This window comes from Stegodyphus dumicola, chromosome 5 (genome assembly GCF_044657685.1).
Source record: "Stegodyphus dumicola isolate Sdum_Otavi_A_Nest chromosome 5, ASM4465768v1".
Lineage (NCBI taxonomy): Eukaryota > Metazoa > Arthropoda > Arachnida > Araneae > Eresidae > Stegodyphus > Stegodyphus dumicola.
In genome coordinates this window covers 172,070,927-172,192,822 of record NC_140772.1, presented here as the reverse complement: position 1 = coordinate 172,192,822, position 121,896 = coordinate 172,070,927, and the positions used below count along the sequence as shown (strand labels likewise).

The 121,896-nt window shown below is 32.4% G+C and overlaps 1 protein-coding gene across 1 annotated transcript; it reads left to right on the top strand.

Annotated features, from left to right (window-relative positions):
• The first annotated feature begins 5,683 nt into the window (after positions 1-5,683).
• LOC118204824 (WASH complex subunit 1-like) lies at positions 5,684-108,020 on the top strand. The gene is made up of 6 exons (XM_085817379.1): positions 5,684-6,057; positions 53,527-53,813; positions 67,897-68,114; positions 83,907-84,388; positions 96,998-97,079; positions 107,774-108,020. The coding sequence occupies exons 1-6, from the start codon at positions 5,824-5,826 to the stop codon at positions 107,932-107,934; spliced, it is 1,464 nt and encodes a 487-aa protein (XP_085673505.1). The 5' UTR covers positions 5,684-5,823; the 3' UTR covers positions 107,935-108,020.
• The last annotated feature ends 13,876 nt before the right edge of the window (positions 108,021-121,896 follow it).

Genomic DNA, 121,896 nt, shown 5'->3' with positions numbered 1-121,896 from the left:
ATTATTGTAATCGAGAAAACTTTGGGTATCATATTTTAACGGAAATATCCGTTTTTGACGATTACAGAATCCATGTGAATTATTTTTTGGGGTGACGTATGTACGTACGAACACAATGAAGGACTCTCTCTTTTTTTTTTTTTCAAAAAAAAGAGAGAGTCCTTTTTTTTCAAAAAAAAAAAAACTTATTGTTAAATGTAATCCCATTTACTCTAAGCTGATACTTATGACTAATGATTATGACTCTAAGTTGATACTTGAAAGGGATTTTTTTCGTGATGTGCAAGTACGTATGTATGCATTTTGCATAACTCAAAAACGATTAGTTATAGAACGTTGAAATTTTGTATATGGGTCCGTTATAACATCTAGATGTGCACCTCCCTTTTTATTGCAATTGGTAATGCTACCAAACGTAAATATGTATATATATATCAAATAAATTATAATTAAATGTAAAGCACATATATATATATGTCCTTATAATTAAATTTAAAGTACACACACACACACAAACATATATATATATATATATATATATAATAAAAGCTTTGGCTTTTATTTTATTTAATTATCACTAAATAAGTTACTTGACTTTTATTTTCGCAATCATTGGTTGTAGTCAGGACTTAATTTTTAAAATTAGAAGTGCTGGAGCTCTATGGAAGGCCATCAGGAAAGATGAATAAATAAATAAATAAATAAAATAACTATTACAATAATAAAATAATTAGCAACTAGAATATTAAATGATTATTATTATAATTCAATAAAAATTTAAAGACAAATGAAAATTTAGTTAATTCTTAAATTAATGATGAATAACTAAATAATGAAATAAAATACCAGACATCGTCTTGTTTGGGGGCTTTGGCTAAAATTGCAATATAAGAACTAAGCCGAGCATTAGCTAAATTTAGGCTTTTGATGAGAAAATAATGTACTGTTTACCAGAGTATAGATAGAAATTTGGTTATGTAGCCCATTCTTCTAAAACGACGTTTCGTCGCTGCCTTCCACCACAAATTCTCTTTTTTTTTTTTTCCGGTTTCGGTTTATTCGGTTACAGCAAAGCACACTAGGGCTATTGCCCCTACGGGGAGGGAGGCCTTCGTGGAGTATTTTTAAAGGAAACTGACTCATATGCAAGTTACACACGGGGAAAACCACGAAAACGCCCGTGCAGCTAGCCGTTAGCCGGGAATTGAACCCCGGACCGAACTATTAGTGCTCAGCGACTTTACCGCTCGAGCTCTGGTGGACTCTTTTTTTCTTTTCATTCGCTGTTTGAAAAACGGGTGTTCACTTTACGATAAAGTAAGCACCTGTTTACTTCAATTAAAATGTGTGAGACGATATGACTCTTCCTACTTTAATTTCACTTAGCTTTTGATTTCTAATATTGATTCAATGTTTTCTGTAGACAAAGTATTCTGATTAGAATAATGGATATCAAACATGTTCAAAAGGTGTTTATCTGAATATAATTAGGTTTTTATAACATAGGGCCCATTTTATTAGTTTCACATAGTTCTAAAGCAATTGACCGCAGTATCGCTGTTTTGAAAGAAAGTAAAAATGTGAGAAATGTATAATGAACATTAATATACAAGCTTTATTAAAAGTAGTCAGCCTTTTAAAACGTGACCGTCTATGCTTTTAGATGATTTTTGGAGCTCTGTGCATTTGCTCTGGCATTTTAAAAAAGTGATGTTCAATATCAACGTATGTTTATGTTCTCAAAAATACAGGTTTCTTTCAGAAAGCGACCTCTTAGAAGTCGTCAATAAATGATTCAGTATAGTTATTTTCTAATAGACCATAGAATAAATTTATTTTAACGTCAATTTTAAAATGGCTGCTTGTACTAAGAGTTAAGAGCAATAAGACTCTAATTTTTCTTTCGCAATTAGCTGTCATGCCAGCTGAATTGTTTTCTGCAGAATCTTATTGTGTATAATTGAAATATTTAGCTATGCATTCAACAAATATACAACAAATGGAAGACAAATCATTAAAAAAATTAAAATTTGGAACATTAATAATAATTTTTTTGTTATACATAAAATATTATTAATGAATGATGAATTTATATCATATTATATATAAATCAAAATTTAACTCCTATACCTTTATAATAAATTGGAGAAAAGCTATAAAGTGAATTAATTTTTAAAAACAAAACGAAAATTAAAAAAGAAATTTTTTTGTCATATACCTAGAATCTAAAATTGACGAATACTGAATTTTACGCCTCATGTGTGTATGTGTGTGTTTAATTATGGCAAAGCACACTATGGCTATCTGACTAAGGGATGGATGCTTTCGTGGAGGACTTTCTAAGGGAAACTGGCTTGTATACACGTTATACATGGGGAAAACCACGAAAACACCCATGTAGCCGGATCGTTCGCGGGATTTGAACCTCGGACCGAACTACCAGTGTTCAGCGACTTTACCGCTCGGCCGCTGGTGGGCCGTTTTACGACTCATATAATAATAAATGCATATTCATATTGTAACAGAAATTTTGTTAGAAGTCTAGCATATGTATAATTATTTGTGATCTTTTAAAAATGTCGTAACGTGATGCATATTTATCATTATTGTGAACCAAAACAGTATGCTTTACATCTTTACAAATATACGTGATAGATTTTAATATTTATTTCTGCATATACTTACGTTTCCCAAAGACACGAAAGCAAGTCAAGCAGATTAAGCAGACTTAAGTTCTCTGTTAGCTAGTGTAACATAATTTCGGATTCTATGAGCCTTCCAGAATTATTAGCAAAATAGTGGAAATGTCTTTACAAAGTGTTTTTATAAGCAAACAGCAGATGTACACTGAGCAGTGATCAACTGATATATTTCTTAAATGATTTGGTTTAGTTGATTATGACAAAACACACTGGGGCTATGTGCCTAAGAGGAAAAATGTCTTCGTAGAGCACTTTCTTAGGAAAGCTGGCTCGTATGGTACGTGGTATGCTGGCTCGTATGGTACGTGGTATGCTGGCTCGTATGGTACGTGGTAAGCTGGCTCGTATGGTACGTGGTAAGCTGGCTTGTAAGCTGGTACGGGAAAAAAACCACAAAACGCTTATGAAGCCAGCCCGTTTGCCTGAGATCGAACTCAGGTCGGAACTACCAGTGTTCAGCGATTTTACCGCTCGACCGCTGATGAGCCATTTCTTAAATGAATAAAGGTATACTCATTGCATTATGAAATAACATTGATTGAAATATTTAGTGCTTCACTATTATCTCTAATAAAGTAACATAAAAATGTCCTTACCTTTTATAGATTTCTAAATTTCTTTTAAGCTCTTTCTTAATTCGTACTTAACCTATGCATGTGCGAATGTTTTTATCGATTATATTGTTAAGTGTAAAAAGCAAGTTGACATTTATAACATAGCATTCCTTGTCTCAACAAATAACAGTCTCAACTAGGAGTTTTTGGAAAGGGGATGAATCGGGGAAATTTCACCCTTTCGTCATTAGCGGTTCTGATGAAGGGAATGGGGGAAGCAGCAAACGAAATAACGAATAACGGACAAATAACGAAAGCTAATCTTTAATGCGGTCTCCCAGTTTCTGTATTTTTATTTGGGAAAGTTTTATGGTCATTATGAAAAAGTGAAAATTTGATATGGATTCCTTCTACGACTATTTAAATTATGCTTATTTTTGCTGCACTTCATTTAAACTTATTTCCTCGAATTATTCTAACTCAATTAAGCGATACCCGAAGGCAAGTTACAAATGGCACCAAACATTGCAAATTTTGAAACTAAATTTCCCGGTCAATCTTTGTCCTACGGGACTCAAACTTCTTGCATTTTTATTTTTTCATAACAAGTATAAAACTTTGCCAGATATAAATATAGAAACCAGAAGACGACATTAAAAGTTAGATTTCATAATTTGTCCAAAATTAATTCTTTTTTAAATTTGATATTGACAAAATATGAATATTTTCGTCATTTAAAATACTTCTGTATTTTTGTTGCACCGTATTTAAACTTGCTTCCTCAAGTTATTGACATTAAATTACATTAATTCCATTATCTATTGGAAAATAATTATAGCAAATCATCTATTTACAACATCTCTAAAAGGTCACCTTTTAAGAGATCTCTATTTTGGGAAACATAAACAAACATTGGTAGTGAACATCATCTTTTTAAGACCACCACATGTAAAATCCTCTAAAAGCATGAATGGTTGCATTTAATGAAGACCTATTACTTTTAATAAGGAATGTAACATTAATCTTAATTATACATGTTTTTGATGTGTGTGCCAAAATAGTGATACCGTACTTCCGTTGCTTTAGAAATGTGTGAAATTAAAAAAATGGATATTATACAACAAAAATGTTATTATATTCAGATACACACCTTTTGAACACGTCTGAAATTCATTATTCTGCTCAACATAATTTGTCTGCATAAAATATTAAATATTATTAAAAAATCAAAAGCTAAGTCGAAGTAGAAACAGTCATCTCCAAGGATAAATAAGTCCTGAAGTCTTCCAAGTCCTGAGTCATCTCTTCTAAACCATTTTAATTGAAGTAAACAGACGTTCGCCTTATCGTAAAGTAAACACTTATTTTTCAAACAGCGGATGAAACGGGAAAGAGGGAATTGGTGGGGAAAGGCAGCGAACGAAATAACACTTTTTCGAGCTGGGGATGAAATGAGAAAGGACGAAACGATACTAAGCCAATAAGACAAGATCTGGTATTTTACTTTATTATTTAATTAATCATCATAAACTTAAAAATTATTTTAATTTTTATTTGTTTTTACATTTTTATTAAATTTTACTTATAAGTATTTTATACTTCAGTTGCTAATTATTATGTTACTTTAATTATTCATTATTTTAATCACTATTTTTTATTATTTTAATTATTAAGTTTTTTAATAAGTAATTTTTTGTTATTTTAATTATTAATTAATGTTATTATTGTAATATTTATTTCCTTTCTTTCTTTATTTTTTCCTATTTTCCTGACGGCCTTCCGTAGGCGCTTCTGACTTTAGAAACTAAGCCCTGACAGCAATAGAAAATTTAATAATGAATCATATCCAGTGCACAAAAAAATAATAGCCAAAATAAAGTGAATTATTTCTACTCAAAAATGCGACTCAAAACTCCCTATCGCAGCACTACCCAGTTCCCGCGGGGTAGAAAAGCTCACGTGATTCAATGCGATGCGACGTTTCAAGGCCCTTTTTAGGGCCGTAGACCGATAAAATAGGCTCAGGATACGGATACCGATGGATTTTACCGAAAGTAACGAGTAACGATACGATAGTAACGAGTACTGGTTCACCGAGTAACGAATACATACGGGTACATAATTTCTCGTTACTTCTACAGCACTAACTAACACGCAATGAGTTGCAAAGTTCCTAAACAGAACGGCTCAAAAGCTTCCAATATATTAGAATGCGTGTTCTTCATGTATATTAAAAAATTATTCAAGACGGCTAAACTAACATATATATGTTTTATGACACAATACAATCAATCATGGAAAAGGAAATTATCGGTAAATTATATTTCACATACTTATAGATTTTTTTTTTTTTTTTTTAATTTTATTTTAAATTTGCTTTGAGGGATCTTTCAGATATCGTTTGCACTTTTATCGATAGGGGCGTTGCGGTCTAAACATTGTTTGTAGTCAGAGACCTGAAGGGAAAAGATATGGGGTAGCGCGCTATTTACTAACTTAAGTATCTTATGAAAATATCTTATGAATGAAATTAAGTTAATTATGAATGTCCTGATACGAAGTTCGTTATGAAGATGCAGTCTTACGAACTTCGTCTTATACCGCCAGATTTACGCCGGGAAGAGGCTATGCTTCAGATAGCGGATTCTTTGGATTACTTGAAGAAAATTTCTGATAGTATATTCAAAAAGATTCAGGATCGTGTGGGAGAGTATAACAAGCGTTTAAAGCTTGTTTGTGATCGAGCGGATGTAGCCCAAAAAAAGATAAATAAAATCAGAGGAAGCAGTAAAGCTACAAAGGTGATTTTTGACATTTTATTCTTTTATAATATACATATATGCCCTACATTTGAGACTTAAATATATGAAATCACATAGCCTAGCTAACGCATCTGCTGATTAGTACACTTTTAGTAGGCTTATAATTCTGCTAAACGTAAAATGCCCTGAGAATGATATGTGCATTATATAAAATCCCTAGGATACCACTTCCTGAGAAGGTGAAAACCAGATAATTCATCACTTATTCATATGAAAATCTTGACAGTGTAATTATCCAGAGGATATGGTAAATGATCTTGTAAGATATACTCTTTTAGAAATTATTTGGAATTAAAAGCTCATAATTACAGTTGAAATGGTTCATAAAATTCATATATTGACTTATATACATATACTTATGTATAGATTTATGTACAGACAGGATGTGATATTGACTTATGTACAAACTTATATACATATACTTATGTACAGAGTTATGTACAGACAGGATGTTGTAGAGTTCATTATATTAGCCTTTCATTCATTATTTAATATTTCTATAACAAAGTATCACCCACCACCAATCGAGCAGGAAAGTCGCTGAACAGTGGTAGTTCAGTCCGGAGTTTGAATCCCGGCAAACAGGCTGGCTGCATGGCAGTTTTCGTGGTTTTCTCCATGTGTAATGTATAAACCAGTTCCATTAAAAAGTCCTCCACGAAGGCATCTCTTAGGCAGATGGCCCTCGAGTACTTTGCCATAATCAAACAAAACAAACTCGAATGGTTATTGTCATGTGTATTCTCGAAAATATTCTAAAAACTTAGTTCTGCGGAGTGTCGAGATATCTGCTACAGATAATCAGAAAGTACCAGTTATCATTATACTTAAATTTCATTTATTTTGAAGTGACAAACCAAACCTTTACAAAGTATCAACAGATGTCGAAAAAGGGTAAAGTGCAGAATCGCCCACTTATTTGTTTGGCGCTTTGGTAAAATCCTAGTATAGGGTACAGCCTTGGCACGATTTTGAAAATTATCGCCAACACCAAAGAACGTCTATATGTATATATACTGATAGTATAGGGTTTTCATCCGCAGAGAACCCGTTGGCGCCGTTGCATTTTTACTCGCCAAGCTCGTGGTTCATCGGCGATGAGCTGAGCCGCAAACGTCATATTTTGTAAACGTGATTTTTAGTGCATGTAAATTCAAGTTAGCAGACAAAACAATATATTAAGCATATGGTAGTAAAAATTCACAGATAATAAGCATGTAGATGTAAAACTAACTTGTTAAGCGAAAATTGTATTAAATTCAAGTTAGCACAGAAAAGAATATATTAAGTATAAGATAATATATAAGCATTTATAACGGAAATAAAAATTCATTTGAAAAATATAAATTAGTATTAATGTACTGAAATTAACCTGTTAAATGTGATAAACAAAAAAAAATTTGTCTTAAATTCCAGTTAAAGAAAACAATATATTCCTTACACCAGCAGTGGTTTGCTAATTTTGATGACCATGGTGATGCATCAAACTATTCTGTCATCTTAGATAATCAATAATCTTTTTTATTTCAACTTAATCATCTATTTATGTCACACTTGCCATCCTTTGAAAGGTTACTGTTAAAATTTTACGCCAGAAAATTGATTTATTCTCATAAATTTTAGATGACAATAACCAATAATAAAAATAAAAGCATTACTTAGTTATTTAAATTGCTGGTTTTTAGAGCTGTTAATAATTAAGAACACAACGTGAACAGCCGTGTTACAAATTAGCATTCACCCCTCCCGCCGTATTTTCTTCCTTTCATCCCGAACCGGCTTCTATCTACGAAAATATTTCTATCTATTCGTTGTTAAAAAATTCAGAGAAAATAATAATAAATAAGAGAACAATAATATAAATCTGCAAATGCGAACAACGACAGTGATAATTCAACAAAGTGAACCCAAGAGGAATGGTTGCAAACTTCGAACAAGCGAATAGGATAAATGCGCTGGGTTACCAGGTTTGAACTTTTATCGCCAAAGTTGGCGATGTTTATATTTACCGGGTTCTCTGTGGAAGTGCTTCCATAGTATACTATACACTATATACTATCACTATATACATAGTATCTACTATGTATAACTATAATACATTCTTTGAATACCCGTTTACTACTCGGCGTATATGTCCCGTTTTTACTGTTCATCATAAAAGTCGCCAAAAGTAGCCAAATCCCGTGTTCACCGGATACTAGGATTAACCTGGCGCTTTTTACAAGAGAAAGGAGAATCGGATTTTTGTCAATTTTCTTTGACTTCTTAAGTGAAAACTGGTCGATGTGTGCATAGATAAAGTCAAGGGAGTGTGCAATGCCATTTTTGTGCAATTCTGGGATATTTTTTTAAGTGAAAATAGGTCGATGTGTACATGGATACCGAGTATGTGTAATTCTTAAAAACGTGCCAAGCAGTATGCGATTCTGCACTTTCCCCGTCGAAAAATATGCTGTTTATAATTCGTAATTAAAAATAAATATTAATTGCAAAATTTATTATATAAAATAGCTTAAAATAATGCTAATTTAAAAATTAACAAATATATAATTTTTTTGGTACTATTCGGTTTTGAGGGCCGTAAAAAAAATCTCCAAACTATTGTTGATGCCAGTGCTGCCAAAAATAATTGCGGCAACCCTAATGCAAGAAAGGAAGTATAATAGTAAATAACTTGATTGATGTTTTAATTTAGATGAAAAGTTAATTTCATATAATACATTTTTATTATTATTATTCATATAAAAAAGGCTAAACATAACTAAATGGAACCATTAGAGTAAATAACTATTTCAAATCATAATTATAATTTATATAAAAAAAGGCTAAACATAACTGAAGGGATTCCTGCATCACTATTTTGTTACCGAGTTATCGCTAAAGCATAATTTCATCTCATTGGTTGTTCAAACATAATTTTCTATAATAAATGATGCCTTTTCTTTGAAAAAAATTTTTTGCAGACTTTTCGTCATGGGCAATTCCCACATTGTTTTATCCATAGGATATCAAAAAAAGGATTTGAAAATTAAACTAGTATTTCAATAGTGTCTTAAAAAATATAGAACTATCTAAACTTACGCAGTTTGAAACAGGGTTCGTATGGTCCTTAAGAGTCCTTACATTTTTTTAAATCAATTTTTGGTCTCTAAAAGTCCTTAATTTTGGACAAAATCAGTAGAAGGTCCTTAATTTTAATCATCTAAAATTTCTCTCTGTTTTTACAACTGCTATTTTGAGTGTGAATTAGCATTTTGGAGGAATATTTTTGGCAATTCACTGATGTATATGGTTATAATTTGTTTCTATTTCTAATATAAATGATGGGATACTCGAGTTTCTAAGCAAGAAGCGAAACATAATCATTTCGAAATTCATTTTTTCTAATAAAAAGCTCTTAAACAACTTTTCGCTTTTGGGGTTGTGAATTCTTTTATTAAATGGTTCTAAATTTGACAACTTGTCAACATTTTGGCGATTTTAAGATCAGTTTCTATAGAAAATTTTTAATTCCGAGATCTGAGAATTTTTCGGCGATTTTTTTAAAATATCATAACATTGATAAATTTCATTAAAATAATGGTAATATATTAGAATTATATTTAAAAAATAACATTCAAATAAAACATTTTTATTTTTCGTTGTCATATTATAAAGTTTCATTTTGGCAACTTATTATACAATATTTTAAATCTGAAAAATAAACAAGGTATATAGCTATAAAGTATAATTTACGAAACTGTTCTTAGTAAAAGCAAAATTAGCTATGTAATTAATTAAAATGTCTTTTTTAAAATTTTTTCATAGAGTTTTGGCTAAAGTGCAGAATTGCCCACTTATTTGTTTGGTGCCTTTTACAATATTAAGAAGAATTGTATTTTTGTCAATTTTCTTTGACTTAAGTGAAAATAGGTCGATGTGTATATGGATTAAATCAAGGAAGTGCGCAATGCCATTTTTGTGCAATTCTGGGATATTTTTTTAAGTGAAAATAGGTCGATGTGTACATGGATACAGAGTATGTGCAATTCTTAAAAACGTGCCAAGCAGTGGGTGATTCTGCACTTTCCCCATGTAATTGTCTCAGATTATTCAAAATTCTCAGAATATGCATCAGTTTTCTCTATAAAATTAATTTTACACTTTTTCCTTCCTTTTTTTTTTTTTTTTTTTTTTTTTTTCAAAATATTTCTGGCTTTTTGCTGTTACAGAACTGGTTGGGATAATTTTTCTTTAGTATTTTTGACATTGTAGCATGGAAAGTTTAGAAGGATTTGAAGGCAAAATTTATAGGCCCACGATTCTAGAAGATTCGAGAAATATGTGACAAATTAAAAATGTCTCCATGGTGTCAACATATCAACACGTAATGGATGCATTTTACAGAAAGTTTGCGATGAATTTCTTACTTTTTGGAGAACGTCTGGAAGAACAATGGAAACATAATATTTGAATGTTTTATATCTGATATTAGAATATTTTTTCTTAACATTTATATCTTCCCTTTATTTTCTCTACTTTTTACTAGACAAAAGCATGGAAAATATCAAAAATGCTTCTAATCTTATCACTTGGAAGGCATTATATAAAGAGATATTTTTATTAATAAAGAAATTGAAAACTTACAATTTAAAAGATTCATCAAATGTGTCTAAATGCATCGTACACAGAGCTGGTGCTATGCATTTTCCCACCTGATGCAATCTCTGTGTATCCTAATTCTGCTGCCTAGTGCCTATCTAAATTCTGCTTTCCGATGCCTGCTCTAAATTCTAAAAGTTTTGCCATTTCTAGATTTTGTTGTTCTGTGTGTCACTAAATTCTCAAAATTCTGCCACACCTGCTCTGTAACCGGCCTTTACCATATATATTTCATATTTCTTCTGACTGTTCATATTACTAAAGAAATAAAATTAGCCGCCTTTTTCTGTACATTCTAAATGCATTTAGTGTTTTTTAGAATAACAGAAATCCCTAATTAAATTCTAAAATTCTAAAATTAAAAGGAAACACGTTGAAGAAAGAAACCGAATACATAAAGAAAATTATTCTTCAAAGATATGTGCAGTTATTATTATGTAAATTACCCAATCGTTTATCATTTCAGACTTTACTATAACTTCCCATTTCTGTTTCCTCATATGATAGCGTTACTGAGCCAGAATAAAATAAAATTAAATTGTATTATCTTTGACCACTAGTCCACATTTTTAGTTTGAATTTGACTATTCTTGTTTAATTACGTCACCGTGAGTTGACTTTGTTAGCATCAGAACATGCCTTTATGTTCTAAGTTCTTTGTCTGACATTGTAGTTACTTTCAGATACAGTGATAATTTGCTTCACGTCTATCGGGGGGGGGGAGGGACTATTTAGCTTTTAGAAGATCAAGTAAACCATCATAGGTACACTGCTCAAAAAAAAAAAAAAAAAAATGGGACAGTGCTATATCTCCCATTCTACTGGGCCGATTGACAAAATTCAAACTGCTTTTTTCATGTCTCGAAAGCGCGACTTAGTATATATATTAGATTTATATATAGCACTATTCTAACATAGGTATTTTGACACAAAATCGGACTTTTTCTGAAATAACATACCAATTTTTTTACATATTTCGATTCTATGACTCAAATTATGCCAGAATACCAAGTTTTGTAAAAATCGTACAAATAGTTTTTAAAATATTAGCTCTCAAAATTTTAGCTCCTCAATGTTAGTTGAATTTGGCAAATATTTATTAATATCTCTTTTTTTATTAAACGTTTTTGATTTTTTCTCTCACGTTTCGAAATTTTGGTTCATTCCAAATAAAATTTACCCATTTTTTGCGTTTTATTTTTTAAATTTCTATTTTTAAATAATTTCTATAAATTTTTCGAAAAAAATTTTGAATTACAGTAAGACCCCGCTTAACGCGGGGGATACGTTCCATCAAAGTAGAGCGTAATGCGAAACAGCGCTAAACGAGGCTATCTTTACATGTAAATATTGGGGTTAGGGGAAGATGGCTAGGAAATTGGTTAGGTATTAAATTTAAAAAGTATGTTTTTTTAAGAAAAATAAAACCAAACATTTATTTCTTAAAGCCCAAATTAATACCACATTATTATTTCTTGCAAAAATAAAAACAAAATATAAATAACAAAACGAATATTCTTAAAAAAAACAAATAAAATTCTAAGTCAGTCATATTTAGTTACCCTTCCGCGTTTTCAGTGTTCTGCCTTTTTGTGACAAAAGCATCTAATGTTGTTTGCCTTTTTCTTTTGCGTTCTCTTAAAAGTTCTTCATAAACGGATAGAGCATCTCTAACACCACGCCTTACTTTTGAGCTCCTGTCAAAATTCGGATCATTTTCAATGAATTGATCCATTATTTCAGTTATGGTAGACAAAGTCCTTTTTACAAACGCCATCGAAAGTTCTTTTTGCTCTTCTTCTGAATCACTGCTGTCAACATTTTTGTTTTCTTCTTGTTCAGTTAATTCCTTGAGCTCATCATTAGAAAGACTAGCCGCTGCTTCTTGAATTATTTCTTCGACATCTTCCACATTTACGCCTTCAAAATATGTCTGTACAATACCGCACCAAACAAGAAATACAAGTACACTCTTTCGGATATGTATTTGAAATCTATCGCTGCATAATATTTCGGGGAATCCCCGTATGCTGCGAGCGATTTCGTGGAATCCCCGGGTTGAAATAAAAGAGCGCTAAACCGAAACAGCGTTAAGCGGGGTCTTACTGTATAACCTATAAAATTTTTACCATCATCTTAAAGTAGGTGTATGTTTAAGCATATCTACAAAAAATTAGACTTTTTTATTCAAAATTTTCTAAGATATACACAAATTTACATAATTTCGCATTTTGAAATTTGGCACCTTTTTTTTTGAGCGATAATAACGCCAAATGTGGTCTATGGATTTTTGTTACACTGAATTGCCACAGCTATTTTTAACCTTAAACTTCAAGTAAAATTTTACGAAGAATTAATTATATGACATTTTTTCCCTCAATGATGCATAATAAATATTTATTAATACTATATGAAAGGCTATTTTTTAAATTATAGATGATATTATTCAAATTTTTAACTATTTTTTTTTAATTTCTCTCGTATCTTTTCTTTTTTAAAAAACATTTAAGAGTAAGTTTTTGTAAGAGTAAATTTTTACCTTCGGCGTTTTATCGTCTGCTACTTTACTTCGTTTAAATCGAATTGTCTAAAACTGAGAATTTTCGTTTGATATTTATTTGAATTTTATGACATTAACTGCATAATTTATTTCTAAACAAACTGTTGCTTTTGAAGTGGCTGAAAGAGCGGCTGATATTATCATCCATATTTTTAAAGCACAATATATTTTTATAGAAACATAATATTTAGAATAATCATTTTTTATATTTTTTAATTTTAATAAGTCAAATTATGATATAAACATACAACCCTCTGAATTAATGAAAGTTCAGTGGTTATGTAGAAATGATCTGCAGCTACTTAATGGCTGGATAAGTCAGCAGATTCTGTGGACAAGTAAGAATAATTATAAAAACGACACCAACATTCTGGATTCAATAAACAACGAGGATACGATGTTTACTAAATGAATTGAAGAAGTTTTAAAACAAAAAAATCAACTCATTTTTTTTCCTAAAATGTATTTTTGTGCATAGCATATTTTCATTATATCCTTAAAATTCTAATTTAGAATGTAATTGTCAAGAACTGAATCCTAATCATCAGTAATATAATAAGTAATTATTACGGTTATTAATAAATCCTTCTTATAAAGTAATTGCAAATATTTCAAAAAACTTTCTGTCTGAATGCAAACATTTTTCTATGCAAATATTTTTAATTTTATATTAATCAAGATTGCACACCATATTACTTATTTCCACTTCAATTCTTACCATCAGTTCTAGTAGAACTTACAAATCAATTATATTTAATTAAGGATTGGATTGGATTATTTAATTGCGGCAAAGCACACGAGGGCTATCTGCCTAAAGGGAGGGATGCCTTCGTGGAGGACTTTCTAAGGGAAACTGGCTCGTATACACGTTACACATGGGGAAAACCACGAAACCACCCATGCGGCCAGCCCGTTCGAGGGATTCAAACCTCGGACTGAACTACCAGGGTTCAGTGTCTTTACCGCTCGGCCGTTGGTGGGCTATTTAATTAAGGAATGACCATCTAAGTTAAGAAACAGCGTACTGTAAAAACATTTCAATTATTGGCGCCGTATCTTTCATGTTACTCCCGATTGGCTAGCTACATGATTTTTAATGAGTATTCGGATTTTGCTAGTAACTTCACTTGGAAATCGCGCTTAAACTAGGTTAGTTGGTTATTTGAACATAGAGAGAACATGGGAACTATTTGATTAAGATGCTTTCATAGAGAACCTTTGTAAAGAGAACCTAGAAAACTACGAAAACCAACCATGCAGCCTGGGTTAGACTTCGCAACAAACAATTAGTATTTAACAATCTTCAAATGCTAGGCAACTGGTGAGGCTCCAATTAAATCTCCAATTTAATATTTTATTTGTAAATATTTAAAATATTGTTGTATTCTTAGACGCAAAAAGCAGAATTTAAGTTTTGTTAACTTGTTAGTAAACTACCAAGCCGTAGTGCAAATGAATATTCAATTTCTTTGGCAATAATTGTATTCACTGAATATTCTTGGAATATGAGCTAAAGAAGGAACGTTCTCGGAAGATTAAAAAAGTGTTTAAATCCAGTGATATTACGTTTGTCTTACAAGCTTAGGATCAAAACGATTCTGCAATTGCCCGAGTAGTTGGCTTGTAAATGGCTGTGAATTAAGCAGATGCCTTTTAATCTTACGTTTTCAGTCAGAAAACGTATTCCAAATGTTTTGTATTGCATGACAATGCATCTTTTCATTATTCAATAACCAATCGGAGAACCGCTTGTGCTCCGAAAATAAGTATGTGTACTCAATTGTCCTGCATGTTCTTCAAATTTGTCTTCTTATGATTTTTTCCTCCCCAAAACTAAAGGCCTCTCAAAGGAAAGTTTTTTGACATTGAAGAGACAAAATTAATATGTCATCTACTTTAAGAGGCATGTCAAAAACAGATCTCTACAAACCTTCTCTTCCATTACATGTTGTGCAGTCAGACAAAAAAATACATCAGCGTAAATTCTATAATCTATTTTTATTACACTCTGATTACTTTATTAACATACAGTGAATATATACTAAATCTTTTACTTTAGCTTAAGTAATTCGGAATTTTTGACGGAATTGTTGTCGGAACTAGGACTTAGAAGATAAGTCAAATTAAATATTTCGATAACCCAATAAATTCAAGTTCGAAATTTCAATATTTTATTTTCGGAGGGAGGGGAAATGTTTTCAGTTTTGGTCCATTATACTAAGTATATTTGCTTCGATTTTTTATTTCTCCATAAAAGCGAAAATTTTACGCATGGTATACATATAACGCATAGCTTCAAATTAAAATTTAATAATATACAGAGTGGTTATAATTAAAGTTCCACATTGAAACGGTCATGAAAGGAAAACTACTGGATCAAATGTTATCAAACTTGGAAATCGTGTAAAGGAGGTCATGGGAATTTATTTTCCGCGAAAATGGAAGTTCGAAACCTCACCACCAGAGGGGAAATGGCGTTGTATGCAATATTGTTAAACGAAATATGGGTCGGAATCTAACTTAACCTTTTGTTAAACGGGTTTAATATGTTGTATACCCTCAAGAAACTTTGAAGTAGGCAAATTACCATTTAAAGACGTTAAATTCGATAAATGTCGAGTGCGCCATCCCTGTAAGTGAGAATTTCGTCCGTGAAAACCTATGAAATATAGAAAATGTGAGATCGCAAATCACTCCCACAAGTGCGTACAATCTGGAAATCGTTTTCTTACAGATCGCTAATTTGTAATTTTTTAAGCCTGAATTCGGCACTAAAACATGAAGATACTGATTCAAAGCGGTTTTAATCGATTTGGGCCAAAGAAATCTCTCATGTTATATATCTAGTTCCATTGCATTCTCCTACTGCATTCGATTGCATAACAGTCATTTCACATTGTTTACTGTTGAATGGCAGCTAGTTTTATAACAGAACCATTTTTTTCTGAAGAGCAGTCGACAGCTGGACCACTGCGATTGCAGCTCACTTAGAGTCAATATTAAAATGTTTCATGATACATGAACTGCAGTAACGTGGCATTTTAGATACTACGATTTTTATGCAGGGCTGGGCACCACCTCAAGAGTGTCGCATATTTACTTAGGCAACATTTCACGAATGAACGTCTTATAGGCCAACACTTCCCTTCTTCCCACCAGACCTCAACCTCTGTGACTTTTGTCTATGAGGTTATCTCAAAAGCACTGTTTATGGTGATAATCTAAACAATTTGGCAGAAATGAAAAATGTGATACACTGATAACATTCCTCCTGATATGCTATGTGTAACGTGTATACGAGCCAGTTTCCCTTAAAAAGTCCTCCACGAAGGCATCCCTCCCTTAAGGCAGATAGCCCTCGAGTGCTTTGCCGTAATCTAATAAACCAAACCAAAAACAAACCTGATATGCTAAGAGCTGCTGTTGAGAATGCAGTAACATGATTTAACTTGCTTTCGGAAAATGCTGGACGCTACATTGAACATGCTTTGTAACACGTTTCGGAAAATATTAAACACATTTTAAACAGATGTTTTCGTGTCTTATTTCATTTAACAATATTGTATACAGCGCCATTTTTCCCCTAATGGTGAGTTTTTGAACTCTTTTTTTTTTTTTTTCCGCCGAAAATAAATTCCCATAACCTCCTTTTCGCGATTCCCAAGTTTGATAACATTTGGTCCGGTAGTTTTCCTTTTATGACCATTTCAAATTGAAACTTTAATTATAACCACCATGTAAATTAAACTTTAAAAGTTTGACAGTTTGGTTCAAGTCCCAGCTTTAAAAATATATATATAAATATAATCTTTTATATTAATCCTCTTAGAAAGAATGTTTTAAGAAGCTAATTTTTCTCTCGTGTTATAGACTGTATAAAAAAACATGATCTTTAGTATGATTTAGATTGTTTCAGCCGATATAAGAATCGGGTTACTCGGTGGTGAAGAATAAACCCTGCTGGACTGTTTTATTTCTTTGTCATTTAGCAAAAATCTTTTAATTAAAATATTTATCCTTTGGACTTCGCTTTAAACTTTATTTATAGCTAAAATGACTAGAAAATGAAAAGCTGTCTTTAGCTGAAACACAATTCATATAATTGATATTTTAAAAAATTGACATGATTGCAAAATGTATGGAAGTCTAGCAGTCGAAAAATCTTAATTTTCTTGTGTGAGCACTGAAAATAACTGTAGAAGGAAAGAAGAAAATTAGGGAGAAAAGTAAGCAAAATTTTGCAGGGAAATTTGGCTGTCAGACATACCAAGATATTCAAAAAGTTGGATGCTTTCGAATATACTTTCAGGATACTTCAAAGAATTTAGGTGTTCAAAGAGAAAACACTTGGACGTGTACACCAGCAAATACCATCAATTGAGCTTGTGTTAACAAAAAAGACAAAACGATATCATTGCAGATTAAAGTGAAGAGCGACTGGTTTTAAACTATATGGTTGTGTAAATTACGTTATAGAACATCATATCGTATCATAAATGGTGAATCCCATGATTTTTTCAGTCGAATTATTTGAAGATTTAGGAGTTTATCCATTGATGTATGTGGATGTCACCTAAAGATGTTTTTTTTCCCTTCCTGATGAAACAGCGGCCGAGCGGTAAAGTCGCTGAACACTGGTAGTTCGGTCCGAGGTTCGAATCCCGCGAACGGGCTGGCTGCAACGGCGTTTTCGTGGTTTTCCCCATGTGTAACATGTATGCGAGCCAGTTTCCCTTAGAAAGTCCTCCAGGAAGTCATCCCTCCCCTTAGGCAGATAGCCGTAGTGTGCTTTGTCGTAATAAAATAAACCAAAACCTTTTGATGAAACCAGTCTTTCCTTTCATCTCATACCTTCAAAATGTTTAGCCTCTAAAGACTGATAAAGGCTCTGACGAAATACTTCGTGAAGAACTTTCTAAGGGAAACCAGCTGTCATACGCGGTACACATGAGAAAATCCACGAAAACGCCCATGCAACCAGCCTGTTTACCGGGGTTCGAACCCCGGAGTGAACTACCAGTGTTCAGCAACTTTACCCCTCGGCCGTTTGTGGGCCTTTATGAAATGGAATGCGATAACTTTATTTAAAATGATTGTCAGAAATACCAAAATAAAGTTTCGAAAAGTTGGATACTTTTCAATATACTTTCAGAATGCTTAAAGAAAAAGAGAAGAAAAATAAATTTTTTCGTAAAATTTAGTATTCGTATTTTTTTTAATTTAAAACTTTTCAATCTTATGATATTTGATTCTTGCGATTTCAAAAATAAAATATTTGACTAAAATATTAATAACATTTTAAGAAACCAAATGTAGGATAAATTTGTGTAAAGCAATGGGCACAGTGATAAAACTGTTTAAAGCAGTGTATGCAAGTCATCCTAAGTTAAAATATCGGTTTACATCTCTCTTATTTATATATATTTTTTCTGAATGGAACATTGAAAGGCATGTAAAACTGTGCTTTACTGTATTTTCTCTTTTAATATAGTATGCAGTTTTCAAACGCATCGTAGTCTGGGTTACAAAGAAACTCAGTTCAAATAAATAAAATCAAATTCTGGAAATTGATATTAATAAATATATTTAAAATGCTCAGTTTGAAGGAATAAATAGAAAATTTTAAAACAATTATCTGAAGAGACAATGCAACACAAACAATTGAAATAAAAGTATAAAAATTTAAAAATGACCTAAAATAATAACTATGACGAAAAATATATATAAAGAAAACTATTTGAAAAAAAAAAAAAAAAATAAACGCTGCACCTTTATTTACGCAGTTCGAATAGGTAACTAGAAATTTTTAAAACAGTTATTCGGAAAAAAAAAAAAAAAAAAAAAGCGTGCAACTTAAACAATTAAAATGAAATTCGAAAAAGAAAAAATTACTTAAAATAATAAGTTATAATTAAAAATATAATATAAAGAATATTATTTGGAAAAAAGGAACGATGGTGACTTTTTTCCCTCTCACGGGAAAGGAAACTAGGTTGCCATATATTAAGAAGTTCGCCAAGTAAAGTATTCTTGGCGCAAACTGACAAAAAAGTGCCAACATAAATTTGTGAATTTCTCCATAAATTTCGCTCCAAATTTTACAAAATTTCATATTTAGGCGTAATTTGAGTCGTAGAATCGAAATATGTAAAAAAATTGGTATGTTATTTCAGAAAAAGTCCGATTTTGTGTCAAAATACCTATGTTAGAATAGTGCTATATATAAATCTAATATATATCCTAAGTCGCGCTTTCGAGACATGAAAAACGCAATTTGAATTTTGTCAATCGGCCCAGTAGAACGGGAGATATAGCACTGTCCCATTTTTTTTTTTTTTTTTTTTTTTTTTTTTTTTCTTTTTGATCAGTGTACATTGTGAAAAGGTTGACAAGTTAGGAGATAAAGCACACAGAAACTAGCGAGAACATTGTTTGCATATTGAGACAAATTTCTAATTATTGTCAGAAAAGGTCGATAATTAAAGAGAAGAAAATTGATATAAACTAGCCAAAATGTTTGGGAAGGCTTGTAGAGAGAGACATTAGGTATTTTTGAAAGCAGGAAAGATAAAAAATTAACAACGCCTTCACCAGGAATTGAACCGCGGACCTCTGGAATACCGCTACCAGTGTGCAAACCACTACACCACGAAAGGTCACCAAGAAGGTGGAAGAAATACCTTTTATACTCCCCCTTTTAAAGGGCGATTGGGTAATTTAGGGAATCCAATCGCCAAATCCTTTGTATGGAGAACCATCATTCAACACCCATCAAGTAACCATCAACACCATCAAGTAAAACTTATTCTTTGCATCTACTGAGACTTATATATAAAACAACGTATCACCTCTGGCGCTTTAATGGCTTATTGGAACCTTAAAATATATTAACTGGGTTACAACCCCTGAAACTCTACACAAAGCTATGACATTAACTGCTTTAAGCAAAACTTGACTAACTTTCAACACTTGCCAACCGTGTCTACATCAGGCCTTTCAGGTTTGTTCCAATCAGCAGGTCTCTCTATAGGCAAGCAGCAGAGGGACAACATTCAGTCTTTTCTTATAAATCATGCTGATTATGATCTCACTTCTCATTTTAACCTTTGCCGTTTGACATAAAATCTCCCTACTATTTGCTAACTTCTAGACTGACCAAGTATGTGACAAAATGAGATATTTAAAAAAAAAACAGCATAATGCTAACTATTAGTAAAACGTAAATGTCACTTATCTTCTTTTAAATATGTCCAACTATTATAAGTGTAAAATATTTTATGCTGCTTGATAAACTGCATGAAGTTTATTTTATTCTCAAACTTATTAATAATTATGTTAATTCATGTTTAGTAATGATGCATACTACTTAGGTATCTATTTTATTTTAGGATGGTATTACAAAAGTGAAATTCAGGTATAGAATAATATTTTTAATTGAATTTATTCAGTTCCCATTTGCTCATAGGTCCTTAATTTTTTTCATTAATGGTCCTTAAAAGTACTTAATTTCCGTGTGCAGAAATGTGTACGAACCCTGTTGAAACCAGCGCGTACGCTAGATTTGGCGGGCTGTTAAATGCGCGCATTTGCTAAATTTGGCGCTTTTGCGCATGCATTTTCGCTACAATTTTTTACGGTTCTCAAAATGGAATAGTACTTTTTTTTTTTTTTTCAGATGTCTAGGAATTGTTGATTTCTATGAGAAATGTTTGGTTTTTTTATTTGTGAATGCAATTTTAATCTGAATTATTACATGAACAATGAGTTATATAATTAATATTGAAATCTATTAGGCTCAAGAAGCATTAGATATTTTGTAATATATACACGAAGCATCTATTTCACAGTGCTCTTGACATATGTTTTGTACACTTTACACATATAGTTTTTAATTTTCTGTCTATTTCTCTTGGGCACATATAACATCTGTATTTTTTTTTTTTTTTTTTTTTTTTTTTTGTGTGTGTGTGTGTGTGTGTGTGGTTTATCAAATCATTTTCTGTAAGAAATTGGCCAGTTCATAACTGGTATACCAATTGTCTGTGGTAAAGTTTCTTCCAGATTTGTATAATGGATCTAGGATGCACTTCATTATTTCACTAGAACTACTGAATTTCTTGTACGGCCCATCTGGCAGCTGACATACGTAAATTTCCATGTTGGAAGCATAGAAGGTTCTAGCTTCAATGATAGCAAATATCTTTATACCATATCTTGCAGGTTTCTTAGGTATATTCTGCAGAAAGGAGCATCGTCCTTGAAAAGTTTCTCGCTTTTCGTCCTTGAAAAGGTTCTAGCTTTTCGTTCAAAGTCATGTATTCCCCTTCTGTCAATTCTTGAAAAAATTTGAAATAAATCATTTATTGGAGCTAATTTTTATCCTTTCCTATAAAATAGTCAGTTTGATCACAAGGAATATCTTCTGAAGAATCATACTCTTCTTCTGATTGACGATCACTAAATATATCTATACTATTATTTAAACGACAATTAATGCTCAGAATTTGCCATTTCCTCTTGATACATATAGAACATGACCTTGAAGGCAGCTACTGATGGACCTAAGCATTTCAAATTAAAGGGAGAATTTGGCAGCGAATTTTTTTTAGCGTGGGGTGCCGAAATATTTTGATCATGCATCTTCCCGGGTTGAGTACTGTTTCTGTTTATAAAGTTTCATATTAATCTCGTTATGTAACAAATGTAAAAAATTGGAGTATTTATTATTGTTGTTAGAAGTTCATGGACATGTCTAGTATCATCTCTTGTACAGTTTTGTAGACAACCTCAGTAATAGGATTGAAAATTAACATGTTTAAAGGCCTACTCTAAATGAACTCTTTGTATATCTACATGCAAAATACCAAGTCAATCTGTAAACTGTTGTTAAGTTTAAAACTGACTAAGAAACATTCAGATAAATTTCCATTTTGGTAAAAATATATTTATGGGGCCCTTGGTGATTTTTGGCAGTACATGTACACATTGACCTATTTTGCACTTAAAAAAATATCAGAGAATTGCACAAACTTGACATTGTGCACTGACTTGCCTTTGTCTATGTACAAATCGATCTATTTTAACTTAAAAATTGAAGAAGCCTTCAATTCTTCACTAGAGCAAAAAAATATATACAGTACAAAGTCCATAATTCGGACTCGTTGGGACTTCGGCGATTCCGGATTATAGATCATCAATTTAAATCTGGTAAGATGGCATGCAGAAATTATAAAATTAAAAATATGAAACCGCAATTTATGAAATAAAGAGCAATTATGATCTAAAGGGTATCAAAATTTACAAAAAAAAAAAAAAAAAAAAAAAAAAAAAAAGAATGCTTAATATATTCAGTTACAAAGTTACATTGTTCAAGTCCTGTAATTGCTGTGTCGAGAATACCGATTAACTTGTCAATCGAAATTTTTTCGTTTTCTATAATCTCTCTGTCACTTTCTTCACTATTGGAAGCGTGCATGGGTGCGTAAGCAATTACATCATAATAGGTTTTCCATAACATTCAACTACTCAGGTTACCATAAATGAAACAACTTAACAATAATCCAAGGCTTATTGTGAAGTTGTACGTAACAATCTTTACGTGCATGCGTAGTGGACACGTGCGTTAAAAGCGCATTTTATGTGCATGCGTAAGTTTGTAGCATTGAGGTCTGGATTATAGATCATTCTGGATAATGGACTTCTGGATTACGGACTTTTTACTGTATATTTATAATTTAGAGTAGATTTAAGGGTGCCCCTTGGATGATTGTTAAGTTGTTTCATTTGTGGTAACCTGAGTAGTTGAATGTTATGGAATCCCTATTATGACGTAATTGCTTGCGTGATTGCGGTGAATTTGAATAATGGGAAAAATATTTTTACGGGCTTGTATATGTGTGTTAGTACTTTGGTTATTTTGTTTCTTACATGGTAAAATAGCTGAATGTGGTAAGTTTAATTTGAATTTCTGTATGATTTGGAATGAAAGGGAAAAAAGCATTCATTGACTGGTGTGTAAATGAAAGGCTTACTTAGTAGCCATTATAAGTGTCCTGTTTGTAGGAAGGAAATGCGTATGGTCTAGCGTCGAAAGATACAGGCACTACGGGGGATATTTTTTTACTCTTAGTTTTGTGAATTTATGTGGTGACGCCAATATACAGATTCTAGTTCAGATAATTTTAGGAAGTTTTTGGATGCTGTTAAGGAATTTCGTTTTACTGAAGACACAAAAATTTGTAAATAATGTAACTGGATATTTCTTTTGTGTAGTGCTAACATGAATTTCCTTTTTTATGTTATTTCTTTTTTATGTTATTTCATTGTTTGATTTAAAACGTAGTTTATTGAGATTATATATTTTTTGTTGGTTGCTGCTTTGACTTTCTAAGTGAATGTAGATCGATGTGTACATGGACAAAGTCGAGGGAGTGTGCATTGCTTAGTTTGTGCAATTCTCTGATGTTTTTGTGAGTGAAAATAGGTTGATGTGTACGTGGATACCGAGTTTGTGCAATTCTTTGACTTGTTATTTTGGCTTTGTTTAGTAGCAGTTGTTGCATCAAAATTTGCCACTACACAAAGCCAAAATAACAATTCAAAGAATTGTACAAACTCGGTGACCTTGTACCGCCAATTATTGCCAAGGGGCACTGGTGAGTATATTTTTACCAAAATATATAATCTCAATAAACTGCATTTTAAGTCAAACAGTGATATAACATAAAAAATATGCACTATGCACTACACAAAGGAAATATCCGCTTACCTTATTTAGAAATTTTTATGTATTCAGTGTGTGATACACAAAATTCCTTAACAGCAAAAACTCTCCTCAAACCATGTTCTCTTTCTGATGGAACACTTTATATGGTGACCATATGAACCTTTCTTGTTACAAAGCCATTTGAATGAACTTTACATTCGACCATAAGCAATTCCTTCATACAAACAGGATACTTATAATTCCGTTCAATTATATCCAGCAAAGTTTCTTTTCTTCTGTCCTCAACCACTTCAAACAAAAAGAAAGAATGCCTTCTGCTCTCTCGTTCTATACCACCAAACACCCACTTTATCACCGGCAGCTATTTTATGATGCAAAGCACACCATACGCGACGTACTTCCTAACTGACATCCAACAAATATTTTCCGATCAGACAAATTCATTACAATCACACAACCAGTTACATCATAATAGGGTTTGCATAATATTCACTCAGGTTACTATAAATAAAACAACAACTTGGCAATAACCCAAGGGTCATCCTTAAATATAGGCTAACCTTCATTTTTATACTTTGCTCAGACCAACGACAGAAAATATTGCCATTTTGTCTACAAGTCATGTTTTTAATTTCATGGGATAGTTATTCAAATATAATCTCTTTTTTTGTACAGCATGCCTCTTTGTTGAAAGAATAGAATAGCCTTTTGCTCATCTCGTGGCAAATTCCAAATCATAAAAATAAATTTCAGCTAAAAATACAAACTATGATTAGATGGAAAATCTGTTTATGTCAGAAAAAAAGGCCAACTGGTGGCACCTTCTGTTGAGGAAATACACCATGCAAAACAAATGCCAAGTTCCTTTAACAAAAAGAACCACAAAATTTTCTGATTAATTGAATATGTAAAAAAAATGGCAAAGGAAGATGAAATAGCTGAAGTCTTCATTATGATGGCAATGCCCCAATCATCAATGAGTTAATGGATGGGAAAACTTTTAATATGGTTTTAAATTCAGAAAAATATTGCTACCAACTGTGAAGGAAGGGATAAAACGGCTCTTAAAAGTAAAAGATAAGATCATAAATGTTCCATTATTTCTTAAATGCCTTTCCCTATTTCTAATTTTATAATTTCTATATCGTGCATGATTTAAATTAGCAATCTAAAATCCACAATCGCATAAGTTCTGATTATTCCAGATCTCAAATTTTGTATACTGTATATATTTTTCAAATTGATAGTGCCGTTTAAATGCATTTATAGTACTCAGATTATATTACGCATATTTTATTAGCCTCATTCTCTAATTAATGTTTGCATAAATTTTTAAAACCTACGGACACGCAGATTTAATTGTTAAATCATTGTACAGTCAAAAGTCGTTAAACCGGACTCGTCGGGACTTCGGCGATTCCGGATTATCGATTTTTCCGGATTATAGATCATCACTTTAAATCTCGTAAGATGGCATGCAGAAATTCTAAAATTAAAAATATGAAACCGTAATTTATGAAATAAAGAACAATTATGATCTAAAGGGTATCAAAATTTACAAAAAAAAAAAAAAAAAAAAAAAAAAAAAAAAAAAAAAAAAAGAAAAAGCTTAATGCTTCGTTTTATGTGATAATACTTTCTCTTTAATTCTATAAACAGACATAATTTCTTGTTCAGTTACAAAGTTCCGCTGTTCAAGTCCCGTAATTGCTGTGCCGAGAATACTGACTAACTTGTCAATCGAAATTTTTTCGTTTTCACTAACCTCTCTGTCACCTTCTTCATGTCTTTATCCATTTTTTGCAGCAATTCCACTTTTTGTTTGACGGACATCGAAATATACTTTCGTTTTGTAGATCCTTTGGGATCTCCAGCATCGGAAATTCTATTTGACATAATCGAAAGTTCAAATTTGCTTTTATAAAATTGCTCTTACAGTCTGCAAAAAAATAATAAGCCGCATCCAATTCGAAGATTAAAGAACAACGCAATCATCAACATTAACTGAAATAGATAATTAGATAGTTTTAGCTTATACCGTTCGTTATACATTAAACGCTCACGCGTAAATGTATTCTGCGCTTGCGCACACGCATATGGTCTTACGCGCACGCGCAAACGCCTATGCGCATGTGTTAACGCGGCGCATGTGCAGAAAGTTTTTAGCTTTGAGGTCCGGATTATAGATCATTCCGGATTATGGGTGTCCGAATTAACGACTTTTGACTGTACTACATATTTCTTATAGCATTGCTTTCAGATTTCTTTGGACATTCTTTTATAATAGAATTGAAATTTAGCATACTTGATTACCTGTGTATTACTAGATGCAACCATTACTTACTTAGTGCAATATTTTATGTGAGGTTCTTTAACTGTTATCAGCATAATTGAATAACAAACATCTAGACAAACTTTTATTATTAGTTATTGCCATCAAGTACTTGATACTAAGTCGTATCACTTTTCTTTCTTTTTTGTTTAAATTGTGAGGGAGAAATATGAGATTCTTTCTCATTTCTGTGTAAAAAACACAATGTGTTTGAAGTTATTTCTAGAGAACAAATAAAAAAGGTTAAGCTATCTTCAGTCTGACAGTACTGTAGAATGTAGAATATATTAAACTTAGTCAAATTCAATACCATACAGCTAGCTAGATCAATCCACTGAGATTACTTTGATAGAAAAATTTGCATTTATATTGTTACCAAATATATGAAAATGCTTTATTTATTTGACTAGCCTTAAAAAAATAGTTTGCTGATTATTAGGTACATCTTTTGTGTCTGTTAGAACAGTTTGTATACGTAAAGAATGAAATTGCATTGATAATGAAATTTATATTTGATTGACTAGGAAACATTATTAACACTCCGTCGGGCGTGTCTCGAAACTTGCGGCATCAGGCGCGCTGTATCTGTCAGATACATCTCTATTTTATGTGTTTTCTGGTGCTTTGTATTACTTTAAATCTTCTTTTACACCCAGACTTTTCTTTCTTTTTTTTTATTTATTTTTTATTTTTATTTATTATTTACAATTATTATTACACAGGTTAAAATGCCGTTTAAAAACACTCATGCTAATGAAACATGCTAATGTAGTTGAAAAAAATTTAAAATATGGCAGTTGTTCACAAATAATTAATATCACATAAAAATACATAATATAAAATGACAAAATAGATCAGTTATACTTTAATTCAATTCTAAATTTGTTTGGTTTTCATTTGAACATTTCTGACACATCATTACTGCATGTTCCAAACAAAAATATTCAGCACATTTTATGCAGGAATATTGGATCAATCTATTTTTCTTATTTATTTGACATGTAGAGCACCTTTTGCATTTATTTTGGTTATTGGGAACCTGTGCTTTTTTTTTTCTTCTTCAGCAGTTGGTCTGTAGGTTTGAAGTTTCATTTGCAAATCCTTCGATAAATTGGGTTTAGTCATGCGCCTAACAACTTCTTCATTGACTAATTCCTTCACCAGTTTTTTCAAATACTCTCTCCTGTTCTGAACAGTATTCTGATTTCCCCAAAATACAACTAGTCCGTTTATAGCTGAAATATTTAGCATCGAATAAAATACTATCATCGGCCATCTTCTTGTATTGCGAGTGCAGTTATAAATACTACACATCTTATCCAGAGCATCAACACCGCATTTGGTATCATTATAAAATGTGATTATATCTGGCTTTTTTTTCATCTCCGGTGTCTGCATCTATCATCATCAAAGTGGATATTTGATACAGTCAAAAGTCGTTAATCCGGACTCGTCCGGACTTCGGCTATTCCGGATTATAGATCATCAGTTTAAATCTCATAAGATGGCATGCAGAAATTCTAATAACGACTTTTGACTGTATAAAGCGTTTTAGCATCAACTGCTGCAAAAATTTTAATGCCATATTTATTTGCTTTTGATGGCATCTTCCTCTAAAACGTTCTAATTTCTCATCTATCATAACATTTTGTCCCATGAAATAATTACGTTTACATTTTCCCACAAATTTCTCAAAAATTTCTCTAATAGGTGCTAATTTATCTGTTTTCCTTCTCTCGTTCGTCTCTTTATCATCAAATCTACAGCACCCTAGAAGAAATTTAAATCGCTTCAAACTCATTACCATTCTAAACATCTCAATACCCATTCCATCAATAGACCACAGTTCTTCCAAAATTTGTTGATTTCTGCGGAAAACACCAGCTAATAAAAGTAAACCTATAAATGCTTTTATTTCGATGATATCTGTTAGTCTTGCATCTCTACTAAATAGATCAGAAATTCTAGAAATGTATTTGTTAGTATATTTCACAATTATTTCCATTATTTCATCAGGGGGAAAAAAAAAAGTTCCAAGAGTCATATACAGTTTTTATACTTTTCACATTTCCAATTACTGCAGGTAATATTCTGCGATCTAACTTTGACATTTTTTCTTCCGTGCTATTTTGCCCATTTAGTGCTTTTGTCTTTTCCTATATAAAAATCACCATTGTTAGCATAATCATCAAGTTCTGAGTCATTGTAATCACTTTCAATATTTTCGGAATCCACTTCAAATGTTTCTAAAATATCCACTTCATCATCACTTTCATCAAATTCTTCAGCATTTAATTCCTCATTTCCATCACTAAACAAAATATTATGGACTAGTTCAAGGTCTTTTTGATTATTCAAATCTAAAAAGCGTTTAGCACTCACCTTAGGAAAAATAAATAAAAAATCTATAAGAAATCTCGATACTTCCATAAAGCTTCAGGAGACAAACATTATCGGGCGCTAGTATCTGACAGATACAAATTTTCAAATAAGCTTAAAAACAGGAATTGCTCCTACACTGAACTGGTCGATACTGTATTCCAAAGGAGGGGGAGGCCAGATGGACAGATGCTGATAAGGCAAGGTCGTGAGAAGAAGTTTAAGGGGACAAAAACGGAGATTTTGACACGCCTGTATCTGTCAGATCAATGCGCCCGATGGAGTGTTAAGAAATAATCTAAATTTAAATAAATGTGTATGTAGATATATATATATATATATGTAAAATATTTTAAAAATATTATGTCTTTGCTCTTCGCGAACATGCAACCTTTAATTAACTTTCTGCAATTCAGGATCTTCCCCCTAGACCAGTACCTTCTAGAATTTGCTAGTCTATTACGTAACGGCTACTATAAATAACGAATGCGTGCCATTTTGCATCAGAAGCTTTCCTAACTCTGTATGTTTAGAGTCTACGCTACTGCGCTTGCTCTCTTTGTTAGAATAAGCTATGACGCATTAAAGTTTAAATACCCTTGTTTAGTAATGAATAAATGATCTACAGTGATAATTGAATTAAAGATATGGAATAAAAATGCACAGTTAAAAGCTAATATATGGCAGTTTAAAATATGGCAGTTGTTCACAAATAATTAATATCACATAAAAATACATAATATAAAATGACAAAATAGATCAGTTATACTTTAATTCAATTCTAAATTTGTTTGGTTTTCATTTGAACATTTCTGACACATCATTACTGCATGTTCCAAACAAAAATATTCAGCACATTTTATGCAGGAATATTGGATCAATCTATTTTTCTTATTTATTTGACATGTAGAGCACCTTTTGCATTTATTTTGGTTATTGGGAACCTGTGCTTTTTTTTTTCTTCTTCAGCAGTTGGTCTGTAGGTTTGAAGTTTCATTTGCAAATCCTTCGATAAATTGGGTTTAGTCATGCGCCTAACAACTTCTTCATTGACTAATTCCTTCACCAGTTTTTTCAAATACTCTCTCCTGTTCTGAACAGTATTCTGATTTCCCCAAAATACAACTAGTCCGTTTATAGCTGAAATATTTAGCATCGAATAAAATACTATCATCGGCCATCTTCTTGTATTGCGAGTGCAGTTATAAATACTACACATCTTATCCAGAGCATCAACACCGCATTTGGTATCATTATAAAATGTGATTATATCTGGCTTTTTTTTCATCTCCGGTGTCTGCATCTATCATCATCAAAGTGGATATTTGATACAGTCAAAAGTCGTTAATCCGGACTCGTCCGGACTTCGGCTATTCCGGATTATAGATCATCAGTTTAAATCTCATAAGATGGCATGCAAAAATTCTAAAATTAAAAATATGAAAACGTAATTTATGAAATAAAGAACAATTATGATCTAAAGGGTATCAAAATTTACAAAAAAAAAAAAAAAAAAAAAGCTTAATATTTATTTGTTTACTTTATTAAACATTTCTTTCAATGTAAGTTGTTCAAGTTGCTTCGTTTTATGTGATAATACTTTCTCTTTAATTCTATAAAAAGACATAATTTCTTGTTCAGTTACAAAGTTCCGCTGTTCAAGTCCCGTTAATTGCTGTGCCGAGAATATCGACTAACTGGTCAATCGCAATTTTTTCGTTTTCACTAACCTCTCTGTCACATTCTTCATGTCTTTATCCATTTTTTGCAGCCATTCCACTTTTTGTTTGATGGACATGGAAACATACTTTCATTTTGTACGATGCTTTGGGAGCTCCAGAATCGGAAATTCTATATGATATAATCAAAAGTTCAAGTTTACTTTTATAGTATTGCTCTTACAGTCTGCAAAAAATAATAAGCCGGATCCAATTAAAAAATTAAGGAACAACGCAATCATCAACATTAACTGAAATAGATAATTAGATAATTTTAGCTTATACCGTCCGTTATACATAAAATGCACACGCAAAAACGTATTCTGCGCTTGCGCACATGCATATGCGCAGACGTAAAAGGTCTTACACGCACGCGTAAACGCCTATGCGCATGTGTCAATGCGGCGCATGCGCAGAAAGTTTTTAGCTTTGAGGTCCGGATTATAGATCATTCCGAATTATGGGTGTCCGAATTAACGACTTTTGACTGTATAAAGCGTTTTAGCATCAACTGCTGCAAAAATTTTAATGCGATATTTATTTGCTTTTGATGGCATCTTCCTCTAAAACGTTCTAATTTCTCATCTATCATAACATTTTGTCCCATGCAATAATTACGTTTACATTTTCCCACAAATTTCTCAAAAATTTCTCTAATAGGTGCTAATTTATCTGTTTTCCTTCTCTCGTTCGTCTCTTTATCATCAAATCTACAGCACCCTAGAAGAAATTTAAATCGCTTCAAACTCATTACCATTCTAAACATCTCAATACCCATTCCATCAATAGACCACAGTTCTTCCAAAATTTGTTGATTTCTGCGGAAAACACCAGCTAATAAAAGTAAACCTATAAATGCTTTTATTTCGATGATATCTGTTAGTCTTGCATCTCTACTAAATAGATCAGAAATTCTAGAAATGTATTTGTTAGTATATTTCACAATTATTTCCATTATTTCATCAGGGGGAAAAAAAAAAGTTCCAAGAGTCATATACAGTTTTTATACTTTTCACATTTCCAATTACTGCAGGTAATATTCTGCGATCTAACTTTGACATTTTTTCTTCCGTGCTATTTTGCCCATTTAGTGCTTTTGTCTTTTCCTATATAAAAATCACCATTGTTAGCATAATCATCAAGTTCTGAGTCATTGTAATCACTTTCAATATTTTCGGAATCCACTTCAAATGTTTCTAAAATATCCACTTCATCATCACTTTCATCAAATTCTTCAGCATTTAATTCCTCATTTCCATCACTAAACAAAATATTATGGACTAGTTCAAGGTCTTTTTGATTATTCAAATCTAAAAAGCGTTTAGCACTCACCTTAGGAAAAATAAATAAAAAATCTATAAGAAATCTCGATACTTCCATAAAGCTTCAGGAGACAAACATTATCGGGCGCTAGTATCTGACAGATACAAATTTTCAAATAAGCTTAAAAACAGGAATTGCTCCTACACTGAACTGGTCGATACTGTATTCCAAAGGAGGGGGAGGCCAGATGGACAGATGCTGATAAGGCAAGGTCGTGAGAAGAAGTTTAAGGGGACAAAAACGGAGATTTTGACACGCCTGTATCTGTCAGATCAATGCGCCCGATGGAGTGTTAAGAAATAATCTAAATTTAAATAAATGTGTATGTAGATATATATATATATATATATGTAAAATATTTTTAAAATATTATGTCTTTGCTCTTCGCGAACATGCAACCTTTAATTAACTTTCTGCAATTCAGGATCTTCCCCCTAGACCAGTACCTTCTAGAATTTGCTAGTCTATTACGTAACGGCTACTATAAATAACGAATGCGTGCCATTTTGCATCAGAAGCTTTCCTAACTCTGTATGTTTAGAGTCTACGCTACTGCGCTTGCTCTCTTTGTTAGAATAAGCTATGACGCATTAAAGTTTAAATACCCTTGTTTAGTAATGAATAAATGATCTACAGTGATAATTGAATTAAAGATATGGAATAAAAATGCACAGTTAAAAGCTAATATATGGCAGTTTAAAATATGGCAGTTGTTCACAAATAATTAATATCACATAAAAATACATAATATAAAATGACAAAATAGATCAGTTATACTTTAATTCAATTCTAAATTTGTTTGGTTTTCATTTGAACATTTCTGACACATCATTACTGCATGTTCCAAACAAAAATATTCAGCACATTTTATGCAGGAATATTGGATCAATCTATTTTTCTTATTTATTTGACATGTAGAGCACCTTTTGCATTTATTTTGGTTATTGGGAACCTGTGCTTTTTTTTTTCTTCTTCAGCAGTTGGTCTGTAGGTTTGAAGTTTCATTTGCAAATCCTTCGATAAATTGGGTTTAGTCATGCGCCTAACAACTTCTTCATTGACTAATTCCTTCACCAGTTTTTTCAAATACTCTCTCCTGTTCTGAACAGTATTCTGATTTCCCCAAAATACAACTAGTCCGTTTATAGCTGAAATATTTAGCATCGAATAAAATACTATCATCGGCCATCTTCTTGTATTGCGAGTGCAGTTATAAATACTACACATCTTATCCAGAGCATCAACACCGCATTTGGTATCATTATAAAATGTGATTATATCTGGCTTTTTTTTCATCTCCGGTGTCTGCATCTATCATCATCAAAGTGGATATTTGATACAGTCAAAAGTCGTTAATCCGGACTCGTCCGGACTTCGGCTATTCCGGATTATAGATCATCAGTTTAAATCTCATAAGATGGCATGCAGAAATTCTAAAATTAAAAATATGAAAACGTAATTTATGAAATAAAGAACAATTATGATCTAAAGGGTATCAAAATTTACAAAAAAAAAAAAAAAAAAAAAGCTTAATATTTATTTGTTTACTTTATTAAACATTTCTTTCAATGTAAGTTGTTCAAGTTGCTTCGTTTTATGTGATAATACTTTCTCTTTAATTCTATAAAAAGACATAATTTCTTGTTCAGTTACAAAGTTCCGCTGTTCAAGTCCCGTTAATTGCTGTGCCGAGAATATCGACTAACTGGTCAATCGCAATTTTTTCGTTTTCACTAACCTCTCTGTCACATTCTTCATGTCTTTATCCATTTTTTGCAGCCATTCCACTTTTTGTTTGATGGACATGGAAACATACTTTCATTTTGTACGATGCTTTGGGAGCTCCAGAATCGGAAATTCTATATGATATAATCAAAAGTTCAAGTTTACTTTTATAGTATTGCTCTTACAGTCTGCAAAAAATAATAAGCCGGATCCAATTAAAAAATTAAGGAACAACGCAATCATCAACATTAACTGAAATAGATAATTAGATAATTTTAGCTTATACCGTCCGTTATACATAAAATGCACACGCAAAAACGTATTCTGCGCTTGCGCACATGCATATGCGCAGACGTAAAAGGTCTTACACGCACGCGTAAACGCCTATGCGCATGTGTCAATGCGGCGCATGCGCAGAAAGTTTTTAGCTTTGAGGTCCGGATTATAGATCATTCCGAATTATGGGTGTCCGAATTAACGACTTTTGACTGTATAAAGCGTTTTAGCATCAACTGCTGCAAAAATTTTAATGCGATATTTATTTGCTTTTGATGGCATCTTCCTCTAAAACGTTCTAATTTCTCATCTATCATAACATTTTGTCCCATGCAATAATTACGTTTACATTTTCCCACAAATTTCTCAAAAATTTCTCTAATAGGTGCTAATTTATCTGTTTTCCTTCTCTCGTTCGTCTCTTTATCATCAAATCTACAGCACCCTAGAAGAAATTTAAATCGCTTCAAACTCATTACCATTCTAAACATCTCAATACCCATTCCATCAATAGACCACAGTTCTTCCAAAATTTGTTGATTTCTGCGGAAAACACCAGCTAATAAAAGTAAACCTATAAATGCTTTTATTTCGATGATATCTGTTAGTCTTGCATCTCTACTAAATAGATCAGAAATTCTAGAAATGTATTTGTTAGTATATTTCACAATTATTTCCATTATTTCATCAGGGGGAAAAAAAAAAGTTCCAAGAGTCATATACAGTTTTTATACTTTTCACATTTCCAATTACTGCAGGTAATATTCTGCGATCTAACTTTGACATTTTTTCTTCCGTGCTATTTTGCCCATTTAGTGCTTTTGTCTTTTCCTATATAAAAATCACCATTGTTAGCATAATCATCAAGTTCTGAGTCATTGTAATCACTTTCAATATTTTCGGAATCCACTTCAAATGTTTCTAAAATATCCACTTCATCATCACTTTCATCAAATTCTTCAGCATTTAATTCCTCATTTCCATCACTAAACAAAATATTATGGACTAGTTCAAGGTCTTTTTGATTATTCAAATCTAAAAAGCGTTTAGCACTCACCTTAGGAAAAATAAATAAAAAATCTATAAGAAATCTCGATACTTCCATAAAGCTTCAGGAGACAAACATTATCGGGCGCTAGTATCTGACAGATACAAATTTTCAAATAAGCTTAAAAACAGGAATTGCTCCTACACTGAACTGGTCGATACTGTATTCCAAAGGAGGGGGAGGCCAGATGGACAGATGCTGATAAGGCAAGGTCGTGAGAAGAAGTTTAAGGGGACAAAAACGGAGATTTTGACACGCCTGTATCTGTCAGATCAATGCGCCCGATGGAGTGTTAAGAAATAATCTAAATTTAAATAAATGTGTATGTAGATATATATATATATATATATGTAAAATATTTTTAAAATATTATGTCTTTGCTCTTCGCGAACATGCAACCTTTAATTAACTTTCTGCAATTCAGGATCTTCCCCCTAGACCAGTACCTTCTAGAATTTGCTAGTCTATTACGTAACGGCTACTATAAATAACGAATGCGTGCCATTTTGCATCAGAAGCTTTCCTAACTCTGTATGTTTAGAGTCTACGCTACTGCGCTTGCTCTCTTTGTTAGAATAAGCTATGACGCATTAAAGTTTAAATACCCTTGTTTAGTAATGAATAAATGATCTACAGTGATAATTGAATTAAAGATATGGAATAAAAATGCACAGTTAAAAGCTAATATATGGCAGTTTAAAATATGGCAGTTGTTCACAAATAATTAATATCACATAAAAATACATAATATAAAATGACAAAATAGATCAGTTATACTTTAATTCAATTCTAAATTTGTTTGGTTTTCATTTGAACATTTCTGACACATCATTACTGCATGTTCCAAACAAAAATATTCAGCACATTTTATGCAGGAATATTGGATCAATCTATTTTTCTTATTTATTTGACATGTAGAGCACCTTTTGCATTTATTTTGGTTATTGGGAACCTGTGCTTTTTTTTTTCTTCTTCAGCAGTTGGTCTGTAGGTTTGAAGTTTCATTTGCAAATCCTTCGATAAATTGGGTTTAGTCATGCGCCTAACAACTTCTTCATTGACTAATTCCTTCACCAGTTTTTTCAAATACTCTCTCCTGTTCTGAACAGTATTCTGATTTCCCCAAAATACAACTAGTCCGTTTATAGCTGAAATATTTAGCATCGAATAAAATACTATCATCGGCCATCTTCTTGTATTGCGAGTGCAGTTATAAATACTACACATCTTATCCAGAGCATCAACACCGCATTTGGTATCATTATAAAATGTGATTATATCTGGCTTTTTTTTCATCTCCGGTGTCTGCATCTATCATCATCAAAGTGGATATTTGATACAGTCAAAAGTCGTTAATCCGGACTCGTCCGGACTTCGGCTATTCCGGATTATAGATCATCAGTTTAAATCTCATAAGATGGCATGCAGAAATTCTAAAATTAAAAATATGAAAACGTAATTTATGAAATAAAGAACAATTATGATCTAAAGGGTATCAAAATTTACAAAAAAAAAAAAAAAAAAAAGCTTAATATTTATTTGTTTACTTTATTAAACATTTCTTTCAATGTAAGTTGTTCAAGTTGCTTCGTTTTATGTGATAATACTTTCTCTTTAATTCTATAAAAAGACATAATTTCTTGTTCAGTTACAAAGTTCCGCTGTTCAAGTCCCGTTAATTGCTGTGCCGAGAATATCGACTAACTGGTCAATCGCAATTTTTTCGTTTTCACTAACCTCTCTGTCACATTCTTCATGTCTTTATCCATTTTTTGCAGCCATTCCACTTTTTGTTTGATGGACATGGAAACATACTTTCATTTTGTACGATGCTTTGGGAGCTCCAGAATCGGAAATTCTATATGATATAATCAAAAGTTCAAGTTTACTTTTATAGTATTGCTCTTACAGTCTGCAAAAAATAATAAGCCGGATCCAATTAAAAAATTAAGGAACAACGCAATCATCAACATTAACTGAAATAGATAATTAGATAATTTTAGCTTATACCGTCCGTTATACATAAAATGCACACGCAAAAACGTATTCTGCGCTTGCGCACATGCATATGCGCAGACGTAAAAGGTCTTACACGCACGCGTAAACGCCTATGCGCATGTGTCAATGCGGCGCATGCGCAGAAAGTTTTTAGCTTTGAGGTCCGGATTATAGATCATTCCGAATTATGGGTGTCCGAATTAACGACTTTTGACTGTATAAAGCGTTTTAGCATCAACTGCTGCAAAAATTTTAATGCGATATTTATTTGCTTTTGATGGCATCTTCCTCTAAAACGTTCTAATTTCTCATCTATCATAACATTTTGTCCCATGCAATAATTACGTTTACATTTTCCCACAAATTTCTCAAAAATTTCTCTAATAGGTGCTAATTTATCTGTTTTCCTTCTCTCGTTCGTCTCTTTATCATCAAATCTACAGCACCCTAGAAGAAATTTAAATCGCTTCAAACTCATTACCATTCTAAACATCTCAATACCCATTCCATCAATAGACCACAGTTCTTCCAAAATTTGTTGATTTCTGCGGAAAACACCAGCTAATAAAAGTAAACCTATAAATGCTTTTATTTCGATGATATCTGTTAGTCTTGCATCTCTACTAAATAGATCAGAAATTCTAGAAATGTATTTGTTAGTATATTTCACAATTATTTCCATTATTTCATCAGGGGGAAAAAAAAAAGTTCCAAGAGTCATATACAGTTTTTATACTTTTCACATTTCCAATTACTGCAGGTAATATTCTGCGATCTAACTTTGACATTTTTTCTTCCGTGCTATTTTGCCCATTTAGTGCTTTTGTCTTTTCCTATATAAAAATCACCATTGTTAGCATAATCATCAAGTTCTGAGTCATTGTAATCACTTTCAATATTTTCGGAATCCACTTCAAATGTTTCTAAAATATCCACTTCATCATCACTTTCATCAAATTCTTCAGCATTTAATTCCTCATTTCCATCACTAAACAAAATATTATGGACTAGTTCAAGGTCTTTTTGATTATTCAAATCTAAAAAGCGTTTAGCACTCACCTTAGGAAAAATAAATAAAAAATCTATAAGAAATCTCGATACTTCCATAAAGCTTCAGGAGACAAACATTATCGGGCACTAGTATCTGACAGATACAAATTTTCAAATAAGCTTAAAAACAGGAATTGCTTCTACACTGAACTGGTCGATACTGTATTCCAAAGGAGGGGGAGGCCAGATGGACAGATGCTGATAAGGCAAGGTCGTGAGAAGAAGTTTAAGGGGACAAAAACGGAGATTTTGACACGCCTGTATCTGTCAGATCAATGCGCCCGATGGAGTGTTAAGAAATAATCTAAATTTAAATAAATGTGTATGTAGATATATATATATATATATGTAAAATATTTTAAAAATATTATGTCTTTGCTCTTCGCGAACATGCAACCTTTAATTAACTTTCTGCAATTCAGGATCTTCCCCCTAGACCAGTACCTTCTAGAATTTGCTAGTCTATTACGTAACGGCTACTATAAATAACGAATGCGTGCCATTTTGCATCAGAAGCTTTCCTAACTCTGTATGTTTAGAGTCTACGCTACTGCGCTTGCTCTCTTTGTTAGAATAAGCTATGACGCATTAAAGTTTAAATACCCTTGTTTAGTAATGAATAAATGATCTACAGTGATAATTGAATTAAAGATATGGAATAAAAATGCACAGTTAAAAGCTAATATATGGCAGTTTAAAATATGGCAGTTGTTCACAAATAATTAATATCACATAAAAATACATAATATAAAATGACAAAATAGATCAGTTATACTTTAATTCAATTCTAAATTTGTTTGGTTTTCATTTGAACATTTCTGACACATCATTACTGCATGTTCCAAACAAAAATATTCAGCACATTTTATGCAGGAATATTGGATCAATCTATTTTTCTTATTTATTTGACATGTAGAGCACCTTTTGCATTTATTTTGGTTATTGGGAACCTGTGCTTTTTTTTTTCTTCTTCAGCAGTTGGTCTGTAGGTTTGAAGTTTCATTTGCAAATCCTTCGATAAATTGGGTTTAGTCATGCGCCTAACAACTTCTTCATTGACTAATTCCTTCACCAGTTTTTTCAAATACTCTCTCCTGTTCTGAACAGTATTCTGATTTCCCCAAAATACAACTAGTCCGTTTATAGCTGAAATATTTAGCATCGAATAAAATACTATCATCGGCCATCTTCTTGTATTGCGAGTGCAGTTATAAATACTACACATCTTATCCAGAGCATCAACACCGCATTTGGTATCATTATAAAATGTGATTATATCTGGCTTTTTTTTCATCTCCGGTGTCTGCATCTATCATCATCAAAGTGGATATTTGATACAGTCAAAAGTCGTTAATCCGGACTCGTCCGGACTTCGGCTATTCCGGATTATAGATCATCAGTTTAAATCTCATAAGATGGCATGCAGAAATTCTAAAATTAAAAATATGAAAACGTAATTTATGAAATAAAGAACAATTATGATCTAAAGGGTATCAAAATTTACAAAAAAAAAAAAAAAAAAAAAAAAAAAAAGCTTAATATTTATTTGTTTACTTTATTAAACATTTCTTTCAATGTAAGTTGTTCAAGTTGCTTCGTTTTATGTGATAATACTTTCTCTTTAATTCTATAAAAAGACATAATTTCTTGTTCAGTTACAAAGTTCCGCTGTTCAAGTCCCGTTAATTGCTGTGCCGAGAATACCGACTAACTGGTCAATCGCAATTTTTTCGTTTTCACTAACCTCTCTGTCACATTCTTCATGTCTTTATCCATTTTTTGCAGCCATTCCACTTTTTGTTTGATGGACATGGAAACATACTTTCATTTTGTACGATGCTTTGGGAGCTCCAGAATCGGAAATTCTATATGATATAATCAAAAGTTCAAGTTTACTTTTATAGTATTGCTCTTACAGTCTGCAAAAAATAATAAGCCGGATCCAATTAAAAAATTAAGGAACAACGCAATCATCAACATTAACTGAAATAGATAATTAGATAATTTTAGCTTATACCGTCCGTTATACATAAAATGCACACGCAAAAACGTATTCTGCGCTTGCGCACATGCATATGCGCAGACGTAAAAGGTCTTACACGCACGCGTAAACGCCTATGCGCATGTGTCAATGCGGCGCATGCGCAGAAAGTTTTTAGCTTTGAGGTCCGGATTATAGATCATTCCGAATTATGGGTGTCCGAATTAACGACTTTTGACTGTATAAAGCGTTTTAGCATCAACTGCTGCAAAAATTTTAATGCGATATTTATTTGCTTTTGATGGCATCTTCCTCTAAAACGTTCTAATTTCTCATCTATCATAACATTTTGTCCCATGCAATAATTACGTTTACATTTTCCCACAAATTTCTCAAAAATTTCTCTAATAGGTGCTAATTTATCTGTTTTCCTTCTCTCGTTCGTCTCTTTATCATCAAATCTACAGCACCCTAGAAGAAATTTAAATCGCTTCAAACTCATTACCATTCTAAACATCTCAATACCCATTCCATCAATAGACCACAGTTCTTCCAAAATTTGTTGATTTCTGCGGAAAACACCAGCTAATAAAAGTAAACCTATAAATGCTTTTATTTCGATGATATCTGTTAGTCTTGCATCTCTACTAAATAGATCAGAAATTCTAGAAATGTATTTGTTAGTATATTTCACAATTATTTCCATTATTTCATCAGGGGGAAAAAAAAAAGTTCCAAGAGTCATATACAGTTTTTATACTTTTCACATTTCCAATTACTGCAGGTAATATTCTGCGATCTAACTTTGACATTTTTTCTTCCGTGCTATTTTGCCCATTTAGTGCTTTTGTCTTTTCCTATATAAAAATCACCATTGTTAGCATAATCATCAAGTTCTGAGTCATTGTAATCACTTTCAATATTTTCGGAATCCACTTCAAATGTTTCTAAAATATCCACTTCATCATCACTTTCATCAAATTCTTCAGCATTTAATTCCTCATTTCCATCACTAAACAAAATATTATGGACTAGTTCAAGGTCTTTTTGATTATTCAAATCTAAAAAGCGTTTAGCACTCACCTTAGGAAAAATAAATAAAAAATCTATAAGAAATCTCGATACTTCCATAAAGCTTCAGGAGACAAACATTATCGGGCGCTAGTATCTGACAGATACAAATTTTCAAATAAGCTTAAAAACAGGAATTGCTCCTACACTGAACTGGTCGATACTGTATTCCAAAGGAGGGGGAGGCCAGATGGACAGATGCTGATAAGGCAAGGTCGTGAGAAGAAGTTTAAGGGGACAAAAACGGAGATTTTGACACGCCTGTATCTGTCAGATCAATGCGCCCGATGGAGTGTTAAGAAATAATCTAAATTTAAATAAATGTGTATGTAGATATATATATATATATATGTAAAATATTTTAAAAATATTATGTCTTTGCTCTTCGCGAACATGCAACCTTTAATTAACTTTCTGCAATTCAGGATCTTCCCCCTAGACCAGTACCTTCTAGAATTTGCTAGTCTATTACGTAACGGCTACTATAAATAACGAATGCGTGCCATTTTGCATCAGAAGCTTTCCTAACTCTGTATGTTTAGAGTCTACGCTACTGCGCTTGCTCTCTTTGTTAGAATAAGCTATGACGCATTAAAGTTTAAATACCCTTGTTTAGTAATGAATAAATGATCTACAGTGATAATTGAATTAAAGATATGGAATAAAAATGCACAGTTAAAAGCTAATATATGGCAGTTTAAAATATGGCAGTTGTTCACAAATAATTAATATCACATAAAAATACATAATATAAAATGACAAAATAGATCAGTTATACTTTAATTCAATTCTAAATTTGTTTGGTTTTCATTTGAACATTTCTGACACATCATTACTGCATGTTCCAAACAAAAATATTCAGCACATTTTATGCAGGAATATTGGATCAATCTATTTTTCTTATTTATTTGACATGTAGAGCACCTTTTGCATTTATTTTGGTTATTGGGAACCTGTGCTTTTTTTTTTCTTCTTCAGCAGTTGGTCTGTAGGTTTGAAGTTTCATTTGCAAATCCTTCGATAAATTGGGTTTAGTCATGCGCCTAACAACTTCTTCATTGACTAATTCCTTCACCAGTTTTTTCAAATACTCTCTCCTGTTCTGAACAGTATTCTGATTTCCCCAAAATACAACTAGTCCGTTTATAGCTGAAATATTTAGCATCGAATAAAATACTATCATCGGCCATCTTCTTGTATTGCGAGTGCAGTTATAAATACTACACATCTTATCCAGAGCATCAACACCGCATTTGGTATCATTATAAAATGTGATTATATCTGGCTTTTTTTTCATCTCCGGTGTCTGCATCTATCATCATCAAAGTGGATATTTGATACAGTCAAAAGTCGTTAATCCGGACTCGTCCGGACTTCGGCTATTCCGGATTATAGATCATCAGTTTAAATCTCATAAGATGGCATGCAAAAATTCTAAAATTAAAAATATGAAAACGTAATTTATGAAATAAAGAACAATTATGATCTAAAGGGTATCAAAATTTACAAAAAAAAAAAAAAAAAAAAGCTTAATATTTATTTGTTTACTTTATTAAACATTTCTTTCAATGTAAGTTGTTCAAGTTGCTTCGTTTTATGTGATAATACTTTCTCTTTAATTCTATAAAAAGACATAATTTCTTGTTCAGTTACAAAGTTCCGCTGTTCAAGTCCCGTTAATTGCTGTGCCGAGAATATCGACTAACTGGTCAATCGCAATTTTTTCGTTTTCACTAACCTCTCTGTCACATTCTTCATGTCTTTATCCATTTTTTGCAGCCATTCCACTTTTTGTTTGATGGACATGGAAACATACTTTCATTTTGTACGATGCTTTGGGAGCTCCAGAATCGGAAATTCTATATGATATAATCAAAAGTTCAAGTTTACTTTTATAGTATTGCTCTTACAGTCTGCAAAAAATAATAAGCCGGATCCAATTAAAAAATTAAGGAACAACGCAATCATCAACATTAACTGAAATAGATAATTAGATAATTTTAGCTTATACCGTCCGTTATACATAAAATGCACACGCAAAAACGTATTCTGCGCTTGCGCACATGCATATGCGCAGACGTAAAAGGTCTTACACGCACGCGTAAACGCCTATGCGCATGTGTCAATGCGGCGCATGCGCAGAAAGTTTTTAGCTTTGAGGTCCGGATTATAGATCATTCCGAATTATGGGTGTCCGAATTAACGACTTTTGACTGTATAAAGCGTTTTAGCATCAACTGCTGCAAAAATTTTAATGCCATATTTATTTGCTTTTGATGGCATCTTCCTCTAAAACGTTCTAATTTCTCATCTATCATAACATTTTGTCCCATGCAATAATTACGTTTACATTTTCCCACAAATTTCTCAAAAATTTCTCTAATAGGTGCTAATTTATCTGTTTTCCTTCTCTCGTTCGTCTCTTTATCATCAAATCTACAGCACCCTAGAAGAAATTTAAATCGCTTCAAACTCATTACCATTCTAAACATCTCAATACCCATTCCATCAATAGACCACAGTTCTTCCAAAATTTGTTGATTTCTGCGGAAAACACCAGCTAATAAAAGTAAACCTATAAATGCTTTTATTTCGATGATATCTGTTAGTCTTGCATCTCTACTAAATAGATCAGAAATTCTAGAAATGTATTTGTTAGTATATTTCACAATTATTTCCATTATTTCATCAGGGGGAAAAAAAAAAGTTCCAAGAGTCATATACAGTTTTTATACTTTTCACATTTCCAATTACTGCAGGTAATATTCTGCGATCTAACTTTGACATTTTTTCTTCCGTGCTATTTTGCCCATTTAGTGCTTTTGTCTTTTCCTATATAAAAATCACCATTGTTAGCATAATCATCAAGTTCTGAGTCATTGTAATCACTTTCAATATTTTCGGAATCCACTTCAAATGTTTCTAAAATATCCACTTCATCATCACTTTCATCAAATTCTTCAGCATTTAATTCCTCATTTCCATCACTAAACAAAATATTATGGACTAGTTCAAGGTCTTTTTGATTATTCAAATCTAAAAAGCGTTTAGCACTCACCTTAGGAAAAATAAATAAAAAATCTATAAGAAATCTCGATACTTCCATAAAGCTTCAGGAGACAAACATTATCGGGCACTAGTATCTGACAGATACAAATTTTCAAATAAGCTTAAAAACAGGAATTGCTCCTACACTGAACTGGTCGATACTGTATTCCAAAGGAGGGGGAGGCCAGATGGACAGATGCTGATAAGGCAAGGTCGTGAGAAGAAGTTTAAGGGGACAAAAACGGAGATTTTGACACGCCTGTATCTGTCAGATCAATGCGCCCGATGGAGTGTTAAGAAATAATCTAAATTTAAATAAATGTGTATGTAGATATATATATATATATATGTAAAATATTTTAAAAATATTATGTCTTTGCTCTTCGCGAACATGCAACCTTTAATTAACTTTCTGCAATTCAGGATCTTCCCCCTAGACCAGTACCTTCTAGAATTTGCTAGTCTATTACGTAACGGCTACTATAAATAACGAATGCGTGCCATTTTGCATCAGAAGCTTTCCTAACTCTGTATGTTTAGAGTCTACGCTACTGCGCTTGCTCTCTTTGTTAGAATAAGCTATGACGCATTAAAGTTTAAATACCCTTGTTTAGTAATGAATAAATGATCTACAGTGATAATTGAATTAAAGATATGGAATAAAAATGCACAGTTAAAAGCTAATATATGGCAGTTTAAAATATGGCAGTTGTTCACAAATAATTAATATCACATAAAAATACATAATATAAAATGACAAAATAGATCAGTTATACTTTAATTCAATTCTAAATTTGTTTGGTTTTCATTTGAACATTTCTGACACAGCACCTTTTGCATTTATTTTGGTTATTGGGAACCTGTGCTTTTTTTTTTCTTCTTCAGCAGTTGGTCTGTAGGTTTGAAGTTTCATTTGCAAATCCTTCGATAAATTGGGTTTAGTCATGCGCCTAACAACTTCTTCATTGACTAATTCCTTCACCAGTTTTTTCAAATACTCTCTCCTGTTCTGAACAGTATTCTGATTTCCCCAAAATACAACTAGTCCGTTTATAGCTGAAATATTTAGCATCGAATAAAATACTATCATCGGCCATCTTCTTGTATTGCGAGTGCAGTTATAAATACTACACATCTTATCCAGAGCATCAACACCGCATTTGGTATCATTATAAAATGTGATTATATCTGGCTTTTTTTTCATCTCCGGTGTCTGCATCTATCATCATCAAAGTGGATATTTGATACAGTCAAAAGTCGTTAATCCGGACTCGTCCGGACTTCGGCTATTCCGGATTATAGATCATCAGTTTAAATCTCATAAGATGGCATGCAGAAATTCTAAAATTAAAAATATGAAAACGTAATTTATGAAATAAAGAACAATTATGATCTAAAGGGTATCAAAATTTACAAAAAAAAAAAAAAAAAAAAAAAAAAAAAAAGCTTAATATTTATTTGTTTACTTTATTAAACATTTCTTTCAATGTAAGTTGTTCAAGTTGCTTCGTTTTATGTGATAATACTTTCTCTTTAATTCTATAAAAAGACATAATTTCTTGTTCAGTTACAAAGTTCCGCTGTTCAAGTCCCGTTAATTGCTGTGCCGAGAATACCGACTAACTGGTCAATCGCAATTTTTTCGTTTTCACTAACCTCTCTGTCACATTCTTCATGTCTTTATCCATTTTTTGCAGCCATTCCACTTTTTGTTTGATGGACATGGAAACATACTTTCATTTTGTACGATGCTTTGGGAGCTCCAGAATCGGAAATTCTATATGATATAATCAAAAGTTCAAGTTTACTTTTATAGTATTGCTCTTACAGTCTGCAAAAAATAATAAGCCGGATCCAATTAAAAAATTAAGGAACAACGCAATCATCAACATTAACTGAAATAGATAATTAGATAATTTTAGCTTATACCGTCCGTTATACATAAAATGCACACGCAAAAACGTATTCTGCGCTTGCGCACATGCATATGCGCAGACGTAAAAGGTCTTACACGCACGCGTAAACGCCTATGCGCATGTGTCAATGCGGCGCATGCGCAGAAAGTTTTTAGCTTTGAGGTCCGGATTATAGATCATTCCGAATTATGGGTGTCCGAATTAACGACTTTTGACTGTATAAAGCGTTTTAGCATCAACTGCTGCAAAAATTTTAATGCCATATTTATTTGCTTTTGATGGCATCTTCCTCTAAAACGTTCTAATTTCTCATCTATCATAACATTTTGTCCCATGAAATAATTACGTTTACATTTTCCCACAAATTTCTCAAAAATTTCTCTAATAGGTGCTAATTTATCTGTTTTCCTTCTCTCGTTCGTCTCTTTATCATCAAATCTACAGCACCCTAGAAGAAATTTAAATCGCTTCAAACTCATTACCATTCTAAACATCTCAATACCCATTCCATCAATAGACCACAGTTCTTCCAAAATTTGTTGATTTCTGCGGAAAACACCAGCTAATAAAAGTAAACCTATAAATGCTTTTATTTCGATGATATCTGTTAGTCTTGCATCTCTACTAAATAGATCAGAAATTCTAGAAATGTATTTGTTAGTATATTTCACAATTATTTCCATTATTTCATCAGGGGGAAAAAAAAAAGTTCCAAGAGTCATATACAGTTTTTATACTTTTCACATTTCCAATTACTGCAGGTAATATTCTGCGATCTAACTTTGACATTTTTTCTTCCGTGCTATTTTGCCCATTTAGTGCTTTTGTCTTTTCCTATATAAAAATCACCATTGTTAGCATAATCATCAAGTTCTGAGTCATTGTAATCACTTTCAATATTTTCGGAATCCACTTCAAATGTTTCTAAAATATCCACTTCATCATCACTTTCATCAAATTCTTCAGCATTTAATTCCTCATTTCCATCACTAAACAAAATATTATGGACTAGTTCAAGGTCTTTTTGATTATTCAAATCTAAAAAGCGTTTAGCACTCACCTTAGGAAAAATAAATAAAAAATCTATAAGAAATCTCGATACTTCCATAAAGCTTCAGGAGACAAACATTATCGGGCGCTAGTATCTGACAGATACAAATTTTCAAATAAGCTTAAAAACAGGAATTGCTCCTACACTGAACTGGTCGATACTGTATTCCAAAGGAGGGGGAGGCCAGATGGACAGATGCTGATAAGGCAAGGTCGTGAGAAGAAGTTTAAGGGGACAAAAACGGAGATTTTGACACGCCTGTATCTGTCAGATCAATGCGCCCGATGGAGTGTTAAGAAATAATCTAAATTTAAATAAATGTGTATGTAGATATATATATATATATATATGTAAAATATTTTAAAAATATTATGTCTTTGCTCTTCGCGAACATGCAACCTTTAATTAACTTTCTGCAATTCAGGATCTTCCCCCTAGACCAGTACCTTCTAGAATTTGCTAGTCTATTACGTAACGGCTACTATAAATAACGAATGCGTGCCATTTTGCATCAGAAGCTTTCCTAACTCTGTATGTTTAGAGTCTACGCTACTGCGCTTGCTCTCTTTGTTAGAATAAGCTATGACGCATTAAAGTTTAAATACCCTTGTTTAGTAATGAATAAATGATCTACAGTGATAATTGAATTAAAGATATGGAATAAAAATGCACAGTTAAAAGCTAAATCAATTTGGCATCTTCAATAGATTCCTCCTTACCACTCTGCAAAAAGCCATGCCTGAACGTTGATGCCAAGCTTCACAACTGCTAAAATATCACAGTTATTTATTTTTCTTACACACTCATATATATATATATTGAGTTTTGGAAAGGAGGGAAGCTGGATTGATCATCTAGCTGTAATGAAAAGGGTGCATGGGGCAAAAGAGGTAGTGAATCATTGCTGTAGGTTTTATTTTCTGACTGACTGAATCATGTATTGCCAGAATACTGCAAAAATTCAGTGTCTCTGGCTCTGTCATGAATGATGCCAAAAGGCACATCACATAGATCTATCTGCACATGGTACTCCATAGGAGGGTCACAGGGAGGTAAATAGAGAATCCAACATTGCAGCTGAGGTCTAAGTCCTAAAGTAAGTCATTTAAGTGGAAAATCAATCCATAATGTGGCACCATCTAATGGAGCCCAGGTTAACTAAAAGAGAAACACTTTAATTATTATTTAGTCATATAACAAAGTCCTAGCAGGATTACCATTCCATTTTGATCATTTGTTCCACTATTCCCAGGGTGAGCAAAATTTTTTTCTGTGTTGAATTTAGGTTCTTACACTTTTCCATAAATTCAATGAATTTGTAGAATATCATCTTCGTATTTTTATCCTAGTTAAAATCTGGCTCATCATTCTTTATTGTGTCAGAGTAGGATTTAAGTGGAAGTCTTCTGGCTTTGGAGGCTTGAACTGTCGAAGGCTCGCTGATTCGTCCATCAGAACTTTGAAGTCTTGTGGGCGGAACTTGCTTCTTCGGGGTGTCTCTAATGCAAATTTTTGGACAAGATTCACAAATATTCAATGAGGTAACATAATCTAATTTACAATTCACACAAGTTGGCATTTCTTCTTTCTGTATAGTACAAGTATAGGTCAGATGGTTCTGCCCACACTTCGAGTATTTTGGCTGGTTATTGCAGAAAATCTTCCCATGTCCAAAATGCTGGCAACGGAAACACATCATCATATTTCGGTTACTTTTGCACTTAAGCATAGTTACACGAAGATTGAGTAACCTTTTTGTAGATTCCTCTTCCTGCGTCTGTTCTCTGTAACGAGACAAAAGACACCGGTAGCTTAACTTCAAGTCCTTCTGATTTCCTAGTGAACTGAGATACCTTGATCACCTGGAATCCCTCTTTACACAGCTCGTCTTTAGTATCATCTACCCATTATTCATCAGTAAGTCCACGCAACACTACATTTAGTAGTGTCTCTTTCCTTGAATGGAAAGTACTAAATTGCACTTCATTTTTCACGAGCATGGTAAGTGTTCGATCTCTAGAATTTGTGGAGTCAAAAATAATAGTAATTTTTTTCTGCTCAGTATTCTGGTAAAATTCTGAACTCCATTTCTTGAGAACAGACCTCTTAAATAGTTCCATTTCATTCCAGACTGAGACAGATAATAGGAGGCACTCTTTCCTTTCCCTGCACAATCAAGGGAACGGTAGTAGTCTCTTGATTTTCATCAGTCATCATGACATATGCACTATTCATAGCTTCAATCACTGGTGGCAAAGCATTCAGCAACCCAGCAAGTCATTCTTCATATTTATCTCAGGAGCAGTTGCGGGGCAGTAGTGGTCTCAACAGGCGAGTTTCCTGGTTCGAGCCTCGATTTAGCAGTTTTTTATGGCTTTTCCCATTGGGCTTCATCGGTCTTTTTCGAGAGAGCTGCAGGCAGTGAATTTCCTGTCATTTTGTTCCTCCTCAAATTTTGCATTCTAACGAATTCTTCATAAAACTCGGTACCTTTCACAAAATTGCTTGGCATGCCTATGATTCCAGAATTGAAAAACAGATAGCTTTATTTATCTACAAGCACGTAAAAAATCTTTTTATCACATTTAAGTACCACTTTTATAGGCTTTCCATCCTGTAACTGCTGCTGTAATTTGTCGACATCTTTTAGAGCTTGGTACAACTCCCGATCTTCATTTTCAGAATGTCCATAGGAACATAGAACAGCATACGATTGATCAACAAAAATAGAGTGTTGCTCTTTAGGCATAGTGACTAAACTCAGCACAAGGCAGGGACATCTCACAATAGCACATGGTCAGCACCAGCATAAGTGTCTAGAGCGTGCAACCTTAACAAGTGAACGCAACACCCAGATTGACTGCCAGAATTATTTTCTTTTGGCTGCAACTCTTATTTATACACATGATATGCTTAAAGTTTTGATTATTAGTTAATACTCTTATGTGTATGTCTTTTGGTAAAATGTTAGTATCTGATTGATAATAAATATTTCTTATGTGTAGAGAAAAAACTTGCCAGTTTGAAATTAAGACAGAATTTTGCATGTTTTATTCTTTACTTCTTAATTTATTTATTTATTTAAGCCCTTCTTTTTTTATGCCTTATTAATTTCAATATAGCAACACATGAAACTTCAATGAATCTTTTGCTGTTTCATTTAAATATTAAAATACATTTCGTATTTAAATAATGGTTTGACCTTTTTTAGTTATTATTTAGTTCTATGCTTTGATTACAGATGAATTTTGTATAATAAAACCTTTAATATAATGTAAAAAACCCAATCTATACTCAAATAAATCTGGTATTAAATATCTTTTATAATTAAAATAATACTGCAGGTATTCATAACAATTATCAATCAGGTACATCAAAAATTAAATATGTTACTAGTGGGCAAGCCCGCCAGATGAGTGGACTGCAGCAGCCTGGTAAAAAAGTCAAATAACAAATAATTTTCTATGCTAGAACAATTCTTTGCTAAAAAAAAAAAAATCTTAAAAATAAAACCTCTTAAAGCGGTATATTGGTTTTAGCACATTGGGACGGTGCCATATCTTTAAATCTTTCAAAACACGAAGCCATACAGGAAAAACCTGAGAAAAAAACCCCTAAAGTGGCTATTGAATCTCATTCAAATTAGCATTTTCAGAGTTTTAAATTAATATCTCGGCTGATTCGTATGAAGTCGAACGAAGATGCGAACGGTATCAATGGATTCCAATGAATTTTAGAAATCGGTGGATATGTGTCTCGAAATTCAACTAAGCGCTGTTCCATAGATATTTGTGAAAAAAGAAATTTGTGCATAGCCAAATCTCTTTAACCCACGGGAAAGCGCATGGGGTGTATCATACCCCACCTCTACAAAAAAGTGGAATATTCCTAACTTGTGAAACTGAAATTCTGTGCTGCATTCAGTAGCTGAGTTTCTAGCAGTGGTTGACTTTCAAAACTGCTTTTCCGTTGCCTGTGTGTTTCAGAAAAAGATTTATCGGTATTTTGTTGCAACTGGGGTATAACACACCCCACGCGCCTGTCCGCGTAAGTGCTTTTTGTAACTGAATATTTATTTGAGAAATTTATTTCTAGAGTGAAACTGTAAATATTTCCACTCGTAAACGGTTTCAAAATGTTTGAAATTATATTTTTAAAGATTTCTGATCTTATTATGGCAATTGGAGATGGAATTGCAGATGAAATTACTGTGAGAATTATTAGAAATAGTTGAAAGTGATGAACATTGCATTTCGGAAACTGAAAATGAAGATAGGAATATTTTCTACACTGTTTGGGTATCGGAAAAAAAAAAAAAAAAAAAAATAAAACATTAATTTCTTATGTTCCTAAAAAAAAGAAAAACTGTTCTAATGCTTTCAACATTACATAGCGATGAAGCTATAGATGATACTACTGGAGAAAAGAAAATGCCAGAAATTATATATTTTTATAATATGACTAAGGGTGCAGTGGACACTGTGGATGAAATAGCAGCAAGTTTTTCAACTGCCCGAATAAAAAGGAGGTGGGCAATGCTAATTTTATTTTCTGCACTAAAGGTTGCTGCAAATGATTTCTGAATTATAATACTTTCAACTGCTACTCCACCAACCAGATGGCACCAGCAGATGTCTATTTTTGAGGGACATAGCATTACAATTAATAAAAAAAAGTACTGAACAACGATCAGAGATTAATACTTTATCGAGAGACTTACGTGCTGCATGCAAAAGAAGAGCAGAAGTTTCGATGAATAATTCAGACAAATATATGAAATTCGAAACAACTAAGTATAAAAGATGTGATGATTTTTTTTCCATCGAGCCAGGGACAGAAGAACGCAAATGCAGTATTTAAAATGAGAACTTTCTGTGCCAAGAACACATGAATGTATTTTATTCAAAGTGTAAACAGATTAAATAAGGATTGTGTATTAGAGATGCAATAAGACTAAAGAAATTATTTTTATTTTATTATTATTTTCATTTATCTTAATATTAACTGTCTATAAGCTTATTTTGGAAATTAACTTCTTGTAACCCAAGTATTATCCATGTGTTATAAAAGAAAATAAAGCTATACAATTAAATGAAATTACTTTTACCGTATTTTAAATATTGGGGTATGTGATACCCCACGCGCCCACTCTATTAAATCTTCTTGATGCGCCTTCCACCGGGCTAATAAGGAAAAACCCAACAAAGGAAGTGAAAAATTACGCGTGGAATTTATCATTTGGAAAAGTGTTTTTAATTAATATCTCGGCAGTAAAAGTATATTTAACGGCATCCCTTGTCGATTTTTGGCAGTACCTGGATACTGAGTTTGTGCAATTCTTTGACCTATTGTTTTGTCTTCTGTAGCACCAATTTTTGCACCAAAAATTAACTCTACACAAAACCAAAATAACAAGACAAAGAATTGCACAAACTCCGTATCCATGTACACATTGACCTATTTTCACTTTAAAAAGTTCCCAGAATTGCACAAACTTGGCACTGCGCTCTTGCTTGTCTTTAACCATGTACACATCAACCTATTTTCACTTAAAAGAACATTAGATAATTGCGCAAACTAGGCATTGCGCACTCCCTTGACTTTGTCCATGTACACATCGAACTATATTCACTTAAAAAGTTAAAGGAGCAGCGAACAAAAAATCATATAATCTCAGTAAACTACATTTTAAATCAAACAATGAAATAACATAAGAAATGAAATTCATCTTTGCACTACACAAAGGAAATATCCACTTACCTTATTTATGAATTAACACATCTTCAGTCAAACAAAATTCCTTAACAGCATTTAAAAACTTCCTAAAATTATCTAAACTAGAATCTGTATACTGGCGTCGCCACATAAATTCACAAAATAAAAATAAAAATTATCTTCCGTAGTGCCGTATCATCCGACCATATGCATTTCCTTCCTACAAACAGGTTGGCTATTTAGTAAACCTTCATTTACATACCAGTCAAGTAATGCTCTTTTCTCAACACATTCACCCATTTTACCATCTAAACCAGAAAACAAGCAATGTGCTTCCTAACCAACACACATGACAAATTCTAACAAATTCACCACAATCATGCAGTCGAATAGTAGGTTACGTCATAATAGGATTCCATAACATTCAACTAGGCTACCATAAATAAACCATCACTTGGCGATAAAGGAAACAAGTTCGAGTTAATACAAGGGGTACTCTTCTGTCTACTCTAACCATCTCGGCTAATTAAAGTCAAACAAAGATGAGAATGGTCAAAATGGCTACCAGGAATGTTTGGAATCCAACAGTATGTTTCGACAAACCCTGAAACAAGTGGTTCGACAGAAGATTTTAATACATATAATATCAGGTAGGTTGTGTTAAAGGGTAAAATAAAGATTTAGATTATTAAAAAAAATGTGTTTATTGCACTCAATTTGTTAAGCAGTATATTTATAATTTCCAATGTAAATTACAAATATTATGTCTTGTATAATGGCAAAACTTTACAGATCATGTGAATGATAAATGGCATGGTAGCATTACATAATGCAAAGGCCCAAAAAATTTGATAAGACTCTGATAAAAGCTTTTAATTGTACTTTTTTAGGTATTTTCAAGCTACAAATACCCTGGTGCTGAAGAACTAGAAATATATAAAGCTTTATTTACGAAAGATAATGAATTGTCTGAAAAACAAATTTCTTCTTATCATGTGAAATCTAAACATGTACCACCTGATGAAAAAATGCTGAAGCAGAAACTTCAGTTTTATAATATTAGAGTTCCAGAACGTCAAAAAGAACGAAATCAGATGTTGGAAGAAGGCTTAGGCAGTCTACCTCGGCAGTTGGATTCTTTGAGTACTTTGCTATTGTTCAACACATCAGAAAATCCGTAAGTATTTTTCATCTTCAAGTACATGTTTTATTAAATTTGATGAGTTATATGGCATTAGAGAACATGTTTTTAAAGGAAATATATTTAAAATTGTACTAAAGGTAAGTTAATAACTCACCAAAAAATCATGTTACTGTCATTAGATGTATTCACAAGAAACTAATGTTGGTACTAGATTATTATCTATAAATTAAGAGACTAAATATATTTTCATAGGAAGTGTTTTATGCTAGTGGATGCTGCTGAAAATATCTGGTTGTAATGAAAGTTTTCTGCCAAAAAACATTCTTAATGAAGTTAGAAATAAAAAAAAAGTATGAAAGTATTAAGTTAGAAATTAAAAAAAAGTATGTACCTTTAGTGTATGTAGTAATCATCATCCAAATCTATGATTTTCTGCCAATGTTGTGGAAGTTTTTCAAAGCCTTTGGCTCATAAACTTAGTGGCCATGAGTCCAAAAACAGATCACCCTCATTTTGGATGTGCTGTGCAGAATGGAAGATATCACCAGCAAGATGTAGCTGCAGGTGAGAAAAAAGAAGGAACTCTGAATTTTGAAAGTGATCTACGATAGTTAGAAGATGTCTATTTTTATTTAGCCTGGTTCGGGGGGTAAGGTACGAGGTTTACAAACTGGTTTACAACTTGGTTTACAAACTGGTTTCCGTTATCAGATATTACTTTTAATATGGCCCCGTATTTTATGTTATAGTTATTTTAAAATGAATCTTACACGATTTTTGCTGATGCTCATTTAAGGGGAATTTTTTTCCACCCATTTTGAAAGTGATCTACGATAGTTAGAAGATGTCTATTTTTATCTAGCCTGGTTCGGGGGGTAAGGTACGAGAAAAATCAATGCCCGCCAACTCATTGGGGAAAGTAGTTTTTATATTATTTACGTACCTGGCTGGGTTATAATTAATATCGTTAATTAATTGACACATATGTCATGACCTGAGATATGCTGTCATGACTTTCTATAACTGTGGAAAATAAACCTCTTCGCAGAACCTATGCAATGTTTTCCTAATACTGAGGTGGCCCAATATCTGGGTACCTGTCTGTGTTATAATTAGCATCGTTAGTTAATTGACATATATGTCATGACCTGATATACACTGTCACGACTTTCTGTAACTGCGGAAAATAAACTGCTTCGCAGACCCTTTGCAGTGTTTTTCTTAATACTGAGGTGGTCCGATATAGGCGAATTATGTAGCTCTTCTAGAATATTTAAATGTAGACTTCCTGGGATCCCTGGCCTGTACTCTTGGTTGTCGTTTGTTATTTTTGTGTAAAATGGCAATTTATTAATGATTTCATAGTGGGCTGCTGTATGATGACACAGTTCCACAGTTTTTACAAGAGACATATAAGCCCAGGCTAGACACAAAAAGTTCTACACACGACCTTTATCTAAAGGAATTATAATCTCCTGGAAATGCTGCATTGACTTCGACTGTAGATAATGATGTTTTAGGCAATCTCAAGAACTTGACTAATAATTAATTGAAAGTAATCAGAGTCAAAAGTTTTGTTTTCAGGTTTATATATAACACAAGAAACCCAGCTGAGCAGTGCAGAGGGCCACTAATGTTAGAAGAACTAAATCATGTTTGAGATGTTCTAATTATCAGAGGTCAGGTAAATGTTTTTCTTTGGAAGTCTTCCTTCAAATAGGAACACTTGTCACATCAAAAAGTAAGTTAAGATTTCTTATTCTCATGTGAGAAAAAAATGGTGCAATCCATGTCGAAGAATTTTAGTCAGTCAAATCTAGGCTACAGTCAGAAATATCTTATGTTTTCCCCAGATAGCCACAAACTAACGTTAACTTATGGAACATCATAGGAAATACTTACTTGTGCGACCCCGAACTTCTCTTAGCAGTGTATGTCTAACGTTTTGCCATGTGGGTGCTCCTTTACTAGTGCTGAAATTGATTTTTCTGGGCACTTTTATCTCAAGTACAGAGGGCAAAGAAAGGTGTCTTATAAAAAAACACCTTGCAAAATAAAAAAACATATACTATTGCAATTTCGATAGGTTATGTCTACGAGAGCCATACATTCTGAGGCTTTAATGCTCAACTTTTTTTTTTTTTTTTTTTTTTTTTTTGACAGGCTATTTGCTAAACATAATTCCAGAGCCAGAACTCTTAGACAGCCCAGTTGATACATTAAAACATTGGCAGAAAAAAAATATATAGAAAAAAATGGCACTGCAATTATGTTAACCAAAGAGCTAAATGGCAATTTTCTAAAGATAACCTTTCTTCTGGTGCTCTTGCATTGTTAAAGGAAGTTGACATACTTCCCTGTAAATGGCCTGTCTGACAAATAGAATGGCATCCCTATTCAGTGGACTAAGCATGCCCGATACCTTGGAATTACTTTGGATAGGTGACTCACCTGGACCCAACACATTACACAGATTATTGCCAAGTTCCATGCCCGTAAACGAACACTTATCCCCTTAATTGGCTGGAACTCAGTTTTCTCTATAGATAACAAATTGCTCATTTACAAGACCCTTTTGCGTCCCATACTCTCTTATGCCTGCCCTGTTTGGGGATATGCGAGTATAACTAATGTAAAGAAGATTCAAATACTACAAAACATAATACTTTGACAAGCGGCAAACTGTCGATGGTTCATTAGAAACACTGCAGTTCACCAGGAGCTTGAGATTCTAACGATTTATGCTTACTTTGCTCTCCTTTCTGAAAAATTTTAGAATAATATACCTAATGTCAACAATAGCACCATTCCAGTGCTCAACTATGACTACAATACTGTAAGAAATAAAAAACGACCGCTTGCGGTCCTCAGATACCTTGATTAGTAACTTTTCTGTTAACTTCTGTATCCACCCAACTGTTATAATTTAAATATATCTGTACACTTTCTTATACCGATTTTTTTTTTTTTTTGGTGTGTGTGTGTGTTGCTGTCCCTGCTGTAAATACCTGACCTGTATATATATTGTATATATTTTATTTTTTGCCTTCCACTATGTTTTATATTTTATGATATTTTATGCAAATTACCATTGCTATGTCAACTACACACATGAGGACTCCCATTCAGTGAGCTCTAGGCATTTTTTGTTTTCTCTCCATGCCATTTGCTTTACCATGCGTACTTACCTTCGTTATGGCCTGCACTGCAGGGGTGTTTCCGTCGGACTCTGTTATTGTACTCTCCCAGTTTCATCATTGTTCTGAACTTTTATTTGCTTCGATATGTTTCATAAACTGTTCGAAACTTCAAGAAATCTAAAGTCGGAAGCATTATGCTGGGATAACGACTTAACGCGGGGACCCGTTTTTGCGAAACTCTTCGAGTTTGCCTGAGCCGACAAATAGAAGTAGCAATAGCTTGTTCTAATAGTAAAATTCTTGTATTAATCATAAGAACACCAACTGGTATCTTTAAAAGATGTATTTAAAAAAATTATTTATTGCCTATCCAGTGAGAAATTGTTGTTTTATGTAATCTTCAGTTTATTGTAACTATTAACTCTAATAATATTATTGTATATGTTAATCATACAGTTTAGAAATTTTTTTTTTAATGTTTATTTTGAAATACTGAGATATTTCTATGTCTGGCATGACGCTGGAAATTGCTATACTGGTTGCTTTTTTAAAAAAGTACCTTTAAAAAATTGGCAATAAGAACAAAATTTCTTAAGCTTTAATGGTTAGTTTTGTTTTTATTATTATTTTCATAGCTTTGGTTATTGTTTCTTTTATAGCTTGACTTCTTACAAAGTAAATTAGTTCTAAGTTATTTGCTATTAGTTGCATTGTGTTTCCCTTGATTTATAACACAACATTTATGCATTCTTATTTACATGCAATTAAATTCTGAATTCTAATCAGTTATCCAAGCTCTCATGTTATGGGCAATAATTTTTCGGCAACTGTCATTACTTGTGATATTTTGGTAATCCTTATCTGTTTATTTCAAACTACGGCGTCTGGCTGCATTGCGGGAAATTTTGTAAGCTATACTTTCTGATAAATGCTCAACTGCTAAGCTAAAAACAGTAAAACTGAAACTGATGATTAGAAGGAAAAGTAGGAATGATTTTTGCCAGGAATTCCCTTTTCATAGACATAAACTAGAGGTATGAAACAGATAAAGGTTACCAAAATATCTCTAAAGATGTTTTTTTGCCACAAATGTATTATAAAAAATGTGAGCCAGGGTAATTGACATACAGTCAAAAGTCGTTAATTCAGACATCCATAATTCGGAATGATCTATAATCCGGACCTCAAAGCTAAAAACTTTCTGCGCATACGCCGCGTTGACACATGCGCTTAGGCGTTTACGCGTGCGCGTAAGACCTTTTACGACTGCGAATATGAGTGTGCGCAAGCGCAGAATACGTTTTTGCGTGCGCATTTTATGTATAACGGGCGGTATAATCTAAAATTACCTAATTATCGATTTCAGTTAATGTTGATGATTGCATTGTTCCTTAATTTTTGAATTGGATCCGGCTTATTATTTTTTGCAGACTGTAAGAGCAATACTATAAAAGTAAACTTGAACTTTCGATTATATCATATAGAATTTCCGATTCTGGAGCTCCCAAAGGATCGTACAAAACGAAAGTATGTTTCCATGTCCATCAAACAAAAAGTGGAATGGCTGCAAAATATGGATAAAGACATGAAGAATGTGACAGAGAGGTTAGTGAAAACGAAAAAATTTTAATTGACCAGTTAGTCGGTATTCTCGGCACAGCAATTAACGGGACTTGAACAGCGGAACTTTGTAACTGAACAAGAAATTATGTCTGGTTATAGAATTAAAGAGAAAGTATTATCACATAAAACGAAGCAACTTGAACAACTTACATTGAAAGAAATGTTTAATAAAGTAAACAAATAAATATTAAGCTTTTTTTTTTTTTTTTTTTTTTTTTTTATTGTAAATTTTGATACCTTTTAGATCATAATTGTTCTTTATTTCATAAATTATGGTTTCATATTTTTAATTTTAGAATTTCTGCATGCCATCTTACGAGATTTAAACTGATGATCTATAATCCGGAAAAATCGATAATCCGTAATCGCCGAAGTCCCGACTAGTCCGGATTAACGACTTTTGACTGTATTACCAAATTGTGTATTATATATAGTTAAAAATAACTCTCACACACTGACAGGAGTCAGTGAAAGTTTCTGCAAAGTGCCAGATCATGAAAATTTTGGGCTCAGTGGGCCAAGAAGAAAAAGAAAAGTATTTAAAGAAATATTTTGGGAAGTTATATTTTTGTATAATATTTATATACATTTTGCTGATTTAGTTTTTTCTGAGATACTATTTCACCACTTTGGAATTTGAAGTTAATACTTCCTATCATTAATGTTGTTTACAAATGGCCATCTATTAATAATTATTTGCAACTTTACATAATTTATTTTCGAAAATGTCTTTTCACATTATTTCATTATCATATTTGTATACCAAAAAGAGATACAAATCTTCTTGTATGTGGTTTTAATTGACCATATTTATCTTCCTTTTAGAATTGGGTTAGATCTATTTCATAAAAAATCATTTTTACCATATCACCATTTTTCAGATTAGTTACTTTCAACTGAAGGTTTGACGGAAGCTTCTCATTTGTACACTGAAATATGGAAATATTTTTGTAATTGCATCAGAATCGGAAAAACACTGTTGTAACTGTATTTTTGCTGCAAATTTTTTAGGGAATGGGAATTTTGCTTGTATTAAAGTATATTAAAAGTCTGTAAAGTATTGGTAACACTTTACAATAAATAATCAAAATAGTTGTAGGGTTCCTCACTCTCTTTGTGTAAAGTAAATATCGAGCAAACTAGTGAACTGTTAAGTGATTTATCGCTGAGTTCAAATAACTAAAGATGTAGACTCAAGAAGGGTTAACTATCCTTCATTTCACTCAAAATAAGAGGAACAGTAGGTCCCTTTCTCAGGCTTACAACAAAGCCTCCATGTGGGCTTAAACTCAGAATAAGAAATAAAAACTGGATTAGAACTAAGAGACATAGCTGAAGTAAACACAATTATCTAACATAGTTGGCCAGGGTTCGTACGGTCCTTAAAAGTCCTTAATTTTTTTCAAAAATGATTTTTGGTCCTTAAAAGTCCTTAATTTTTTTCAAAAATGATTTTTGGTCCTTAAAAGTCCTTAATTTTGGCCAAAATGAATAAACGGTCCTTAATTTTGCTCATTTGACATTTTTTATCATTTCTTATGATTGCCATTCAATTTGTGAATTGCGATTTCTCGTGAATATGGAATTAAAATTGCACGGCTCTTAACCAATCTGTTGGCAGATTTTCGTTGCAAACGATAAAAAAAAAAAAAAAAAAAAAAAAAAAAAAAAAAAAAAAAAAACAATTAGCTACCCGAACGAAAGTATCGGTGTCTGATTGGCTATTCACCCAATCTTTTGAAACAGGTGTTATCCATAAATTTAGGCAGATTGTGACGAAAGCGTGAAGCCGGAAGTTCTTTAAGAGGTGAAAGTGATGATGAAGGTGCTCGAATAAAAAAAACGAGGGGGGGGGATTTTGAAAATATTTGCCAAAATTAGAGCAATCCCAACCTGGAAGGCCACAACCTTTCCGACGCCAATAGGAACGAGATGCCTGGAAAGTGCATTTTCAATAAACTGTGGCTTCATCAAGTTGACTACAAAGACTGGATATTGATGGATGATAATCCTTATAAAGCTAAATGTGGTCTTTGTCTGAAACAAATTGAAATTTCTATAATGGGAGAAACAGCGCTGAAAATTCACATGAAAATTAAATTTTGTTTTATCATTTCAATTTGTTTTTACACGGTTTTGCTTAGCTTAATTTCTGTGTTTGTTTCAATTAAGCCATAAATTAATTTTTATCACCTTCTATGGAGTTTATTCTCTTTTGCACATACTTTATGTATGGGATATCAGGATTATGAGTTTATTTCTGCAGAGGGTCTGTTATCGATTTCGCGGGAAATCTGTTGGCTCCATTTCGATTTTAGGTCGCCTAGGGCAAATTCGGTAACGCTAGCCGAGAAAAGTGAAGTTCGGAAATATGTTTTCAAGCTTCAATAGACAATTAAGTATTTGGTTTAATCCTATGCTGTTGATAGGAATGCATTATTTTTGCTAATGGTGATACAATTATTAGTTGAAAACAACTAACTAATTAAAAATTTTTTAATATTTTTAAAGCTGAAAACAACTAATTGAAACTAATTTTCATGAATTACTAAAGTTATTGGGTAGAAGTTTAACTGAAAATATACATTTCGTATTATATATATATATATTTATTTATACAGTACAAAGTCCGAGGTCGGGACTTCGGCGATACCAGATTTGAGGTTTTTACGGATATTAGCTCATTTTAAATCTAGTACAATGCCATGTAGAAATTATAAAATTGAAAATATGAAATCGTGATTTATGAAATAATGAAGCATTTATGATTTAAAGGGTATCAAAATTTACAAAAAAAAAGAGCTTAATATTTATATGTTTACTTTATTAAACATTTCTTTCAATGTGAGGTGTTTCATTTGTTTTCTCTGCTGATACTTTAGACTAATACTATAGACATATAATTTCTTGTTGAGTTATTAAGTTCCATTGTTCAAGTCCTGTAATTGCTGTGTCGAGAATTCCGAATAACTTGTCAATCAAAATTTTTTCTCGTTCATTAACCTCTCTGTTACTTTCTTCACTATCAGTAGCTGTATTTTCTGGATTTAGAACCATACTACAGATTTCGCCCTCCGTTAATTGATTGATGATTGGGCATTGTCATCGCAATGAAAAACTTCTGTTTAACTTCCCTAAATTCTGCCGCCTGGTGCGGCCATGCGAGCTCTGGCGCTGGTTCTGGCTTTATGTGAATAACAAATCAGTTATTCTTAATTCAAATAGCGCTAAATATAATCGTTTGTCCTATGAGTATCATTAACAAAATCTATTTTTAGCATAAGGAAAGAAATTTCTGTTAAATCTCCCCTTGTCAACATTTTAGCGCATTAAACTTAAATCTGTAATCGGATAATACTCTGTTATTTGGCGTCACTGCATGAGTCATCACTCAAGTTGTCATCCGTTGATAAACATGCCGTGATGAAAGCAAAATACAATAAATAATGATTCGCGATTTTGGCATCAAGGATATAAAATATTAGTTGCTGTAAAATTAACAAATGTTTCGGTATGAGATTATGCCAAGCAGATACGCAGCTATGGAGTCAAGTTACTAATCACACAAATTTATGCTAAAATAATTATTTCTTCAATAATGAGATATTTTATTTAGCGCCAAACTGAGATTAAGAATCGGGATTTCCGGCATGTTTTTTTTTTTTGATGAGTTAAAAAATCTAATGCGCATGCGTAAAGCATACCCCTTCCCTCCAAAAAAAGCCCTAAAAAATTGGTTGGTGCTGGCTTTGAGGTCCGGATTTTAGATCATTCCAGATATTGGATGTCCGGATCTCGGAATTTGTACTGTATATATATATATATATGTACTGTATATATATAGTAGTAGGTAGGAACATTGCAGCAACCTTGCTAAAAAGTTACCAGGAGCTGTAGCTCCACGAAATGTGGTAACATAGTACTACATAGACAATAAGAAATTTGCCTGGTAAAACTGGAAAAACTGTATAAGCACGATAAAGTTGCCAAATTTTAGTGCTGGAAGACTTGCTATTGCACGAAAAAAATTAATTAATCTGACAGTTGTGTAATGTGAAAAGTTAACTCACATGACAAAAAGATGGACGGGAAAAAAATATATATATACATCAGGAAGTTACAAAAACCTGGATTATAAATGTCAATATAAAAAATGCCTATACATAAAAAATTAAAATTAAAATTGCCAATATATAATATGCCAATACATAAAAATTAAAATCAAAATTAAAAAAATAATAAAAAGACACAAAAAGCATCAAAAACTAGCTACAAAAACAATAATTAAATAGCGGAAAAATGGTATATTAGCCCACTCGCACTCTCAGTTGGCTTTTCAAGGGAAAAAAAAACTGATCTACAAAATAGGCTAAATACCATTACGCGTTTCGCCGAAACAGACCATTGAAGCTCTTGTTTAATGCGAAAAAAACTTTATACAAAAGTATATTAGTATTTCCGAAGAAATTCTTTTGGAATAAAGTATATATGTATATAGTAAAAAATGTACATTTTCAGTATACATTTTTTATTATATAAATATATTTCTTATCGTTTCATAAGAATAAATTGAATTTAATTAAAAAAATTAAATTTAAATACATATTTAATTAAATATTCTTTGCGCCATTGCTGTAAGGAATGAAATTTAAATTTAAACAAATTTAAATTCTTAACAAATACGTATAAAAGTAAAAAAATTTAAATTCTAAAAAAAGAAAAAAGCCAAAATAATTTAAAATAATTTAACATTTTTTCAAATTTGCACATTTTTTAAAATTATTTTAAATTATTTTGGCTTTTTTCTTTTTTTAGAATTTAAATTTTTTTTACTTTTATACGTATTTGTTAAGAATTTAAATTTGTTTAAATATATTTCTTATTATATATATATATATATATATATATATACATATATATATATGTGATACTTAATTTTACTAATGCCTTGCATGTAATGCCCCTTTTATCTGCAAAACATCTTTCCCTTCTCAACTGCAGAGTTTCTTCTAACAGTATCATGAATTTTGTCAGTATCATGAAGTTAGAAGAACCATCTACTTCAGGAAAAGATGTAACTGCTAATTCAACATCAATAAGTGTAGAAAATAATAAAATCAATTCTTTTCTTTTCAAGTCAGAAGTTACAGATGCAGAAATATTGTGGGCTTTTAAGTGCATCAAAAGCCACTATTCTTTTAAATCGTGCGATGATATTGGGCCATTATTCACTAAAATGTTCCCGGATAGTTCCATTGCAAAAAAGTTTTCATGTGGTGAAAAGGAATGTGCTTATATCTGTTATTTTGGTCTTGGCCCTTATTTTAAAACTTTGTTACTAAAGCATTGTAAAAATGCTGAGTTATTACATTACTATTTGATGAGACTCTTAATCTGACAAATCAAAAGAAGCAACTAGATATTTATGTGAGGTACTGGCATCACGAAAATAAGGTCAGAACTCAGTACCTTATTTCTGCATTTATAGGGCATGCAACAAGTGAAATTATTTTATCCAAATTTTATGAATGTGTTGAAAAACTAGACTTGTCAAAACTCTTACAAATATCGATGGATGGTTCTGCAGTAAACTGGAAATTTTATGATTTATTGCAACAGGACTTGACAAAGGAATCTAACATTCAATGCTTGACATTAGGGACATGTGGTTTACACATTCTTAACAATGCTTTCAAGCGTAGGATCTCATCCACTGGCTGGGACATTCCATCATTCTTATCCTCCTTATATTGGATTTTTAAAGATTCTCCTGCAAGACGTGAAGATTTGTTAAGTATATCTGGCTTAAAAAAGCTACCTGTGAAGTTCTGCTTTTACCGATGGTTGCAAAATGTCCCAGCAGTTGAAAGAGCCATTGAAATATGGGATGACTTGCTACTATACATTAAAGAAGTTGAAATGGGGAAGTTTAAAAAAAAATTCATCGAAATCCTTCTCAAATATTTTGGAGGCAACTAAAGATAAAACATTTCTTATAAAATTAAATTTTTTTCTCTCTCTGTCAAAAATATTATTGCTTTTCCTTGAATATTATCAAAGTGATAAACCACTTATTCCCTTTTTTGCTGAAGATATCTTAAAACTTGTAAATGATTGCCTTCAGCACTTTAAAATTTTGAAACTAGAATATTCAAAAATAACTAAAGCAGAAAATCTTTATAAATTTAATTTTAATGATCCAAATTGTTATAATGATAAAAGTAAAGTTTATTTGGGATTCGTTGCTGAGCAGTTAATGAATGATAAATGCCGCAAGAAGGACATTTCACAATCAGTTATTTTAATCTGCAAAATATTCTTACATTTTGATTATAATAGTAGTTGACTGTGTTTAAATAAATATCAAATAAGTTAAATAATAATCATGTAAATCTCTAAAATAGTGACTGTTATTAGTGTAAAATACACTTATACATGTTTTTAAAGAAATTATGTTCCTAATTTAATGTTATCTACTTCATAACTTGTAGGGAGTTAGTTTAATTTTCAAAATTGTTTTATGGTAAGTATTAAATTGAATTTAATAATAGTGCATAATACACACTTCTGTTAGTTTCTTAAACTGAAATTACAAGCATGAAGTCGGTTATATGGATAATTGCTTTATTCTATTCGTTTTTTCATTTGCTGATAGGTCCTTAATTTTTTCTTTGATGGTCCTTAAAAGTCCTTAATTTTCATGTAAGGAAATGTGTACGAACCCTGTTGGCCCTTAATTTAAACTAGCTGGCGAATATCAAAATGTGCATAATATATGGCCGAGCCTAACAGCTTCAAGAGAGAGTTAGCCCGAAGACAAACATGTGCTACTCGGGATTCCTAGCTCACTGTCACGAAGGAAATTGAATCTTTCTTAAATACTTCTGCTATCTTATTTGCATTCAATGTGATTCTAAAAACTTATTCCGGTATGTTTTTGTAAGTGGAAACAAGAACTGATAGGAAAGCACTTTAAAATGAAAATAACTGTTAGAAAGTTAAAATGTACCTTACATGGTTTAATGCAATTAATGTTCCAAACAATACAATTATTTGTGATAATATTTTATGGTATATTGTGTTTCATATACAAGCACTGTTTTCTCTGTAATGTTATGCTAAATTTGTTAAGATGTCCCATGATGTCTGTAGTAAAAGCTTATTTCCATAGCCAATACATTGTCATTTAATTCCATGACAATACAGTTCACATTTCATTTTGCTGTAAAACCTGCAATCTGCTGCATTTGAAGTCCTCTTTTTCCTTCTTATCTGATCTTAAGGGTGACATGGCAGCAGTGAGAAATAAATAAAACAAATTATCACAGAGTGTCAATTGTCAATAAGCATCAACAGATATGACGGACCATACCACATGTGATGCTAAAGCAAAACTGAGATAACTTACTGGCAACACTTTTTTCACGGAAACAACAAAATGTGAATATATGATGACATTAGTGCTACCTGTGATCATTATTCAATAATTTCTGAACTGGACTTTCAGTAGTCACATTAGAACATTAAATTTGATTTACTTAAATTTTCTTCACGTGAAATACAGTATTAAGCTGTGGGCCAACCTCTGTACTAAGACATCATCTGCTGTCACTACTGTAATCCTACACACTTTTCTCTTCCTTGTGTTTTTGTTTCACAATTTAGTTTTATGTAGATGGTTTATGATAATAAATCTACTTCTGTTCTGTAATAACCATTTTTTGGAATTAAATATAATGTAACTAAAAATGATAAAAATAATGTCAATCTCAGACATTGATATTCATTAAACACAGAAGGACATTTTTTAGTGTTATCTTTGAATTTTTCTCGTTATACAGTCCCAAAAAACAAATGGTAAAATTTTTCGAAGTGTAAGAAATGTTGTTTAAGAATTTGTTTTTGTTTTAGGTTATTTATTTCAGTAAACAAAAAATTAAAGTATAATAAATTCTTTTAAAAGAACCTTTTATTGGCAATAAAACAAAGCAGCATAAGCAATTAGAATGGCACATTAAATTTAAGTTTAAATTTAATCCAATTATGTTGCCTAAGCAAGTAAGCAATTATGTTGCCTAAGATCTGTTCAAATGGGAGTTTTGTCTTCATTCTGATCGCTCCTCAGTAATTCATATAAAATAAGAATCAAATGAAATATAACTAATATCACAGTGTACTTGACACATATTTCTTTTTGTGGTAAATTATTTAGGGAAGATTCTCCCATAACAACAACAACAAAAATTCTTAACTGTTATTAAAAATTTTGGGCCCTGTCGGTGGTCGAGAGGTAAAGTCGCTGGTAGTTCGGTCCAAGGTTTGAATCCCATGAATAGGCTGGCTGCATGGGCACTTTTGTGGTTTGTCCCATGTGTAATCTGTATATGAGCCAGTTTCCTTTAGAAAGTCCTTCACAAAGGCATCCCTCCCCATAGGTAAATAGACCAATCAAAATGTTGGTTGTATTGAAGCGAAGGTAGGGGCCAGAACAAAATTGAAAAGACAGAATGAGGTCTTAAATTGGAGCTGAGATACAGTTCTATTTGCTGGGGACAGTTTGATTACTATTGTATCATTTTGCAAATATTTTGAAAAGTATTTCTTTTATTGCAATTGACAAATTGTTGTCATACCCGTATTAGGTACTCTAATTGCATAAAAACCAACACTTTAAATAGCTGCAGAATGTATATTTATCATTAATTTTAGGCTTGTTTTTCAGCCAACACTTAATGTATTCAAGATTTCCAACCTAAGTGATACATTCTTTAAATTAATATTGTATCATTTCCTTATTAAACTGGTATGATCATTTGAAATTATAATAGTCCTCACTCTTATGAAAACTTGCTAAATCATTGCTGACTATGGTGAATTGGCAAAGAATGTTTGTTTGGCTCTTTTTATAGCTCAAATAAATACTGTTCATAAAGGTACTATTCATAAATAATAACAAAAAGAACAATTTTGTAGCAGAGAGAAAATTTTATGTGGAAATAAAAAAATAATCTGTAATGTGTGTATATGTACATATATATCCACTGATTCTCTCTCTCTCTCTCTCTCTATGTATATATATGTTTAGAGCCAGTGGATACTATTTTGCAATATAATAGCTAAATATAAAGTGTGTAAATCTATGTGTACTCGAAAATGTGTGGGACATGATATTTAAATTACTTCTTACTGTATGTATAATAAAAATTTGTCCAAAACCCAACAGTTCTACTGAGTGTGAAGCCACTATGGATAATCAGAAAGATCAAAAAGAGAATAAATGATAGCATTATTTTAATATATACTGTATATTTTGGCATTCTAACTGTAATTTTAAAATATTTTTTATCTTTCAGGTACAAAAAGTATGTTGTGTTGGATCCTTTAGGAGCTGTTACGAAAACAAGGAAGAGTTTAGAAGAAGAATCAGCAACTGATGAAATAGGTGCTGCTCCCTTATCTATTAGCCAGCGAGAACCAATTGAAGCCGTGGAAAAAATTAATTACTTTTACAATCCTGGCCTTGGTGAAGTACCAGAGATGGATGTTCCATTAGCTTTGCCAGATTTACCAGGTAATGAAAAGATTTATGAAATTCATATTTAAATTTTTACACATATTTCCTAAATTATCAGATACTAAAGATCTCTATGGATGCAAAAAGTGATTTCTTAACTTTATTGCTTGCAACTGCTAAAGAGCAGTTGCATTGTGTGTCACAATTTATAGTGGACATTGTTCCAAGAAGTGAAATGTACCCAATCTATAACTGGGAAACTAATTTTAATTGTTTTTAAAGTAAAATGGGTGTAGATTTTGGGTCAGGGAAAAGAACTGAATAACCCCCCTCCCCCAAAAAAGAGTGACACAGAGAGATTCTGTAGATCTTAATGGAGTAATCATAAAAAATGTTAGCTTTCTTATAATTGGTAATAGATCACATAAGGCATTACATCAGTAGCATTACCAATTTGAACTCAAATACTGTCTGCATGATTTGGCTTTACATGTTTTTTTAAAAGATTGTTATGAAAGGCTGTTGGGATGCTTTTTTAACTCTTTATGCTAGACAGTTTGAAGTTTATGCTCATTCTAGAGTAATGGGCTCTTTTGTTGTGTGTATTTGCTGAGACCATTCCAGACATGGTCAATGATAGGTGGGCTTAAGATCTAAAAGATGTATGGTCCAATTTAGGAATATTCTCATCTCAGTCGTTTCTGCTTTCTTTACATAAGTAAATATTATTGTCATGGGCAGGAAGTGGAAACCTAGTCCTAAAGACTGAAGAAAGTTGCATAAGATATCAGTGTTTCACCACATACAGTACAAAGTCCGAAATCCAGACGTCCATTATCCGGAATGATCTAAAATCCAGACCTCAAAGCCACAAACTTTTTTTGTATGCTTTACGCATGTGCATTTAATTTTTCCTTCCATACTAAAATGTGGAGATTTTCACATAAAAATTCCGATTCTTAATTTCACTTAGGCACTAAATAAAATATCTCATTATGAAAAAACAATCATGTAAGCATAAATTTGTGAAATTAATAATATGGCTCCGTAGCTGAATGTCTACTTGTCATTTACGTCTCAAACCGAAACATTCACCTATTCTATATTCGTGATGCTTACCTGGCATGTCATTATTTGTTATACTTTGCTTTCATCACCGCATGTTTATCAATACATGACAGCTTCAGTAATAACTCATGTAGTGATGTCTAAACTTTTTTTATATATTAGTAATTGAACAACAAGAGTAAGGCAATCTTTTCTGCTAACATTACGCCTGGCAGTGATTATAGATTTTTAAATGCTCTAAGAAATGTTGGCGAGAAAAAATTCAACAAAAGTAGATTTTGTTAATGAAACTCATAGGCCAAAAGATTACATTTAGGGCTATTTTAATTAAGAATAACCGAAGTGGCAGCAGAATATGTCGGAATTGGACGGCAGAATTTAGGGAAGACAAAATTTTTCGAATTTGGAGAAGGACCGATCAGCAAAATTAAGGGATGAGAAGTTTTTTATGATTTAGGGAAAGCACCTGGGATCCAAAGTTTAGCCGTGGTGAAAATTTAGAACTTAGGAAGATGCTTTGCAGCAGAATTTAGAACCTGCAGACACTGCGCCAGACGGTATCTAGCACCGGCCCTAGATGAAGCCTTAAGTATATGTGGGAGTTTATTTATTCAGGACTCAGATTAGTTTAAAGCATGTGCAAGAAATAAATGTAGGTATAGTAAATAACTAAGTACAATTCTGGCTTAAATCAGTACGCAGTAGGAGCAAGACAAAATTTAGCGAAACAACTTGGCTTTCATCGCCGATCTTGTTATACACAGCCAATAATGTATAACGGACGCTATTAAGCTAGGCTAAAATTATCTTTACTGATTCCAAGGCATTTCGGTTAATCTAGTAGACTGCGCTGCTCCCTAATCTTCTAATTTGTTCCAGCTTATTATTTTTTGCAGATCGTTATTATTACGGCAATTTTATAAAAATTAAGCTTGAACTTTCGATTATGTCGAAAAGAGTTTCCAATTCTGGGGCTGCCTAAGGATCTACAAAGTAAAACCATGTTTCGATGTCCATTAAACAAAAAGTGGAATTGCTGCAAAAAATGGATAAAGGCATATCCGTCCTAAACTTATGCGAAGAGTACGGCATTAGAAAGTGAACTCTATATGACGTAAGAAAAAAGAAAAAGGAACTTTTTGAATTTTTTGTGAATTCCAACACCCCATTCGCAATGAATAACAGAAAAAGTGTTTGTTATGCTAAAAGTGACGATCATGACAAAGTGATGATTTAGTGGGTCAGACAGTGTCATAGCGAGGGCGCTCATTGACAGGTCCAATGTTAATTGACCATTGATGGGTCCAATGCTAATTGGCATGGCATTGACAGGTCCAATTTTGGCTTGAACCAAAATAATTCATGAAGAAATGAACTAAAACACTGAGTGCACGTATTCAACAGGTTGGTAACCAAATTTAAAAATCACCATGGTACAAGACAATTAAAAATTTCAGGTGAAAAAGCTTCAGCTGATACTGAAGCTGCTGAACAGTTTGCTGATGAATTTATTGAACTCATTACTAGTGAACAATTATCTCAACAAATTTACAAAGCTGATAAAACTGGTCTTTTCTGGCTATATGCACTACGAAATACCTTGGCAACCTGTACAGAAAAGGCTCCAACTGGTGTCAAAGATTCCAAAGCAAGACTAACAATTTTAGAGTGTGCAAATACTGCAGGTAAGCGCAAGTGCAAACATGCAAAACCTTGAGCACTTAAATCGAGTAATGATTTTCCCGTTATATATCATGAAAATAAAGGAGCATAGATGACACAAGCATTAATGAATGATTGGTTTGAAAATAATTTTATACCCAAGGCTCGGCAACATTTGAATTAGGGTGGTTTACCTGATGACTCAAAAATAGTCCTGATTGTAGACAACTGTTCGACTCATACTTCACTTGAAGTTTTAGTGAAAGATAATGTATCCATATTATTCTTCGCTCCAAATTGTATGTCTGTCAATGGATTCCTATTGATATCGGAATAGTGCGTGCTGGAATGCAAATATAAAGTAGCATTTTTAAAATCAATGTTAAATTTCTTGAACAAAGGCAAGACTATTCAAGAATTTTTTAATATTTAGCATAAAATCTGCTGTGTGGAGCATCACAAGATTGTGGGAGGATGTGGCTCCAGATACGTTAAAAATGCTTGGCATAATTTATAGCCATCTACCACATTTCATGGTAAGGACAATGAAGATGATAGCCGCGAATTTGAAGGTATTTGGATATCGCAAACTAAAGGGGAAATTTTCCAGTTAATGGATTTTGTAAAGAAATGTGGAGAAGCAGTAATAAATGAAGATGTTTATAACAGAAGTTTTTCATTGGGAATGCAATGCCCCAAACATCAATCAAACAACAGATGACGGAATCTGTAGTTTGGTTCTAGATCCAGAAAATACCACTACCGATAGTGAAGAAAGTGACAGAGAGTTTATTGAAAAGTCGGTATTTTTGACACAGCAATTATAGAACTTGAGCAGTGGAATTTTGTAACTGAGGAAATTATGTTTGTCTATAGAATTAAAGAGAAAGTATTAGCGCAAAAAAAGAAGCAACATAAATAACTTACATTGAAAGAAATGTTTAATAAAGTAAACAAATAAATATTAAGCTCTTTTTTTTTGTATATTTTGATACCCTTTATATCATAATTGCTCTTCATTTCATAAGTTGCGATTTCATATTTTTAATTGTATAATTTCTACATGCCATCTTACCAGATTTAAATTGATTATCTAAAATCTGAAAAAATCCCAAATCTGGAATCGCTGAAGTCACAACGAGTCCGGATTTCGGACTTTGTACTGTATAATGAATGATATGGTTGAAAAATTCATCATGTTTCTTCTGGTATTGAATAAAGAAGTTTTGAGGGACTTAAGTTTTATTTTATTTATTTGTTTCAATTAGTTTCAACTGATTTTTGCCAAAGTCTGCCATTGCTTTTTTTCATTATGAACATTATTGTGATGTTCATTATATTCTTTCAGCCATGATTACAACATCAAAGCAGACATAGAATTTGTCCTTTAAATTTCACAAATTTGATAGTGAATATTTATTGAACATATTTTCTCTAATGAAAAGATTGCCATATTTTGCATTTGACACTTCTGCCAGTCTTAAACGCTTAAAATCATACAGGCAGTTATATTGACTGCTTTGAAGTTTCACAACCCTGTATCATATGTACAGCACACTTTGAAACTGGAGTTTCATGCAGGATGTAAAATTTCAAAACAAAAAAATTCTGAAAGGTTTCAGATTTTAAATTGCGTCCAAAGGGCTGCTTTTTAACGTTTTGTGTGTTACCTTTATTTATTAAATATCATGTTCTTTGCGCTTAAACCATAAAATTCAATTCAACAGCAGTATCGCAAAATAATTTTTAAATGAGCATAGCTTTAAAATTTCCAATACACAGTTCCACGCGCTGAAGATAAAAAGGTCCCCCCCCCCCGTAGTGTGTTGTCGTTGCTCGCTTTTAAAGCATTGAACTTGTTAATCAAAAATTCATTAAAGTTTTATAAAATATGAAATGTAACAAACGCTAGCAAACAGCCCCATGTACTGCAGTGCCACCTTATTGAAAGCTATTCAAAAACACCTATGCCCGAACAAGTTAGTTCGAGTTTCGGCAGACGACTATGAACATGTACTTTTTATTTTCATTTGAGTAATATTTCTTTGTGTTACTTCTTGTTAGTTTTGTCATGTAACTTTTTTTGTGTAGTGTTTGTGTTTAATTAAATTCCTTTTGTTAAATGTTAAAGTTTGTCTGGGTTAAAATTTACCAGTTTTGTTTAACAACTTCACAGCTAGCCGTGGTCACAACGCTACATAAAAGAAAATGGTTGCCCAACAGTGGGCTTCGAAAATTTAAAATTATTCTAAAATAAAAGTCATACTCTTTACCGAAACTCGAGCTCAATTTTTCTTCTAGCTTTTCAGGTGATATGAACAATTTCGAAATATGAAGGATTAATCCAATGTCCTTGATTTTAGTGTGAAGCAGTTACACAGTAGGTAAAAGATTTTTTTTTGTGTAAAATTTCATTCATTGTGATGTTTTATCATAGACTGGAAGTCTGCTTTATTTTATAAATATTTAAGTATTAACCGAAACAATACTTAACTGAGATTGTATTGTGATCATTGGGAAGTTAGAAGGTGTTATATTATTACAACCCATGATATTTCAGTTATGAGAAAATAAATATGTATCTTCAATTATATGGTACATCCGCATTTTTTTTTTTTTTTTTTTTAAAGAAAAAGAGCAAAAGTAGTTCTTTGTTAATGTTCATTAAAATTTGTAGAAATGATTTTATATTTCCATTAATATTGTTTATAAGTGTTTAAAGCTTGATTCTTGTTTCTTAAATGATTTTATATATATATATATATATATATAACTGAAAACAAAACTTGCTATTGAAATAAGTGCTACCTATTTTATTCCATCTGAGAGATTGTTGGAAGGTTTGTCCTTGAACAAAAAGGATATCTCGTAAATAAGGATTCTTTAGCATGATTCATACCTGAATTAGAAAGAGTATGTTTATCCTAATGAATAATTTATTGAGATAAGTGGTGTCTGTTATTGCAAAATATATTGCTATTTTTCTTTTTATTTATAATAACTCTTATTTAGAATTTGTGTCATATAATTCTGCTTTCATGTTTATTATTTTAAGAGTAAAAGATTAATGATGTTAGCAGCTCAATAAAACTAGTTTGATAAATAAAAAGAAAAAAAAAATATTTTTATAGGAATGTGTAAAGAGTAATATATGATTAGAATTCTGTGAATTTTGATATTGCTTATGTGGAATTTTTGAAGGTATATTCCATTGCTATTAAATTAAGCCCTCATTGCTTAAACTTACATATAATTAATGCTAAGGATTGAATTTTATTCTTATATTGGGTGGTACTGTATTACATTTTAAATAATTAGTGTTGAAATTATTTCTAATTTTTCAACATATATGTGTATGTATACAAAAGCAATTCTGTTTAAGAAACTTCTGATTGCAAAGATGTTGTTATTGTGCATTTTGTGTTCAAAATGTATTTAAGAAATATTTATATTTCTTTATTGTTCTAAGTTGTTAATGAAGATATTATATTTGAAATCAAAAAGGTATAGTAAATTTAAATGGTTTCCCTTTCCCTATTTTTATAATTTCTGCCAGTGAACAATATTGAATTAGATTAGAGACTTTTTCAACTATTTAAAGAAAAAAACTTTACATAAATCCCCTTCGAGACAGCGTATTTAGGCAAAGGTCGCAAAGAGGACCTAAATTACTAGCTTTAGAGCTTGGATTACAAGTTGCAGATAACTTAAAAGTTGTGCAATTGCGAGATCTGATAACGAGTTCTAAAACCTATGATGAAGAATTTACAAAAAATATGTTAAGCAACATATTCGATGAATGCGTAAAAGCTGAAAAAGAAGCAGTAGAAGCAAGATTAGCCAAGAAACGTGAGTTTGAATTAACATGAAGTTAATAAGAATATGCCTAAGGAATCTGTTTCTCAAGTAGATCAGCCTAAATTTGATTTGAGTCACATTCTTCCAAAGTTTAACCCAAAGGAAGATGAGATAGGACTTGATCTGACCATGTTTGAGCGTCAATTGAAGTTCGTAAATATACCTGAAACTGATTGGATTCCCATACTTGATTGGATCATTACCATCTCAACCAAATCAATTAGTTGTTAGAGAAAACAAAGAGGATTCTAAAGATTATGCAAAAGTAAAAGCTATGCTTTTGAAGCGATATAGACTCTCAGCTGATAAGTTTCGACAAATGTTTTCTCAGCATAGAAAATCTGCAGAAATTACATGGAAGGACTTTGCTTTTGAATTGAAATCTTGTTTTGAAGGATGGATGAAAGAATTGAATATTTCTAGTTTTGAGCAGCTACAAACTTGATCATTGCAGATCAGATAAAGAAAAAAACACCTCCCAAGGTGAGAGAACATTTTCTGGACAGTTTATCAGAAATGAGCAAATCCGTTGGAGATCGCAGAAAAGCTCGATCATTATGAAAATGTAAGACTAGGCATGAAGAAAAATGGATCTTCCAATGCAAAGAAACCATATAGTAAAGAAAATATTAAATTTGTTCCAGAAGGAAAATCTAAAACTAGTAATCTTAAAAATGTTAACCAGATTAAAAATACAAGCATTGACAATTCAAAATTTTCTAATTCTAGACAAGAAAGGAAAACTTCTATTCATTGCTATGGTTGTGGTTTCATACAATCAAAGTGCCCTGAGTGTAATAAGTTAAAAGAAGAAGTTAAAACTGTCATCAATTGTGTAAAATATGTATGTATGCAGCTGAATCATCAATTGTATGCAGCTGAATCATCTGATCTACTGTCCAGTTCCATTTTTTTAACTGTTTGTGGCAGCTGAAAAAGGCAGCTTTTTGCACTGATACAGGGGCATCAAATTCTATTGCAGGAGGAAGATTTTATAAGTTGTTACGAGATCGAGGATTTGGATTACAAACAACAAATATTACGATGGTACTAGCTGATGGCAAAGAAAGAAATGTTCAAGCTTTTGACTACAGTGGTAAATCTTAATGTTGAAGAAAAGATAGTCCGTATGAAATTTATTGCTTTGCCATAGCCAAAGGTAACAGTATGTTAATTGGAACTGATTTTCTACAGGCTGCGGGAATAGTGCTGACCATCCAGAATGGTACTTGGTATTTTAGTGAAAATCCACAGAAGCAGTATCCCTTTTACAAAGAACCATCTGAAACTAAAGAGACTCCAAACGTACTAACATCTTCAGAAACAAAAACGTCTGCTGACACTCCTGTTGCAATACCGTAAGCAACCGAATCCGTGAAGTTGAGAGATGATGAAAGAAACCATTTGACGAGAGAACAATGGAAGAAATTAAATTCATTGTTAGAAGAGTATAAAACTAGCTTTCAGCCAGAGGGAGATCCTACTCCTTATATTGAGCACGGAATCTAGACCGGAAATAATTTACCTGTTGCTGAGCCACCACATAGAATGACCCCCGCGAAGAAAGAGTTGTTAAAAGAGGACCTACTAGATTCTTTACTAGCTCAGGATATCATTGAGGAATGTGAATCACCCTATGCGAGTCCTGTTGTGTTGGTCCCTAAACCTAATGGTTCCATCAGACTGTGTATAGATTATCGAAAATTAAACTCTCAAACCGTTCCAGATACCTATCCATTACCAAGAACGGATGATTTGCTAACTGAAGCCAAATCAATGAAATACATGTCTACCATTGACCTAAGAACAGGTTATCATCAAGTTAAAGTTCATAAAGCAGATCGAGAGAAAACTGCCTTTGTGTGTCCATTTGGCACTTTCAAGTTTTTGCGAATGCCATTTGGGTTGCGAAACGCACCTGCAACTTTTCAACGACTTATTGATAAATTGAGATCAGGGTTTTAAAAGATGTTTTTGCATTGTCGTATCTCAACGATATCATAGTGCTATCAGAAACCTTTGATAAACATTTATCAGATTTGAGGAAAGTGTTTGAAAGACTTTTTGTGTTGAAACTAAATGCTAACAGGAGCAAATGTCATTTTGCTTGTGACAGAGTAAAGTATTTAGGTCATTGGATTACAGAAGACAGTATAGAAGTAGATGCCGAGAAAGTATCTTCCATTTAGAAAATTCCTAAATTAATATGCGTAAAGGAAGTTCTGTCTTTTCTGCAGACGTGTTCCTTGTTCCGAAGATATGTCCCTAATTTTTCAGAAGTTGCTACACCCCTTAGTGACTTAACCAAAAGGAATAAACAGTGGACATGAGGTGAAACTGACCAAAAAGCATTTGAAGAGTTGTAAAAAAGGTTTATTTCATTGCCTGTGTTATCTCAACCTGATGGAACTAAACCATTCATCATTAGGACAGATGCCAGTAATTATGCTTTAGGAGCAGTCCTTATCCAAGGAGAAGGCCCAGAGGAATGTGTGATTGAGTATGCAAGTTGATTGTTAAACTCGGCAGAAAGAAATTATTCAACAACTGAAAGAGAAGCTCTTGCAGTAGTTTGGGCTCTTGAGAAGTTCCACGGTTATATAGAAAACCAAGAAATAATAATTGCATCTGATCACCAACCTCTTAAATAGCTAATGAATATTAAATCACCATCTGGTCGTTTGGCCCTTCAAACCCAGCCATATCATCCAAAAATTGTCTACACTCCAGGGAAATCCAATGTTATAGCAGATCTTCTTTCTAGACCATCTTATACAAATATTGACTTTGTTTGTGATTTAAATGCTGTTTCTATAGATTTAACATCCCAGAAATCTAAAGATATTTGTTAGGAACAAATCAAAAAGGAAGATGTAAGGAAAATTATAGACTGTATTGAGAGTGGGAAAAAAGATAAAAATTATAAAAATTGGACTAGCGGAGGATATCTCATGAATCAAGGAGTTTTGTATCATTACTTTCCCGACACAGACTCCGAAGAGGCTCAGTTAGTTGTCCCTCATCAAGAGCGAGTCCTACAGCAGTATCACGATTCCCCCACTGCAGGACATTGTGGAGCTGAAGGCATGTACCATAAGATTGCCTCCAGATATTACTTTCCTTGTATGAGAAAGTATATCTCAGAATACGTGAAAAATTGTGCTGAGTGCAATCGGTATAAACCAAATAACCAAAAACCTGCTGGATTACTTCGAACACCTGTGTATGCACAAAGGTTTGAAACATTTGCTATAGACATTTTTGGCCTACTTCTAAAAACCCCTACTAGAAAAAAATGGATTTTTCTTATTGAAGACACCAGTACCAAATGGATAGACCTCTTCGCCTTGGAAGAAGCCACTGCGAAAAATTGTGTAAAAATCTTAATTGAAGAAGTTTTTTTACGTTATGATTTACCCAGAAGGTTGATTAGTGATAATGGCACACAGTTTGTTAGTGCAGTAATGCAGCAAACCTGTAATTTCCTTGGTATTAAACAAGAACTTATTCCTATTTATCACCCTCAAGCGAATCCCTCCAAATGAAAAAACAGAGATTTAAAACCCAAACTAGCCATACTAGTCGGTGATGCTCATGATACTTGGGAAGAAAAACTGCCCATGATTCGTTTTGCCATGAATCCAGCAATATGTGACACTACAGGTCATACCGCTGCTTATTTACAGTTTGGAAAAGAACTTAGTATGACGGATGACGTTAATCACGATTTAAGAGCACTTATTGAAAACAACAACGTTGTTGGTGAAATTACGCCGTATCTGAAAGAATTCGCTCGTTTGACACCTCAAATCAGGGAACGTGTCGAACAAAAGCAAGACAAAAGAAAGGAATATTTTTATAAAAGATGTAAGCAAACTTACTATCAGCCTGGTGATAAAGCATGGATAACTACACATCCAGTCAGTAAATCTATATTTAAGAAAAGTAAAAAACTTATACCTAAATGTGAAGGTCCGTATCTAGTGATTACTAACAGATTTCCTACAACATATGACATTGCAGATCCTGCTACTCCTGATCAAGTGTTAGGTACTTATCATACCAATATGATGAGACCATATAAACTGCCGCCATCGAAAGACCAAGGTCCTGTGACTCTCATAAGGAGAAGAGGCAGACCTCGCAAAATTGAACTATCGAACACAGACTCTTTGCCGGGACGTCTCAGATCCCAAAGGGGGGAGTCTATAATGAATGCTAGCAAACAGCCCCATGTACTGCAGCACCACCTTATCGGACGCTATTCAAAAACACCTACGCCCGAACTAGTTAGTTCGAGTTTCGGCAGACAACTATGAACATGTACTTTTTATTTTCATTTGAGTAATATTTCTTTGTGTTACTTCTTGTTAGTTTTGTCATGTAACTTTTTTTGTGTAGTGTTTGTGTTTAATTAAATTCCTTTTGTTAAATGTTAAAGTTTGTCTGGGTTAAATTTTACCAGTTTTGTTTAACAACTTTACAGCTAGCCGTGGTCACAATGCTACAGAAATAAAAAATAAAACAAATTCCAAATTTTGGCTTCCAGGTGCCCATGTTCGGTTGGAAACATACTTTATTCAAAACTGGATAGCTCTAGATACCTGTGTTTTATTGCAATGCGAGTAACATACACACATTTATGCAGATTCTTCATTATTTAATTTCTTTAAATATAATATAGGGCGATAATATTTGGTGGCAACAATTTGAAAAGTGAATTGGACATTTATAGTGAACCAACGCAAAATGCCAAAACAAAAATAATGGTCTTTCAGGGCAAGTTGGCCCTTTGGACTAATAATGCTTTGGTCTCCATACCTTGAACCATTGCAATGACCAGTCTACTGAAACCTTTTTTAAAAAAATCTGAAATAATCTTTATAATAAAAATAAATAGCAAATGGAATTTTCACAACTAAAGCATTTTTCAATATACCAACTAATGTAAAATATTTTGGGGTGAAAGTATTAAACAGATCTGTCTAGTGTGAAATAGAAGATTTATGTTTTATATTTGTGAAATGTAAATAAAATATATGCAAGCTGATGGCTAATGTATGAGTTATTTGGAGCTAAGGAATAAATTCATTATGCATAGTTGTTAGTATTCAGTTTAGTTTATGACTTATTTGGAGCTAAAGAATAGGTTCATTCGTAGTTGTTAGGATTCAATTTACACAAAAATTCTTTTTATAAAACCTATTAATTGACATTTTAAAATGAACACAATTTAGTATTTTGTAAGATGAGCTGTAGTTAGTTTCAAATGTTCTTGAAGAAAAAGTACCTTAGTTCTTAGTTTTACTTAATCATAAGTAGTTAGAAATTATATCAGAATTTTTGTTTTTAAAATGTTGGGGGGGGGGGAGGTTATACACAGATATCATTCATGCCTTGTCATTTGTTCATTGTCATTCATGTTCTGGGAATACTGCTGAATTTATAAATAATGGTGGGATACTCGAGTTTCTGAGCAAGAAGTGAAACATAAGTATTTCGAAGTTATTTCATTTTTTAATAATGAAAAGCTCTCAAACAACTTTCCGCTTTTGGGGATGTGAATTCTTTTATTAAATGGTTCTAAATTTGACAACTCATCAACAATTTGGCAATTTTAAGATCGGTTTCTATAGAAAATTTTTAATTCTGAGATCTGGGAATTTTTTGACGATTTTTTGGAACATTCTAACATTACTAAATTTCATTAAAATAATGGTAATATATTGGAATTATTTTTAAGAAGTGACATTAAAATAAAGCATTTTTATTTTTCACTGTCATATTATAAAGTTGTTTTGAATCTGAAAAATAAGCAAGGTATAATGCTATAAAGCACAATTTACAAAATAGTTTTTAGCAAAAGCAAAATAACTATGTATTGAATTAAAAATGTCTTTTTAATGATAAGAATTTTTTGCATTTCTCAGAATGTTCAGAATTCTCAAAATATGCATCAGTTTTCTCTATAAAATTAATTTTACACTTTTTCCCTCCAATTTTTTTTTAAAACATGTCTGCCTTTTTGCTATTACAGAATTGGTAAGGGTAATTTTTCTCTATGATTTTTGACATTGCAACTTGGAAAGTTTAGAAAGATTAAAGGCAAATTTATAGATCCACAATTCTAAAAGATTCCTGAAAAATGTCTCCATGGTAGTAACACGCAATTTCTTACTTTTTGGAGAACATCTGGAAGAACAATGAAAACATAATAATTGAATGTTTTACTTCTGATACTAGAATCACTTTCTTAACATTTTTATCTTCCCTTTATTTTCTCTACTTTTCACTAGACTCAAGCATGGGAAATACATCAAATGCTTCTAATCTTATCATATGGACATGCATTATAAAAAGGAATTTTTTTATTAATAAAGAAATTGAAAACTGGCAATTCAAAAGATTCATCTATTATGTCTTAATGCATCATACACAAGGCTGGCGCTAGGCATTTTGCCACCTAACGCACTCTCTGTGGATCCTAAATTCTGTTGCCTGGTGCCTTTTTAGATTCCAATGCCTGCTCTAAATTCTAAAAATTATGCCACACCAGCTCTGTCACCGAACCTTACCATATGTATTTCATATTTCTTCTGAATGTTTGTATTACTAAAGAAATAAAATGAGCAGCTTTTTCCATACATTCTAAATGCATTTCGTCTTTTAAAATAACAGAAATCTTTAATTAAATCCGAAAATTTTAAAGTGAAAAGGTAATGTGTTGAAGAAAGGAACTAAATATATAAAGAGAAAGAAAATTATTCTTCAAAGATATGTACAATTATTATTATGTAAATTACCCAGTTGTTTACAATTTCAGCCTTTACTATAATTTCCCATTTCTATTTCCTCACTAGAATGCAATCACTTAGACAGTTTTTAACTGAGGTTTTTGGAGTGTAAGACGAGTGTGTTTCTGTCCTCCACTTGCTCCCTACATTAGTTCCTGTCAACTCTGATAATTTGTAATTATTTGTCTTTGCATTATCACTGCTGACATTTGAGTTTATTATGACGATAGAGTTACTGAACCAGATTAAATTGAAATTAAATTGTGTAGTCTTTGACCACTAGTCTATATTTTTAGTTTGACTCTTCTTGTTTAATTACATCACCTTGAGCTGTTATCGGTTTTTTAGCATAAGAATATGCCTTTATGTTCTAAGTTCTTTTAATATAAGAAACTATTTTTAAACCTTTGATTTATAGTTACTTTCAGACATAGCGATAATTTGTTTCGCATCTGTCGGGGGTGGGTTGGACTATTTAACTTTTACCAGATCAAGTAAACCCTCATAAATAGTACATTGTGGAGAGGTTGGCAGTTAGGAGATAAAACACACAGAAACTAATGAGAACATTGTTTTGTGTATTGAGACAAATTTCTAATTGTTAGAAAAGATGCTTAAGGAGAAGGAAATCGATATAAATTAGCCAAAATATCTGGACAGGCCTTCAAATTAAAAAGACGAATAATTATTTTGTTGAGTTTTGTTGCTATAAAACATAAATGTTTTGTAGCTTTTAATGTGTTTTCTAATATTGTTTAAAAATCAGTGTCATAAATTGCATGAATTTTAAACTGTGAAATTCTGTTAAATTGTAATATTAATAGGGGTTTTTTAACAAATATTATTAAAAAATAAATTTAATTTAAAAGTGGCCATGTAAATCCATAATGACTAAGGTTATCTAATACCTAATTTAATTACTTATAACTAGGTGCTTACCCTTAAAAATTATCTCTGCCTATTAAAGCGATCTATTATTGCCTTTCATTAACCTTTGCCGTAGTCACAAGGTAAAATACAGAAATATAAAAATTAATGTAAGACTTATTCTTTACATCTAGTAAGACTTAAAATAATGCAAAACAACTTATCACCTATAGTGTTTTAGTGGCTTAATAGAACCTTAAAGTATATTCACTGAGTTCCAGGGGGTGTAGCTGATTGTCAGACAGAGCTCAGCTAACTTTCAAAACTTGCTAACTGTAAAGTACATCAGGCATTTCAGGTTTGTTCTGATCAGCAGGTCTCTCTCTAGGCAAGGAGGAGCGGTGACAACAGCCCGTCTTTTGTAATGAATCATGCTGATTATGATTTTAATGCTCATTTTAATCTATGCTGCTTGACATAAAATCTACTTACTATTTACTAAACCTCTAGACTGATCAAGTATGTGACAAAATGAGACATTGAAAAAAAAAAAAAAAAAAAAAAAAAAAACTTGACTGTTAGTAACTAAAGCGTAACTAAAATATCGCTTATCTTCTTTCAAATATGTCCAGTTATTATAAGTGTAAAATATGTAATAATGCTACTTGATAAATTTAATATTTATTTTATTCTCGAACATATTAATAATTATGTTAATTATGTATAATAATAACGCATCATACTTACGGATCTCTTTTATTTTTAGGATGGTATTAAAAAGTGAAGTTCAGGCATAGATATATTGTTTTTAATTGAATTTATTCAGGTCCCATTTGCTCATAAACTAAAACTCAATGGTGTAACAGCCCTAGTGGGCCAATGCCTGCAGTGCCTCGAAATCTGCTTTCTTAACCATGGGCCCCGGGGTGCATAAGCATATGGTCTGAACAAGTGATGAGCTTGTCTCAGAACTCACAGTGTTTAGTCCCCAGGCGAACTTGGTACTCATTTTATCGATTCAAAGGATGGAAATCAAGGGATGAAAGGCTGAGTCGACCTTGCCCAGACTGGAAATCGAACCCTGGACCTGTGGTGCTGCTGTGGGATGCGCTAGCCACTGCACCACTGGGCATCTTCTTTGCTCATAGGTCCTTAATTTTTTTCATTAATGGTCCTTAAAAGGTACTTAATTTCAGTGTGCAGAAATGTGTTCGAACCCTGAAAATTTAACAAATTTTTTATTAACAAACTCAGCAATTTCAAAGAAAACTGTATAGGAAAAAAACACATTTTATCTCCAGCACGCGAAATTGTGTATTGGAAATTCTAAAGATATGCTGTTTTTAAATTATTTTGTGATATTACTGTTGAATTGAATTTTATGGTTTAAATGCGAAGAACTTGATATTTAATAAATAAAGTAACACACAAAACATTAAAAAAAGCCCCTTTGGACGTAATGTAAAATCTGAAAACTCTCAGATTTTTTTCCTTGTATATTATATAATTTTAATTTTTTATTTATTTTATATAATTTTTTTATTATTAGATTAATTATGACAAAGATTTTAGCATAATTTTTAAGCATAATTTCCCCCAGGAATTGCAGATGATTTGCTATACAGTGGAGATTTAGGGCCTTCTATTGCTCCGTCATCTGTACCAACTATTACTGCTACTGTGTTACCTGAATTGCCTACAGTTGTGCCTGAAAGTCCTCAAGATTCCATATCAACAAAAGTGCCCAATACATCAACTGTTTCTGGTCTGATTAATACAACCTCTGAAAGTGTTACAACTGCACCACCGCTACCTCCTCCTCCACCACCACCTCCTCCTCCTCCTCCTCCACCACCTCCTCCACTGCCTGCAACGTCTGGTCCATCAGCAATTCCTTCTGAAAGTAGTTCAGCTGCAGAACCTGAGAAGCCAAGTCCAGTTGTTGGAGCACCAGAAGCAGTTGTGAATCCCGGTGATGCAAGAGCTAATTTATTGGAATCCATTAGACGTGCTGGAGGAAGTGGAAAGGCCAAATTAAAAAGTGTCACTGATAGGAAGATAGAAGCTAAGAAAAAGAAAGAGGTTTGCTTGTTTTGTCTCAGTGTATAATTTAAACTTTCAAAAATTGATTTTTGTTGTGTATCATAACTGCCAACTCATCTATCTAGGTTTATCAGGAGACTCAGATGGTAGACAGTTTTTCACCTCATCTCCCAGTATCCCATTAGGTCATCAAATCTCCTGACATTGTAATTTTTAGATTGACTAAGGAAAATATTTTCCAATAATAAGTGAAATTTATTGCATTGATTAAATTTAAATTGTGCAGTCTTTTGTGAGTTTCAACTTAATTACAATACTATGTTCTATTTGATGTGAATTGTCTTAGTCAGTGTCCACACTTGTGGAACTTTTTATGAATTTTAAACGAATATTTAATTATTTACCTTTTTTAATTTTGTTTTACATCAATACATTTCTAAGTTTTCTATCTTTATGATGAGATATGTTAAATTAATAATTAATACTTATAATAATTATTAATTTTTAATCATATTTAAAAATTCTTGAATAAATAAAAGCTCTGTCTTCCTACTCAGGACTTTTCTCAATACAGAAGTGTAAAAGAAATTACAAAATGATATTAGCAACATAAAATTTAAAGTATCTTGTTAAATATGAAAGTATTTTACATCAGAAGCATATTATGAATAGTTTAATATCTGAATCATGCATTATAAAGTGAATTTAAGTTAATTTGAAATTTTTCTAAATGGCCTCACAGTACAGTGTAAAACTCTTCCGGAAACTTCTGCTTTCATGATAGAATTTGCTTGTTTTTCATTTTTCAAAGTGAGCAGCTATGTAGTTTTTTTTTTTTTTTTTTTTTTTTTTTTTTTTTTGTGTGTGTGTGTGTGTGTGTGTGTGTGTGTGTAAGTAAATAAGATGAGTTTTGTAGGATTGTGATTACAATGAGTTGTGGATTTAGACAAGTACAGGTAAAACCTGGCCAGCACTCTGTGGTACTGTAAGTGACTGATGAATTGCTGTACTTAGCTAATTGTTAAACCTCCACTCCAGTTTGGAATTTTGAGAGAAACCCCATACACCATTTATGGGGCTTCTGATATAAGGTATAAGCAAGCAGAATATTTGCCCTCTCAATACAAAAACCATCAAGCACTGACAAACACTTTTGTAGTGTACTCAGAGGTTGCCAATCCGTTAATCACATTGTTTTCCAATATAGAAAAATACATCTTTGCATTCATATGCTACAACTTGAGCTAAGTTTTGAATACATAGAATAATTTTGTAAATTTGTATTAAATGAGATATGTTAGAATGCCCTTGCTAGTTCAATATATGAGGAGTGACAAAGAAAAAAAATAAGAGACTGTGTAGCTTGAAAAAAGAGTGGAGTTGGCAACAACTGTTTTGGTTTCATCATCCCACACACCTCCACACACCTACTACATTGAAGTTCTAAAAAAACTTCGTGAAAAAAATTAGGAAAAAAAAGGCCACAGTTGTGGAGTAATGGATGGTTGTTGCATCAGGACAATGCACACCCTCACATGGCCTATCCGTCAAACAGTTTCTGACCAACAAAAACATTACTGTGATGAGGCATCCTCCTTATTCACCTGATTTGACTTCATATGACTTTTTCTTTTATTTCCCAAGGTTAAATCTTGCTTAAAAGGAACCCGTTTTACGTCAGTTGAAGAGGTTCAGGCAAAAATGGAGAAGCTACTGAAGGGCCTTCCAAAAAGCTTGTTCCAGAACTGTTACCAGCAATGGCAGCACCAAATGCAGAAGTGTGTGAATGTTGAAGGTGATAATGTCATGGAGAACTAATTCTGTCGAGTACAAGGATTTATTGGACCAGTCTCTCATCTTTTTTGTGTGTGTGTGCGTGCGTGCGTGTGCGTGCGTGTGTGTGTCAGTCACACAAGTTGCTGACACATGAATAAGTACAAGGGCATAGAGTTTTCATATAATACATCTCAGATATGAAACAGTTATCCGTTTCATAGTATTATGATGATTTAGTGATACCAGAGGAGTAGAGTTCAGACTTTCATAGCCAGAGCCTGATTTTTACTTGATAAGACCATAAACTATTTGAGGTATGGGGCCCTTTATAAGTCTGTTATAATTTAATACTATTTATACTATTTATACTATACAGTACAAAGTCCGTAATCCGGACGGACGTCCATTATCCGGAATGATCTATAATCCAGCCCTCAAAGCCACAAACTTATGCTTACGCATAAAGCGTTTACGCATGCACGTTTGATGTGCGCATCCGTTACGCATGCGTGCAAAGCCAGTAAAGCATTTCCACATGTGTGCTTCCGATAGTGAAGAAAGTGGCAGAGAGCTTATTGAAAACGAAAAAATTTCAATTGACAAGTTAGTCGGTATTCTCGACACAGCAATTACAGGATTTGAACTTTGTAACTGAACAAGAAATTATGTCTGTTTATAGAAGAGAGAATTAAAGAGAAAGTATTAGTACAAAAACGAAGCAACTTAAACAACTTACATTGAAAGAAATGTTTAAAAAAGTAAATAAATAAGTTTTTTTTTTTTTTTTTTTTTTTTTTTTTGTAAATTTTGATGCTTTTTAGATCATAATTGCTCTTTATTTCATAAATTACGGTTTCATATTTTTAATTGTATAATTTCTGTATGCCATCTTACCAAATTTAAATTGATGATCTATTATCCGGAATTGCCGAAGTCCCGATGAGTCCGGATTAAGGACTTTGTACTCTATTTTAATTTTAACTATAACTTGTGTAGCTTATACGTAAATCCGGCCCTGTCTTTAGCATATTCAGAGCAAGTGTAAAGAAAACTATACAACAGCCATTACTACATTAGAGTGCTTAAATCTTTTAAATCAAAGTTCTAGTATTGACAGTTTATAAAATAAGGTAGTGCTCTTACATACATTCCCCCTGTATATAATTACATCATTAAATATAGATAAGAATGAGATTATTCATAGAAATAAATCCACTAAATGTTATATCACAATATGCACATTACAACAGATAATTATACAGCAACCATATACATACAACAATAGCAATACTAAACTTATTACCACCATGTATAAATATCAACTCGCTTAATGCCATACACAATACATATTACACTGAATAATTTTTACAGTAATGAGCCAATACAACGAATTAATAAGGCTACAGTGTGAAATTAAACCTCTGCATTAAATTAGATTATTATGTGCTGTTCATAAACACCAAGTAACATAAGACAAAACAATATACAGAACACAAAATCAATGTACCTGCATACATGCAGTGTGACTATTAACAGTTGTTACAATGCCATGCGGTTACATTAATATGATAAAATATTGTGTGCATACAGGTTCGTAGTGGATTGAAGTTCGTAGTGTTCGTAGTAGTGGTGCGCAATGAACTGGAAGTTGATCTGTCAGCACTATCTTCAGGGCAGATGTTTTTATTTTATTCAGCTTATAATTCCTTACTAAATGCAGTATTTCATCTTGATGTACTCTGATATGATTTAAATCAAATTCCTCATCATTATAAATATCACGAATACACATCAAATAGTTTTCGGGTTGCAATTTTCTAATTTCGACTATGCATAATGTATGCTTTACGCATGCACGCGTTGAAAGAAATGTATAATAAAGTAAACAAATACAGTCAAAAGTCTTTAATTCGGACACCCATAATCTGGAACGATCTATAATGTGGACCTCAAAGCTACAAACTTTCTGCGCATGCATCGCGTTGACGCATGCACATAGGCGTTTACGTGTGCATGTGCAGACCTTTACGGCTGCGAATATGCGTGTGTGCATGCGCATAATACGTTTACGCATCCTCGTTTAATGTATAACGGACGGTATAAGCTAAGCTAAAATTATCTAATTCAGTAAATGTTGCAGATTGCGTTGTTCCTTCATCTTCGAATTGGATCCGGCTTATTATTTTTTGCAGACTGTTAGAGCAATTTCATAAAAGTAAGCTTGAACTTTCGATTATGTCAAATAGAATTTTGATATATATTTACTAATATGTAAAGGATCTACAAAGCGAAAGTATGTTTCGAAGTCCATTAAACAGAAAGTGGAATTGCTACAAAAAATGGATAAAGGCATGTCCTTTGATCATCTAATCATTCCGAAATATGTTTATCAATTTCACGCTGCTCTGCGGGGGGAGGGAAACGACGCGGCGCGCAATGAATTGGAAGTTGATCTGTCAGCACTATCCTTATCTTCAGGGCAGATGTTTTTATTTTATTTTGCTTATAATTCCTTACTAAATGTAGTATTTCATCTCAAAGTACTCCGTCTTTGATATGATTTAAATCAAGTTCCTCATCATTATAATTCACTTCCGATAGTAAAGAAAGTGACACAGAGGTTATTGAAAAGGAAAACATTTCGATTGACAAATTAGTCGGTATTCTCGACACAGGAATTATAGGACTTGAACAGCAGAACTTTGTAACTAAACAAGAAATTATGTCTGTTTAATAGAATTAAAGAGAAAGTATTATCACATGAAACGAAGCAACTTAAACAACTTACATTGAAAGAAATGTTTAATAAAGTAAACAAATAAATATTAAGCTTCTTCTTTTTGTAAATTTTGATACCCTTTAAATCATAATTATTCTTTATTTCATAAATTACGGTTTCATATTTTTAATTTTATAATTTCTCCATGCCATCTTACCAGATTTAAACTGATGATCTATAATCCGGAAAAATCGATAATCCAGAATCGCCGAAGTCCCGACAAGTCCAGATTATCGACTTTTGACTGTAAATATTAAGCTTTTTTTCGTAAATTTTGATACCCTTTAGATCATAATTGCTCCTTATTTCATAAATTACGGTTTCATATTTTTAATGGTATAATTTCTGCATGCCATCTTAGCAAATTTAAACTGATGATATAATCTAGAAAACCGATAATCCGGAATCGCCAAAGTCCCGATGAGTCCAGAGTAAAGACTTTTGACTGTAGTAATACTTCCCTAAATGCAATACATAATTGTTACATAATGCATACCATAACATATAATACATAAAATAGTGCCAAATTATGTGCTGCTTCACAATAATATCAATAGGGTACTGAAATGAATGCATTATGCTTTTGGCATTATTTTATGTATATGTTATATGCTTTGGTATTATTTTATGTATATGGTAGTACATTCATATACATAAAATAATATCAAAGCATATGATCTTTCACAACCGACAAAATTAAGTTTCAGTTCATAAAAGCAGTGCATCTGTAACATAACAGTTATGTTCAAAAAGCCACATATAGATTAATATTGAAGATTTTGTACTGTAGAAGTTAGTTAATTCAAAATTGATATTATTGGGAATTCAAAACAAAAAATCAAAGCTTCTATACACGAGCAAAGTACTAGTTCACATAAAGATGCACAGAAACATCAATACAAGTCTAATTAAATTGCTATGCATAAAGCCAATGCGTCTGAGGAATAATATAATACTTGTGTTAATGCTCAATGCACATATTTATATTAGTACTCATACTCATTTATATTAGTTCTGGAGTTTTTAACTGCTGTAGTTTACAAGTGTTGTTCAGACAAAATCAATAAAGACAATTAGAAACATTGTAACTGGCAAAGAATTACTTTTATATATACAAAATTATAGACTGAATGAGTATGAGCTTTTAATGCCTAAATAGCATTTTCTTGTTACAGTAGGTTCTAGCAATACCATTTGTATATTGTTGAATTTTTAATAAAATCACTTATATATTATCAGTACTACTGAGTGCAATTCATCACAAATATTACTGCACAAGAGCTGTGTTATAATTTGTATGAAACAAGAAAGACATTACTCCGGTCTGAGAATTTTCCATCCCTCTTTCCGTATCACCAATGTCTTAAGAGTTGTATTTGAAGGCTCACCGCGTATTTTGGTTCGAAGTGTACTTTGAGTGCTTCCTTGCTGCAGAGACTCTATATGCTTTCAAACACCCATGTCATCTCCAGGATTTTAACAAATACTCCATTAACACTTTTGCTGCTGCTTGTGTGCTATTGTGTTGATAGTTAATGCTGTGTCTTAGAAATAGACTGTACCCATATGCTGACTTACGTACTATAAGAAATATGATTTAAAAAGTGTAACGAAAGATTATTATGTGTACCATATTGATTACTAAGCTTTTGAGCATAGAATTTTATAACTACGCACTACTGTGTGATTGGCATTGATGATAAAATTATTTCTGCAATGCTGCATTATGCATTGCTGTGTGGCATGTACAAATTAACCAAAATAAGTTATAGTATGTATTACTTTTGTATGAAAATATATCACAAACAAATATATATATTACAAATGAATTTATTATAAGATAGTTACAATGATATTATTGCAAACTATAAATTTCAGACTCTTGTTCGTGTATGATCTTTGCATGAAACGAAACTTCGTTTTCATTCCATTCCACATACATTTACAACCAGTTTCTAACCTTGACTCCATGCCAATGCCAGCATACATATTCAAAATCTAATGCCGATTGAAATTGAAAATAAACAATGAGACATAGTATATCTCATACCAGCATGTGACTGGCACTTGAGACTACGCACCAGAGCGCAATTGGCTTTTCAGCAATAATGCTAATCACATGCCAGTATGTGATCGGCAGCGAATGTGTTGATTTCTATACTCCTCTAAAACAATATGCTGCTGGCATTCAAATTGCTCATCAGGAAGAAAAGCAAATAGTAGAATCTTATTTATTATACACTGTTGCAAAAAGAAAAGTGAGGACAGTTCTATATCTCCCGTTCTACTGGGCCGATTGACGAAATTCAAATTGCTTTTTTCATGTCTCGAAAGTGTGACTTAGGATGTATATTAGATTTACATATAGCCTTATTCTAACATAGGTATTGTAATAGCTTGCTATTTAACAAATAACTATATTTATTATTGAAGTGGCAACGCCGTATTTGTATAATGTAACCGTTGCTCAGCAATGTAAGAAGTTGTTTAAAATAAGATTCTGAAGTTTTATTAGCTAGTGGCTAGCTAGTAGTTATTTGTTATCAAATTATCTATCTCCGTAAACTAAAAATAAAATTTATGTTTCACTAAGAAGATTATCTGTTATTTTGTCAATTACTGCAAAATACATTACAGTATTTTGACACAAAATCGGACTTTTTCTGAAATAACATACCAATTTTTTTTTACATACTTCGATTCTATTACTCAAATTATGCCTAAATATTAAATTTTATAAAAGTTGGTGTGAAATTAACGAAGAAATTCAAAAATTTATCTTACCACTTTTTTTTTTCAGTTGCGGCAACAATAGTTCATTTGGCAAACCTTTTAATATATGACAACTTATTTTCTTTTCCCTTTTTACATTATGTGTGTGTGTGTGCAGAGGAAAAAGTCACATCTATCCTTCTTTTAAATAATTCTTTATGTTATATTTTTAATTGTAATTGTTATTATTTCAAAAAATTTTTTTCTTTTTTGAATTTCATTTTAATTGTTTAAGTTTCATGGTTTCTTTCAAATAACCATTTTAAAAATTTCTATTTAGTCATTCAAACTCTGTAGTTTAAATAAAGTTGCATCGTTTATTTATTTTTTTCAAATAGTTTTCTTTATACTATATATTTAGTCATATTTATTATTTTAGGTAATTTTTTAATTTTTTAGACTTTTATTTTAATTGTTTGTGTTGCATTGTCTCCTCAGATAATTGTTTTAAAATTTTCTATTCATTCATTTGAATGGTGCATTTTAAATATATTTATTAATATAAATTTTCCAGAATTTGATTTTATTTACTTGAATTGCGTTTCTTTCGAAAGAATACTTTGTGACCCAGACTACAATGTGTATGAAAACTGCATATATTAAGAGAGAAAATACAGTAAAGCACAGTTAATACGCCTTTCAATATTCCATTTAGAAAAGATATACAGTACAAAATCTGTAATCCGGACTCGTCGATACTTCGCCAATTCCGGATTAGTGTTTTTTCCGGATTATAGATCATGAATTTAAATCTTGTAAGATGGCATGCAGAAATTATACAATTAAAAATATGAAATCGTAATTTATGAAATAAAGAGCAATTATGATCTAAATGGTATCAAATTTTACAAAAAAAAAAAGCTTAATATTTATTTATTTACTTTATTAAACATTTCTTTCAATGCGTGCTTGCGTAAAGTTTGTGGCTTTGAGATCCAGATTATAGATCACTCCCAATAATGGACATCCGGATTATGGACTTTGTACTGTATAAAGAAGAGAGATGTATATCCGACATTTTAATTTAGGATAACTTGCATGCATTGCTTTAAACAGTTTTATCATTGTGCCCATTGCTTAACACAATTTTATCATCCTACATTTAGTTTCTTAAAATGTTATTAATATTTTAGTCAAATATTTTATTTTTGAAATCACAAGAATCAAATATCATAAAATTTAAAAAATTGTTAATTAAAAAAAATTATAAATTTATGCAAAAATTTATTTTTCTTCTTAATGGTTTTCTCTTTTTCTTCAGGCATTCTACAAGTACATTAAAAAGCATTCGAAGTATCTTGGTATTTCTGACATTAAGTTTAAATAAAGTTATTGCCTTCTATTTCAAAAGGGCTGAGTAGTAAAGTCGCTGAACATTGGTACTTCCCTCCAGGGTTCGAAACACAGTAAATGTGCTGGTTGCATGGGTGTTTTCATGGTTTTTCTTATGTGTAACGTGTATATGAGCTGGCTTCCCTTAAAAAGTTCTTCATGAAGGCATCCCTCATTTTAGGGAGATAGCCCTGCTTTGCCAAAACTTAATAACCCAATTCAATCCATTTCATCAGTATTTGGTCAGAGCCTTTATCAGTCTTTAGAGGCTAGGCATTTTGAAGGCATGAAATGAAATTAAAGACTGGTTTCATCAAGAGAGAAAACATCTTTAGATGATTTCCATACGTCACTAGATAAAGTCCTGAATCTTCAAATAATTCTACTGAGAAATCATGGGGTGCTCCGTTTATGATACGATATGATGTTTAGTGGGGTAATTTATACAACCATATGGTCAAAAACCAGTTGCTGTTCACATTAATCTGCAATGATATCGTTTTTGTATTTTCCGTTAGCACAAACTCAATTGCTGCTATTTGCTGGTGTGTACATCCAAGTGTTTTCTCTTTGAACACCCAACTTCCTTGAAGTAGATTCCCCTTTAAATTTTTGCTTTTTTCCCCCTAATTTCCTTCTACATTTGTTTTCAGTGTTGACACAAGAAATTTAAGATTTTTTTTATTGTTACACTTCCTAAATTTTGCATTCTTGTCAAATTTTTTAAAATATCAGTTGCATCAAATCCGTTTCAGCTGAAGACAGCTTTTCATTTTCTAGACATTTTAACTCTAAATAAAGTTTAAAGCAAAGTCCAAAGGATAAATATTTGAATTAAAAGATTTTTTTTAAATGAGAAAGAAATAAACCGCTCCAGCAGCGCTTATCCTGTACCACTGAGTGACCCGATTCTTATATCTAGTGCAAACAATCTAAATAATATTAGAGTTTTTAAGCTTAATAATTTCGATATTAAAGACTATGTTTTTTATATAATCTACATCATGAGAGAAAATCACCGCTTAAAACATTCTTTCTAAGAGGATTAATGTAAAAATTTATATTTATATATATATTTTTTTTTAAAGCTGGGACATGAACCAAACTGTGAACGTCCTGTTTGCTTAAAAACATGAAGTGAAAATAAACATCAAATGAACTTTCTCGGTTTTCGACAATTCAATTTAAATGAAGTTAAAGTAAAGTAGCAGACACGATAATACGTTGAAGGTAAAAATTTACTGTTACGAATGTTTAAAAAAAGGGAAGAAAGAAAGAAACTAAAAAAAAAAAGTTAAAAATTTGAATAATATATGTAATTAATTTTTTTTCATATAGTATTAGTAAATATTCATTATGCATCATTGAGGAAAAAATTTCATATAATTAATTCTCCATAAAAAATTATTTGAAAATTAAGGTTAAAAATAGCTGTGGCAATTCACTGTAACAAAATCCATAAACCACATTTGGCGTTATTATCACTCAGAAAAAAAAGATGCCGAATTTTAAAACGTGCCAATATGTAAATTTGTGTATATCTTAGAAAATTTTGAATAAAAAACTCTTAATTTTTTCCATGTATGCTTAGAAATACACCTACTTTAAAATGATGGTAAGAATTTTATAGGTTATAATTCAAATTTTTTTTTGAAAAATTTATAAAAGTTATTTAAAAATAGAAATTTTACAAATAAATCATAAAAAATGTGGGAATTTTATTTGGAATGAAGCTAAATTTCGAACGAAATGTGAAAGAAAGAATGAAAAAAGTTTAATTAAAAAAGAGATATTAATAAATATGTACCAAATTCAATTAACATTGAGGACCTAAAATTTTGAGAGCTAATTTTTTAAGAACTACTTTTGCGATTTTTACAAAACATGGCAGTGTGGCATAATTTGAATAGTAGAATCTAAATATGAAAAGAAATTGATATGCTATTTCAGAAAAAGTCCGATTTTGTGTCAAAATATGTATGTTAGAGTAATGCTATATGTAAATCTAATATATGTCCTAAGTGTCGCTTTTGAGATATGAAAAATGCAATTTGAATTTCGTCAATCAGCTCAGTAGAATGAGAGATATAGAACTGCCTCCCCCCTTTTTTTGCGCAGTGGACATATATGGTATAACAGGAGACATTATTAAATTCAAAGTGGTTTACGAGTACGTAGCCTGCAGAATTCAATACACAGATCTGCCACCTCTGACAGCATTAACACCTGCAATCCAACTGAGCATTGAGTTAAACTTAGTTTGGATGATAAATGTGCGTCCTCCATTCACATATTTTATTCATTCAGTAATAACAATAGCTGGCAAGTGAAGGTGTACTAATCTCTTAGCAATCCACTGACAGATATTCTCAATAGGTGAGGGATCTGGAGAATTCGCTGGCGAGGACAACAATGAAATACCCTCTGTATCAAGGAAGGTCAAGACAGCACGGGTAACAAGTAATCAAGCATTATGTTGCTGAAGGATGGCATTGCGCAGGCATCGAAGGCAGGGTGCAACCTTGGGGAACATATTAGAAATGTAAGGGTGACTCCACGTTACCAACCACATTACCATCAGGTGCTGCTGATGCCACTGATATCCTGCATGGTGTATGACCTTCTTGGTCCCAGTGATTTCATATTTGCTTGACAGTCATGACATCCAGACCAACACAGGCAGCAATGTTGTGGAGCAAACCACAGTCCCAATGGAACACAATCCTTCTGCTATCAAATTCCAACATTTGTTGGTGGAATTTTTCTTTCTTACATGAGATATAAGGCAACCTGTGCACAAATAACAAACATTCAAATGTGCAGTTTCCGAATGAGAAACCTGCTGTGCAATCCCATTTATACGTAATGGCCTCGTAGATGGCCTTTCTCATATCTGTTTTGTGCGCATGCAGGAGGATGCTAATCGTTTGCATATCCCAGCATGTTGTATCTTTCATGCAGATTTGACATTTGTTGCATGGCGCTTTCTTATCATAGCAATTTTAATGGCCAGCAGTGTAATTGTGATTGATTTTTATTTTTCAAATTCTGTTTTGTAATAAATAGTTATATTTGTTTGCAAGTTAGTTTTAATAGTTAAAATTATAACATACTTGTATAGTATGAAAAATATAATAATGTGTGTGTTATCCAATAGGTAATGACTTTTTTTAACTTGCATAAATATTGTTACCAGGATTTTCAATTATGGTTATCCTGAAAACATTGTAGGGCTATATATGGCTATATATTATGACATGTTAGAAAATGGCGAAATATAATATGTAACGCTCCAAAAATATGCAAAAACGAATATCTTAAAATGCAAACTCTTAAAACTTGATTAGATAAAATTCATTTATTTTTATATAAAGTATTTTAGAACTGCATATAAATAAATTGAGGCATTTTTGTTCTTATATAATGTTAAATCATAGCAAAACAGCAGAGGATGACAATGAAAGTGAAATGTTAATAAAATCAGCTTTACAGTCTTGCAGTAGATGCCTGTTTTCAGCTTTACAGTTAAAGCCTGTTTTTTTTTAATTAATGAATAATTAATGCCTGTTTTTCTAGTATGAAACAATAAAAATTGTTTCATTGAAAAATTCAAACAAAATTAAAAGATTCCCCCCTTTGTTAAATAAAACGGAATCAACCCTTATGGAATCAACAAATGTTTGTGTATAATTTTTATATTAAAATTTGATTTTATTATAGTAGATATTATTGATATTTATAGTATTTGAATTCTAAATGATTTACCATTCATTATATTAATTGTTCATTCAGATCCTAATTAAATGATCTGCATTTAAAGAATTTTCCATTTAATAAAGTTTATCAGAAGATGTACAGGATGCTGCAACTTTGTTAAAAAGTGATCTAACTGGGAATACAGAATATTTTGAGTTGTGTAATTTCTTTCCTTTGCAGCAAGAAATAATTGATGAAAAAAATATTTGTTTTAATTTCTAAACTTTTATTAGGAAGAGAAAAAATCTACTGGAAGTGGAGATCTCATGAGTGATTTATTTAATAAACTGCAGATGAGAAGAAAAGGAATATCTGGTAATTTTTATATTTAGAAAATTAATATAATTTTTCATTATACTGGGTATTTTATATTAATTTTTAAATGCCTTAATACCTATTAAAATATTAATATCTAAATTAGTATTGAAAATATATATTATTATTAATACACTGATTTTTTAATAATTTTAGAAATATTAATGATGTTAACAATTATAAACATATTAAAAGTAGGTTATTCACATAACTATAAATTTTTCATTTTATAACAAATAAGTCTGAAATTAAATACTGTTAGTTTCAATTTGTACATGTTACAGTTTTTTACTATGTGTTTAAATTTATATAATGAATCCTGCATTAAATTCCTTGATGATATTATAATAAGATTGTAAATACACTGGTTATCATAAATTAAGGAAAAATCACAAAAATCACGATTACTAAAAAAGTTACATGTAGAATTTAATGAAACTTACCCACAATATACAACACATAGTAAGGTATCAAATAACATAAAAAGAAATTAACAGACAAATATGGTAGTATAGAAATTAGCACATGTATAAAATGAACAAATCGAAGGTGTCAGTTTGCTATAGGAAAAGTACCTTCAATATGGGATATGATCGCCTCTAGAAACAATATAGCTCATACAGCGATGTGTGATGCTTTCAATTATGCGGTCTATCAGTTCCATAGGAAGTGAGAGCCATCGCTCTTGCAAAGCAGTTGCAAGCGCGACAAGGGTCTGAAGGGGCAGATTCAGAGCAGCTAGACGTCTTCCAAACGTGCTCGATAGGATTCAAGTCTGGGGATCGAGCTGGCCATAATTGTTTCCTGTTGAATAGAATATGCATAATTGTTTCCTGTTGAAGATAATCATCTACGATGCAAGCCCTATGTGGTCGTGCGTGGTCGCCCTGTAACAGGAAAGCATCACCTATTGCTCCGGCATATGGGCACACATAAACATCAAGGATGTCATCTCTATAAACATGAGCATTCACAGTTCCCCTTGGGAAAACATGCAGGTCTGTGCATCCACCCAAAGAGATGCCACAGACACTGCCTCTTCCGTATTCATCTCTTTCACGGATGTTTGACGAATAATAACGTGTTCCAGGTTCTCTCCATATCAAATAACGCTTACTATCGCGTTCTAGACTAAACCTGGACTCATCCTTAAAGAGAATAACCCTCCATTGCTCAGGCATCCAATGGACATGTCATGCCCATTGCAAACGGTACCTCCTATGGCGTGACTTGAGCAGCACGAAAATGGATGTTCGCCTCACATACAGACCGCCTTCGTGAAGCCTTCTACGCACAGTTGACGTTGACACCAACCTTACGGTGGCTGCAGTAAGGGAGGATCTAAGAAGAGTCGGAGTAGCGGTTCTATTCCTGCGTGCACATAATGTCAAATATCGGTCATCGGCGCTCTTCGTAGCAGTTGGCCGTCCTTGGCTGAACCTCCTAGATGCCGAATCTGTGGTTTGAAATTGTCTCCAAAGTCTATGAACCACAGAAGGACTCACATTTAGCCATCTGGCCACTTCTGTTTGACTTTGTCCTGTCTCTAGTCTTCCAATGGCTCTCCATCACAGTTCTGCAGGCAAATGATGCCTGGAGGTCATTGTTACGAATTGGTTATCTCAGATTTCTGATGTCACTGTCACAGTGAAATATGTGGGCTTGCTCTCAAATGTGGACTTTTATGCTCCTCGCAGATGACGTGTTCCGAAAGCAGTGCCTCTAATTTGCATATCACAGTTTTACTCAGCTACTCTTACTTGGCAACATATTCAAATTTTACATGGTTTGGCTTATTTTTGCGGGAATTATCGCTATTTTTGTGATTTTTCCTTAATTTATGATAACCAGTGTAATAATTTATATTATAAAGTTAACTATTCTGTAAATGATACTTGCACTAATTTCTTGGATACAATTTGGGATGACCTTCTTGTATTAGTTTCTGAAGTTGATTTTAAAATGGTTTCAGAAGATGTTCTGCTACCTATTTACTGGCATCAAATAAACTCTGCTAGATATGACTCAAGGTCACACTACAAAAATGAATATGAGGGTCATATGAATGAGAGTTATTTGAGTCAAGCTGTATGTAGTACTTTTTGAAGGATATGGTATTTTACTTCATAATAGTAAATTTTCATGAATGAATTTTCATTAAATTTTCATATATAAATTTTCATATATGAAAATTTTCATGAAATTCATGTATCAATAATGAAAATATTTGGAGGTGCACTATTAAAAGTTTTGTTGTTCTGCAGTATTAAAAATTTAAATTAATTCTTTTGTTTCTGACTACTATTTCTATTTACACTCTGATTTATTTATTTTTGAGCAGCATAATTCTTGTCCATTAAATGACGTACAAACAATTAAAAGTATACAAAACAGTTATTAATTGAAATAGTTATGTTGTCTGTGTATGGTGTTAAATAGTATTGGTATTCAGTCAACAATCATCTTTTAAAAATTTTTGTAGTGGCTGCTATAACACGAAAGTATCTTTTATTTTGTTTTATTGGTTTAAATCGAAAGAAAAGATTATAAGTCTTTGAAAGAATAGATAGAAATTAATTTAGTAAATAGAGAAGATTATAATATTATAGAAATATATAATATATATTATAGAAAGATATATTAAAGATTCGGATTTTAGGCCCGGATGAATATGAAATTATTTGTCTTAATATTTTTGGACTATGCTTTAAACGGCACTAACAATGTTTCAGATATGTCATATAAAGATGCATGCAGTTAGTTGTCTAAAATAGGAGGACAATAATTGTTAAAAATGTTATCTATTAATTTATGATCTGAAATTATACAGTGTCTGTTACTTATAAATGTCATAAAATATCATTTATACATCTCACTTTATGTGTCACATGGAGGTAAAAATAAAAGGAGATGCCCTCCTTCCTCTATGGTTGTCACAGTGCTGCTGAGCTTTGCTAGCCGAAGAAGGCATGTTTTGTTTACATCCAGAGCATGTGTACTTCTACTCAAGACAGTTCTGCACAAATCAAAAAGTGGGGACACTTCCGCATAAAGGAAACATTGATTGCTGAATGGGTAATAGCAATTCATATAAGCCTAGTTGCATTTCTGCACAAATTACATCATGTTATCTTCTGGTAATCTGCAGTAATGATGTGTATTATGAATTTTTTTTCTAAAATTCTAAGCTGGCCGGACTACAAAAATATAGATTTTAGCAAAATGTTTATGTTAAGTGTATAAGTACCTTAAGGTACCTTTTAAATGCCAAAATATCGCAAAAATATAACATGCTTTAAAGCTCAATTTCCTTACCAGCAGCTGAGCAGTAAAATCCCAAATACTGGTAGTTCGATCCGAGGTTTGAATCTCATTCAACATGCTAAACCAGCTTGTTGAACAAGCTGGCTGCATGAGCGTTTTCATGGTTTCCACATGTATAACATGTATCCAAGCCATTTCCCATGAAAATCCTGCACAAAGACATCCCGTCCCTTAGACAGATAGCCATTGATAGGTTTCATTTGAAATGAACCAATCATTATAACTCACTGGTATATGCATGAAAATTTATATACTACTTTCGATGCCCTTGGTAGTGTATCTGCTACTTTTATGTTCCATATATCAAAAATATTTTAAATAAAAACATTGTCACTTACATAGTATTGTAATATGCTTTTTTTTTTTTTTTTTTTAAATTTTGAGGGCAAAGTCATAATTGTTGCTCATTTTAAAATCATCATTTGATTTTTATATAATTGAAAAATAATCTCTTTGGTATTGGAATCTCTTATAATTTATATAGCATAACTGAAAAATGAAATTACCTTGAAACCATGTATTCCTTGTTAATGTAACATTATATACAGAAACATTTGCCAATACCGCAGAAGTGCTAAAGTCAAAGGTGGTGTGAATCAAAGTGCAGTCAAGGTGATGTGAGCATGTGAACCTGCCACTTCATCATGACAGCTTATTAAGAATTTGAAAATAGGGTGATTCACGCAGGTGAAAACGTGTATCCCATACTAGGAGGTCCTATTGCAATTGGTCCTCTTATTGACTCCAGTGTTAAATATTCACATGCAAGTTTTTTCTTCCTGGAAATTCGAGGTTCGTGCTCGGTTCCTAACCTCCAATGTTTCATTCAAAGCCAAAGAATGGCTTACTGGAGCATTACAATATTTTCTCTCAATATCATAATTAAAAATTGCTATGAGGTTGGTACTAAGAATTGGGTAAAATTCCTAAATTGAATGCTCTGCGAAAATATATTTACTAAAAAATATGAATCTGAAGAAAAATATGTATCCCAAAATATGTTTTAGGTCAAAAATTTGAAATTTGATGAAACTATGAATTTTACTAAAATAAAAGTGATTGAAAAATCTGAGCATAGGCTTAATGCATTGGCGAAATCTTTAGCAGAACATTCCTGTTTGTGAATAGTTATTGCGAAGATCAGTTGTGTTTGAAAAGAAATAGCCAGTCAAGTGATGAATGATAATGATTTCAAGAAACAGAAAGCGAAAAAGATTTAGCTATATATCTTCTGTGTTTCGCAAAAGTAGTAGAGCTCTGGAAATTAGTTGCATTCAGTTTACTTGTGCATAGCTGCCAACTTTTACGAATTTTTCGTAATTTTTACGAAAATGCGTTTGTCTTTACGATTTTACGATCGTAATCCATTTTTTTCCTTTTTCAAGTGTTTTTAGTGATTTTTGTCGAAATTTTAGAATTTTTCACCAATTCAGCGATTTTTGCCAATTGCATCGTGTTTTACCGCCAACTACCGACTACTTCGAATCCAGTAACCTGCGGTTTCACCCAACACGCCGCTTAACCAGCCAATCCAATGCGCTGAACGTTTCTCCCACTCTTTTCTTCGTGCGCGCCAGATTATTTTTTTCGCATTCGCTTCAGCAGCAAGGAAATTACTCAGCAAGCATGCATTGCCGCATTCTGTTTTATTTATTTATTTATTTTTTGTTGTTGTTGTTTGTTTGTTTGTTTGTTTGCACGTGCTACGAATTTTCTTTAATACGTCGTTGTTATGAAATGAGTTCAAAAAAACCGTATTGTGAAGAAAAACAAAAGTATGTTTCGTTCTTCAATTTCACCAAAAACTGTAGAAAACATTTTAATTGCTAAATGTTATGAGGAAACTAAATTTTATGACAGGAAATTTTCCAAAGAATGTTTGGCTAAAGCCAAAAAATGCACTCTAAATTCATTGCAATAATTTTTTTGTGTAACATTAAGTTCTTGTTTTATGTTTCCTAATAAATTTTTTAGTTACTACTTAATTGAGATTTACTAATGTAAGTACAATTTTCTTTTTTCTATTTGTATAAATTGTTATTTTTTTTTAATATCAAAGCATGATATTAATTCTTCGTGTTCATCTGAATTTGGGGGAGAAATCTTCTGAATTTTTATCTTTAGAGGTTGCCAGGTGTGCTTGTGTATCTAATGCCACATCTTATCATTCCAGTGAAGCTGAAAAGGCTTTTCATTGAAAGGCAGAAACAAAGAATATCCTTTGTATCTTAATTTTGATTTATATTAGACTAGTTTTCACATATTGAGGTTTTTTTTTTTTTTTAAATTTTTATTTATTTATTTATTTATTTTTATTTTTCATTATTTTTTATTCTGAGCTATATTGAAAGACTTTAAGAACTTGATTCTGGTTTACACAACAGAATTTGTATTAACACCCTTAGTCAGTACTGTATTGTAATATTTGTACTTATCAGACTTTTTTTGCTTTACTTTTTTCTGTAAACATTGACTTGTAACATGGTACCCCTGAAAATGAATTTTTTATATAATTGAAAAATAATCTCTTTGGTATTGGAATCTCTTATAATTTATATAGCATAACTGAAAAATGAAATTACCTTGAAACCATGTATTCCTTGTTAATGTAACATTATATACAGAAACATTTGCCAATACCGCAGAAGTGCTAAAGTCAAAGGTGGTGTGAATCAAAGTGCAGTCAAGGTGTTGTGAGCATGTGAACCTGCCACTTCATCATGACAGCTTATTAAGAATTTGAAAATAGGGTGATTCACGCAGGTGAAAACGTTGTTACGATACGCTGAACGTTACCATAACTCAGGTCCAACTGAGGCAATCTCGCGCACAGTTTCTTGTCGATCCCTTTGGATGATTTCTTCAACACGTGCCGTGTTGATATCCGTCCTTGAAGAACTTGAACAGCCGCTCACTTCCATTTTGCGGTTTTCCACATGCTCCCTGCCCACTTGATAAGAACGACACCATTTGGCTACCTGTTGTCTACTCATTGCTTTGTCCCCGTATACCTCAACGATTTGTCTGTAAATTTTGGATGCGGACACATTCTTGGCCCATAAGAATTGAATTACTGCTCGCACCTCTATGCGAGACCACTTTTCTAGACGTTGTGCCATTACTGTCATTCTTAAGTGTCTGCGTACTGACGCTACTTACTCGTAGAACTGCTGTAGGACAACTAATGCCATCTGTCAACCACCCTAGGTGGAAATATTCACTCCACAATTATTACGTTTCAAATGCTTCTGCTTGTAAACATTTTTTTGGATCAACCTTCGTATGAACATTAAATTACACGTAAAAGCCACCCCACTTTACCTGCCTCTCTTTTGAGTGTAAAATTATCATATAGCTGTCAATAAGTAATTTAAAAATTGTAGTTTAGGCATGCCTTTTTTAAAATTTGATGAATTTTAAATTTGTTAGTTCTATTTTCAGTAAGAAGATTTATTAAAAGTTGACCTTCTTGTAAAAAATTTACATCATTGCAAACATTTTTTGATCCTAATTAGTTGAGTGTGAATAATATGAAGTATCACTTTTTTGGGGATATTGGAATGCCATTTAATAAGTGTGATGTTATTGAAATTAAATTATCTTCTCTCTCTCTCTTTTTTTAATGAAGTGTTTACATCTAAGTAATTGATATTTTCTTGTACAAAGTTACTTTTATTAAGTTTCAAGCAATGAGGTTAGATATTAGTTGTTTTGATTTTCCCAAAATGATTAGTTGCTAAGCTGTCGTATCTGAAAATATTGCAAAAATAAATTAATTTAGCACTTTTTGGAATTGATATTTACCAGTAAATAGGTATAAGTTACTAAGTGCTGAAGATGATGTGAGGCTATATTGATACTCTTAACCTGTTTATAAACAGAAATATTAAATTTGATGTATTAGTGAAAAAGCACACTTTTCAGGGTAATGGACCTTTTTTTTTTTTTTTTTTTTTTTTTTTTTGTGATACTATCACTAGAATCTCTGGAAAGAGCGTACACACTGTTAAGAGACTATTAAAAATTTCGTTTATTGGAAGCATCATATACAAGTTTTCAAAGTCGTAGCAATTCATATTTTTAATTTCAAGATCTTTTACAGCAGCCAAAATCAGTACGGGTTTATTGATAATTCATTTGTAATTGTGTTCCTGATTAGCAGAATTAGTAATGATGTTGAGAATTAAGCTTTTCAGAGGACTTTAAGTCTGTTTCTTCAATGAGGTTCTTAAGTCTATTGGCAATAAATCTGAATTTGAGGTCTTGTAAATTTGGGAAGTGCGTAAAGGTTAGAAAATCTCTTGCAGTCTGTTGAAACTGAAATTTTAAATTTCATTTTGTTTTTGAGGACAGGTAAACTTGTGTACGAGGCGTATTCGGAAACTAAGTACCGTTTTGGAAAAAAAAAATAGCAAAACAATTTTTCGAATCCAATTTTATTTTTACATGAAAATACATGTCTTAAACTATTTTTCAACATAGTTTCCACCAATGATCAAATACTTGTCATAACGGGTGACCAGTTTTTGTATACCATCGTCAAAGAAACTTCCCGCCAGTTTCAATAACCACGACTCCACAGCATTTTTTTGTGTCATCGTCAGATCCAAAGCGCTTGCCATCAAGCTCGTGCTTCATGTGCAGGAACAAGTGATAGTCGGACGGCGCCAAGTCCGGGCTGTACGGCGGGTGATCAAACTGCTCCCAATGAAACTGTCAAATTAACGATTGAGTGACACCAGCAGTATGGGGCCGAGCATTGTCATGGAGCAACACAATTCCTTTACTGAGCATTCCTCTTCATTTGTTTTGAATGGCACGCCTTAGTTTTGTTAAAGTCTCCCAATATCGTGCTGCATTAATGGTTTCACCTCTGGGAAGAAATTCAGTAAGCAAAACCCCTTTCCTATCCCAGAAGACAGTGCACATGATTTTTTGTGATGGCATTGTCACTTTGAACTTTTATTTTTTCGGAGAATGAGTGTGTCTCCACTCCATCGATTGTTGTTTCGATTCTGGTGTGAAATGACACACCCAAGTTTCATCACCTGTCAAAATTTGGTTTAAAAAGTTTTTTCCCTCATCACTGTACCACGTGAGAAATGTCAGGGCACTACAAAGTCGCTCTGTTTTGTGAACATCAGTGAGCATTTTTGGAACCCTTTCGAACAAAACAGTACGTGAAATTTGTGGAAATGCCTCTGAAAGAGTTGTCATTGTGAAGCGTCTGTTCTCATGAATTGCTTTATTATCTTTCCTTACCAAATCATCGGTGACAACAGAAGGCCGACCACTCCGAGCCTCGGCGAGGACATTTGTTCGACCTGCATTAAACATTCTTACCCACTTTCTCACCATTTTATCACTTAATGCGTATTCACCATAAACTTCTGTCACTTGACGATAAATTTCGGCCGGTTTAACATTCCTCACGTTCAAAAATTTAATCACGGCACAAATCTCACAGTCAGCGGGAGAACTAATTGTCTTAAACATTTTGAATGTGCACAGCAAACTGAAAACACAACATAGAGCAAATAAAATGGCGACAATTGAAAGTCAGTGAACAAGAAAGACTAGTGCGCATGCGCGGGACGCCTACCACAACGCTGCGACGGCGCTAGAATGAAACAGTACTTAGTTTCCGAATACGCTACGTATGTGTGTGTGGTTCTTTTTTTCTCTCTTTTTTAAATGATTAATAGTATTCTGTACTTTTTTTTCCAATAATGTTGTAATAAAAAGCCTGCCTTGTCGATTTTAGTAACTGTGAAGGTTTTATGTAGGCGATTGGTTTTATGATCTAGTTTCTTTTTGTTAAGGGAATATTGCAGTTTGTTTGTAAGCGAGATGCTAAGTTTGAAGTTCTTTAAAACTGCTACTTTCCATTCTAAAAATGTCATAGTGGACAAATTAGTTTTAATAGCTTGTAGAAATGATGAATGTGTTTGTTATTTTTGAAGTTATTAATGCAGAATTTTTTGCTTACTTTGAAGACTGGTCAAAGTTAATGTTGGATCTTCTACAGTATGTAAATTTCCAATGATAATATACTGATGGTGCTGATCAACAAAAGGTTAATATTCTGGTAGTCTGTACACTCAAGTAGTTTTGTCTTCTAACTTATGGTGGTTAGTTATTAAGTTACCCATGTTTATTCTAAATTTAAAACAGTATATTGTTTTGCAATTTGGATCAGGAAAAAGGTATTGATAGGTCTTAAAAATCTGATTAATTATAAGCAAATCATAGATAGGATAATTAAAGTTTATAGTAAACTTTTTTAGTCAGAAATTAGATTTTTTCCAATTTAAATTTACAGAAGTCAGTAACCAGCTCTGATAATTTTTAACCTTTGTATGTTTGTTAGAAGTAATTAAAAAGTACCCATAAAATTTTATTTTTGAAATTGTGAAGTAGTTTAAGGAGATTTTTTTTGGGGGGGGCAATACTCATCTTGAATTAATTTCTTAAGGTTATTTTGAAGTTTTTTGGTATTCAAAGTAGCATAATAGTGTGTCGTGTTTTTATGAGTCCCTCCTCTATGTTTTTATATGTTCCTACTAGTTTTTTTTTGCAATTTAATGTATTTTTGTATGTAATGAGTTTTTATTTTTTGTGTGTTTTAATTCATTTATTAACACTTTTTTTACTTTTATGAGGTTTTTATTCTTACTTTAATTCAAAGAAGTCGTATAACATGTGTTGGAAGCTCTTCACCAGTGTGACACTACCTAGAAATAATTTTTCAAAAGCAAATTAATTTACAACGGTCTGAACTCTTACAGCTTTGAGAGGGATAAAACATGTTATTCATCTCTCATTAATCAACCCGGTTTAATGCTTTAAATGCTTACCCCTTAACAAGTCCTGTTTGAATCAAAAAATAGGGGTGATTAACTTTTTGACCTGTGTATTTATTTTTTCAGGTATTAATTTTTCATTGCTACTTTAATTTTGAGGTTTGTACCAAAGTTTTCAGCATATTATATCCCATACAACAAACCTTTTGACCTATCTAAATTTCTGTTTTTACTTTTAAGACCTCTTAAGTATTCCCTCCTACATCTTTTTCCTTAGATAGGATAATCTTAATTTTGTCTTCTTTTGTAGTAAATGTTTTAATTCAATCCTTTGTAGCTTTAGTATAGGATTTTTGCATTAAAAATTTTTTTAGTCCCACAAGTACTTTTTTTTTTTAAGAATATATATATAAGAGAATCACAGAGAAAAAGGTGAAACTAATGTTGTTTTAAGGTCCATAATCTTAATATTATTCTTTAGATTCTTGTTTGTTTTAATTAGAGTGTCTGAATTATCCTCCCTCTTGTTTTTATTCTTATGCATTAAATGTGGGTCTTATTTTTTAGGAGCTAATCGAACTGGAAGTGTTTCAGATAGTAACTCACAACCAACCTCAGCAGTCAATCCACAGTCAGCTCTGGAAAAAATATCTGCCATGATACCTCCTCCTCCACTCTCCAAGCAATCTGAAGATACATCTGGCGATAATGATGATGACTGGGAATAAAATTTTGTAATTTTCTTAATTCAATTTCTAATGTTATTTTCTTAGGAGAAATGTATGAAATATTTTATAAAAATGTTAATTTATAATTATTTGTACTGTGTGAGTTTTTTTTTTTTTTATTTTTTTTTATTTTAAGAAAACTATCAGCATGAAGTTCTTGAAATTATGAATTTCATGCTATATATATACATATATATAATCAATTCTAGTTGATGGAAAAAGGTGAATACACATAAATTCAAAGTTAAGTGTGAAAAGAACTCCTAATTATCTTATCTAATGAAAAAGTGATGAAGTCATAGCATAAATCATTCAGTACGGGAGAATATGAATAAAACAACTTAAAAGTGTATTAAAAAAGTAAAAACATTGAAACTATATTGAAAGCATTCTAGAAACTTTGCCAAAAGTTGTAATAACGTTTAACAGAAGGAAAAGTTATTAATGTCCCTTGTTTAACGTTTCAAACAGAACTTGTCAAGGGAAGTGTGTTTGAAACTTTAAATTTGGTCGATTAATGAATTCCAAATACATGTTTTGTTCCTCTGGTCCACTCGAGACTTAAAACCAAACCATTACGCTTCAATTTTGTATAACCATTATAATGAATCTCAAATGAGTTCAGATCAACTTTCTACATGCATTTGTATTCAGAGAAAACAAAAATACACTTTATATAGTAAAATGTAAATAATTAAGCAAAAATAATAAAAAGTACTAAGACTACTGCAAAAACTCTGAAGAACAAAATTACCATACAGGCCATGGGAAAACTATCAAGAAGTAGAAAAAGACAAAAGTAAAATGGGATAAATATATATATATGTATAATAATTTTGATGCATTGTCATAATGGTAGAGTGGCAAGATGAGACGAAGAAAACGAAACTGGATTCCGACAAATTACCGGTCTTTATTTTCACGCATATTCAATTAATTTGCCAGACACTATTCAATCATAATTAAATATTATGAATTTCTATGAACATCATTTTTTTTTTTTAAAGAAATGATGTGGGCATCTAAGAAATGAAATGTCACTGGGAGGACAGAGGAGCACTTAGGGAAAGGATTAGAGTGACATAGTTTATTGTGCCAAGAGTATTTATACTAAAAATGACGTAATTTAGAGACAAGTTATGACTGGCTAGTTTTAGGTTATTATATAATCATGGAAGGATCTTGAATTTGGGAGAACAGATAAATTTAGGGGGAGAGCAGCAAATCTAGAATCGTTAATTTTGAGGTTGCCAATTATTTTTAAAACAACTATCATATTTTCTTATAATCCTACATTTATATATATAAAACTCAGGACCTATTGCTTTATATATATCAAGGTAGTGCTGTTTTGCAATTTATAGCAGCACTGGTTGTTTTTATCTTAATAGGAATGTGTCTTCATATGTGTTATATATTTTCTACATTTGAACCTTCAATTGAACAGAATAGAACCGAAGTATCAGTAGAATATCATTCAATTCCCCCCCTTTTTTCTTTGTTAATAGTTTCTAAGTCATAGTAATCAACTGAAAGTAGACATGAAAATTGAGCTAGTAATTTACTTGAAAAATCAAGTCTGATTACATTAATAATACCTAACCTTAAAAAATAAGAAAAATTTTTAAGCCATTAGCATTAAAATAGTGTCAGAAATCAGCATCTTCTTTTTATTAAATATTCCCAAGACTATAAAGTCAGGACTCTCCTTCCCCTTTAGGAGTTTTATTATGATTATTATTATTTATTTTTATGTGTTTGAGTATACTTAAATCTATTACATTTTTCTCTGTTGTTCTTGATATATGTGTATATTACACTGTATTTACTCGCACATTCTCTCCTCTTTCTATTAAATTTTACTGCTTGAAAAACGGGAGAGGAAAAGTATGTTGTGCATATTATTTCTGAAGAGATTCTTTATACAGTCAAAAGTCGTTAATCCGGACTCATCGGGACTTCGGCGATTCCGGATTATAGATCATCAGTTTAAACCTGGTAAGATGGCATGCAGAAATTATAAAATTAAAAATATGAAACCGTAATTTTTGAAATAAAGAACAATAATGATGTAAAGGGTATCAAAAATTACAAAAAAAAAAAAGCTTAATATTTATTTGTTTACTTTATTAAACATTTCTTTCAATGTAAGTAGTTTAAGTTGCTTCGCTTTTTATGTGATAATACATTCTCTTTAATTCTACAAACAGACATAATTTCTTGTTCATTTACAAAGTTCCGCTGTTCAAGTCCTATAATTGCTGTGTGGAGAATACCGACTAGTTTGTCAATCAAAATTTTTTCGTTTTCAATAACCTCTGTCACTTTCTTCGCTATCGGAAGCGAATTATAATGACGAGGAATTTGATTTAAATCATATCAAAGACGGAGTACATCGAGATGAAATACTACATTTAGTAAGGAATTATAAAAACATCTGCCCTGAAGATAAGGATAGTGCTGACAGATCAACTTCCAATTCGTTGCACGCTACGGCGTTAAAGATAAACAAAGTTTAGATAAACAAAGGATATGCCTTTATCCATTTTTTGCAGCAATTCCACTTTTTGTTTAATGGACTTCGAAACATACTTTCGCTTTGTAGATCCTTTACATATTAGTAAATATATATCAGAAATTCTATTTGACATAATCGACAGTTCAAGCTTACTTTTATAAATTTGCTGTAACAGTCTGCAAAAAATAATAAGCCGAGTCCAATTCGAAGATTAAGGAACAAGGCAATCTGCAACATTAACTGAATTAGATAATTTTAGCTTAGCTTATACTGTCCGTTATACATTAAACGTGCATTCGTAAATGTATTATGCGCACGTGCACATGCAAATTCGCAGCCGTAAAGGTCAACGCGACGCATGCACAGAAAGTTTGTAGCTTTGAGGTCCGGATTATGGGTGTCCGAATTAACGACTTTTGACTGTATGATAAACATAGCACATTAAAAAACACACATGAAAATACATTAGATTTATTGTATCATATATTTCAAAGTTCTTAATCAATTTTATTAATATTCTTTTAACTTATACAACATCACTCCTGTTTGCATATACATTTCAAACTATTACTATAAATCAGAAGTTTCTAAATCACATGCTAAAAGTACAAGGGAGAGAAATATGTAAGTTTTTAGGTCAGGAAGAAATTATTTTGTAATTGATTATCCTATCTGAGGGAAAATGTGTAAGTCCAATAAATTGTCTGTAAACTGGAAGTGAACAAAATTTTGTTAAGCCTGAGATGTAAACCTATCTTCCATTATTAAAGTGAGAAAAAATGTATGAATTAGTGTATAGTTTATTAGTATTCTTTTTATTTTTTATCATTCTTTAATTTAAATGGTTACACCAATTCTTACATTTTTCTCACTTTAAGAACAAAAGATAGGTTTATATCTCAGGCTTAACAAATTTTTTTTTTCACTTCCAATTTACAGACACAATTTATTGGACATTCACATTTTTCCTCAGATAGGATAATCTATTAAAAATTATTTCTTTTTGACCTAAAAACTTTTAATTCTATCTCTTGCAGCTTTAGCACAGGAATTTATCAATTAAAAGTTTATTTTTTTATTTCCTTCCTGTATATGAAGACACATGCACACATGTGTGTGTATGTAATGAAAATTTTGATCATATGATATTAAATGAAAATTATGACATAGAACATGATCTAGCTGATGCATAAAGATGTATGTGCAGTTGCAACTGGTTTGGTACTTTGATTCTTAACAAAATATTCTTGAAACAGAAATATACAGCTAAGCCAGTTTATCAGATGTACAGACCTAATTTGGCAGAAGACATGTGCCCAACATTTAGCAATTACATTGTTCTCTTCACATGTTTATATTTCAAATAATAATAAGAAGAAGGATGGGCTAGCAACACAGATGAGCTGGAAAAAAAAATAATAAATACACAGGTTACAGTATGAAGTTTTAAGTTTTAATATTTTTATTGACCAAAAGATATTTTGCTTTGTGTAATATCAAGTATTCCAAGTGTTATATAATAATCATATGACAAGAATAAGTTTTGAAACAACATGGTTTACAGAAAGAACCATGCAAGAAGTTACTCTTTTTAAGAAGTGTAATTGGAAGCTCTTCTGGCTAGCAATCAGGAAATCCAAGGATTGAATCCTCGAAAGGATATTGTGGATTTCTTCAGTTTTCTGTCTTCAAAAAGTTCTAAAATTGAGAAATCAGGGTGATTCTCTCTACGATGGCACCTGAACTAAAATGTGATGGACTATAATTTGTCACCGGAAGGTTTGGTGACTGGATCTCATTCTCTGCAGTCACCCTGTAAATGAGGGAGGACATTAGATGGTTTCTCCCTTTTTACCACTTTCTTTGTGGTGTAAGTGGAAGCACATCTGGCCAGCATTCAGGAGGTCTGGAGTTTGAATCCTGGTGAGGGCATTGTAAATTTTTCATGTTCCTGCTTCAGCAAACCTAATGACTGTATAAGTGGTGCCTGAACTAAAACATAATGGGCAGTAATTTGTCACCACCTGGATTTGGCAACTTGGTCTGCACTTCCCATTCATTCTTGAACTGAAGAAAACAAGGGGTTTTACTTCTTTACCGCATGATTCTGTAATTAGTAACACATCTGGCTAGCAATCAGTAGGGTCTGGAATTCGAATCCCACTGAGGGCATTACTAATTTTTCTTGTTTCCTGCTATGGAAAATCCTTAATAACTGTATAAAGGAAATGCCCAAGTTAAAAAGGAATTATAAGAGCCAGCTACAAACTAAGTTGGAAATTTATCTTACATGTAAACACATATATATATTAAGACACAATAACACGCCGAATAAATACTAATTCAGAAGTCAAACAACAAAAATCAGCGTTAATTTGCAAAATTTTCACAGGACTGTGAAAATTTTGCAAATTAACGCTGATTTTTGTTGTTTGACTTCTGAATTAGTACATATATATATTTTAAATGAAACATCATATTTGCATTTTTGTAGTTTGATGTGCTATTTTATTCTTGTACTGCTTTAGAGATTTAAATGCTTTATTTAATCCTTTTTCTAACCTTTTATTCAACAGTATGGATCTAACTAGTAATTTACTTTTTCAGTCTTTTTCTAATGCATTTTAACAGTATTTTTAAATAATTCTGAAACATCATATAACCATATACACATTGATTTTGTAGCACAGAAAACCAATATATGTTAACATGTCTGTCATGTGTGTATATATATATATACGAGGGCTATCCAGAAAGTAGATTACGTTTTGGAATAAAAAAATAAACAAAGTATAGGAAACAAATTTTATTATATACAGATGAAAGCCACACTCAAATACTACTTTTCTACATAGTCACCATACAAATTAAGGCATTTATCGTAGCGATGTACGAGCTTGGAAATTCCTTCGTCGAAAAATTCGGCCGCCTGCGCCTTCAACCACTTCGTTACCTCTTCTTGCCTTCCATCTTGCACAAACCTTGTGGTAACCAAGCTTTTCGCTGATGATTTCGTGCAACAAACTTCGCGAAATTTGTGGAAAACTCAAAGAAAGTTCCGTTATTGTGAAATTTCGATTTTCACGAACTTTAGCATCGACTTTTTCGAGAAGTTCGGCGGTCACTATGCTGGGTCTCCCACTTCGATCTTCGTCGTGAACATTGGTTCGGCCATTTTGAAATCTTATGACCCACTGACGCACTCCACCTTCAGTGATAATGTTGTCCCCATACACTTCACGAAGCTGCCGATAGATTTCTATCGGTTTACAGTTTTTTGCAGTCAGAAACCTTATTACTGAGCGCAGCTCGCGGGATTTTCAATTAACGCAGACATTTCAAACCGTCACAGTATCTGAACGGAGCACAGCACGAACCTCTCACTAGCACGGCTAGATGCAGACTGAGCTGCGCAACGCTCTGACCCCAAGATGGCCGCGCTAGCCCCGCCCCTAGCGGACACAGACGGAAACGTAATCTACTTCCTGGATGGCCCTCGTATATATATATATATATATACACATATTGCAGCAATTGTGCAAGTAGTATACATATTGCAGCAATTGTATATATATATTGCAGCAATTGTATATATATTGCAGCAATTGTATATATATAGTATACATATTGCAGCAATAGTATACATATTGCAGCAATAGTATATATATACATATTGCAGCAATTGTGCAAGTAGTAATATCTTGTTTTTGCACTAAATGGATTTAAGATCATACAACATTATATATATATATATATATATATACATACACATATAACCCAACATGTCTGTCATGTACATATTGTTACGTTTTTTTCTTCCATTATGTAACGTTAAGGGTTTGTGCGGAATTGGAGTGAATAACGACGACAGTACTTGATGAAGTGTTAAAACACAATTTATTAGCCAGTATATTTCAAGACAGCTCCAAAGACAAAATTACAGTCATGGAAAAACTACTATAAACATGCTGAATTGATCAGCGACACAGCCTTCAGGTTATCAGGCTATAACGATAAGACAGCTTCACTGCAAAGCACCAGAGTGATGGTACAGTAAGAGACTCTTTTGGTGCAGTCGACGACCAAATCACCACTCACTGACTGACTATCAACTCGACGGACTGTGCACGGATTAACTAACTCTCCACGTACCAACAGGGTTTATATAGCTTTTGGCTTGTGTTCGAGAACATTCTGGGCTAAACCAGTAAGAATTCGCTCCAGAAGATTTTCCATCCGTCTATGGCATATCACCAAATGTGGCAACTCTATTTTCCCTTGCCATTTATGGCAACCCTAAACCTGCTTTGTGGGTAAGCTTTCTTACTGTGGATGGACATTTCGGGACGTTGCCCCCTCCCAAGGACTGCACGTTCCGGGCAGTACAATCCTTGGTCAGAAGCCAAATTCGATACTAATAAAACAAGCAAATAACATAACTAAAGAAACAAATATTTACACTGTGTACAAGTTATCTACACAAATTAAACATATCGCAATTTTAAATTATGCAAATTAAAGTCAGAGTGAATTTCAGTCTCAGTTTTTTCATTAAGTTATACCTGGGTCCAATACTTTTCCACTGCAGTTCTCAGATTCATTTCTGTTTTGCATATCACAGTCTGAAGACTCAGTCCTACTTGCTCATTTACCTCTATTTCCTGAAAACCATTTCTGATGTTTGCATTAGAGTCGTGAACGGAACCCGATTCTTCACAAACACAAGTATCCAGGTTTAGAATCAAGTCCTTGTCTGCAAAATCTGCACTATGAGACGCGCACATAATTTGCGAGGTGGGTGAATTTTCTTGCAATACTGGAGCACACTGCTTACCCATCTCTGCATCACATGTACTGTACATCAGCTTCTCCTATCTCTGCATCACATGCACTTTCAGATGGTTCAACACTTGCTGACTGTGTTTTCATAACTTCAGTATCGGTTTCTGTGAACTTGACAATCACATTTTCACTTTCTTCTATCTCTACTTCAGGCATGTGAGAATCAAAATCTTCCTTCCCGTCTTTTATTTCTTCATATTTTCGTTCTTTTTCTTTAATCCCGTTAGATGTTTCATCCATCATTTCTGGATCTTTCTCAGACACCCCACCAGCTACTTCCTTCATTTCTTTATCCTTTGACTTGAGATGCCACTTCCGTCATTTCTGCATCTTCTTTTATGGCTCCATTTTCCTCTGCAACCTCCACTTTCATCTGTGGGAATTGCTCTCGCAGTTTTTTTTGCCTGACTTTCATTTCTTCTCAGCGGGCTTTCTTCTCTTTCAGTCGGGTTTAGATCTCAGCCCTCATTTCTTCCTATCCAGCTTTTATTTCGGTTTTCATCTCTTTTTGCTCAGCTTTTATCATGGCTTTCATCCCTTCTCACTCGGCTAAGAAGTCCTTCAAAGTCTTCGTTTCCTCCGCCATGTCTTTCCCTCTGCCAGCGGGTCACTGGCACTCACTTGCAAATCCCACTTCTGACACCGGTTGTTACATTTTTTTCTTCCTTTATGTTACATTAAGGGTTCATGTGGATTTGGAGTGAATAATGTCGTCAGCACTTGATGAAGTGTCAAAACACAATTTATTAGCCAGTACAGTCAAAAGTCGTTAATCCGGACACGTCGGGACTTCGGCGATTCCGGGTTATCGATTTTTCTGGATTATAGATCATCAGTTTAAATCTGGTAAGATGGCATGCAGAAATTACAAAATTAAAAATATGAAACCGTAATTTATGAAATAAAGAACAATTATGATCTAAAGGGTATCAAAATTTACAAAAAGAAAAAGCTTAATCTTTATTTGTTTACTTTATTGAACATTTCTTTCAATGTAAGTTGCTTCGTTTCATGTGATAATACTTTCTCTTTAATTCTATTAAACAGACATAATTTCTTGTTTAGTTACAAAGTTCCACTGTTCAAGTCCTATAGTGGCCCACCAGCGGCCGAGCGGTAAGTCGTTGAACACTGGTAGTTCGGTCCGAGGTTCGAATCCCGCGAACGGGCTGGCTGCATGGGCGTTTTCGTGGTTTTCCCCATGTGTAACGTGTATACGAGCCAGTTTCCCTTAGAAAGTCCTCCACGAAAGGCATCCCTTCTCTTAGGCAGATAGCCCTAGTGTGCTTTGCCATAATTAAATACACACACACATACATACACATTCAAGTCCTATAATTGCTGTGTTGAGAATACCGACTAATTTGTCAATCGAAATGTTTTCATTTTCAATAACCTCTGGGTCATTTTCTTCACTATCGGAAGCGAATTATAATGAGGAGGAACTTGATTTAAATCATATCAAAGACGAAGTACATCGAGATGAAATACTACACTTAGTAAGGAATTATAAGCCAAATAAAATAAAAACATCTGCCCTGAAGATAAGGATAGTGCTGACAGATCAACTTCCAATCCGCGGCGTGAAATTGATAAACAGATTTTGGATTTCAAAACATACTTTCGCTTTGTAGATACAAATTACATATTAGTATATATATATCCGAAATTCTATTTGACATAATCGAAAGTTTAAGCTTACTTTTATGAAATTGCTCTAACAGTCTGCAAAAAATAATAAGCCGGATCCAATTCGAAGATTAAGGAACAACACAATCTGCAACATTAACTGAATTAGATAATTTTAGCTTAGCTTATACCTCCGTTACACATTAAACACGCATGCGCACAAACATATTCGCAGCCGTAAAGGTCTTAACGCGCACTCTTAAACGTCGTGAACGCGACGCATGCGCAGAAATTTTGTAGCTTTGAGGTCCGGATTATAGATCATTCCGGATTATGGGTGTCCGAATTAACGACTTTTTACTTTATTATTCAATACAGCTCCAAAGACAAGTTTACAGTCGTGGAAGAACTACTATAAACACGCTGAAACGATCAGCAACACAGCCTTCAGGTTATCAGGCCATTACGGTGAAGACAGCTGATCACTGCAAAGCATCAGAGTATAGCTCCCGACTTTGCTCGGTTGTTCTCAGAACTCCACCTACTCTCAAGACTCTCCATGCTACAACTTTCGATGTGCTCGATGATACACTAGAGTACAGCTCCCAACTCCTTGGTTCAGTCGTTCTCGAAGCTCAACACACTCTCTTGGTGTTGCACTAACTGCGGTACAGTAAGAGACTTTTTTGGTGCAGTCGACGACCAACTCGGCACTCAGTGACTGACTATCAACTTGTGTGCGGAGTCCACCAGCAGGATTTATATAGCTTTTGCTTGTGTTCAAGAACATTCTGGGCTAAGCCAGTAAGAATTCGTTCCAGAAGGTTCACCATCTGTCTATGGCACATCGCCAATTTTTCGCCAAAATGGGCGATTTCTTGCCACATGTGGCAACCCTGCCTTCCCTTGCCATTTTATGGCAACCCTATACTTGCTTTGCGGTGAAACTACCTTAACGCACCTGGGCATTTCGTAACAATATAATAGACACGTTGGCACAGAAAACTCAATATATTTCACATTTATTAATAATAATATTGGAACGAAGAACATTTTTGGAACTTCTGTTCACGAAAGGCTAAGTTAATTTAAATTTAATTTTAAGTATAGATTTGAAAATAATTAGAGAATTATTTCATTTTGTGTAAGTATATAATTGCTGTACAAACAAGATATGCTGTTTTAGTGTTATGTCAATGAAACAAATGAAATATTTCACAGTATTATTAGTGGGTATATTTTTCTTAAATAATAGTGCATAACCTTTTTTCTGTGGATATATTGTTATGAACACATCGTAAATGATGCAACCTTTTCTTTCAGTTAATGCTTTTTCATGTCCTCATAGTTTTGCACATTAAGAATGCTTTAAGTTCCAAATAATTCACAGATTCTTGGATGCTCTATGGATGCTATGATATACAAACAGCACTTCTCATGCAAGATAGTATTCAAAATAGATTAAAACAGGCTATGTTTGTTTAACTGTAGACTTCACCTATATTTTCAGTTATAAATTTTCTCAAATTGAAGCTAGAGAAATTTATTAAAATAACTTTCTACGTTGTGAATAGAACAATTCCTTAAGTTCCTAACTTTTAATTAGTCCCCTTAGAACTCAGATGTCTGAAATAAAATATTCATTATATAGTGCTTGATGTATAGAAAGTTCCGTGTATCTATGAGCAAAATTTGCTGAGATATTTTTGAATGAATTTTCTGACTTAAATCTCTTTATAATGCCTATAGTGGAAAAGTTTTGTAAGGGTAAAACAGCATTTCATTACTAAATTTATAACTCGACATGAAAATATTAATTATATGGAGCTATTTTAGGAGCATTTTATATTTACTGTATTTATGCATAGTTTATGGGAATATGTTACCAGCTATATTTTTTCTCTCTTTCTTTGCTCTCTATATGCAACTAGATTTTTTTACTCGGAGGAAACAGTTTCTTTTCCATATTTTAATCGAAACTTTTTGGTAGGAAGAGCAGGATTCGTATGGTCCCTAAGAATCCTTAGGTTTTTTGGAATCGATTTTTGGTCCTTAAAAGTCCTTAAATTTGGCCAAAATTGGCAGAAGGTACTTAATTTTAATCATCTGAAATTTCTGTCACTTTTTACGACTGCTATTTTGAGTGCGTATTAGCATTTTGGAGGAATATTTGTGGCGATTCACTGACAAATATGGCTATCTTTTGAATGGGTTCATGAGTTATAATTTGTTCCTGTTTCTAATATAAATTTTGAAATACTCGAGTTTCATAGTGAAAGAAGAGCAATAGTATAAGCATTTCGAAATTATTTCATTTTTTCTAATGAAGAGCTTTTAAACAACTTTTCGCCTTTGGGGATGTGAATTCTTTTATTAAACGGTTCTAAATTTGACGACTTATCAACATTTTGGCGATATTAAGACCAGTTTTTGTAAAATAAATTTAATTCCGAGATCTGGGAATTATTTGACGATTTTTTTAAAAAACATTGTAAAATTGATAAATTTCATTAAAACAGTGGTAATATATTGAAATTATATTTAAAAAATAATATTAAAATACTCTCATATTATTATAAAGTTCCATTTTGGCCACTTATTAAACAGTCTTTTGAATTTGAAAAATAAATAAGGTTTAATGCTATAAAGCAAAATTTACGAAACAGTTCTTAGCAAAATAAAATTAAAAATGCCTTTTTCAATTTTTTTCATGGTAAGAGTTTTTGCTATGTAATTGTCTCAGAATATGCATCAGTTTTGTCTTTTTGTCCCTCTAATTTTTTTTTTTTTTTTCCCAAAAAACTATTTCTGGCTTTCTCTGTTGCAGAATTGGTAAAGTTAATTTTTCTTTAAGATTTTAGACATTGCACCTTGGAAAGTTTAGAAGGATTTTAAGGCAAGATTTATAGACCATGATTCTAGAAGATTGCAGAAAACTTGACAAAACAAAAAATGTCTCCATGGTTTTAATATGTAATGGATGTATTTTACAGAAAGTTTGCTATGAATTTCTTACTTTTTAGAGAACGTCTGGAAGAACAATGAAAACACATGCAGAAACTAGTGAAAATATTGGTTTGGGTACTGAGACAATTTTCTTATTGTTAGGAAAGATGCCTAAAGAGAAGAAAATCGATATAAATTAGCCAAAATGTCTGGGAAGGCTTCAAATTAGAAAGTGTTCAGTGTCTGAAAGAGTATTGCATAAGTTTGGCTTCAGTGTAACCCTAAAGTTATTTCGTTTTTGCCTTATTAGTATGTATGATTTTTTGACTAAAGTGAGAGCATATGGTTGCTCGCTTTTAGCTGAGTTACATAGGTAACTATAAGCACATGCATGTGCTAGTATTCAACAATGTTGTTTTTGTTAAAATAAATTTGTTATTGTTAATATTACAGTCCACTTACTGAAGTTAAGTTTCATTAAATAAGTTCGAGCTATCTTCGGCAGGAACAGATTGGTCACGTTAGCCGGAGAAGAATATGGCTACTAATATTGTTTCATTGAATCGCCAACGCAGCGTAGTGAAAACAAAACTCGGAGCTTTGATAAAATTCCCTGATGAGTATAAAATGGAGGAGAATAAACTCAACCATGATGTTATTATGAAGACTAAATTGGATTCTTTGTTGGAATTAAAATCTCAGGTTAAACAACTCATTGTGGAGTACACCAATTTACCAGAGGAAATTGACTTGAAAGATAATATAAGCATTACATAAGAATTGGAAGAAAGAATCGAAGAGTTCGAAGTAAGATTTAGAATTTTTCTTTCTAATTGTGAAACAAATAATAAAGATAAATTTGAAACCAAAACTGTTTCTAAATCAAATTTTAAACTGCCTGATTTACCTCTTCCTCAATTTTATGGTAAATATGAAGATTTTAAAAATTTTAAAGTGCAATGCTTGGTAATAATAATGATTTAAATGATACTGAGAAACTGTTTTATTTGAAAGCATCACTTAAGGGTGAAGCAAAAATGTTAGAATCATGTCAGGATACATTTGAGTCGCTATTTTCTGCACTTGAAAGCAGATATGAAAACAAAAGAGCAGTAGTTGATGCCTTTATTAGTAATTTGTTGAACTTTGAAAAAATAAATGACTCACCTTCTCAGTTGAGATCACTAGTAAATAATGTTAAAAGATGTTTGAGATCTTTAATTAAGGGTTTGGCGTCTTGTAATATTGAAGAGGATTTTGGCTTTTCTCGTTCGACTTTAGCAGACTGGCGTCAATTCGCTAATGAACAAGTATTAGATTATGTTGAATTGATGGCACATAAAATTGGTGGTACCCCACCAATTTGCAAAGTTATGAAAGTAGACGAATCAAAATTTGGTAAAAGGAAATACAACAAAAAGCATTACGTCGAAGGTCAGTGGGTTTTCGGGGTTGTACAGCGCGATTCGGGAAAGGTGTTTTTAGTGGCTGTTCATGAGCGGAGACAAGAAACTTTAATTGCATTTGGTAAGACCCGCGTAACGCTAGAGGGCGCTAAGAGAGCCATTGAGTGTGCAGTTACTCGATGGAAGGTGTGACTCAGTGATGATGTGAGATTCTGATATTGAGATATTATTATACTCCATTAAATCAATTTATATTTTATTGATTTTTGATTTATTCATATTTGATGTGATATTATGTTTTGCTGAACCACCACACTTTAGAAACTTGGATTACTACTGAATCTTAAAACCACTGATGCGCATTTGGTGCATCTACGTCGAAAACCAGGTAAGAGAATCTTTATTGAATTATTGAAACTGGATTATACCTGAATAGAAATTAAATATTGCTGAAAATCTGTCAAAGTTGAAGAAGAAACTCACTTCCGTGCTTTCGATGTTGACGAAATTAATTAACAAAATAGAAGTTGCTATCAACAACGAAAACGAAACAGTTGATCAGTTAGAAGCATTCTTGGAACAATTAATCAGAAAAGAAACTGACTTAAATTCTTTAAATGA

Excerpts from the sequence above, each read along its gene's own strand:
- LOC118204824 (XM_085817379.1), top strand. The coding sequence starts at position 5,824 with ATGAAGATGCAGTCTTACGAACTTCGTCTTATACCGCCAGATTTACGC. Across the intron at positions 84,389-96,997 it reads AAGCTAAGAAAAAGAAAGAG|GAAGAGAAAAAATCTACTGG; the intron begins GTTTGCTTGTTT and ends AACTTTTATTAG. Across the intron at positions 97,080-107,773 it reads GAGAAGAAAAGGAATATCTG|GAGCTAATCGAACTGGAAGT; the intron begins GTAATTTTTATA and ends CTTATTTTTTAG.